Source organism: Haliotis asinina, chromosome 14, assembly GCF_037392515.1.
Source record: "Haliotis asinina isolate JCU_RB_2024 chromosome 14, JCU_Hal_asi_v2, whole genome shotgun sequence".
NCBI classification, from domain to species: domain Eukaryota; kingdom Metazoa; phylum Mollusca; class Gastropoda; order Lepetellida; family Haliotidae; genus Haliotis; species Haliotis asinina.
Genome location: NC_090293.1, coordinates 29336924 through 29481102, shown reverse-complemented (window position 1 = coordinate 29481102; position 144179 = coordinate 29336924). Strand labels below are relative to the sequence as shown.

Sequence of the window (144179 nt, the reverse complement as noted above, 5' to 3'; positions counted from 1 at the left end):
TCGGCAGAGTAACGCACTTGGTTGAAATTATCACATATAAAGTCTAGGAATGCAAAGTTTTGATTTTCAACTTGTTCAAGTATATCGTCTTCGACAAAATCTGCATCTGTACCTGTCCGTGCGTTAAAATCTCCACCGCATAAGATCAAAACATCTTCGGGGATGTCACTAAGTATTTGCAGTAGACTATCTTGGAAAATACTAATACCATTTTTACATGATAACACAGGTCTGTTGTACCAGGTAGATGATTCTGGGTGTACATAGACACAGGCATATAGAATATTCTCATCCAGACCAAACATCTTTTTGTCAAACATAATAAATATGGAATTTTCAGTGATTTTCGACCACAGTAAAAACTTCTCAAACTCTTTTTTTATCAAGACAAATATTCCACCAGATAATCTACCGCATTTAGCAATTCGTTCAGCATGTTTGCTTATCGAAACGTAGTTTGAAAATACATCTTGTATATACAGATCATCTACCCAAGTCTCAGTTAAACCTATTACATCAAAACTCTGTAAGTAATTTATAAAGTCGGATTCAGAAAGTTTATGGAAAATTCCTGAAATGTTCCAAAATATAAAATGGATGTCTTTATCTGACACATTTGTGTTTTTTTTTTCGCTATCTTTATTGTGATCATTGTAGTGTTCTAAAGGATTTTTGCGAGTGTTCCCAGCCTGGCCTAACCCCTATCTATTTTGTGTTCTGTTAGGACGGCGTGATGCAGTCCTATTCTTGTCTGTTTGACGTTGCTGACGTGGTTTGGCTTGTAGATTATCGCTGGTAGTTTGAGGGGGTGTGTCGCTCTCGTTTACCCTGAGTATTGGGGCATCACTTTGTGCTGTCTGTCTCGGCTCCTCAACAAGTTTGTTGCCTTTGTAATAAAATCTCCTATCTGGATATAAACTTCTTTTTCTAGCAAGCTCTTGTCTTTGTGCAACCGTGAGATCATTGGCGATGCCAATACCCTTTTCCTTCAGAACATCCCTCATTTTAACACTATGCCATTTATCCTCCCAGTGTAGCATTTTCACAACAACAGGTCGATTTGAATCTGATTTCTTAGCATTTATTCTGTGGGCCCTCTCTATGTCTCTTGGTCTTAGTGGTGGTAGTTCCTTCACTTCCCTTGCAGTATTAAGCACTTCCAGAACCTTAGCCTTGCTTTCAGTGTATGTCTCTTTACCTGAAGATTCTGGAATACCATACAATACCATGTTATTTCTCCTACTTCGCTGCTCCTGATCCTCTATCCTCGTCTCTAACTCACACAGATAGTCATCTGCGTCTTCCATTCTCTCAATCAGCGAATCTATGTCTAGTCTGAGTACATTCTGTTCTTCTTTAGTGTTGTCAATTTCTGTCTTAAGTTTACTGATATCAGACTGGAGGGATTTTATGTCCACTTTAACTGAGTTGATTTCACCACAAACCTTGTCTTCTGAATCCTGGATCCGATTAAAAATATTGTTTTGCATTTCCTCTAATTCTTTACTCAGAGGCCCTGGATTCAGTTCTACATCACCAGCCAGATGTATCGTTGATGGGAGAGATGAAGCACACTGTATGAACGGTCGCAAAGTAAACAATGTGTTAGGGCTAGTGACGTCACAACTGTCACACAGGTGTAAACATTGATCGGTCGACAGCATGGATGTGAAGAAAGGCAACATGTCAAACTGTTCCCCATATTTGGTCAGAGAGAAGGAGAGAATAAGATGCACTGATATCAGTAGAGCACATATGGTGAGTCGATAGGGCATGTCTGAGCTGTCTGTGAATGGCGTGTACCTGCTGTTTACATGGTCAACCTGCCGTGTACCCCTCGGGTGTTTAAAGCGTCCGATCCTCGCTCTATAGAGCGAAATATCAATCATCATGAATGAGAATCTGTGCTACAACCTTTACTGGGTATCTGTGGCAGTTTATATGTATGCTGGATGCGGGAATGTTATATTACCAGACTTTCTTTTCTTCTCAGCAGATTTCATCGACTTCACTCAGGGGCGCATAACTCTCAGATCAAACTTATCATGCTGGTTTAACTGAAATGGCACAGGTTGATGACCTACCTCACTTCGGGCTTTCCGTCATAGCTGATAAACCCTTAGCTGATAAAACCGTTGAAATCAGCTCTACACAGTTTGATTTATCTGTCTCACATTTTGTCACACTCCCTGAATCGCATTATAGTTAGTTCTGTCTTGTGCGGTGGGGTAACCTTGTGATTAAAGCGTTCCATTCCCCCACATGCATGCACCCCTGCTAACACCACCCCGCCCCACCCCTACCTCTAGATCCGCCTATGCATATGAGTACAATGTATGAAGCACATTTCTGGTGTTCCACGCCGTGATATTGCTGAATATTGCTAAACGCGGCGTACAAATTCACTCATTCATAGCTTTCGGCCATGAGAGCCGCGTCAGCCGTAATATAGCTGAGTGCGGCATTATTAAAAACAACCAATCAAATATGGTGTATTACATAAAGTCATCAAAGTACAGCTATGCCTCGACTGTAGGTTAACTATCTGCAAATGTCAGCAAACACAAATCGAGATAATGACGATCATTAGATTACTTGCAGAGGCCATACTGGTACAAACGTCCGCGCGGCCTAGTACAATTTTAACCCAGTAATCCTAATCAGGTACAAGAATATAGAAGTACATGGATATCGCCGTAGTACTGGTGTGGAACAAAAGGGGTTCTGTCGCTTGATGTAAACTAGGGGCCTAAAGAAACGCAACCAAAAAAAAAAAAAAAAACGACCGTAAATTGTTAACATGATTGTCTGTTTGAAAATAACTTAATATACTAATATACATATCTCGAACACAGAATGCCTATTCCTAATGAACATTTGCACTTGCATCTTGTATTTTGTGAAAAAACAAACCCCGAATTTACACGAATAAAGCGGAAACGGTGCACCGTATGAAATTAGGGTTAATAGCTAACCAGGTTTATTCTTTTACATCATTTTAATCGATTGACAACCAGGAACATGCATGGGAGCCCCGGAGTTGTTACAGATGGAACAGACACAAGAGCATTTGGCTAGGACCATGGGATAGGCGTACAAAATCTATCATCAATCGTAGAAGTCCTGGTTGAAATCATATTTCCCTTCTTAGAAGGTTGACCATATGATTACATCAATGTCATGTATTTAACTGACTATTGTACTTACCAATGTCACAGGGGTTAGATGCCCTAATACAATTAACGGGAGCAAAAGTGGGTTTGCTGAAAATCTAGCGTTGATAACGTCAAATGCAACTGGCATTCGTGAACATCTCGTATTATTCCGGAACAAGCCGAGTAACGAGGCTACGGAAAGGGGCGAGGGGTGACGAATGAAACAATTGGATGTGAAGTCATGGAAGTGATGGAAACACTGGAGCTGGTATATGCGTAGATGACTTGAATCGTTAATTGCAAATTAGGATACAGGTTTGTTTGAATATACAGATGAGGAGACCACTAGATTAAATAAGGGAATGAGAGCAAAGGATTTCAGGAGGTCCTGGTGACAACATGTTTCCTCGAGCAACATGAAGTAAGAAACGGATTGGGGATTCGAGTCCCGACTCTAAAGTTTTTATTCACGTTGTCGTTCACTAGTACGGATGTTTTGGAAAACAAGGACCGTTTTTTATTAGGAGGTTTAGTTTTCTAATCATGAACATATTGTATTACACAATATTAACAGTGTCTTACTGTTGATATACCCCGTAACATATAGCAGGCGACCATCGGCATCGGGTGGTCAGATTCGCTAACTTGGTTGACTCATCTCATCGGTTCCCAATTGCGCAGATCAATGCTCATGCTGTTGATCACTGGATTGCCTGGTCCAGGTTCGATTATTTACAGACCGTCGCAAAATAGCTGAAATATTGCCGAGTGCGGAGTAAAACTAAACTCACTCACTCACTCATTGATGGTAGACTAGCTTCTAGTCTCTGAAATGAAAATATTTTGCAGAAAAAATGGTTCCTAAATTGTAATCATAAACCGTACAAAAAGGAGCCCAGAGACTTTCCTCATTTTCATATTGACATCTGTGGAAGTCTAGAACTTGCATGGGCCTTCCTGGACATATTTGTTTTGGGGTCTGCATTGTGAGGTTGTTCCCGGTAATTGGACAGCAACAACGATCAACAGAAGCATGCAAATGCACGTGGACTCATGAACTGTGATCATATTTCGAATGTAGTCAGTCTTGTCTTTGTCTTCGTCTAGTAAACGTCTTGTGCTGTGTACTGTGTTGAGTGTTATGTGGGCCTGAAGACCTTACAATGGTGGCAGCCGTGGCAGGCATCGCGAAGATTTCCAAGGAATTCCAACGACCTCACAGTATGACAGACTACATTGTTGGTTGTAGTAATGCTAACATTTGGGGTTTAACACGAGCTGACCATACATAAATGTATTACCACTATGAAACATGATTTCCTCTTGGCCATAGGGATGCCAATCACCAGATTGTAACGCTTGATTATATACAAACCGCCGTCGTGTAGCTGCAATATTGCTGTGTAAGACAAAACAACAATATATGAAAACAACTCAAAGAAACCAGGGCCGTTGTTTAAAGACCACATCATGCTACTTTTATGTGAGTCAGTGAGTTTAGCTTTACCCCGCATTCAGATATGGTGGCGATCGGTATACAATCGCGCCTGGACCAAACAATCCAGTGATCAACAGTATGAGCATCAGTCTACGAAATTTGGAAACGATGTGTCAACCAAGTCATCTAGCCTGTGCACCGTTAGTCACCTCCTACAAGCATGGGCAAATGCAGATCAATCCTTACCTGGATCTTCACGGATTTCACCGATTGATACTGTGTTTGACAACACAATGATCTACACACAGGAGTGAATGTTATAGTTAAGTAAATGTCCCTATTTCGTGACGTAGATAAGATTACCACAAACTAGATCAGATCATTGTCGTGTTTGGTGTAGCCAGATTTTCCAGAAACTCTTGCAACAATGAAACTTTCTGCAGCAATATTTCTGCTTGAAGTGGTATCCGTGCATTGTTCAGCTTCTCCAAATATCGTGTTTATACTGACAGATGATCAAGACACAGAGATCGGTGGCATGGTAGGTAGCTGTATGGCACTGGCTTGTCCTGTAGACTCTGAAATTGATATGACTAGGCACATTCCTACCAATATGGCGAATGACAGCCTTAATATTTCGGTCTATGCCGAAACCCACGTCGTTAAGTTCAAATTTTGCCATTACGATAAAAAGGATATGCAGAAAATTCCAAGACCAGAGAAACGTTACCTTGTTAAAACATGTACAAAAGAAAGAGAACACTTAGTGTTCTGGGTTTTGTTTGGGTATTTTTGTGGAGTTCTTGTTGTTGTTGTTATTGTTTTGTTTTTTAAATTATCCCTAAGCACCACGTGATTTCTGTTGTACGTCAGATTATATGCAAAACGAACAAAATTTAAAGGGATTCAATAGTAATTCTCAATTTTGTCCTAATGTTAGTCTGTCTCACAGTCCCCAAGCCACATTATTTTGCCTAATGCCAAGCCTTTCTGCAGTGCTAAAGCCTTAAATTAAACCGAGATTCCTCTGAATCTCTGGTCTCGCTGGGGCTCCTTTTGAATTTAAATGGGTTTGCTTGTTACTATCAAAATCATACATATATTCAGAGACTAAGCCTTAGTCTGTCCTAATGTCTGTAGTTCTAAAATTCATCAGCGCCACAAGATCAAAGATAAACCTGTATGGGGTATTTCTCATGATCACTAGATTGTCTGGTCCACACCATACAAGATAAAGCTCGTCGTCCCAATACAATAATTATGTTACAATGCACACAAATCCGTAGTTATAAGTGACACCACAGTTTGTCAAGGATGTGATCGTAATCTTATTGCTGTTATTGAATGACATATTACTTTGGTACCTTTCAGACACCTCTCGAGAAGACGAAACAACTCATCGGTGAAAATGGCATGACGTTCCTGAATATGGTAAGTGGTGAAGGGTTCGTTTACAAGATTCCATGGTCACACGCGTGCACGTGTAGCATTTCATTTACTGATGAAAACAAAGGACTTCATTGAACTGAAAAACAGTCCCAGTGATGAAAACGAGTCTTGAATCCGAAGGAAATCTAGACTTGCTTCATTAAGGGCGTTTGCATTTCACTGACGGCTGGACAGAAGGTAAAACAAAGCAAAACAAAACAAAACAGAAAAACCCAATGTGGTCCTTGGCTCTGAGACTGTACATCGCTGTATGCTTTGTTTACAAAAAATGGGAGATGTTGCGGATTTAAAGGGCGCTTCTAGTGGTATCTGATTTTACATTTTTTATCACAATTGCGAACGTTTTGAAATTTCGGTTTCAGAGTTGGCATTAGCTAATTTTATGCGGCGAACACCGACCTCTCACAATGTAAACGACTTTGAAATTGCCACGACATGTCAGCTCAGACATTTAAATTCACACCTTGTACTTGACCGCAGGGATATTACCTGTGACTAACGGTAAATCTAAAGTGACCTTATTCTAAGCATAATAAGGATTCTATGATAATGCCTCATTCACCATGGCAATATCTTTGTGTTGCCCCTTTTTTTGTGACCTATACCATTAGTTATACATGCATCCTGTTACACTGTTCGATAGTAAATAAGCCATTAGGAATCAAAGAGAATATCTAATCATGACATTCGGGCAAGAAAATGTCCATTGTGAGCGACCCATGAAGATCGTGGTTTCAAAAAGACATGGCTGTCGTTAGAGACGACTGACAGGATCGGGTGGTCAGGCTCGCTGACTTGGTTCCCACGTCATCCAGTGATCAACATCATGAGCATCGATCGGCGCAACTGGGAACCTAACCACCCGATCCCGTTGGTCGCCTCTAACGACCAGCATGGGTTACTGAAGATCAATTCTAACTCGGACACACTTACGTTTAACACACGTCGTTACAACCTGAATTTGGCTGGTGCAACTGGGTCCTAGTCACAGGTTGCACCTGGTCCGAGTAGAATAGCATCTCTTGAATTGAGCCCTGCACATTCTCTTGAAAATGTTAAGAGCATGCAATCGTTATCTAGTTTGTGGATTACAATATGTGACCTGTACTTTGAAAAAAATGTGCAAAAATAGAAAAAAATAAAAGAAACAAATTCTAATCCGGACCTTCATATAGCTTGAATACTGGAGAGTGTTCACTAGTAAAGGCTACAATCTTGATTGCAGTTTGTCACAACACCTATTTGCTGTCCAAGCCGTTCCAGTATTTTCACGGGGAAGTATCAGCATAATCACGGGACGTTGAACAACACGGTTGTGGGCGGCTGCAGCAGCACTACCTGGCAGCATGCAGAGGAACCTCAGGCGTTTCCGGTTCATCTCCAGGCACACGGATACGAGACATTCTTTGCTGGGAAATATCTCAATCAGGTTACTTTTATACATACTATCATTTCCAGTTAAAGTCTTAACGATGATAGAACTAACTATCTGTCCTTATATATCCATCCTTAGACACTATCAGGGTGTCAAAAGTTGGTCACTGTGAGTGAGTGAGTGAGTGAGTGAGTGAGTGAGTGAGTGACTGTGTTTTTACGCGCTCCAGTACCACAGCAACTAAAATACCGGCAATATCCTTTTCCTTTTACGGTTACGGAAAGTTTTTTTCATGTTCAAAAAGACTTATCTATGAAATACAGCAAGGGACATTTTGGCCAAATCTCGCGATCTCGTATTCTCGCACTTTTGGCTTTTTAGGCCTGTTTCCAAAGGTCGAGATCGCGAGAATGCCAGATTGCGAGAATGTCCCTTACAGTATTACATACTTATCCCACTTTTAACACGATTTCTATTTCTTCACGACTGCTTCGTGTGGGAGAAAATTCCATCGATACGTTGATGCGTAACCTTGTAAACCTTACATTTTCTTTTTCACGATTAAACATTTTAAAATAAATTGTGTTCTCAACCAAACATGTTATAATGCTGCTTTTGACGTAAATACTGGTTTAGTTCTGTACTGTCGTACTTCTGTGTTTGTCTCCTACAGTATGGTACGGATCCCGTGGGCGGTGTTGCGCACGTTCCACCAGGGTGGAATTCCTGGATCGGGCTGGTAAGTGATTGCAGTGTAACCGCTTCTTGTGAATAGAAGTATATCTTAAAGTGAGAGAGTGGGGTCTAACGCCTCTTTCAACAATGTTATGGTTTCATCATAGTCAGTGTGGAAGGAAAGCTTTAGCGAAACTACGAGCACAGGTCTGGTGCTGAAACCTCGGAGCGGGATTCGAACCCGTGATCGCACCACAGACTTTTTGACTACCCTAGACCTGATTACACAAGACTTCACAGAAACTTGCTGCGCGATAATTGCTTTCCAATTTCCCTCAAACAAAACGTAATGACCAGCCATCACAGGACGTGATTAACACATACACAAAAGGCCAAAAGAAACGTTACCTTCCTTATTTAATGACGGGGATACCTGTCTTCAACTATCCTTGTGATGAGTGGACGTCCACTTCTTGGCCTGTCTTCGGTGATCCAAGTTTCTCTGTAGAACTGAATAAGTGATACGGTGGCATTTAGTAGGCTGGCAACAACATTGTACGTCATGATCATAAAGGCAGGAGGGTGACGTTTCTTTTGTCGTTCAGTATATGTACCCAAAAAACGGAATGTTGTCAGTTATTGCTGTTGCTTAAAACAGAGAATAACATTTCTTTCTTCATACAATATACTTAGATAAGTTAGTGAATAGTAAATAGCCAAATAAATGTACTCATATTTCCAGTAATCATATCTGTGATACGGATGGCAATGTCGTCTAAAGCGGAGTTGCCTCCCTTAATGAGAATCCCGAGTTTCATTAATACATTATCTGATTCCACTACCACTTTGTTAAGTACTGGCCTAAACAAACTTTCTTTTCATTGGTACGGTGATCATGTATCCTTCATAAACGCGTGTTACCGGTTTCGGTATGTTGCCTTTGTCAGGACTTAAAACATTATTCGTATTTGTATGGACACGGCTGGTATACTTTCTTGTGAACAGCTTGTGCGTTCGCTTTGCAAGGAAACCAGTTTATTTTCCTCGGTTAACCACTCAGAGCATTCGTGACCCACTGGTGTTATTCCGGGAAAAGCCGAATAACGATGGAGGTTACGGAAAGGGGCAAGTGGTGACGAATGCACTCACAGGTGAACATGACGAGCACGCGGGCTGAAACAACCCAACCTTTGGCTAATCTTTCTGTGTTTGTTTGTAGGTGGGCAACTCCGTGTACTTCAACTACACCCTGTCTGTCAATGGAACTGCTGAAACTCATGGTCATGACTACACAAGTGATTACTTAACAGACGTTATTGTAAGTATACGCAGTCTAACGACCACTACTGAGCCTATTTTTACTTAGTCTGGCAACGTTTGTGAATATAGTGCCCAAATTACTGTTTTCTAGTAGTTTCTTGAACATTTCATTTCAAACACAGATTAATACGCTCATAATTTCATTCAAAAATGATTATTAACGACATACAATTATACCGGGCTTACAGATGTGTAAAGCCATCTAATGTCCCCGTAATGCTGGAATATTGCTGAAAATGACGTAAAATCATACTCACTCACTTATACTGGCATATGTTTCATTTATAGCACAAACGCGCCAAGGAGTTTCTGAGCAACAAGACAAAAGAAAGTTCTCCGTTCTTCATGATGTTGTCCACCCCTGCCTGTCACGCTCCTTGGGAGCCGGCTCCACAGTATGCGAACAACTTCCAAGACGTACAGGCTCCACGTTTTGGCTCCTTCAATACTTACGGAAAGGTAACATGCCTGATAAATCGCGAGGGAGAGGGAGGTCTGTACTTCAATAACCGGCAATGTCCTGACATAAGCGGTTAAACAATGCTGCTTCCTGTACCCTGTCTGACGCTCGGCATTATGGGAATAAAACCAGACCGGTCGATTCGGAGCCAGTGCTGATTGATGGGATACCCATGTTTAACTGCGGCATGATGTCTTAAGGCACAGTCGATGAACTCGTGAAGATCCAGGTTAGAACTGATCTTCACGGTTGTAAGAGGTGAATAACGGGATCCTGTGCTCAGGCTCGCTGACTTGGTTGACACATGTCATCGCATCCCAACCGCGTTGATCGATGCTCCTGCTGTTGATCACTGGATTGTCTGGTCCAGACTTGATTACTTACAGACCGCCGCCAAATGGCTGGAATGTTGCTGAGTTCGGCGTAAAGCTAAACTGACTCACTAACTAAATCGTCATTAGTCCGGATGTGTAAAGCAACGAAAATTACGTGGATATAATAATGAAAAATGTCTTAACTCGACCTTAACCTCATTTCACATCACATCACCTTAATTCAGATATCCCCGAGCACCCACGTCAGTCAGTAAAATATGGATGTAGTGCTTACCAATATACTCACGTCCACCTTCTCTGGTCACTCGCATTGTAGGTATGCCCTTGCTTAAGATACAGGGGCCCCGTTTCACAAAGCTATAGTAGAACTGCCTTATACCATACACTGTGACATAAACTTACGACACTCGTAGCACGACGATAGTTTTCTGAAACGACACGCTAGTAAACGTTGTGGCTACAAAAACGTTGTTGCTACACTATTTTCTATTCTTTTTTTCAACTTTTATTCCATTCCGTCATTATGTCTGACCTGTATAGTTTGTAAATTGGAAGAGGCATATTGCGGTTACTGTTCTTACTAAAATTAGATTTAGTTACATAACGTCATGAAAGGCGACTGTGCTTGTCGTAAGAGGCGACTAACGGGATCGGGTGCTCAGGCTCGCTGACTTGATTAACATTGATTAACACATGTTATCAATTCCCAGTTGCGGAGATCGATGCTCATGATCACTGGATTGTCTGATCCAGACTCGATTATTTACAGACCGCCGCCACATAGCTGGAATATTGCGGCGTAAAACTGAACTCACTCACTCACATAAGTCATGCTCAGCTTCATGGTCGTCGGTGTTGCATGACACCTGACAGCGTATAATATTGATCAAGGGTTGCCTGGTGTATATCCGATAATTGCCAAATATCATACATGCATCTGAATGTTGCTGAGTGCCGCAGTACACAACAAATAGATGTGTCGTATACCCCACATAACATTCCGTACAGGAATACTTCTACTTCATATTTACTCTTTATGTTAAGGGGAAGCACTGGCTTATTCAACAAACTATAACACCTATGGAAAATGACACCGTTGTCTTTGTTGATGACGTATACAGAAACAGGTAAGTTGATTTCGTCGTTGTACACACCTGTGTATTAGGATAGGTGCTCGGTACGCTTTGTCAGAATTGTCCGAATTGTCGGTGCTCATATTATCAATCACTGGTTTGACTGTCGATTTCAGGGTGTTTCGGAACAAAATGCATCTCAATATGTTTTAGCGTTATTGTTTCACTGCTTATTCACTGTGGAAATTCGGATGATGCCATGGCGACAAGGACATTGTTCATGTATCATCCACTGAGAATGGTACGCACGCATACGCACGTACACACGTCGGTAAATGCAGGCAATGAATTTAAATGCCGTTTTACACCACAACCTAGACTAACTAAGAATCAATTATATACGATTGTATATCTCTTTATGGATATATGTGCATTTCAAGATGGCGGACGCTGCTCTCGGTTGATGACATGGTGGAGGATCTAGTCAACACTCTGGAAGCTAATGGACTCCTCAGTAACACCTTCATCTTCTTCTCCTCCGACAACGGCTACCATGCAGGTACTGTTATTGCTGAAGGTTTGGTTCTTAGGGATGTAACTTAGACGTTTCCATGGAAGGTATTTTAGGCCGATAAGTCGTTCATAATATTCGAACAGACACGACAACACTTTGTACATACGTTTGAATTTTGTCCCATTTCACAACATACCTACTATTGTTAGGTGTTTTATTACAAGTGAGTCACCATGCAAGTAACTAGAGGTTCCAAAATAGCAATTCGGGTACATCTGGATTAACTATTTTATCCACATATTGTGTGTTACTTGTCATGTATTACACGTACATTGATAAACGAACTCGTCTAGTTCAGGTGTATGGTTTGGGTAGCCTTTTTAATTACCTTTAATCTTGTATTTTTTCATTGTTTTTGCAAAACGTAGTGGATCTTCAGATCTCAACTGCGTACACGGATGCTCATGATGGCGATCACTGGATTATCAGGCGGCACTCATACATGCTAATACGGGTCATTTAACATGCCGGTGCTCAACTTATCCTTGTTTGCCAGTACATACTTAGGGGACCCGTTAATAATCACACACACACACACACACACACACACACACACACACACACACACACACACACACACACACACACACACACACACACACACACACACACACACACACACACACACACACACACACACACACACACACACACACACACACACACACACACACACACACACACACACACACACACACACACACACACACACACACACACACACACACACACACACACACACACACACACACACACACACACACACACACACACACACACACACACACACACACACACACACACACACACACACACACACACACACACACACACACCGGTTAAACCCCTTTACACTCTACCTGACAAGAACATGTACTGCCCACACAGGTCAGTTCTCCATGCCGACTGGTAAACGTCTCCTGTACGAGTTCGATGTCCGAGTCCCTTTACTGGTTCGAGGCCCCGGAATTCCTGCGGGGTCAGAGAGCATGGTGAGAAAGAGTCCATTTGCTGCATGTTTTTGCCAGCCCGAAAAATGTACCAGACTCAAGCAATTTTATGATAAAAATATGAAAATGCGGTTGAGCACCGTTGTGTCGAACTCTGATAACTCGATATCTAATTTGTCTCAATATAATGTCTCAGTCCCGATAAAATCCTTTATAATTTATTGTTATTCAAGCTCTATATTCGACATGGATGTCTCGAAATTTCGGATATCTCGATGTAATATTATGATCCCAACATGCAAAATTACTGTTTTAACTCGATATTTGCAAGGAAACTCGATATTCACATACCTTTCATGGGTAAGTATCCCTCTGAACATCATCGATAACTCCAGGGTATACATTCCGATGAATCCCCACTATACCCTGGAAGGATCTAAGGCTCAGACCGATGAATTTATTATCTCCTGTGGCTCGCTTATTATCCAATCAGGTGTCTTCACTGGGAAGTTGAGCGTACCAATCACAAGTCATTTTCGCTTTTTAAATTATCTAACAAATTAAACTTGGTAACACAATCCATAAGAGGTTCCCTGAAAGAGGTACAAGGAGCTATTGCATATATTTTTTAAAGTTCCGTACCTGTCCCTTTGTCTTGATGATTTCCCCAAACTCTGAGTTGCACTGCGAACAAACCTTCGCAGGTGCGACCGCTATCTTTGTTGACACTGGCAAGTTTGGTTGTAACAGTGACTTAGCTGATTGGTTACTGTGAGATTGCGGAGCCAGCAAAGAAAACTGAAAATAGTATCGGACCGACACACAGATGCATCCAGGGTAGAATGGAGATTTATCGGAACGTATACCATGGAGATATCGAGGATGTTTGAACTGAGGCTGTTTCCAAACGTTTGTGAAATACCGTCATTATTTAAGCATTCTGAGTTTTCACGGAGGCCTTAAGAATTCATCCAGGATAACTCTGTGTAAATACATTGAATAATGTCATTAAATTGTAATGTATATTTGAGGTATAAGAATTGCTTAATTTAACCAAACGATACTTTCGCAATCTAAATATCAGAGCCTTTAAAATAGCAGTCTGTGTAGGAGAACGTCCTCAACATAGACTTTGCTCCGACATTTGTGGAGTTGGTGGGAGGTCATGTCCCTGACAGCATGGATGGCATGTCGTTGATGCCGCTGTTGCGCAACACCAGAGACGTCTCGGTGCCGTTCAGGACGGAGTTCCTCACTGAGTACCATGGGGAGTTCAACGTCGGCGTCGACACCTGCTCCCAGTGGGACAACCAAGGAATGGCGGTATGGACATATGTGATGCCAATTTACAGCGGTGACCCATTAGGAACAAACACTATAAAATTTACAAAAGTTTAAAGTTTAATGAAAAGCTACTAGTTAAAGATAAACACATTTTACGAAACATTTTTCAGTGGATAGACGCCAATGAGCTTAAGTGAGAAAACTACAGTTCACATCATTGGTTGGTCAGACAAGTTGGGATTGGTCTTTCTCTTGAGAACGGGATAAGGGCTCGGTGGCCCACAGAAATGTATTGGATCAGTTTCAGTGTTTATAGGGGTGGTGGGGTAGCCTAGTGGTTAGAGCGTTTCCTAGTCCCCGAAGACCCTGGTTGCGAAACCCATTTCTGACTCACTGACTCACTCTCACTCACTCACTCACTCACTCACTCACTCACTCCAGCGATCATATAGGTGTTCATTTTGTTCTCGAATCAAGGAAATGCGATTACACTGAATTGGAAGGCAAATTGGTACATTAATCAAGCAAAAGGTACGGTCACTAACGTGCTGTTAATATTATTATTGTTGTTCAGTACTGTCACACGTGGACCCATTGTGTATGTGAAGACTCCTGGAATAACACCTTCACCTGCATCAGACGGCATGACGGACAACAGAACATGAAATTCTGCCAGTTCACCGATAGTGAGGTAAACCAAGACAACGGTACGGCTGTACAAAGCGAACTTAGATCGTAACTCTCACACCTTAAGGGTGGTGGGGTAACCTAGTGGTTAAAACGTTCGGTCGTCACGCCATAGACCCGAGTTCGATACCCCACATGGGTACAATGTGTGACGCCCATTTCCGGTGTCCCCCGCCGTGATATTGCTAGAATATTGCTAAAAATCGGTGTAAAACCATACTCCCTCACTCACTCATACTTACCTTGACATAGACTTACGACTGTTAAGGTCGTTTTGTGTAATGGCGCCAGGGTCGGTTGTGATTACATTGTAAAACAAACCATTAGTTGCTGAAATTTAAACAAACGGTCACTATTTCTGCCCTGGTGCCATCTGTAACCTTGTGTTTCAGAATTTTGAGGAGATGTATGATCTGAGTCGCGACCACTATGAGCTAATGAACATCGCTAAGTCTCACCCAGAAGAGAGAAACCAGCTCCTTGACGCCATGTCTCGTCTCTTGACTTGCTATGGTCCCTCGTGCCGTTCTCCGCAAGTAAATCTCAATTAACCTGCACGGGGTCTGTCGTGGTGTATCCATATGTTGAACATGCTATGAATTAATAAAGAACGAACAAATTCATGGTATGTCTTCTTTATAATATGCAAAAAACGCAGGTGAGTAAGGTGGAAACAGAGGCCACCTACAAGTCATGATACCACTTATGAGCTCATACGTTATGAAGTTATGGCATAAGAGAGAGACAACGTCAAAGTGGCGGTGTATCTAGTCTGCAGCGTTCGATATTAAGGACAGACAGTAGGGGACGACTGCATAGATCGGTTGGTCAGACTCAACGACTTGTTGAAAGCGTGCCATCGTGCCAAGACTTGCTTGTTTGATGTTTTCGTCACAATCAGCAATGGTCCACCTATATGGGAGAGGTCCATAGCAATCGAGGCTGGACCAGACAATCCGGTGATCAACAGCATTTTCGACACAACTGGGAACCGATGAGGTGTCGATCCGGTCAGGGAGTGCAAACACCCGATTCCTTTCGTCGCCGTTTACGGAATGCGTGGGTTGCTGAGGACCAATTCTAACCTGGTTCATCACGGGTGTGCTCAAATAAGTTGTAAAACAACAGACTAGGAGTCGTATAAAGGTCCTAAGACCCTAAGAAAAGGGTGGTTTGTGACACCTCAATTCGCAGTGGGTCCCTGACCGCCCTCTGACTGTTGGTTGGAATTCCAGATTCGTCCAGATACCTACTAGTTTTTCAGCATTGTACAGTACGTCTGTCAGGTAATGAGTGTCTAACCCATCCCAGACTTTCATCCAACAAACTAAAATGCAGTTCTAAGCAACCATAAAATCAAGACCAGTATTTGTGTAGCGACAAACATAACCATGACGAATCCTGCAACCAAACTCGCTATTCTGGGTATCCTGCACCACCAAGGCCCGCAACTCCGTGCGACAACTCTTTTATTGAATTAATAAGTGAGTTCAGTCTCAAGTCTCTTTTAGCAATATTCCATCAATGTCATAGAGATGGACATCATAAATGCGATTCACACATTGTACCCATGCAGGTAATCGAATCCTGGTCTAGGCTACCCGCCCGCCCGAACTGTTATAAAGGGGAGAAAAGGACAAGGACCGGTCCACTTGGAATCCGTAATATGTTATTTCTGGCTGTGTTACACTGGACATGGTATTTCAATGGACTAGCCCTACAACCCAGACATTAGTCAGCATTAGTAGACCCACAAAATACGTTGAACCACACTTTTACTTTTTGGTGAGTGAGATGAGATTTACGTCACTAACACCATGACTGGGATACAGGAGTGAGTGAGTGAGTGAGTCATGAGTTTAGTTTTACGCCACTCTCAGCAATATTCCAGCTATATGGCGGCGGTCTGTAAACATCGATCTGCGCAATTGGGAACCGATGACAGGTGTCAACAAATTCAGCGAGCCTGACCACCCGATCCCGTTAGTCGCCTCTTACGACAAGCACAGTCGGCTTTTATGGCAAGCATGGGCTGCTGAAGGCCTATTCTATCCCGGGGCTTTCACGGATCGGGGATACAATAGAATACAATACAATATCGAACCGTGTCTTAGGAGGGACGAGCGGACGCTTTAACAACTACGCGTCCTCACCGCCGTTAAAACGTTTGTAATGGCATGGACAGTTGGGTTGATTGTGCGTGGAAATGGACTTCACAACACTTCAAATCGAATGCAGCAAAACACCAGCTCAAACTGAACGAACACAGGTAATACCAGTGGGTCCAAAGAATGTGTTTATTTTGGCAGCAATAATAGATATTTTAGGGCATTTCACCAATAACCTACTTTTAGAACAGTTCTCTTTTATTGACATGGACAAAATAGGTCGCATACCGAAATATCATGCCGTCAGCACGTGCCTTGACTGAACCATTATCAATAACATGACGCGGTGTCAAGGGAACCTTTCAGTAGCACAATTTCTACATGTCTGTACTAAATACCGGTCTCGAGTCTTGGACTGATTTGGCACTGCGACCGACATTTGAGTCAGCGAGAGAGTTTAGTTTTACGCCACTTTTAGCAATAGTCCAGCAAAGTTACACCAGGGGACACCAGAAATGGGCTCATATAGTGTACCATGTGGAGAATTCGAATCGAACCTGGGTCTTCGGCGTGACGTGCGAACGCTTTAACCAAAAGGCTGCCGCCTTTTACATTTTAGTAAGACTTCCATCATGTTTTGCAGTTGTCAGGAAGATGACATATCCAAATTTGACGCATCTTACAAAAGTCATGTGCGATGTAGTTCCCTATTTTGACTTGTGCAGTGTGTTCCTTTGTGTAAGCGATTGTGTATGACTGGGTGAGTGAATTTAGTTTTACGCCGCACTCAGCAATATTCCAGATATATGGTAGCGATCAGTAAATAGTCGAGTCTTGACCAGACAATTCAGTGATCAATAGCACGAGCATCGATTTTCGCAATTGGGAACCGATGACGTATCCACCAACTCAACGAGTCTGACCACCCGTTCCCGTTGGTCTCTTATGACAAACATGGGTTACTGAAGGCCAATATTCTAACCCGGGCCTTCACGGGTAGATTGTGTATGGCGGCTACCACCTTCGGGGCAGCATATGCTGATCTAGCTGGTACTATCCCAACTGAGACTAACGACTAAGCATTTAAGAAATATTTTCAATAACATAACATTTACACAACTTTGAATAACACAGTCCCTATTTCCGTTAGATTTATATTTACATTTCGACATAGGCTACACACACATCCTCATTAATGTGTGTCAGTATACCGGTGAAGATCCCGATCTGAACTGATCTTCAGCAACACGTGGTTACGTAAGAGGCGCCTAACGGGGTCGAGTGATCAGGCCCGCACACCTTGTTGATACATATCAGTAGGAGAAAAGTAATCCGTTTAGCACAGACAATAGCATTCCTAAGAGAACAAAAGCATTCCAGACGAATACAATAGCATTCCAGACGCATACAATAGACATTCCACAGGATTACTCCTTAAAATCCTTAAACTATTCAGGATTGATCCTCCCACAATGCATTCCAGAGCTCAATAACATTCCTGAGCACGCCTCCCTATGAGCACAAAGCATTCCAGAGCACAATAACATTCCTGAGCACAAGACGTCACGGGTGAACAAACATTCCAGAGGAATGAGTCAAAGCATTCAATAGAATACAAAAACATTCCAGAAGACACGAATAAGCATTCTAGTGACGTGTTTCTTAAAGCTTCTGAAAGCATTTAATCTATTGATGTCACGGTGAACAAACATGAATAAAATATTCCACTGATGTAGAGGGTCAACCAACCAAACTGCATGCGCACTACTCTACATCCAATCAGCGCCTACACGCACCTTTAGTATAAGACATTTCAAATCAGTTTCATCGTCATTATCAAGCGAACAAGTTTCAGAAAAACACCTCCGCTCGCAATCCATATGGCACAGAAGATGTTTCACCTTCAACATGTGGACTTTTCAACAGAGCAGTTGCTCTCGAGTATGTTTCAAGAAATGAAGGATATTCTTAACACTCAGCTCCATTTGCACGAAACGATGATGCGAACAAGTGAGTTGTATAAAACCACATACACAGAGATGTTCCAGAGAATGAAGACTCTAGAACAGAAATTCCCCTCGCTATCGCCAGCTCTCATGAGCTTGATGCTGGATTATTCAAAAATTGCTGCCACCTCTGAGGATAGAAATTCAAGTAACAGAAAACGTCAATCACCCAACAAACGTCTTGCTAAGGCTAAGAAGCCAAGGAAAGTGAAGGAACAGAAAAGAGGTCAGAAGCAGAAATCCACTCCTATGCAACCAAAGTAAGCGAATAGTTTATCACTGTGAATATCATTTGGAATAGCTTTTCATTTATGTATATACGTGTTACTGTGTTTGCAGTTCTACATTCTCCAATCTTATTTGTCATGTTCAGGAACAGGGGAGAAGATCATGAAGCAGTGTCAACTCCATCCCTCACGAATCAGTCCATAACACCTACCACAGAACCTACCACAGAACCTACTATAGATGACTGGTGGTTGGATTACACTCAACTCATGGAGGACATAGAACGAAAAGAGAAACAAACCACAGACATAACAGCTGTTGATTCATCCAGTGGAATCACGGACGATCTCTATCAGGAAGACAAACTTACTCCTCTTCAGAAACGTTGCAGTGTATGCCGTTACAACAATAGGTTGCGTTACATGAGCTGTAATAGTGGACAAATTCAGTGTCATGTGTGTTGTATGGATCTCATGAACTGTATGTGCTACTACGATGAAGAGGGAATGATGGAAGACATGGTATCACAGGACTTTGAAGGTCATATTCTATCAGTGTAAAATACAGTAGTGCTTTCATCATGACAGTTATCATTATGTATCGTAACAAACTTTAGTGAATGTTCAAATAAAATGAATAAACCAATGCTGTTTCATGTTATATATTTCTTAGCCAGCCACAGTTTCCACAGTGCAACATGAGTTCGCAGAAGAAGAACAGCATGTTAAAGCAAGAAAAAGCCATAGAAAAGTATTATTTCAATGCTGAAAATCCTGGAGCCTATTTTGGTCCATCAAAACTACGTGATGAATTGAAGAAAAACAGAAAACAACAACATATCAGGTTGAGGAATGTGAAACGATTTGTGAAGAATCAAGACGCCTATAGTTTACATAGACCAGTCAAGCATAGATTTAAAAGGTTAAAAGTAAGGGTGAATTATATGAATGAAATGTTTGATGTGGATCTGGCCGACCTCTCTCGTTATAGCAAAGAGAATGATGGTGTCAGATATTTGCTGGTGGCTATTGATATCTTGAGCAGATATACTTTTGTGCTACCTTTAGAAAACAAGAAACCTGAATCAGTGTTGAAAGCCTTCAAAGAAATACTGAAAACTAGACAACCAAAGAAGGTTCGCACAGATGCTGGATCAGAATTTCGAGCAGGCTTTGAGTCATATTTGAAAAAGAAAAACATCACTCACACCATTACATCAAAAGTAATTATGTAGAACGTTTCAACAGAACACTAAAATCATTGATTACACGCTACATCACTCACAACAATACCAAACATTACATCAATGTTTTACCTAAACTTGTGCACAACTACAATCATACGTTGCATTCCTCTCTACCTAATTTATCACCTGCACAAGTGAATAAGGACAATGAATTGAAAGTTTGGCAACATGTGTATGTCAAACCTTTGTTGAAACACCTCAAAAGCCTGCACCCTAGGAAGAAGTTCAAATATAAAGTAGGAGATCTTGTTCGCATTCCATATCTGAAGAGACCTTTCAACAAAGAACTTGACTTGAAGTGGACACAAGAACTGTTCAAAATAGCTCATCGTTTTAAAAGACAGGAAATTCCACTGTACAAAGTCAAAGATTTTCATGATGAAATGATCCAAGGTACTTTTTATACCAGTGAATTGCAGAAGGTCAGTAAAGCAGAAGATATTGAGTGGCAGGTGGAAAAGATCTTAAAGGAGAAACGTATGAATGGAAAGACTTATGCTTTGGTTCGATGGTTAGGATGGCCCAGTTCCTTTGATTCTTATGTGGAGGAAAGTCAATTGAAAAATCTGTAATGGAGACCTATGTGTTTCTGAAGTCTTCAGACTCGAGGAAAGATTACTTCAAAGGCAACACCCCGTATCATTTTCGTGTGAAACTGAATCAAAGGTTGGTGTTTGATGGCTTCTGGGTAGTCAGCTTGACAGAATTAAACTTTGGAAAGGTGGATCTCACTCATATGAATGATCCTTACATAGATGTGTTGTGTAACCTATGCGACAGTTCATTGGTAGGACAGACTCAATTACCATTGTTGAGACGCACAGACCTGAGGGAGGGACCTAACTTTACATTTGCTAATGAATACAATATCCATGTGATGGTGAAAGAATCTCCTGACATAGAAATTAGTATAAAAGCAAGCGATGGAACTTCACTGTCATTCTTGAAAGAGGAGACTCACCTAACACTTCACTTCAGACGTTACCCTTTTGTTGCCTAAGATGGAGACGTTACCTTTGTATGTACCCGATTACAACAAATGGCAGATTTTTTTCAAAAAACACATGGCAGGTAGTTCTCAACTGGTGAATGGAAAACCACAACCTAAGCTCATTTCATCTGATCAACCTGAGGAAGCATCAAAAGAAGTTAAAGTCAAACTGCAGGTCACTTCCGAACCTCAAAGTGTGGTGGAAAGAGCAGATGCTAAAGAGAAGAGACAGAAATCATTAAAAAGAGCTGCAGGGGAACGCGTGGTCACAACCAAGAGGATACGTCTAACGAGCAACACCCCCTCCAAGACAGCTCGTGTGTTCAAGAGCACACCAGTGAACGAAAACGATATCTTTGGTTAACACCATGTCGCTGCTCACCAGTAAACACTTCGATGAGATAATTCCAGAATCCCTGAATTTGTTCTCACTGCCACCATTTCAGACATGTGTTCAACAACATTACTATGAAAATGTACGTCCAGTGAGTCAAATCAACGACGAAGCGCCTTTGGAATTCAGTATTTCTAACACAGGTAGTGACTACCTTGATTTGAAGAGGACAAGATTGCACGTGAAACTCAAGGTCACTCACAATGATGGGAGCATATTGCTTTCCAAGGAACACGTGGCTCCAGTCAACTTGTTTCTTCAGTCGCTTTTTAGTCAGGTTTCAGTTTATTTGAATGACACACTGGTCTCTTCCACAAACAATCATTATGCTTACAAGAGCATGATGAAAGCCTTACTGAATTTTGGAGCCGATGCAAAGACTACTCAGTTAACCTCTCAGTTGTTTTATAAAGATGTAGGACAATCGAACAGTGATATAGAATCAACGGATACAGAAACAGGAAGCAACACGGGCTTGATGGCACGGGGAGCGTTCATTAAATTGAGTCAAGAGATGACCATGTCTGGAAACTTATTTGAAGATGTGTTTGAGATGAATAGATACATGATTAATGGTGTACCTATGACTTTGAAATTGTACAGATCCTCTCCCACCTTCTGTCTCATGAGTGGTGTGGCCAACAAAAAATTCACTATAACACTTCTGGATGCTTATCTCAAAATCTGCAGACTGAATGTCAACCCAGCCCTGATTATAGCTCACAATACCTTGTTTGAGAACAACTCTAATGCCCTCTATCCATTCGTCAAGTCTGAGGTGAAGGTCACTAGCATTCCCGTCTCTCAGTTAACACATACCATTGACAATGTCTCCAATCCCATTGCTAATCGATATATCGTAGCATTTGTTGATAGCAGCAGTTTTAATGGGAAATATGATGGGAATCCTTTCAACTTTCAATCGGGCATGATTAAAACGATCAACCTGTATGTGAATGGAGTCAGTGTCCCAGGGAGAGCTACAAGTGCAGACGATGCAGACACCTATCTCAACCTGTTTGATAGCCAGAAACTTTGGTGTCAAAACCAGGGCAATGGTATTTCAAGACAGGACTTTTTGCTTGGCAGTGTTCTTTTTGTTTACCAATTGGATGAAGTAGATGTCGATTATCTCAATCTTGTGAAATCGGGAAATGTGAGACTTGAAATTGAATTCAAATCTGCTTTGACTAAGACATTGAGTTGTGTTATCATGAGTGAAAGAAATTCCATCATAGAAATTGATAAAGCGCGAAATGTGTACATCAAGTAAAACATGAAAGCTTCGGAATTGAAGTGCTCCATACAGTGCGATCCTGTCTTACAGTGTCACGTCCTGGGAGTGTATGCTAAAGACACTGCCTGTACTGACATCTTCCATGATAAGAAGAGGAGTTGGACTAATTGTAAATACAGACTGTAGTCAAAAGAAAGGTCGTCACTGGGTTGCTATGTATTTCAAAGGAAATAGAGCAGAATTGTTTGACAGCCTATCAGAACCCATTGATGCTGTATTTGATAGGTACCTAAAGTCCTATGTTAGATCTTACTTGCACAACAGTGAACAGATACAATCTGTAGATACCAATGTGTGTGGGTTCTATTGTTTGTATTATCTGTTATGTACATTGAAAGCTCACTGGAGTTTTCAGCGTATTGTTCATCAGTTTGATGTAAGGAACTTCCTATGGAATGATACTTTTGTATCACAGTATATATGCAACTATTTCAAATACTGTACTCCTTCCTGTTTTAATTGACAATGATGTACAATGTTTTTTTCCATGTAGAATAAAAAAATAAATAAATAAATAATTAGATTTAGTTCAAATGATGTTTTGTTATGTATAAATACCCTCTGTGTTGGTGAGTAAGTTCAGTTTCATACTGAACAGCAGACCAAGATACATCATGGATGAAAGTGCTTGTCTGTTGCCTTTTAAAACGCCTACAACCATATCCGTAATAGGTGGATCGTCAAGTGGTAAAACCTTTTGGGTTTCACATCTGTTAAGACATGCCAATGTCATGTTTGATCCTGCACCCAAATTGATTATTTACTGCTATGCTGTGTGGCAGGATGTCTATAGTGAACTCAAGAGAATCATTCCCAATATTCGTTTTCAAGATGTCCTTCCCACAGAACAGGAGTTAAATTCATATTCTTTAGAATCGGATAAACATTGTCTCCTGGTAGTAGATGACTTCATGCAACAAGTGTGTAAAAGTCAGCTGTTTTTACACCTATATACCACATTATCCCACCATCTGGGAATTTCTGTTATCAACATTCTACAATCAGCGTATCCAAAGGGGGAATGTAACAGAACTATGTCACTGAACACACATTATTTTGTGTTATTGTCTAACCCTCGTTCGGCACATGAGTATAAAATTTTAGCATCACAAATATTTCCAGGACAGGCTAAATATTTCACCGAATCTTTTCAAGATGCTGTAAGTAGAAAGAAATATGGTTATCTGGTCATGGATACCTCGCCCTATGCAGATGAACAGTATGGTCGTTTGCGTACAGGTATATTCTCTGATGAGGTGTGTACAGTGTATCTGCCACAGATATAGAGTGACATAACTAAGGTAATATACAGCCACGTCTCATCCTTTTCACTTTCATACCGAACAGAGCCATGGATGTGTGCGGACCGTTTGATAACCTAGTGGCAGACTGTATTGAAATACCATGCAATAATATTAGGTTTGGACAAAAGTTTAGTGACAGACTGAAGTCTTTCAACAGTTGGCCAGTACAAATGAAGCAGCCACCAAAAGTCATGGCAGAAGCAGGATTTATCTATACGGGACAATCTGACAAGGTCTACTGTTTCCAATGCGCACTGAGAGTGCATTCGTGGATAGCCGAAGATGATCCATTAGCAGAACATTTTAGACTGTCTCCACATTGTGCTTATATCCACATGGTGTCTGAACCCAAAACCAACAAGGAAGGTTAGAACACATACAACTTTGAATTAATTTATATAGTCAATATAACAGTCAGTTCACTTCACTTCACTCATTCTACAGTCAGCTCTCTTTGAACGTGGAACAGCTACCCTACAACATCAACATGAGCGGTCTGCTGCAAAAGCATTGGGCTTTTCTTCTGATGTTAGAACAAGCTAATTCTGCACAGAGAAAAGCTATGTTGACGCATGCTTCATCTGAACAGTTTAAGTCAGTGATTACACTGGTGTATAATATCCTTGTTGGAAAGATACCACTCACACCAGGTGACAAAAACCGTCTGTCACGTCATAAGTCTGTCATTCGAATCTTAGGCAGTAAGAGTGTCAGCAGACACAGGAAACGTGAGCTCATCGCTGCCTACCATTCAATTGTACCTATTTGCATAAGGAACTACCAAGCCTACTTGTCCTCAGTTCAAAATGAGCAAGCCCATGATTCTTCTGACGAGAGAGAATTATCAGAGATTGATGTCCAAACAAGAAGAAAAAGAAAAGACAGCTCAACAGACAGCTCATCAGACAGCTCTTCAGACATCTCAGTCACAGAAAGTGAATGAGATAGTTGATGATGATGATGATTCACAAGGGATAGCTAACTCGGAACAACCGGCTGATAATCCTGTATGCAACAAGAAGACAGAACTCCTGTTTCAAGTTCCCGACCAGTTAATCAAGGACATTTCTTCTACCAAAACCATTGGGAAATTGATGTCAATGTGGCTGTTTGTGAAAAACAACATTAAAAAAGGACAATTGTGTGTAGATGAACATTTACAACTTGTGGGAAACAATAATAATGTGCTGCAAAACTCAAACATTGTCAACTTGATTCGTTTTTTTATCCTGTCACCGCGAAGTAGGCGTTCACCAGTGGGTTATAAACAGTTTCTTAAACTATTAAAGCGTTTACATTTGCCCAAACATTTCAGGAAATGTATTGGAAGAAAAAAGAAAGACAAAACCAAGATACATAGAAATGTTTTATTTGTGAAACGTAAAGCTGCCAAAGGTGTTCCAGGGTTGGCAACATTAGAATCGTTTTATTGAAACCTCAAACTCTATGTACTCTATGTATAGTTTGTGACAATAAACAATGTGAGCACAATAGTGTTTATGTTTGTTCTCCTTTTAGTCTTGAAGCAGTCACACATTGTGTTCACTTTGTAGTCTTGAAGCAGTCACACATAGTGTTCACTTTGTAGTCTTGAAGCAGTCACACATAGTGTTCACTTTGTAGTCTTGAAGTAACCACTCATAGTGTTCATGTTTTGCTCTTGCAGCAAAACATAGGATACATTCAGCTCGTCGAAACATAGGATACATTCACCCAGTCGCTGTCTTGTCAAGTGTAAGTTTGACTTCTGTTAGTCATTATGATGAGTCATTATGATGAATCTTCCCACAAGTGCAAGCATGGGCTGTCTTCAGTTTTGCCTTCCTGACCACACATTTGCCAGTATGCGTCAGGAACCTATGATACGTATATTTTAATTTGGTACCACAGTATACGCAGGTAAAGAGACCCGATCGGTCTTCACCATTTGCGTCCACAGGTAGAAAGCCATCGCAGCTTGTACACATGTAGGCTGGTTTGCTCATCCTGTAAAAATAAATAGAAAATAAATAAAATCAAACACGTCTAGTATTAAAACAAACATAATGACATGACTATACATTTTAAATTTCAATGCGATTCTAAATTTTAATAAAAAATTTTTTTTTCATAATAATCATATAGCTTACCTGTTAGGACTTGTAAAAATCCATATTTCGTGCAGATGCAGTGAGTGAGTAACTATACAGTTGATGAATAACCATAAGGTACACTATGAATCCCATCCTCTAGCACATAACGCTTGTTGTCTATAGAGGTCAAAGCCACTTTGTTTTGTTTCTGTGTGTACAAGACGTTATTGAAAGAGCGAATGAGATGAAAAGAACATGACACAGCTGTTTTGTCAAAAAGACACTCCCTAAACATCTTATGTCTGAGAAATTTCTTGATGACTGTTTTTTTAATACCTTTGGCTGTCTTTTTCTCAATAAGATCCTTATCCGTTTTCATCAAGAAGGAATACATTTTACTTTTTAGTCCACAGAATTCAAGTATGATGTTTCCACCTGCTTCATCCTTCATCTTGCCTGTCACCTTCCTGTTTTGATCGGAATAGAGCCCCTTTGGGTCATTGGGAGCATAATTGGAAGTGTCAAATAAATGGAGATTCTGTTTCATAAACACATAGGGGTCCTGGAGGGGTTTATGTGGAGGGGCATGGACTTGCATAAAGAGACTGTCAGTGTCTGTCATGAGCAAATCTAAATGTTCATGTCCATATTCCTTTTGCATCACATTGTAGTAAAAGTCATAAATTTCATATTTAGCCAAATCCAAAATGCTAAAACCGACAGCAATGGGTTGATCTAAATGCACACTTAAATTTTCCAATTCAACCGCAACCACGTCCTTTGAATAAATTTTAACCTGTTTGAAATTGGTTTTTGAGGCCAGTTTTTGAAGTTTGGGTCTGTGTGTCACCAAGTGTACTCTTATGTGTTTGCGTTTATTCATACAGAAACGACCAAACACACAGTTGTTCATCAATTTGTAACGGTCTTTGTCACAATCATCCTTTGCATTTTTGCGATTTTTCAAGTTGAGTTCCACATAGGATTTTAACCACGGACCCTGGCTAAACTTTAGCACTCTGTGTATGCGATTCAACACTAAACCATGTTTCAAATACAACTGCAAGGTTTTAAAATGAACCACATAATGCGTACGATCTTTCAAGGTACAAAAAAGTTTTCTACCGGATGATTTCTTTGGAAGTTTATCTATGGGTCGATTGTTAAAATGAGCGAGAAGCTCTTTGTGAGTAGGGGATAACTCCTCAAATGGGATATCATCATGCGTTGGAGCCATAGGGAAAGCTGCATGAACGTGGTGCAAATGACTGGGATATAACAAATCGACTTCCAGAATGTACCCATACTCTCCCCCTACCTCGATGCTTGTCCAGTCTATGGTGGTGAACTCTGCAGGTTCAATGAAGTGATAATTTCCTATAGGAAGCGGTTGTAACATGACAGTAGCATACAGCGAGTTCACATCAAAGTAGAGTAGAGTGGACGTGTCTTTCTCTGGAGCATAGTCACTCATATGTTCATTGTTGCTTTCTGCATATTTTTTACCAATGACAGACACACCACCACGAATAGAATGTTCAATAAAATTGTAAGTGTCTACATCTGTGAATAGGTCCAATTTAGCCCCTGTGATTTTCATAGCAGCATCCAAACAGAAACCAGGCATGGAATAGTAGTGACAAATGTCAAGTCCATAGTCAGCTAAACAACCAGTTCTAAAGGTTTCAATAACATCAGTTAACAGCAACACATCTACTGTCACATACAATCTCATGAAGTCGCTCATGGATTGGCATTGAAATGTTTGCCATAACTGATGGGCAAATGCATAGTCATCCTCACTTACACCCTGCTCAGTCAAGGAACTGTAGAATGCTTCCTTTGAAGGCAAACATGTCTCGCTTAGCGTTTCCCAGGAATCCATATGTTCATAGGGAAATGGTAGTTTTCGTGTTAACAAATCTACATGCTGAGGAAATTGCTCTTTCAAATACACAAAAGAATCCGCACCTTTTTTCAACAGATTTTGTGTCAGTGCATCCAAAGAACTTTGTAAAAATTTGTAGGAATCCAAAAACACTAATCTATGGTCTACTGTGAAGGACAGAAATTGCTCAGTGGTATGAGGTATCACTGTGATCTCACGATCGTCAAACTGTTGTGCTACTTCTAACAAAAGATGAGCATCATAATGTTCTAGATTGTGAAACATCACAACTACCTTCTTGCTGAACTGAAAATTTAGGTTACATTTGTTATGCAAGACTTGACGGAACTTCCCCGACAAGTGGTCATGATCCAATACACTGTCTGTTCCTAAGGGCTTTCCACACAACCCACAATGTTCTGTATTAGCTATGACAATTTTATCTTGGTTAGTGAGTTGCATGGGTTTGACAGAATCAAACAGGCACATGATGGCATCATATTCTTCCAAAATGCTGTTGATGAAATGTTCTGCTGCGTTTTCACCTATATAGGTTTGAATGGGTTTGGAATACTGTTCATCGGTACACACCACCTTGTAGGCATAGCCGCATGGGACATGGCGGTTTAAACGTGAAGAATCACCATCTTCAGTCACTAACAAGCTTTCAAAATCGGCTACAATCAAAAACTTGGCTCTTTCAGTTTTGCTTTGTGATCTTAAACCGAATTCATACACTGCTTCCTCTGGTTTAGGTAAAATGACTCTTTGTGCTTTCTTAAAACAATAGTCTTTGTGAGCTTCCAACCTTTCCCGAGATGAGTAAGACCACAAACATTTTCTACAAACAAAACACATGTTTGTGTTACCTTTTCTGTTTCTAACTAATCTGTTCAAGTTGTTAATGAGACAATAATGTGTGTTGGGTATCTTGTCTACATCCATGGCTTCCTCGTGATCTTCTAACCCCAAGACTCCCTCAAAATCATCTGGTTGACTTTCTTGTGACAATAACAATAAATCTACGCACCTATGTTCCTCCACGTTCGACTCATTACTGATGTACATAGGGTACAAGGTACCATCTTCAAAACCGTACACATTGATGCTCAACTGGTTAAGCCGTTCAAAACGAGGAATGTGTTTCAATGTCATAGGAAAAGAAAACCCTTCTAAATTGAGCCTATTCAAATAGGGGAGGTAATGTGTTTCTCTTTCCTTGTTTGATGTGGCTGGGTACAATTTGGCAAGAATGGAGAGAGCAAAACATAAATCATTGTCTTTGTTTTGAATATTTAAAATACAGTGCGCATGTTTAGCCAGAGCTGGAGGAAGTGGAATGTAAGTACCACCGTTCAATGGAGCGAACTTCACCACAGTCAGTTTCAAAAGGACAATGTCAGAAACATTTAATCCTGAATGAACCCCTTCATAATCGTCTAGTGTTTGCAACATTTTGTTCATGGAGGCCAAATATTGTTCAATCAAATCACTCCCTTCCATGGCTATCTGCATGCTGCTTCTAAAGTAGGCTTCGTGATAATTTGAATGAGCATCTTCGCTTGGTTTCTCCATTTTAATGTGTAAACATAAAGACCATTTAATTGCCTTTTTCTCACCTATTTCTGATTCAAGGGTTGAAATGACATTACTCTGTTCTCGGACTAGAAATTCTAATGCGTCAGTAGACGTTTGTCCTTCAAAATCATACTCCCTCACATCACCATGTAAAGCCTGACTAGAACATGCCTTTGAATGATCTTTGGGTTGACTAGGATGGCGAGGCGAAGCGGGAGGAGCAGTGGAAACAGGAGGTGAATCAGGGGGTGCTACAGACACTGTTGCTGGCTTAGACTTTGTCTTAGTCCTGCCTTTACCATGCCCTATCATATCATGATTTGTTTTATATTTGTGCAGTCTGAATGCTTTTGAGGTAGGAAAGGATTGGTGACAGGTTCGGCAAGTGAGACCAGGAGCTCTACTTGATGCACAGTGATGGTTTAGATAATCAGATTCATTTTGAAAATGTTGAATGCAATGCAGACATTGACGACGATAGGTTACTTTTTGTCGACAGGATTTAGCATGCTGATTCAAATTATCTTTTCGGTTGAAAGTCTTCTGACAAAATTGACAAGAATATAAAGTGTCTACTCTACCACAATGTCTTTGGTGACGTAGTAAATTATGTTTAAGACCAAAGGTTTGCTGACAACGATCACAAACAAACACCGGGCAGGTGCTGAAATTACTCATGGCTAACTAGTGTTAGGCTAACAACAATGTGTAGAACCATTGGCTATTCATCAATTTCTAAGTTACACCCCTTGACGATCTGTAGAGAGAGGAAAAAAATAATAAAAAGTCTCATAGCTCACTCTCAGCATAACGCTCATTTATATTGGCCACAATGTTTCTCTTACTCTACTTATAAACGATCAAGGTAATACAGGAAGTTATAGAAACATTTGCAAATAATGTATAATATCGCATGCAACACGAGCTTATACTTAAAAAAGAACAGACAAAACTATTCAATTAAGTCAGTAAAAATGCTTACCGTTCTGTTGTATGCAAGAACGGATGAAGAATCCTCGGTGTGACAAGGCTAGGCTTTTCACGAATGTGTATGCTTGCCTGATGTCGTGTGAGTGAATGATAGGACAGTCAGATCTTTTTATAGATGAAATATTTTTGCAATATCATGCTCCTTTCACTAAGCACTAGCGGTGTCTGTAAGAGATAAAGAGTTCTATGAAAGTGCCAGGACATTGCAATATCAAATCGTGAGAAATTTCTCTTTGGCAGGTTTCATTTGTCTACATTTTACATTAGATTATAAAAGATGGAGAGAGTCGGCACATTCTTTTGACTTGGGCTGGGTCGCAACGTGATACAGCACTGAATCGGAAAGAAATGATCAATCGGACAGATTACTATGTAGCATGAATAGGTACCAGGATGTCTTTTGGCACATGGGTGTTTCAGGAAGGTGGTGGTGAACACGTAGCGATCGGCTCTGTTCATAATTTTTTTTTTACTAATATAACCGGTTATCTCCACAGACGTGGTAAATAACTTAACAGTGAAACTAATTTATGTTTGACATAAAATAATGGTAGTATGAACCAAAAAAAAATGATAAAAGTTGTTTCGTCAATTCCTGATTTGATCTAAAGTAGTTATGAAAATGGAATGGTATGTTCATAAAGAGAAATTTGATGGTTAGGAATAACCAATAAATAATCAAAGCCAAATGTTGCAGGTGAAATCAATAGAACAGGCATGACACTTATAGTCAGAGACCATATAATAAATTTATTAAATGGTCTCTGTTATAATGCATGGGTATTTTTCGTCTTACATACTAAACCTATTGCAAAATCCTGTCCGTGACATTTTGAACAGTACATTTTATTGAAGTTTGTAGTAGAAGTCGTGATATTTGTTGTATAACGCTTATGCGTGTCCGACATTATGGCAAAAACGTGTGATACATTAGTTTATCGGTTAGTATAAAATGCGCAGGGTAGAGGTCGGTTTGTGATAACGGTTACTGCATAAAGCCTGTTGTTTCGGCGAAAGGCTGAAGCAAACGATAAAACCGACCATGCGTGAGATGTCTTATGGTTTTTCACCAGTTGAACCCTGAGTGTGATTCCGCTGAAACGATTTGTAAAACTACTCCACTCACTTCAATCGTGCTCCGAGGGCATCACAGTATTTGAACAATTTGTTTGTATAACTGCTACATGACGCCAAGAAGAAATCTCACTATGTATGTAGCTAATGACTGATATGAAAACTATTTGCGACTTAACGTGTTGAAATGTGTGGGATTTGATATCTTAATGACACTTTCTCATGAAAAACGGACTTTTGGTGATTTATAGCGGAAAAACACCTGTTGATTTATTCCAATGGAAATATTGTACCAATCTAAAACTGTAATGTGAATGTGAAACCTGTCCTGAAAAGTGATGTGAAAATTGTGTTTAAAGACCGAATGTTCAGTGAAACTGGAATGTTCAGTGAAACTGGAAAGACTAACACTGGAATTAGTTTTATATAAAAAAGAAAGCATCACTGATATGAAAACGGCAGAGTGTGTATGCAAACCCGTTTTTGTTCGAATTTTAGGTAAGTTTTATTCATTTATTTGTTTTGCTTTGAGTAATATGTCTTACATGCGAGGACAAAATGTACCATCACACTTAAAGGTGTTGAACTTTGCTATGATGCGATGTTATTTATGCATTACAATTCCATTTCATAGACCATGAACTGGAAATATTCGCTCGAACGCAACTGCTAATGCATTATGAGGCCAAACCGAACGCCTGACTTCTCCTGTTTCTGCGTTTTGGCGTTCAATTTCGAGAGCGTACGGGAACATTGATTCTCTGCGTATATGCTTCAGCGAGCATGACAAGTTTTTCAAAGCAACGTCTCGTTCATTCATTCATTTATTTGAAAACACATTCCAAACGCCATGAATGAGCACGTTTCATAGAGTTAACCCTTTATCTCCTATCATAGATCTGAATAGTGACAGAAGATTACAAACTTATACAAAAGGATTCCTTTATAAGCTAACAAACTTGTTGGCATGTTTTTTGTCACTAGTGAGAGCTGTGAAACACACGTGTATATAGAACGCTTACGATACTAACCGGATCGAGCTATTCAAGGGTTAATGTATAACTTGTTTGTTCACCATATATCGTTTTCAACGGTTTCAATTGATTCGGGATGCATCTGTGAAATGCTATCATTAAATAGTTTACATACTTTCCGTTAAAGAGCGCTTTGTGGAATGCTGAGGTTAAATAGTTTGCCTAGTTTTAAGGGCGTGAATTGAATTCTCTCGTACAACGAAAAAGGATAACTATAATTTTGATGTTCCACAAGTTTTGAAAAAATAAATCCAAAGGTATCAATCAAATTCTCGAACGAAATAGAACTAAAAGATATACTATGGTTTGCTTTAACTATAGCGAAATCGTATCCCGAAACAGAAGGTGAAATACTTAGATAAGCCATACCGTTTGATTAGTATAAGTTTATACCATCTTATATATATCGCACAGTCGCAGCTTTGAAAACGAGAATCGTGACATAGATTTCAACAAAAACTACAAGTCATGATGGGTGTATTCTTAAAGACAAAAAAGAAATTGTCCACGTTTCAAGAAGTTAGGTACATTCACATAAGCGATATCAAATCTTGCTGACGTTGGCATGACAAATATCAAAACCTTGGTCATGGACGGCTACCACACTTTGTTAACCTAGCTCACGTTCTTTTTGGCAAAGAAGTCCTCCCCTCCGCCCATAAACTCAACCCTCAAATTAACCACAAGGTAGATTGAAATATTTTCAATAGAACACTGTTTTGGTAAATACTGAGTCAAAGACGATGTGAGTGTGTGATGAATATTCTGCACGTTTGGACAGTTTACTGCTGGTATGATGGAAGATTTTTTTTAACGTTCTAGGATTAAGGAAAGTAAACCAAACATTTACCAAAAAACAGACTCCTACTTTGTTGGATCGTCAAATAGAAATACTAGAAAATCAACCAATAATTAAGGCTTACTGCGAAAAGTTCAAGAGAGAACAGAAACTGAAAAGACTGAAAGAGATAAGACAGAGAGTGAAAGCAATTACGAAAGAACAGAAGACATTGGAAGAGAAAACAATTAAGCAAAGGAGAAAGAAAGAGAAGATAGTGAAGAGGAAGAGAGGAGAGGACAATCTGGAAATATTTAAGGACACAACTAGGAAGAGACCGTGTTTAAATATCAAGTGTATGGTGGAACTACAGGTGTTAACGCTACCATTTTTGAAAAAAAAAATGAACATGACCTGTCTAAAGACGATAACGGAGTGCATCTGCAAACCCTGTTATGTTAAACTTTAGGTAAGTTTCATTCATTTATTGTGTTCCATTGAGTAACAAGTGTTACATGAGTGAACAAAATGTGTCATCACACTTAAATGTGTTGTACTTTACTATGATGCGATGTTATTGATGCATTACAATTCCATTTCATAGACCATGAACCGTAAAACATTCACTCGAACGCAACTGCCAAGGCGTTATGAGGTCAAACCGAACGCGTTACTTCGCCTGTTTCTGCGTTTTGGCGATCAATTTCGAGAGCGTACGGGAACATTGATTCTCTGTGTATATGTCTCAGCGAGCATTTCAAGTTTTTCAAAGCAACGTCTGGTTTATTCATTCATTATTTGATACATTCCGAACTCTATGAATGTTCACGTTTCATAAAGTTAACCTTTACCTTCTATCATAGATCTGAAAAAAAAAAAAATAAAAAATAAAAAATAAAATAAAAAACAAAAAATCAAAAAAAACTAAAAAAAACAAAAAAACAAAAAAACAACAAAACAAAACAAAACAAAGCAAAACAAAAAACAAAAAAAAACCCCTAAAAACAAACACTCTATATAAGCTAACGAGCTGCTCAAAGGTTAATGTATAACTTGGTTGTTCACCGCATATCGTTTGAACGGTTTCAGTTGACTCAGGATGTATCTGTCTAATGCCATCGTTAAATAGTTTGCATACTTTGCGTTAAAGAGCACTTTGTGAAATGCCAAGGTTAAATAGTTTGCCTAGTTTTAAGAGTGTTAAGAGTCGTTCTTGTGGAATGCTATTGTATTTAGGATACATATGTGGAATGATATCGTTAAATAGTTTAAATAGTTTGATTCATCCCTCTGGAATGCTTGTGCTCATAGGGAGGTGTGTTCAGGAATGTCTATTGTTGTGCTCTGGAATGCTTTGTTCTCGAAGGGAGGAGTAATCCTGAATAGTTTAAGGATTTTAAGGAGTAATCCTGTGGAATGTCTATTGTATTCGTCTGGAATGCTATTGTATTCGTCTGGAATGCTTTTGTTCTCTTAGGAATGCTATTGTCTGTGCTAAACGGATTACTTTTCTCCTACTCATATCGTCACATCCTAATTACATAGATCGATGTTCATGATGTTGATCACTAAAATGACTGGTCCATACTCAGTTATTTACCGGCCATAAAGCTTGAATATTGATAAGTACGGAGTTAAACAACTAACAAACAATAAAAAAACAAGTACCTCGGTAACATGACCTATTTATTGCTGTCTGCATAAGCTACTGAGTAAAGGTGTCAGCGTTTTTTCAAGAGTTTGGACATATTTTTTTCAAGTGATCTAAATCGTGATACTTCAAACGTAAAGTACATTCGTACTGAATCACACGAGCATATATGAAGAAGATAAAATATTTCGAGAATCATTATTATTTGATAACAAAACGTCCTTCATCGTACCTCGTCTTGTCAAGGGCGAGAAGTGGGTCAAGCTAAACCAGTCAATGTAGCTTATCAGACTGAAAAGTGAACACACTGGAAAATCTCACGAGTGGCTTCCCAGTTGTAGGTGAAACAACGAGCCATGATGGGCGTTAAGTTCTTGAGTGGCTTACTGGCCACCTTGTACATGTTAAACAGCGTTACAGGAAATCCTCCGAATATTGTCTTCATACTGACAGATGATCAGGACTCGGAGATCGGTGGAATGGTAGGTTTGCGTTTGGTGTTTATCCGTACTGTTCACTACAAAGGGCTGGATTTTGTCACATCCTCTGAAGACAGTTCTGTCATTAGACTTGCAGTGCAGCGAAGTCATAGCCTTGTGATGTCATCAACTTCATGACGTCGTAGCATTGTCAGACATTGTACAAAATCTCACACAAACGACATATGGAACAGAGGTTTGGGTGATATATTTAATACCTTTCATTCCATCCATGAGTCCTATAGTGAGCGAGGGAGTACAGTTTTACAACGTATATAGCAGTATTCCCGCACAGCCAAGTTGCCTTGACTCAGGTTGAGGCACAGGTACGAACAGGTTCACGTGGTCCTATTGCTAGTCACTAGTAAGTCTTAAATAGCTCGTATGGTCAGACTTGTTACTTGCTATTCATTCAAACCGGAGTGCAAGGACATCGTCCACGGTGTAAACCACTGATGAGTCCGCTCCACACGGTGCTGAACAGAATTGACTCACTCACTAATGTCTTCGTTACAAACACCTGATGTGGGTGGATTAGTGTTAAGGTGTATTGAATGGAAATACTATTCGGTATAAATTTTTTGCCGTGTTAATAATTAATAGCCGTGCAGAATACCCTAACCTTAACATTGGCTTTCTATGACTGATAATTTATGAGCGTCGCCTGAGACAGTTATGTTTTGGTCTTCTCTCGATATGGTATTAGGTCACAATGATGACCTCCACCCGAAAATAGCTGGGATATGTCCCAGATGTGTAAAAGTATGGTAACTCACTTGTTTCAGACGCCCATGGTGAAAACGAAAAAGCTCATTGGAAATGAAGGAATGACATTCGAAAACATGGTAAGTAATTGGAAACTGTCGCAGCGTGAATGTTAAATGTAGAATATGTTACTGAACTAAAGGCGCAGTGTGCTGTTTCAATCATAAGAATCCCAGGGCCCGTTTCACAAGGCGATCGTTGCAAGTCGACACTAAAGTATGGGAGTTACGATCACTTTATCGCTACGATCGCTCACTGGAACCAGGGCCCAGTTCTTCAAAAGGAAAACAAGGGCAAACTGACAGAAAACCGTTTGGGGAACGCATCTTTATGTTTCTCTTAAACTCCGGTCCATACCATCGAAAAGGGAAGAATTATTTTAGCCTGCCTCTAACAAGGCCCCGCTCCTGAAAACGATCGTATCGTTACGACTTTGAGGAAGCTGACCCAGGCTGGTAGGCAATGTCAGGAAAGCCTCATATGGTTTGCGGTCTTATCGAACATGTACGGATGGCATATCTCGGGAACCACAGTCCGTTTCGGCGAATTGACATATCCAAATTCGTATAGCCTATTAACTGTTTTATGTCCATGAGAGTTTGGCGAATTGACAGATCCAAATTCGTATGGCGTATTAACTGTTTTATGTCCATGAGAGTTTCAACAGGCGCAGTGTGTTAAAGAAGCAGGAATCTTAGGTAATCAGCACAAGCTGGATTTAGATATAGGTCTTCTACAATAGGTAGCATATCTAGGTAGCATGTCTATATGTTTTCTTGAACATATAAATGTGAAGTGTACATGATCTTGAATAATCCCTGTTGCCTAGAACTTCTAGAGGCGTGACACTGGAACAAAAGCTGAGTGTAAATACAACCCTACTTTTTATAACTTTCTCTGCTTATGATACAGTCAACGAATATTGCATCAAATGGAAATTCAATTTAATGTTACCATTTCAAAAAACAATGGTTATAATATTTGGTACTGGATAGTACGTTACTTACACAGCCTGCAGTCAAGTACAGTCCGAGTTTGGGTAGCTGTGACCTTGATCGCAGCTCGAAATTGTTTTACATTTCGACTACACTGTTATGGTGAAATGAAATGGATTGAGGGAACTCTGGTAAAATGTCCAAGCTTAACAGGCTATGAAACCCCACCCTTCAGGACAGTCTTGCTTAGAACGTCAAAATATCTCAGGGTTAATTGGGGCCTTCACGAGTCATATCCCTGTGTCCGTATGCTTGTTTTTATGATGCAACACACTGCGAAACATAAATTACCATGAATACTTCATGTACATAAGTTATACTGACTCAGAGCGAACCTGTCCTTGACCTACCCTCTTCAATCCGACGACCAGGCAAAGTAACAACAATTACCTTCTTTAAATGTCTTTTTAGTATGATACAACAGTTGGATCAAACGGCCGACTCTCTCAAGCTCCCATTTTCAGTCTGTCTGTCCACAAGGCCACAGAGAGGGTGATATAAACAAACAGACATAGGAGGATCTTGTACAGTACATCTGATTTATCCTGGATCACCTCAAATTTCAGATAGTCTTATTTCTATTTCTGTCAGTTTGTAGCAACACCGGTGTGCTGTCCGAGCAGATCAAGTATTTTCACAGGGAAGTATTTGCATAATCACCTGGCAATAAACAACAGTGTGGCGGGTAACTGCAGCAGCCCCGACTTCCAGAGAACGCAAGAAATAAACGCGTTCCCCGTCTTCATGAAGCAGCAAGGCTACTCCACTTTCTTCGCAGGAAAGTACCTCAATCTGGTAAGGACGTATCCAGTGTGGGGACAGTTCGAACCGTTTGTGTGATTTTATTTTGCAAAAGTTCAAAAGATTTTGCAACTTCGTTGAAGAATTGTTTCATCAACGTTTCCAAGGGGTCAAATATGTTTAACTGAATATGTTTTTTGAAGACAGATGGTCTTCAGTCAGTTGTGCGCGTCCTCATGAAAATCCGGGGTACGTAGAGTTGAATTTCGGCTATCAAAGCTTGACGTAAGAGGCGCTGTCCTGCTTGACACATGATACGACATTCCATTAACCATCAACGCTTAAGGTGTCAGTCACTCTGATTGTCTGATCCAGTCTCGATTATTTACCTTCATATATTTGTTATGCTGCTTAGTTGCGTAACACGTACACAATAATCCAAAGCTCCAACTAATAATGAAGAGTTGCGTCCCTTATTCTCGGAATCGTTTATTTTCTGATTACTATTACAGACAGCAGAATGTGTTGTTAACTGGGTTGTGTGGGATGGATACTTCTCCAGTGAAATTATAAATGGTATCTCATACTAATTTGGCAACAACCCGGAGACCTGAATGCGGTAAAGGACAGGAATACACATTAGCATGGGAGTTTACACCTTGTCTGGATTATCTGGCATGTTTTAAGAGCAGCCAGCTCAGTTGTGTGGTACGAGGGCTGGTCTAAAAGTTCTAAGTCTACATAATTTCTAGTCTGGTGACACCAACTAATCTTAGGAGTGTTGTTGGACAGTGTTCATCAGCATTTCCAGTTATTTTACTCAAATAGACCAACCAGTTCGAAAGCAACAGGTCCTTGCATACTGGGGTATACCTACGAGTACAACGTGAGAGATGTTGAGGGCTGGAGCTGATTTTACATGACAATGCTTGGTAACACACCTGTCGATTGGCAAAGTCTGCAGTACATCAATGTGGTTTCGAAGAACTCCTGCTCCTCCATTTCACCTGACCTGGTCCCAAGCGACATTCACCTACTTCCAAAATTGAAGGAACATCTCCATGGAAAACGCCATACCGGTAATGATGAGCTCAAATGTACTGTACACGTATGTATAACCCAGTATGCTTCCAGGTCACCAATCTAGAAGGTATGTAGCCTTAAAAGTGTTTGATTCACCCCTCATATGGAGGAAGACAAATACGTGTGAACTGACTAAATATAGTGAGGGCAGCAATGTAGCCGGTGTTGATGATAACAGGACGTTGACGTTGCAGTATGGTGAGGATACTACTGGTGGAGTGCAGCACGTACCCCCTGGATGGGACTCGTGGGTCGGCCTGGTGAGTATCTCGGTTTATGTACTGGTGTATACACACATATTGCACATTGAGGTGCGTTGTTCTTGCCACCAAACCCGGAAGTTTCCCAATGCCATCCAATACTGATTGGGAGGCACCAAACTTAAGCCACCAAATGCAAGAGTGAAGTGAGTTTTATGACCACGTTTAGCCACATTCCAGCAATATCACGGCGGGGAACACATTGTACCCATATGGGGAATCGAACCCGGGCCTTCCTCGTGGCGAGCGAACGCTTTAACCACTAGACTACCCCCACCATCCTGAAAGACACCAAGAACAATAATAAAAAAAATATGTGGACAACTTAATATTTGAGAGTATATCTCGTAGGCGAGGTCAGCATAACTGCCACATATGTCCTGAATGTTGTTGATCATTTATTTTGCCAATAGAAACAGGTAACTCAATGATATCAATAATTTAATCTGTTTTGTCAAACACGATAAGGTCAGTTTGGTCTGTTTTGATAGCTTTGATGCAGCATACGGGACTATTCCATAGAATTTTAAATTTTCACTTATCATAACTTACTTTCCATATTCTGGGTCGTGAAAACAACGAACTGAATCTTCAGTCTTGATTACATTTCTCTGTCTCTCTTTCTCTCTCTCTCCCTCTCTCTCTCGCTTGCTCGCTCTCTCTCTTTATTTATAAAGACATACTGGTAAACACATATAAGATGATCCACGACATGACAAATGACCCCAATTTGCATACTTGGGAACACCCCACAGAACGATCCACTTGAAACAAGAGGGAGACAGGTTGTCTGATAAATATCGAGAAGTTCATTTTCCCCGTGCGTTTCACGCATGAATTGTTACAGCACGCTCGATTTGGGAACAGGTACAATCCCAACGAATTGAATCAACACAATATACTGAACAAATATGTTTAGGACCACCGATCCATTTCACGAAGCAAATGACATTTTCCTGGGTTTTTTTAACAAAATTGTTGAATATCTAAAATGCTTGTCAATGCCCCAATCATCTATTTGTCTTCGTCTTAACTAAAGGTTAGCGTGGAATATCAGTATCTTATGCCTGAAATTGCAGTCTTATCATTCGAAGGAATATGCGGTGTTGATTTCATGTCACGGTTAGCATGTATTGCACGTGCATAATCGTCATGCTACCTGTAACAGCCAACTGTACTCGCCAATTCGTTGTACCGCCTCTCTTGTCACAAATGCGTTTAGTGCGAAGGATCATCTAATATCTGTCTAGTAGTATATACTTGTTATTATTATTCTTTCAGGTTGGCAACTCAGTCTATTACAACTACAATCTGTCAATCAATGGAACTAGAGAGACTCACGGGTGGAATTACACCGAGGACTATCTAACGGATGTGATCGTAACTATCGTTAACTACTGCAGTTGTATAGTTTCCGAAGTAATTTCCGAAATGATAACACGACACGGACCTTAGCATGTTGTGTTATCATTTCGGAAAGTACTAGTTTTATATGTACTACTGTACACTCGGTATTATCTAATCACACACACACACATACACACACACACACACAGAGAGAGAGAGAGAGAGACACACACACACACATATACTGGACAAAATAAGTTAGGGATATTGGTATTTTTTATATTAGTATATTTTAACCGGGTCGCAGATCGTGGGTCTTTTGTAATTCAGAGTTCTCTTTACTGAAATAATCTCTGTGTGACGTTACTGTTCTTAGTTTCCATGTTTCCGTTCGTTTCCGTAACCTCCAAGAAGACAAAATGCACTATTCTGCTTGTCCCGGAATAAGATGAATTTTAAGTTTCATCACTTTTTTGTCGTTGACGCCCGCGGGACGATGTTTTTCAAACTGATCGAGACTGACATCATCGAGCGTTGGCAATATATTCTTATTAACATGTGTATAAAGAGATGCAGATCTTGAGGAAGCTAGGAGATTTGGATATTTTCTTTTTTCTTCCCCCAATAAGCATAGACGCGGTATGGAGTTTCTGAGCTACCAGAGCGCCGACACCCCCTTCTTCATGATGTTATCCACCCCAGCGTGTCACGAGCCATGGACATCGGCGCCTCAGTACGAGGATCATTTCTCGGACGTTGTTGCACAGAGAACGGGGTCCTATAACGTCCACGGCAAGGTCAGGTTCCATGTTGTTTGTCATGCAGTCCTTGGACCACGTCTTTTCAGTTTCTATCAGACAAAAGCCCTGCATGGACCAAGTCTAGGTTTAACCTTGCCTAAAGGATTCGGGAGATAATAGGTGCAAGATGACCACCCGTAATACTCCCACGAATATGACAATCCGTAATAATCCCACCCATTTGACAATACGCAATGCTCCCACCAAGATCACAATCCGTAATAATCCCACCATGATTACAATCCATTATAATCCCACCAAGGTCACAATCCGTAATAACCTCACCATGATGACAATCCATTATAATCCCACCAAGATGACAATCTGTAATAATCCCACCATGATGACAATCCATTATTATCCCACCAAGATCACAATCCGTATTCCTTCAGCCAAGATGACAATCCGTAATACTCCACCAACATGACAATCCGTAATGCTCCTACCGAGATGACAATCCGTAATAATCCACCAAGATGACAATCCGTAATGCTCCTACCAATATGACAATCAGTAATACTCCACCAAGATGACAAACCGTAACGCTCCTACCAATATGACAATCAGTAATACTCCACCAAGATGACAATCCGTAATACTCCTACCGAGATGACAATCCGTAATGCTCCTACCGAGATGACAATCCGTAATGCTCCTACCGAGAAGACAATCCGTAATGCTCCTACCGAGATGACAATCCGTAATACTCCTACCAATATGACAATCCGTAACACTCTTACCAAGATGACAATCCGTAATGCTCCTACCAATATGACAATCCGTAATGTTCCTACCGAGATGACAATCCGTAATACTCCTACCAATATGACAATCCGTAATGCTCCTACCGAGATGACAATCCGTAATACTCCTACCAATATGACAATCCGTAACACTCTTACCAAGATGACAATCCGTAATGCTCCTACCAATATGACAATCAGTAATACTCCACCAAGATGACAAACCGTAACGCTCCTACCAATATGACAATCAGTAATACTCCACCAAGATGACAATCCGTAATACTCCTACCGAGATGACAATCCGTAATGCTCCTACCGAGATGACAATCCGTAATGCTCCTACCGAGAAGACAATCCGTAATGCTCCTACCGAGATGACAATCCGTAATACTCCTACCAATATGACAATCCGTAACACTCTTACCAAGATGACAATCCGTAATGCTCCTACCAATATGACAATCCGTAATGCTCCTACCGAGATGACAATCCGTAATACTCCTACCAATATGACAATCCGTAATGCTCCTACCGAGATGACAATCCGTAATACTCCTACCAATATGACAATCCGTAACACTCTTACCAAGATGACAATCCGTAATGCTCCTACCAATATGACAATCCGTAATACTCCACCAAGATGACAATCCGTAATGCTCCTACCGAGATGACCAGTCGTAACACTCTTACCAAGATGGCAATCCGTAATGCTCCTACCAATATGACAATCCGTAATACTCCACCAAGATGACAATCCGTAATGCTCCTACCGAGATGACAATTCGTAATGCTCCTACCGAGATGACAATCCGTAATGCTCCTACCAAGATGACAATCCGTAACACTCTTACCAAGATGACAGTCCGTAATGCAGTTTAGCTGCTATTAAAAGCGGCTTTAAAACAAACTCGCTCAGTCATGCTACCCAAGTAATTCAATCACATGTGTATGATTCTTCGTGGAACCAACAGCAGAAACGGGCGTTTCCACATACGTAAAACGTCTACTTCGTACATCTATAAAAAAAATCTCAAAAATTACGCTCCATCACTGGATAAGATATGATATTTTTATATGGATACACCTGCATACATCTGTACATAAACTACAGATGACAATACACCCATTGTCAGTGACAGTAATGTATTTTGACGCAATGGGTTTTTTTTTATTTCAGGACAAGCACTGGATTATTGATCAAGCTATAACACCCATCCCGAACGATACTGCCACGTATATTGATGGCATATATAGAAACAGGTACGTTGGACAACAGCAACACCTGTGGACATATTGTTTATTCAAAGTGATGCTCATTCAGCAGAAAATGGGTACCCGATGGGATAAGTCTACTAGTCACCATCTAACGCGTCATAGACAGCTTGGATTATCCGGGGTAATAATAACAGAGCTTTGACAAGATATGCATTCTGGAATGGCGCTATAAACGTGGTTATTGTCATTACTACTACTAATGTTGTGCTAATTCCATCAATTGGTGTGTTCGCACTAACATACAGTCTATGAAATATTTTATAGCGCAATGCAATTTCCTTTCCGTTTAATCATTCCTTCCGGAGACTGATTACAGAAACGGTGATGGCTCGACATGATTTTATGATTTTGGTTTCATAATACAGATTAGTTCAACAGCCATTGTGCAGGATTACTTGGTAAATCGATTAATTGTGAAATAACATTTCCTGGCGAAACTCCATTCTGTCTGTATCGAGGCGGTGGGGTAGCCTAGTGATTGTAGCGTTCGTCACGCCGAAGACCTGGGTTCGATTCCCCATATACGTACAATGTGAAGCCCATTTCTGGTGTTCCCCGTTGTGATATTGGCGTAAAACCATACTCACTCTCTCTGCCTCAGTGTCACTATGGACATAGTATGGTTTTAGCCGGTCATGACGAACGTTTAGAAAAGAAAATATTGTTTGACAAGTCAACTGTTTAATTCGAGAATTCCTGAAGATTATTCATGTGATTAAAGATGGCGTACCCTAATGTCCGTTGAAGACATGGTGGAAGACGTTGTCAACACGTTGTTGAAGAAGTTTGGCCTTGACAACACGTACATCTTTTACTCCTCAGATAACGGATATCACGTGGGCAAGTACTTAGGAAATGGTCTGTTGTGTCATGCCTCAGTCAACAAAATAACAGCTTCAGACAGAAATATCGGATTAAACCCTTTAAACCAGTGATTGATATTATGAATGACGTTCCTCGATGCAGGTTTCGATGACACGTAGTCAATGAGTCTGAGTACCAAATCCATAGTCACCTCCAGTAAACGTATTCTACAGGGTTCATATTCTAATCTGGAGTACCCACTGAGTGATGATTGGTAGAGATTTAATACGCAACGCCACACGAGGCAATATCGCCCGGAACAACGTATATCGGACTGTTTTAGTAACATTTCAGAGGCTGGCTCAGAGCCCGATGGTACTCCTTCAGCAAAGAGTTCAAACTCCAGTGTTTGCAGGTGCTATGTTCGTGGTATATCACGGGCTACTACGGCGTGTAACTATATTAACATGTCTCATTATATTCAGAACAGGCCTGTGTACAGGTGTTCCAGTCTGTGACAAAAATTCACAAAATGGCGTTCAGTTAAGGGTCTGAGTTACACACACGTTTGGAGACTGCTTTTCAATTCTGCTAAACTGTATGATCTACCTCGACACTCAAACAGAACGGAAAAAGCACCACCAACGTCAGAAACACTGTATTTGGCAGTAGTGAACTACACAACTATCTAGTCAGTATCTAAACGTACTGTTCCCACCCTTGCATCATTCAGATACCCATTATTTCTGTGCTTAATGCTGAGTTTGACACTTGTACACTGTTGTTTACAGGTCAATTTTCACTGCCGATGGACAAGCGAAACCTTTATGAGTTTGATGTTCGAGTACCACTGCTAGTTCGGGGTCCCGGAATACGCCCCCGTTCTGTGAACAAGGTCAGCGCCAAAAGGGGAGGTTGGGAGAAATGAGGCTTAACGTTATTGATCCTTGGCTTCTCAGGATCACAGATATGTTAGAAAGTGTCACAGTAACATCAGTCCGTGAAGATCCGGGTCAGTACTGCTCTTCAGCAACCTCTGCGTGTCATAACAGGCGACCGTCGGGATCGGGTTGTCGGTCTCTCTGACTTGGTGGACACGTGTTTTCGTATCTCAATTGCGCAGATCGATGTTCATGCTGTTGGTCACTGGGTCGGCTGGTCCAGACTTAGTTATGTACAGTCCGCCGCAGTAAACTGAAATATTGCTGAGCGGCGTCAAACAACAAACAAACATAATCATTAATTAATCGTCTTTCTTCCACCCAATATGTAATAACTGACAGACTGTTCACAGCAGCACTAAAATGGAACTTGAACTCGTCACGTCAAATCATTATACGAACATACATGCTAACCAGGGTCCTGTTTCACAGACCAATCTTAGCACTACGACTCTTGTGTAGTATGACCAGAAACTATTGAGAATTGTAGGAATGTGTTTAACTGGATTTCTAGTATAAACGGCTTTGACCAGCTATGAAGTGCTTGGTTTTATTCAAGAGAGACAACTCCGTTAATCCTTTATAATTAATTTGTGAAGAGTTATACCCCTTTATTTATGGCATTGGGCAATAGAGGTGCACAGGTAGGCCCAGAAAATTTACTGTCGGTGACAGGAGGTGGCTTTTTTTATTCTTGTTCTAAAAACAAACGAAGGAGTTTAGAAAACCTGAGGCTGGATATGACTGATAGAGAAACTGTGGCTGTCTGCAAGGAGATAATTAAAACTGAGCTGCATGCATTGGGTTGGCAGAAAAGTTGAGGAATTACATCACCGATCATGAATGCTGAAAAATAAGAGCGAAGATTGACCTGGTGCTACTGCATAAAAATTTTAACTGAGACAATGGGATTTTCTCAGATGAAAGTTCTGTGTGGCTGTTTCCTAATACACTGATATTCTGGACCAAACAAGCTGAAAAACAGGGACCAAAGGACGAAATTTAACGAGGTGGGGTGGCATATCTGAGAGGCAACGCCACTCTGTGTATTTGAGGGGAAATGAACAGTGAGCGGTACACGGATATTCTCAAGGGACATGTACTTCCATCTGATCACGTGTTCTGTGGAAATGAGTGGATTTTCCACCAACACAACGACAAAAAACGTCGTTCAAAACATTCACAGGTCCGATTTCGGAGCCCAGATATGTCATTATTGGATCGGCCAAGCCATAGCCCTGACCTAAATCCAGTAGAAATGTTTGGGGACGTCTTAAGGAAAGTGTCAATAATAAATTCTGACAAATATTGCTGAAATGAAAGAAGAGGTGGTCCGGTATTGGAGTTATGTTCTGCTAATATTCACATTTAATACGTGAGTAATTTATGGGAGAAAAAAATACAACCTTTAAATTCTCAATAATTTCAATAAATCTAATTCTCAATAAGTCCACACCACAGCATATATAGGGGTTACGATAGTCACAGCTCTACTACAGCTTTGTGAAACGGATTCCTGTTCGTGAGATTATCAAAGGCTTAATATAGTGTCTTTTTTATGTTGAATTAGTGAATTCATAATACTTTTGGCTTTAGCTACACAAGTGATATCCTCCTCTTTCCAGGAAAATGTACTGAACATCGACTTTGCTGCGACTTTCTTGGACCTAGCCGGAGCGACCATCCCCGACTACATGGACGGCAGGTCCATAGTGCCACTGCTTCACGACAACGCCACGTTGCCGTTCAGGCAGCATTTTCTCACAGAGTACCACGGGGAATCGGCTCGTATAAACCCGGGATGTGACCAATTAGACAATCAAAGAATGGCTGTACGTTATCTACCTTGTAGCTCTTCTAGGATGGGATTGTACCTGTGCTAGCCGTAAAAGGCCTCCAGATGGATAGGTGTCGTCTTTGTCGTTTTGTGCTTTAGCTCATGTTAAGCAATGGGGCCCGTAAGTAGGTCATGGTACTTCGCGAGTACCTGAGAAACCTCCAGTGACAATCGACGTTTCATACCCTTTCGAATGGTCTAATGGATGTCAGTTCGATTGTAAGGAACTGCTTATCCTTACAGGAATAACAAATTTCTGTGACAGCTAAACATGTTTGTACACTTGGTCCGGTCTGGTAAAGTCATATTTGACGGTCGCGCAATTTATAACTAGACCTTGTTCTTAAATATACCTGTGTCACCGGAAATCTGGTACCGGAAGCAAGCTGGGCAACGTCTCGCCCATCGCAAGTTGCCGCACGCAAACAGGCCATCTATTCCAGCTAAATGGATGTTAGAAAAAGTATCAATGCATCAAACTCTTGTTGTTTAAACGATTATTCAGATCCTTCCAGTAATAAACTTGTTTTAGTCACTTACGCCAAGCGTGTCGAACAAGGGACTCGGCCTTTTAGAGAGCGTAATCCTATGACAAAGTGCCATGATGATGAGGGACTGTATGTTGTTTACACGTCACACATCAAAGCTATATGACTGGAATTCTCAACCAGTCTAGAGTAAGAGATCGTTGCTGAGCAGATAGGTCTTCAGGTGGACTTTAAATAGTGGAAGAGCGTCAGAGTTCTTTAAAGAGTCAGAGAGCTGGTTCCATTTAACAGCTGCTGTTACACTGAAAACAAATGAGGATAACAAAATGTGATCTTGTCCCTGGGGATACAGATGTTCATCACATCAACCACTGGCCCGCCTGGATTAGTCAGTTATACGAGGGTCATTTACCCCTATGGTCTTGAACATAGTTGTGTTTTCCCACTGGTCGACGTTATATGCCAGGAATGTAATTATATGTGGCTGTAAAACTACATTCGGCATGCATCGGGATTTTTTTTCTCACTTTTATCAACTTGTGATGACTGAAGTATTTGATATCAAAAGACCCTCGGGTGAGATTCTATTTATGAAAAAATAACACTTAATTAGGCATTGGACTTGCAGTGCAGTGATATCATGGTATTGTGACGTCATCAGGGTTTTAACGTCATAACGTTGAGAGTCATGTATTTGATGACTTTAGGGGCATTGTGCAAAATCTACTGTCAAAACGATATCGTTTGATCCCACATGAGCGGTATCTCCAGTGGACCACAGTTTTGGATGTTACATATATGTCCTTAAAGCTACGTTGATTTAATACTATTTCTTGTACTTTAAAAATAAACTATTTATGATGTTTTAGTGGTGCCACACCTACGCCCATTGTCAGTGCGAGGATGCTTGGAACAACACCTATACCTGCATCAGATACAGCGACGGACAACAGCATTACAAATACTGTGAGATCGACGACAACGTCGTGAGTAGTGAACATCTGCTATCATCTAGATATCTAGATATATTTAAGAAATACAGTTCGTTCTACCGCCATGTATAGTGCAATAAAGCACACTTTCGCCCTGAACTATTATAGTTAAAGCACGAGGACGCTTGCGTCCGAGTGCTTTAATACGCAATACGTCAATACGCAGTGAATAGTCTTGCAGTTTCCGGGAATCTAATACCATTTGATCATGTTTTTCAACCAATCAGATTACAGAACACAGTAACTTTTGGTTTACAATGTACTTTCAAGTCGGGGGTCATCTCAAAATTTTCATATTTAAAAAAAAGATCTTCAATCCTCGCAATGACACGAACGCCTGTGGTCTGGAGGGGCGGAGTGGTAGCCCAGAGGTTAAAGGGATATATTATTCGTCACATGGGAACAGTGTGTGAATCGCATTTCTGGTGTCCCCCGCCGTGATACTGCTGGACTATTTCTAATAACAAAATCCCAATTCACCCATCACTCAGTACTGGTGAAACAGTTGAAGAAACCAATAAGAATATATGACTTTTGTATGTTTTGGACACAAACTATCCCGAGAAACAAGCTCTAGGAAAATTATTTGTATACCTTGTCATGCACGCATTCTGACTGGTTTGTCGTTTCTCGTACATACCATCGATCGTGGAACGAGTCGTTAACGATTTGATTGCGGAAAGGGGTAAGTGGCGAAGAATTTTATACACCTAAAAAGGTTATAAGCATCATGTAAACGCCATATAAAAATCCACTCGGAGGTAAAAAATCACGATCAGTCACGAGACCAGGCGTTCACACATAAGTGAGCGAATCCTGCCTCCCATATGTAGTGGATGTCCAAATCATCTGTTACTGCTTGACAAGTACTAGATGAGCCACAACCTGACAAATGACCCCGATTTGTATATATGGGAACGCCCTCCAGAACATTCCATTTGAAACAAGAGGAAAACAGGCTGTCGTCTTAATATTGAAAAGTTCAATTTACTCGTGCGAATCGTATTTTTATTGTTATATCATACTACAGGACACGTGTTAAACAGAAGCGACCTTGAGCTCACGCCACGTTCAGAGCGTATTGCACGTGCTTAATCCCCGATCTACATCATGTAGCTGTAGCAGTCAAGTTTATTCGTCTACGTACCCTGCCCCGTCTACTTGGCACAAACACGTTTACTGCGCAGGCTTATCTAATACGTGTCAAGCAGTAGTCGCCTTACTTTCCGGGTTCGAATACCAGATTCTCAGAGATTAAGATCTCTGCATTATCCACATTTGACCCATAAATAATGTTCAACTAGCTCACTCATTATTTCAGAACTTTGTTGAGATGTACGATCTCCAGAGTGACCCATACGAGTTTATGAACATTGCCAAAACTGCCGACCCTGACCTTGTCAACCAGCTGAAGACAAATCTAGCCCAACTCTCGAAATGTGTCGGGGCATCGTGTCATGGGAATACAAAGCTGTATGAACCTAATTTACTTTCTTAATTTTTAAGTTGAATTAAAAGAGTCATTATATAATGCGTTTTGCAGTGTTATTATTTCTTAACATCACTACATATACCTTGCATCAGGCTAGGAATTGATAAGATGATCAAACGTGCTCTAAAAAACTTATTTTTCTTCGATTGCTCTTTGTTTAAATGTCTGGCGCCGCTCTCGGGGATATACTGTATTTTGTAGTCGATGATGGACGAACCGTTGATTTACTCAACCATTTTATCCTGCCTTGACATCGGGCTATTTCTATAAGCAGTATAAAATTTTACTCCAAGAGTTCATGTGCCACTTCGCTCGTGCGCCAGTGAAACGGACATTTTTGCAAAACGAAGCCAAGTTCTCTGTTTTACTCGAAGAGGGCCCTGAATAGGCGGACGCAAAATACCTGAGAATTCGCATGTTTCGTGGCGATAGCGAAGTCAGCCGTGGCACCCTAGAACTTCAACATGTATCTGTAGCACATCCTGGTAGCACATTAATACCTGCATCATGTATCGAGGGAAATCCAGCATGCAACTATACATCAGTTTGTTACAGAGTGCGTTTGAGAAAATTGTCTCTTGGATGTGCTATGTCGAAGATGAACCATTCTCACACAAAGTAAACACATATATGTGCAGGGTACTCTAATGCACTTTCTTCCAGTGCAGTATCACTCTTATGTTAGATGAACTGTTCTGTATTAGTATAGAAGGTGGTGAGAATGTTAATGGGCAATCTGAAAGCTGCCTGAACAACTCGTCTCTCAGTCTGATATACAAACCCTGAAGCAAATATAGCCAAGATGGTCCACGCAAGTCTAGAAAATGTGGCAAGTGTAGATATGAAGAACGTCTCTGGGGTCCCTTTCTTTAAATTTAACTTTTTTACTACGCTTTTTTTCTGTAAAATATGTTCATTGCAGAGACTACTCATCTGTCTGCAACAGTGCATTTCATCATACAATTGAAAACAAAGGTCACATTAGTATAAAATGTGAAGGTTGCGCACATACAGGTAGGTAGGTGCGTGCATGTGTGTGTGTGTGCGTGCTTGCGCGCGCACATTGTGGAAGCGGTGTCCACACGAAATGTGGAGTTGACCCAAAAGCACCTCATTTGCTCGATGGACAGTGAAAGAAGAACACGTAGAGTAAACGTAAGATTTCCGTCACATTTTCATTATTAATTTCATTATCAAACTTTGCCATTTGGCAGCGGAGTCTAGAAATCTACTGATCTTTCTGTAACAGCTCGACACCCTCTACATTTATAGCTGCAATAGGGAAGCCTAATGTGACACCTGTGTAGCATCTGTCACTATTTAGCACAATTCACCTATGTTTGCTTCAACTATATTCTTGTCACCTTTAATTCCTCGTTTCTTATTATTTGCCTTATAGTAATTGACGCAAGTGTTTGGCTGGTTTGACAGGAATGTGAAGCGTGTTTTACTTGTTTACTTGTTTATTGTGTCATAATTTATCATGATCTTTTAAATCAGTTTCACAAATTATATATCAATGATATAGGTTGTATTTTCAACCGGTTTTACTGTTTAAATACAGACCAAATACAAGTTCAATGTATTAAAAACTGAGATAGCACAAAGATTCTGCACAACTTAATTGATTGGAGTAACGCAATTTTCATTTATAAAATGTTTGATACTTTTCATTAAACCCAGATATCCTCCAGAGCTCACCCAACTAATGAAAGAAAAGCACTTTATTTTTTTCAAATTAATGTAACGCATTTAATGCATTTTTGGTACGCTGTAGGTACGCTTAACACAATGTCAGCTACTGTTCCGTGTTTTGTTCGAGGAGGGCCCTCGCGGGCGCGTCTGTTCTATTAATAGATTTTTACAAGCGCTGCGCGGGATGAGTTATTAGAGTTTGTTCTCGAGAATAATCAGGTAGTTATTCCTGCATCTTGGTTGCTGAACACTACGTCTACAGAAGCAGGTATGTACATGAATTCATTTTCCCACTTGTACACACTTGATCAGACGGGCATCTTTCTCATTCTCTGTTAAATGGAACCTGGTTGTGCAAACTATAGATAATGACATGTGTTGGTATTCAAAAAGCACTGTATCAGACTATAATGACATGTGTTGGTATTCAAAATGCACTGTATCAGACTCATATTGTTTGCAGTATGATGCTTGTGCTGAGACATTTGTCAGAGACATCAAACCACCCAATGTTCAGCATCATGCAGAACCATACAAGGTGAAGGTCGGAAGCGATGTTGTTTTGAACATTTATGATCGCTTTGAAGGTTTAGCATAATTTTACATGTATTTGGGTGGTGAGAGGAGAGCGGGGTTCGATTACGTCAAGTTTAGCACTTTCATCCTCGAACAAATGAAACAGTATTCAGTCATTTAGATGTAATTAACTTTACGTGAAAAGATACGAAGCTAAACAACGGTATGCACAGGCATTTGGTTCCATATGTTGAGCTGCATTTGACAATCAGTGGAAAAATATATAACTAGCTATGCCCTATCCATTGTTTTGCTCACACGCCTTCAGTAAATGTTCTCAGTGTCTGAACCATTTTATAATTTCATTGTAATAACTGAAAACAGGCTATGGAAAGGTCAGTATAGGTGCAGCCTGGTGTATCGATTGTATCGCAGATACAAATGGAATGAAAATTGTTTGGTCCAGACTCGATAACTACCAGACCGCTGCCACATAGCTGGAATATTGCTGAGTGTGGCATAAGACTAACCTCACTCACTCACTCACTCACTCTTATCTTAGCGCAACATTAATTAATCTTGGATGTTATGAAAATAACTTCAGTGACAGGTTCCCGTATCAGGCTGCATGGGGGGCATGGGTTGATGTACCCTCGATGTTTGTTTATGTTCCCTGAGCCCAAATTCCCCTTCTTAATATTCACCTGGATTACATTTGAACGTTTTGTCAAAAATTATCTATTGGAATGCGAGGCAAAAACTTCGTAACCATCGCTAGATTTTGCAGACAGACAGATATAGCGTTATCTCCCTTCTATCGATATGCATTCGCAAAACATCAGTAATTTCAATGTATCATGCAGGCTTCATGTCCCTCAGGATAAAGAAGTACTACCAATTAAGGACCGAATGAGTTGCCATTGGCAGCGGGGTACATTGAAACTAATAGAAGAGCGCTCAGTCAATCTGAAAACGACATTTATGTGTGAGGTACGATAGATATTGTTCAGTGACACTGACTCATGTCAAAGTGCAACATCAATCAATCCTGGATATTAGGGAAATCCTTCAGTTTTGTGGAACGGGTCCCTTACCAAGCTGCATATTGTAGAGTGTCACAGTAGAACCGAGACTAGATTTGCACAAGTCTCTAAGTTGAAATGATTTTAATGATGATTTCTAAAAAATAGATAACAAACTATTGTTATCTATAACTTGCCTCCTCGGAGGATAGAATTACTGTACACCCATGGACTCAGCATTCATTGGAGCCAGGCTGAACTGAGACGGTTGGAGTGCTTTGCATTTTGATGAATGTCGTGAGGGACCGTTAATATCACAATGAGTTGCGTTTCACACCACAAATCTGACTATTATTACCTTTCAAAAGTACCGTGTAACAAATCACGGATTCATCATTTAAATCATTATTGTCGTTTCAGAAAATGTTTTGGAAGAGACGAGACGAGGATGATGTGGATCGCCTCAACCGGATCTGGACTATGCTTATCTTAGTGGTGGTGGGGATAGCCGCCATAGTGTACATCTCCGTCTTCCCTGATTCCGCTATTACCTGTCTACCAATAGGAGACGGGACACAACTTGATACTTTACCGTATGCTCTGAAATACTGCCTCGACGAAGGATCGTTCTCGGAATACCGTTACAGTGAACTCATATTCTCCTACCACACTTTTGTACCACTGTTTATGTTCTATCAGGCCTTTGCCTTCACTGCTCCTCATCTTCTAGCACAGTTCTTGAAGAGACTCCTCGGTTCAGACTCTGAGTTCCTTTTCCTGTATGCAGAGACCAACAAACCTGACAGCAGATCGGATGCAACCTTTATGTCCCGAGTGGCATCTCCACCATCCCCAAGTATCTTAAACACTGTAATCTTCTTGTTAAAGAAAGCTCTGTACCTCCTCAACTCATTCATCCAGCTTGTTATCATCGGATTGTTGTTTTCGCCAGATAAACCATTTGAGGCAATCAGGGACCAATACTCTAAAGGCACATCGGAGACTCCGTTTCCACGATATGGAAGGTGTCGGTTTGACATCAGAGACAAGAGTACTCAAGTGTATCAATGTGCCTTTCACATTAATGCAGTGTATCTCAAAATCTACATGTTCCTGTTCTACTGGCTTCTGATCCTGGCAGTGGCGAACCTGGTGAGTCTTATCGCGTGGATTCTCTTACTCCATGTTCCACGCTTGACATCAGGGAGGATCAAGCTGTACACCCTCACATCCTCTGATAGTGATTCGTACTCACCGGAGAAGCAAAACGCATTTGTGAAGGAGTATCTCGGGATGGACTACCTGCTGAACCTTCTCCTGGCACAGTCCACAGATAGAGAACCTGTGGCTGCAGATCTCACCATGAAATTGTGGCAGTCCTACAAGCACACTCCCGCGCCGGAACTGGAGACGAGTCAGATGTAGACAGGCTTACAAGGAAATCCCAAACGTCAGGCTAAAGAATACCCTTTTGAACTACGTTCAGAAATGGATCCAGTTTAGCGTAAAGTTCAAGACAGCCCCTAAAACTCGTATGGATGGACCACTGAAAATCAGTGATGACAGCAAGAGCAGAAATTTTATTCTATTGATGGAGTACTAACCTTGTCGACTGGCTCACTAAAAATCATAGACTAAGTAAAAAACTCGGATATTATGTGGCCGCTTCACTCACTCGTGTCATTTATCAAACGTTCAAACTTCACTGGACAGTTGAGAAAACTGCTTGCTGACCTTTGACCAGACTTCCTTGGAACCGAAAGGGAGCTGTATGTCCCGGGACGATTAAAGGACCTACCACACTAGATGTTCAAGATGAGTGGGGTGGTGCTTAAGAAGCTCATAAACCTATGTGGCTTTTATTAAGTCTTCGAACTGTTTTTCTGAGCTTGGTTCGCGTTAGGGAGTGTCTTTTTTGTAACTTATTTTGTTGGTGTGTGTGCGTGCGTGTGCGCGTGTGCGCGTGTGTATGGATTGAGTGGGGGTGGGTAGTAAGTGGTTAGCTAAATTGGACTGTTTTTGTTTGTCTTTTCGTTACATGTTTTAGCTGGTGTTCATGGTTTTTCACCCTCTCCATTGCCTGCTCATACTGACAACGACAACAAACCCAAGAATGTAGCATTGCGCATGAAGCAGCCTAGATGTGTACCCATTCTCACACCGGATTACTGATGATTAATGATAAAACAGATAAACCTAAAACGGTCTAGTTGAAATCAGATCGAGACACTCATTAAGATAATCTTGACCTTCGAAAAAGGGTGCACCTTTTTACTTCTAGTTGCTAAGTATTTACGAACTCCAAATGCATTTTAAGTCCCTAAAGAATTTCCTGTCACCACTATAGACGTCTAAATAACTATATGTTAAGACGTGAAAAACTACCCACCAAACACTACAGTATTACAGGCATAGCCCGCCGTTTGATTATCCACGATCTATAGTTCAGATGTACGGTATTCCAATTGTCTGTCGGTGACTTTAAGTACAAATATACGGCATTCCATAACCTACAATACAAATCAATTTTTCTTCAGCTTATCTAGTCTACATACTGACAAGTCAAATACCAACACTACATATTTTGATGTGTTGAGTCCTCTTCAGTGAGTGACACGTACAGGGATGTCACACTTGGAATGTGTCTTTTATTAATAGACATAGGTTAAACGTCCACATATGTAAGCAACTCAATAGATATGACAAACAGCCTGGAATAATTGAAACCTTTGTGCGTTTTATTACTTTAACAGCATAAATTATATGAAAACATTAAGTGCATTCCTCCCCAGTGTATTGAAATTAGGGAGTAAATCCACCATAGTATAATAATAAGGTCTACACCTTATGTTTAGCACGTATGCATGGTTTATATTCGTATTTTGTTTGTATTATGGGTCAGTAGCCTACATTATTGAATAAGATGTCTGTCTGGTGTGGCTGAATATTTAATGTATATGTTCCAATACATAGACCTGACTGAAACTGTACACGTCTGATATCTTTTAAATAGACGTGTATATGACCTGTTGTTTTGATTGTAAGATCCTTTATATACGCTTTGCTGAGACTGCTGTACATTTATGATTGACAAAAGACATGGTTGATGCTGTTCTTATTTATGACTCTGTAAACAAGCTTCTCTAAAAACTGTTCTGTTAGTTTTCTTTTGTCGAATTAGGCATGGCTGGAACTGTCCTCTGTGTGTTTATTGTCTAAAACGCAAATGCCCTTAACACGTGCTCAGCGCATGCCGTTATTACGATTATTGGCATTAGCCTGTTTTGCGAAAGATTTTCCCATCATTTAACTGAGAAGGAAAACAATGTGCTGGTCCAAAATTAAACGTTATCCATCCACTTGCTGACCTCTCAAGGAATATGTTATACAATATTCCATGTGCATTTAATTGTTGTTTTATACGTGCATGCTTTTATATGTCTGCAAGTTTTATACTGTAAATAAAAATCTCATATAGTCTGTCTGTGTCTGCGTGTTTATTCAAGTGTTTGTGTGTGTGTGTATGTATGTATGTATGTATGTGTGTATGTATGTGTGTGTGCGCGCGCGTGCGTGTGTATGTACACGTTCTGAAGTGTGTCTTTGTGCGTCTCTGTGTCTGTGTCTTCTCTTTCAGTGTAACATTACTACGATAAAATAGCAAGAAATTAAACTTATGAGCTGATTCCTTTGTCCAATATCGATAATAATGTCGCTGACTGAGATAGTTAAAACCAAGCATGTATGTTCCGCCATATAGATCCCAGCAGAGACGATCGAGTTTGCAAACTGGTGGCGTGACCATGATTATACAATCCAACTGATGGGTCAACCCCGGACGACACGGGTCAAACATACTTCTCGTCAGTCGTGTATCCTACGAGTTTCGTACCTTACCATCTGTTCGCTCACCGTGTAACAGATGTACGCATCTCCCAAGTACATAATTCTTAATGAAGCGACAATAAAATATTAATTTCCAGTTTTATTTTGGATAAATAGACGGGTTCACTTCATCATACCTGGGTATTATCTAGTCCGTCGATAATTTGCCAATCAGAATGATGGTTTGAAAGAACGAATGCACTAATTAATAAAATAGTTCTCTTTCGTCCAGAATATATTTCCGGTCACTGCTGTCCAGAAACAAATTACTATTGTGGGTGTATGTTTTTACATCACACGTATCTCGGTGTGTGAGCATAGTTTTAAACCGCTTTATCAATAATCCAGTAATACAAGGGCTATGGCCTCAGAAATGAATCGAACCCGTGTCGACGTGACGAGGGAACGCTTTAACAACTATAGGACCCGTGAAGTTCACGGGATAGAAAAGGCCTTCAGTGACCCATGCTTGCCATAAAATGCGACTATTCATGTTGTAAGAGGCGACTAACGGGATCGGGTGGTCAGGCTTGCTGAGTAGGTTGACACATGTCATCGGTTCCCTATTGCACAGATCGATGCTCATGTTGTTGATCACTGGATTGTCTGGTCCAGACTCGATTATTTACAGGCCGCCGCCATATAGCTGGAATATTGCTGAGTGCGGCGTAAAACTCCACTCACTCACTAACACCTAGGATACCCTCGCGTCTCTCACTTCAATTCCTCCTCAGAAGATTAGGTAATTTTTATTGAACCCAGCAAAATGACTGGGGTTTTTTTTGGATAAAGAGTAGATTATTTGATCGTTGAGTGGTATATTCATGTCGAATGTTTGCATGTTTTCAGTAATCAATACTCGAATATATCTCAGCGACTCAATACACAACACTGCATTGATCGCATTCCTAAGATGGCCATGCGCAGCTATTGGTTGAAAGCATGTTATCTATTCTGATTGACTTATCTGACAGTGTACACGGAGACCGAGAATACGACTCCTTCAGTTGAATCTTCAAAACGTGTTGTCATATCTATACACACATACGTATGTGAGTATTATATGTCTTGCGTTTTTGTTCATTTACTTTGTGCATTCACACAGATGATGTCTTAGTGGTGCATGTTTCCTTGTATTTGAGAGCATTTTCCTTATGTAAACTCGTAGAATTTACAAATATATGTATGTTTCACATTCCCGAAAGTGTAGGTGGAGTGTTTTAAAGTGCAAACACTCTTTCAGTGTATGTGCATGGAGACTAATTACAACACACGAATTCTGTACAGTAGCTCTGTTGTGGAATTTTCCTGTGAAACCGTACAGTAACTATTCATCCTGTCCAAGGGGCGGAGACACCAACAGCCAATTTAAAATTAGTGGATGTTTCACGCGACCTCAAGTAATTATTGTCTCCAATGCCGAACTGCAGATCTCTGGGCCTAGATTTTCGAAGCTCTCCTAGCGCTAAGATCGTCGTAAGTTAATGTAATTGTATGGCACTTACGACGATCTTAGCGCTAAGAGAACTACGGAAATCTAGGCCCTGTATCATAAGAAACAGATCCATATTAGCTCTGTGCAGTATTGAATATGTCGTCAACTCCTCAGCAACAAAGAACACTCACGTATGGCCGTTGTCAGAAATGCCACGTATAACACGTTAGTGTTTTTGAACAAAGGTTGATTAATTCAGTGAGTGGTTATTATTTTACAGCGGACACCGAAAAAAAAACAGATTCACACATTACATTCTTAATCAAGAAAAACATGCAATTTTGTCGAAATTTGTGAACATGTTTTTATAACCAGTTGTTATCCTGACCTTTTGATAAGATTAATTAACAAAAGATCTTTTGATAATTATTATGCCACAGTTATGTACAAGTGCGATTATACAAACATGTATATGTTTACTTTATTCCCGTACTTCGATCATAACAAAAGCATTAATACATTGCAAATAATTGGTATTAAGTGTTGTCTATATAGGAATATTACGTTTGCTCTTATTAGGTTACTAACTGAACTATTTTTTTCAGAAGTATATTACTATTGCTTGAACCTACAGTGGCAAGAAGTCGATGAGTTTTTTCAACGTTAGTTCCACATGTTGTGGTGCCGATTTGATATAAATTCAATGAAATTGTCAGTACTGTTGAAAACAAGCAAACTGTGCAAGCGGATGTCAACCGGTGATTCGGGAGTAAAATATGAAGATCTTACATTAATTTTCAAATGAAACGAGGCCTACAGTTAGCTTTGGAAAGAATTGACTCTGTTCACGTCACAGTTTAGTAAGAGCCTCCATAATCATGCATGGTATCGTTGTTTGAATGCGCAGCCACCAAACATGACCATACAGGAGACTGTAGCTCAGTCTTTTGTTGACAGAGAGTTGTATCAAAGTCGACGGCTATAAATATATCGAATACTGCTGATAAAAATGTCAGTGATGTTAAGGACAATATTGATGGATGCACCAATTCTTTTTTCATGCAGTGAAGCTTGAATCGTTGGTTGTTTTGGCTGCACCTGGGTAATTTGCGTATTCATGTCGCAACAGCTGACCCAAATAAGATTTTCAAGGCTAGTCGTTGGGAAAGTCGTTACTGCTCAGATGGTGCTTTGGTTTTCTAAAGGATAAAAGAAATCAACAATATTAACGTTATGATATCCATCGAGCAAACACGTCCATTGCGTCCGCGTATGAACACTCCGTCATGGCTATATATGGTAAATTCACACATCAACAACAGCGGCCTCGTGGCCTAACGGATAAGGCGTCTGACTTCGGATCAGAAGATTGCGAGTTCGAATCTCGTCGGGGTCGATACTTTTGGGTTTTTTTCCCCATCATTTTTTACTTACTTTTTCAAACCCTGCTAATACCTGTAGGCATGTTTTATGATTATTATTAACTTTACATATTAAGTTTTTAAAATGCTCAATTTAACTGTCATAACTATTCAAAATGCATTTTATATTATGTTCTGTGTCAGCTTGTAATTTCATATGCCAGGTAATCAAAATTAGCAAACTATTTTGATGGTATTTTATAAACATGAACAAACAAACTTGAATAAAAAGGTTCAGATATATACGTGTAAGGTACACTACCACAGACTATGTAAGTAAGCTACGCTGGCAGCAAATCTACGGTTCCTTCACTCACAGTATAAATTCTGTGCTTAGCAAAATATTTCACAAAATCTTTTCTCCTGAGGTTCTGATTTACGCCCAGCGAAGGAAGATGACCGTACGTTGCCCTGTCCCAACTTGTCCCTGGTTCTCTCTCCGCGCAGGATCAATCACCAGTGAAACTGTGTAATTCAGACAGACAAAAAGAAGTCCAAGTGCAGGTGGCAGTTTCAGACCCTGAACCTGAAGAGAAAATGAAAACAGACGTGATTCATTTCTTTCTTTAGCCTTACAGTACGACGAGATAGAACAGAAAATATTTCTGTTCAGGTTTTGAGATAGACCAGCAAACTCAATGGCACAAAGGGTGAAGGTGATCCTTCGGATAACATTTTGTGACTGAAGCGACGTAAAATCATTGTGAAACTCATTCTCATTTGGTCCAGACCGCAAACATTTCCAACTTTATACGTTATATTCAAATTTCAGCATTAAAAGAAATATTTCTTAGAGCAATTGCCAACACGCCGAGTTCCATATCATGAAATTAATAACCGTAAATCTCTCTATTTCTAAATCTAAATGATCTTGGTTAGATGTAGACAATTATTCTTGTTTACATTAATCTCCGTTTTTGTCATATGCATGTATCAACCGTTAATGAGTTTACGTAGTAAACGAGGTTGCTTACAGCTAGTAATGTGGGTAATTCTAGGTAATTCAGCATTTTCTCAAATGCAAAAAAATATTCAGATAATACCATATCAATGTACACTTATCTCACTTGAATACAAATTTCACGAATCTCACTAATTGAACATTTCGTTTCAACAAACTATGGCTCATCTGGGCTGAGTGTTGACAAAACGCTAACCCAAGTCAGTCAAATCTTACTATGTGGCTATGTGAGAGACCAGTTTTCACCGAATTTGGTTTAGTGAGAGGACACAACAACTTGCTACCTTTCGGATATCGCGGGAAATCGGATAATCGGGGTGCGGACGAACGCGACCTGACTATATCCTGTTTATGTTTTATTACCATACATAAGTGGAAAATGTGAAAGGAATGCTTAAAAATTACATAGAGTTATGTGTATAAACATTATGTGAGTATATCATTGCGGGTCATGAAGATGTTCCACACTGAAGATCCCAAACTCGGGATAATTTCCTAATTTTTACGGTACTCTCCTAACACACATTTCAACATAATACGATATGTTAAAGACATACCATATGTCACACTTAACATTCTCTTTCACGATGAAAGTTGAACAAACATAGATATGTTTCCCAAGAGTTAACACTACTGAGAGTGAGTGAGTGAGTGAGTTTGGTCTTAAGCCGCTTTTAGCAATTTTCCAGCAATATCACGGAAAGGGACACCAGAAAGGGTTTCACACATTGTACCCACATGGGGAATTATTTAAGATGTCCAAACTTATGTTCCCTACATGGGCAAGTGTCGAGGGTAGAGCCCATCCCTCTGCCTCAAACAATAACAACGTACGTTAGCTGTGTGGAACAAACAAATAAAATCATCAGTGACGTAAAACCAATCCCTACGTTGACGTAAAACCAATCCCTACGTGTTCGAGTATACCCTTAATCATAGTATAGTATCCATGTGGCTAGTGCTTGCTCAAGGTGCTGGTATTTCTTTCCCTCGATCATTGGATGTGAATCTAAACGTCACACCGTATTATCATATAATATCATATACATGTAATATACACAAAACGCTTCGGCCCAGACAGTGATATACTGTTACATATTTCATATAAATACACACATGTATACGAGTAAACAACTCCATAAACGGGTACTAAACATCTCCAACAAAGCACAAGCACGACAGTATTTCCCAACAAAACATAAAACAGACGTAAACACTGTGGCCACCTCTAGGTGGTAAGCCTTGTCAGAAACAATCACGTTTCTGCCCCAGGCCAGCCAGATTTCCGCCAGAGCGCTCCGAGACAATTGAATGAATGCACGACCCCGTTGAACGCCAGTACACGCAGTCCTGTGTTCCGTGATTGTTGTCGCATGTTAGCTGTATATAGAAACACTACCGAGCATTCAGCGTGTACAAACACAACATGTTGGAAGCATACTGCATTTTGTCCTCGCGAAAAGACTGACCCGTGAAACTCCGACTGGTGCCTATAAAACTCTTCTGGTGAGTGATGTAGACATTTGGATGTCGTTGTAGTGATCAGAGGTTAAAATATTTACAGTATAAACTAAACCGAACGAGGAATCCCCAGTGATTTAACATTAACTCATGGCGGACAGGTATCCGGATCTTCAAGCTTTTAGTTGGTTATTCTAGATATTCCTCAAACATTTTAATGGAATATGGAAAACGCGGGTTTCCTGTTTTCTCCACCAACACCGACTTAGTCGCCGAAAACTTTTGATAAAACCGAAGAATTTCATTATATTTGAAGAGGAGCCACGGTGAGACGGGAGATTCCAAATTTGAAAATGTGAAAAATCCGGATTACCTGTATTAAGGTTTTACAGTATTACAGAATGCGCTAGCGCGAAGGGACACTTATAAAGTTCAGGAACCGACCTTAAGAGGTTGGTGAATGCCGGAACAAAGTTGTATGAAATCAAATATCTACTTCCACGATGTTGGTACCCTTTAGTATGAACACGTGGTGGTTGTTATGGTGTAGTTGAAAAGGTGAAATGTCGACATCTGTTCAGTTTAACAGTGTATATTCACACTGTAAAGAACTGGCATGAGCTGATCATATGCCCCTTATTAGCTTTGTTGCGTGAGATCACGTGCTTTGTTCATACTTCTTCTTCCTCTATGCCTCTATGCACTGTTAACTCCAGATCGCTGTGCTGTTTATCCCCACAGCACTTTACGTTACCAGATCGTGTAAACTGTTCAATGTTGCTTACTCGTATATACTAAGTAACAAATGTTGTCTTTCATTGTACCCAACACCCGTTCCTCATCCTATGTGCATCTTTCAAATCGTACCCAACACCCGTTTTCATTTAGTGTACACCTGTCAACTCGTTAAAAACACTCGTTCCCTATCGAAGGACATTGAATCAATTATCTGCTCTTCAAAGCCAACCACCTGCGACTCTGACCCAATACCAACGAAACTTCTGTTTCAGTATCTTGACTTGCTTCTGCCAAGCATTACCAAAATTGTCAGCTTAAGTTTGGTGAGCAGTGTATTTCCTAACAGGTTTTAACACGCTGTAGTAAAATCTTTGCTGAAAAAAACCCAGATCTTGACCCTCAGAATCTTTCAAGACCATCCCCTCAAACATTTTCTGTTGGATGAATTCCAGTCGGCAATACTATAGTACAAAGACTGCACTACTGCAAGTGACGAATGAGCTCCGTTGTGCTGTCGATGATGGTAGGATTGCTGCTCTAGTGTTGTTGGACCTGTCTGCGGCCTTCGACACATCTGACCACCATAGACTTCTGTCTAGGCTCAAACAGCAGTACGGACGGCCATGCCCTTCAATGGGTATCACCTGATCTGTCTAACCGACAGCAATCTGTTGTTATTGGTAGCGAGAGATCTAAAGACGCTGCAATCATACGTGGTGTGTCACAGAGGTCGACCAGTCCTTGGTCCGGTCCTGTTTGTATTGTATACTGGATATGTCGGTATGATTACTAAAAACCACACAGTTTCTCACCATACCTATGCTGATGACACTCAGCTCCTGAAAGCCTTCAATCTGTCAGATCTCCCCATCTCTTCACTGCATAGCTACATGTACACAGGACATCAAGTGCTGGATGACTACAAATATGCTTAAACTCAATGACACTAAAACAGAAGCAGTTCTCGTTGGTACAAAGTAACAACTCAACAAAGTCAAAACCGATTTCCTTAAGGTTGCAGATCAAGTTCTCTGATGTTGTTAAGGATTTGGGTGTCCACATTGACTCTTCAGTGACTCTTGATTCTCATGTTAAACATTTGAGCAGGATCTGCTACTTTCACCTGAACAGTCGGCAATACCTAACAACTGCTGCAGCTGAAGCCCTGTTTCGAGCTCTTGTTACATCAAGGCTTGATTACTGCAAAAGCATCCTTTCAGGCGTCAGTTCTGCCCCCCCCCCCCCCCCCCCTGGAGAAACTTCCAGTTAAGGCCAGAATTGACTTTAAGATCCTCTGTTTGACATACAAGTGCCTCCATGGATTGGCTCCCTCCTACCTGTCTGAACTCCTACATCCGTATGTCCCCGCACGCAACTTGCGCTCAAACACTCAAGATCTACTGGTCATCCCATCCTACAAACTGAAATCCTTTGGCTACCGGTCATTCTCGTACTCTGAACCTGTGCTTTGGAACTCTCTCCCTTGTGCCATTAAAAGCTCGAACACAACTGACATTTCTAAGTCCAGACTTAAAACTCACTTTATCACAGCATACTACTAATTATTCAGCTGTAAATACTCCATTGTAAATATTCTGTAGCGCTATGAGCAAGCCTTAGGGTGTGGAACAGGCGCATTATATTTATGTTTTACAGATTAGGATAGAATGCAGCAGAGAGGGCTCGGGTGATCCTGGCACTGTCAGACTGGTAAAGCTCATCATCAGCTCAGGGCCCTCGCCCTCTCTACACGCAGCCCAGACAGCGAATGGGACATCTCCCAGGAAACACTGCCTAGTCGAACCCAGCAAGAACTTTCTGGAGATTATGAAGGCTCCCCAACATTGCAACCTTCTGCATTACCCATATTGTCAGAAGGGCTGTGCTCCCGGTGGAGAACCCGGGCAATCTCCTGATCTGCGCCAAGAGATCAGGAGGTAGCAAACCAAGGGCACCGAGAACAATGGGGAGCCTGACGACAGTGTACTTGGGATGCAGGCGAGACATTTCAAAGGCGAGGTCCGCATATTTATCATGCTTTTCCTGAATCTTGCCAATCACATTGCTGTCAGAAGGGACAGAAAATTAATTCAATGATATAAATAATATAAATAATTTCATTGGTTTTATCAACAAGAACAAGAACAGGTTTGTTGGCAGGAATTCGTCTCAGGCTGTATATTGGCCTATTCCAGAGAAGTTTGAAAGCATCATTTTCCAGGACACCCTGGACATGTTCAGGGTCGTACCATGGATGGACCTCGGGGTCAAAGCCACAGGCATGGCGGACACGATAGTAAAAGCAGCGAAACATGCCATCATGTCTTTTTATATACGCTGTTTGTGCCAAGGAAGGGCATCCACTGACAAGGTGTTGGACAGCCTCTGTGAATTCATTGCAAAGATGATATTTCATGTTAACATTTTGTTTAAGAATCACATTTTGACAATTGCGAGTGGGAAGTGACTGTTCCTGAGCAGCAAAAAGAGGAAGCCCTCAGTTTCACAATTCAGTTTCACAACAGTCGACTTCATCCAGGCGAAGGAGTCACTTGGATTGCTGTTCTGTCCCACACACTGCATGTACACCCGATGCAATGGCTTCTCAGACAGCTTCTCCACAAAGGACCGACTCTGGTCAGACTTGGTAAAGGACTTCACCTGGTTTACTCCCAGCAGTACATCGCCATCAACAAAATTAAGCTCAAATTTCAAATTGTGTCCAACAACCTTGGCACGCTTAAAATAGCTGTGGAATTCCTTACTTTCATCGTGAGTCTTCACATGCATCACCCGAGGATCATCCGATAAATAAATATGTGCAAAAGTGCACAATAAAATTCTATCATGAAGACCCTCCACATTAATCAAACCCCGACCTCCAGAATTGATTGGTATAAACGATTAAGAGAGGAACGAAGGTGGTGTGCTCTGTTATCAGACATGACCCTTCTGGTCAGGCGGTCAAGACTCTGGATGTCTTGTTTTGTCCAATCAACTCCTCCAAAGGAATAGGAGAGGACTGGCACAGCACAAGTATTGGTGGCTTTGACCTTGTTTCGAGCATTTAGCTCTGAGCACCAGATTTTCTTCAAACGAGAAGCTTATCTTGAATCTGGGCATTCTGGAACTTGTCTCGAACGTGCATTCCAAGATAGGTGTATGCCTGATCTTCCACAAGATGTTCAATAACTCCTCCACCTTGTAACTTGACCGATCCATCATTGGTTACCTTGCCACGTTTCAGGTGAAGAGTGCATGTATTACATTTGTCGAGTCCAAATGCCATGCCAATATCACTAGAAAAGGACTTGACAAGGAGAACTTGTTTCAAATTGGTCTCTCCTTTGGTAACCCTCCTCCCTATTGAGCAGGAAACCCAAAGGATTTAGAGACAAACAAAAAAGCAAAGGACTAAGGGAGTCCCCCTGGAAAATTCCCTTTCTGATTGGCATAGGTTCCGAAGTCTGCACCTGCCCTTGCAAGTACATCCCAGCAACTCATTAAAGACTTGAGTAAATCAAGTAGTCGCCCAGGGAGGTCAGTACACTGAAGAGACTTCAGAATCCATTCGTGAGGGACAGAGTCGTATGCTTTTTTGTAGTCTATCCAGCACATGGAGAGGTTGCGGTGATACGTTTTAGCCTCTTCCAAAATCATTTTCTGTACAAGAAGTTGATCCTTGCACCCCCAACATCCCTTACTCGCCCCCTTCTGCTCTCTGTAAATTATTTCATTAGACGAGCAATAAGATGACACGAGTTTCGTCAAACACCCTGTGAATAATTTATATTGAGTATTCAAACACGTGATAGGGCAGAGGTTTTGGGGATCAGTCAAGTCTCCTTTTTGGGGGAGAAGTATTGTGCGACCTTTGCAAAACCATGGAGGAACATCACCTGTGTCCACAAGAGAATTGAAACAGTGAAGGAGTGCTGCTTGGACACAAGGAAACAGTTTCCAATACCGGTTTCGAATGCCTTCAGGCCCTAGAGCTGTATTAGATTTGGACTTCTTTATAACAGACTTCAGGCAATCTGGTGAGATGTAACAGACAAACGACCAGGTTAATTTCTCATGCATTGCATGGTCATAATCACTGACCCATGGTGCCTCCAGGTTACAGTCGCCGGGTATAGACCACAACTGTTTCCAGAACCTTTCATTGGCAGCCATGGGAGGCCGTTTATCATGCTCATCAACACCACTGGTCTTGAGTTGCCTGTAGAATTGCTTTTCATTATTTCTAAATAGTTTATTTTGTTTGATAAATTTGTTTCTTTTTTCCCATTTTTTCTCTCTTTCTGTCCACATTTTTATTTTTGCCTTAAGGGAATCGACAATTTTGAGAAGGACCTTTTCTGTTGTTGTCTTGTACTATAATTTTAATTTTCTCCAAATTGCCTTTTGTCGTTTAGACATGGGATTCCCTGATGATCTTAATTTCAGGCACAACTCTATCCAGGAAATATATTTTCTATTTTCTGTTAATTTTACTTGAAACCCGGTTTTCCTTGGTTTATTGTTCTTAGTATTAGAAGACTTTTCTTAGGAAACCGTGTGAACTTCCTCCAAGGTTCGAGCGGCGGCATAAACTCAACAATTTACTTCATGTAATGAACATGAAAGTTTCATAGAAATAATGTCATTTAATAAATCAATTTCAGTTTTGGGAAAGGATTGACTGGTTTGTTTGATGGGCCTCCGTTTTTCCAAAGGTACAACAGATATTTCATCATAAATAGAGTGAAACAAAATATACACAGGGTTTTCTGAAAGGTCAGCAATTGAGGAAGAGGAAGAGTGAGGGTCCAAAATTTCGGGGCCAATTGGCTCTACGCATTGAGTGTACCCCTCTCACAATATACGATCCCCATCTTATGTACTTCGTCTTACCTCGTACCAAACATGTTGCTCATCCCATCTATGTATACCCCCTCTCATCCGAGACTCGTTCTCCAACCCATGCACCCCTCTCACCTCGTACCAAACACCCGTTTCCAATCCTATGTACTTCTCTCACCCCACACCCGTTTTCCATCCCATGTACCCCTCTCATGACGTAACAAACACCCACTCCCCATTCCTCAGAACGTTCAGATCCCATGCAGTCCTCTCCCCTCGTTCCATACATACATCCGTCCCCAACCCCGTCTACTACTCTCTCATCCCACATCCGTTCTCCATCCCCTGTACCCCTCTCACCTCGTTCCAAACACGTGTTCCAAATCCCAGAACACCCGTTCCTCATTAAGGTAAGTCACAATATGACCAACACCCATTTACCATCCCTCTCACGCAGGTGTCTTGGGGTCAGTATGGAGGATGAGGAGGTTAGCCTGCTGACCCCCGCGGAGGTGGAGACACAGAGACGCTGGGATGAGGAGTACAAGAGACGTCAGGAAGAGTTTCAGAGACGTGCACAGACTGCCTTAGACAGGAGGTACACATCCCAGTGTCAAGAGTGATTGTTTTTTTAAGCCGATGTGCCGAGAAACCAGTCAGATGTTGAACCACCATGTAGTGAGTGAGTGAGTGAGTTTAGTTTTACGCCGCACTCAGCAATATTCCAGCTATATGGCGGCGGTCTGTAAATAATCGAGTCTGGACCAGACAATCCAGTGATCAACAGCATGAACATCGATCTGCGCAATTGGGAACCAATGACATGTGTCAACCAAGTCAGCAAGCCTGACCACCCGATCCCGTTAGTCGCCTTTTATGGCAAGCATGGGTTGCTGAAGGCCTATTCTACCCCGGGACCTTCACGGGTCGAACCACCATGTAGTTGCAAAGGTATATGCATGATTCCAGTTCGTATTTTAATCAGCTAAATGTGTAATGCCTCTGAATGGACCTTTTCAGCGAGTCTAGTATTATACCGCGTTTAGCAATATTCCAGCAATATCAACGCGGGGGCACTAGAAAATGGATTTCATATATTGCATCCATGTGGGGCTACCCCACCGCAGGCACCTGATTTTAATTAATGTGTGGTGTTTAAACCAATTCACATTGCACATTATTTGCAGACGTTATTTGAGGCAAAAGGTTACCGAACTCAGCGAACGCTGGAGGGGTTTGGAAGACCGCAGACAGGCGCGTGACCGGGACTACTTTCGCCGATGCGCAACGACGTACGTTGTAGAAACATGACCGTCGACTCATAACTGTACCAATGATGGAAAAAAAACATTCTTTGAACAAAGTGGCTGTAATGCTCCGAAGGGAGATGTAATAAACGTAAATGTTTTAGTACGTGTTTGTTCGTATTAAAGGTCAGCACAGCAGGATATTTGTATGTCGTAAATGTTTAACACACCTTTCCCTTTAACACTGGGTGACTGTTGGCACTGCTAATGTACACATCGGCCTACTTGCACAAAACTATTCTTTCCAAGACAAGTAGCACCGCGATTTCTTTGAGCTAGCGGGCCCAGTTCTTTACGTTTGTCGACAATATCCCGAACTGGGACTAAGCGATACTTAATGATAATATGACGCGTTCTGTTTTCAACCCTGCAGCAATAGATGATGTTATGAGATTTGTTTTGAAGCAACAATGACCGCACACCAACATTGTGTCGTATCTTTCCAATGAAGTAACTCACACGAACACATTATACGTTACGTGCGTGCCAACTTACACGGACACCTCGTGTCCGACATAAACATATTTTCCACAATAACAGTTTGTAAATGTATTTTAAATACTTTTCTTTAAAAAATAACGATCTGACACTTTCTTTATTTTCAGAAACGTAAACTTCGGAAATCTAGAATTGCATAGGCGGTATTGGGCATATTTACTTCAGGCTCTGTTGTCTGGACTGGTTTAAGTGCTGAGATACCATGGCTATATCTTGGGGGTGAAATATGTCAGTATTATTGTTTGATTAGAAAATGAGATAGGATTGTTTTAAAATGAGTGAGTTGAGTTTTACACCGAACTCGGCATTATTCCAGCTATATGGCGGCGGTCGGTAAATAATCAAGTCTGGACCAGACAGTCCAGTGGTCAACAGCATGAACATCAATCTGGGCAATTGGGAACCGATGACATGTGTCAACCAAGTCAGCAAGCCTGACCACCCGATCCCGTTATTCCTCTCTTACAACAAGCATAGAGGCCTTTTATTGCAAGCATGGGTTGCTGAAGGCCTATTCTACCCCGTGTAGACCTTCACGGGTTGACTGGTTTAAAGAAAACAGAGGGAGTTGTGTTATCGATAATAATAACATCAAGTTGGGTGGTTGGTTTGTTCTTTATCGCTACACTCAATATTCCAGCTGTATGGCGGCGGTCTGTAAATAACCAAGTCTGGACCAGACAATTTTGTAATCAAGAGCCTGGGTATCAGTCATGGGATACGATGGCATGTGACAACACTTACTCATGTTCAGGTGAACAGACTAAGCATCCCTCGCCACTGACAGACATATCTCATTTCCAATCAAAATTCTTTGATTAAACACAGTATGAAACTCTCAAAACTTTCAGCCAGACCACAGGGCTGGTTAGATGTAAAACTTGCCAGCTCTGATCAAAACTTACCAACCGGCAAATAATTTTGATTTAAGTGAGAGGTAGTGTAAACATCCAATTGGAATTCATTTATGTTTTACAAGCCCATTAATGATGATTTAATATCCTGAAATATGAATATCTTCATATACATGGTACATGTCTGAATTTTAACCTGACCGTCGGGCAGGTGAATTTAAGAATCTGGCAGTCGGAGTTGAAAATATCCATCCAAGGCAGTTGGGCAGACAGGTATTTCCAACGATGGTCTAAAACAAACACAATTGCAAGGTGAGTATATCCCACAGTAAATTTCAAACATTTAGCCTGTTTCTAAAAAGATTTTTTAAAATTACCTTTATGTTAATGATGGCTTCTTGTGAGACATACTGAAATTCCATTTTTAGTCAATATAAAATAAATACCTGATGTTTAAAAACGGTCACTATTTCAGATGAATCCATCAAGCTATATCACAGAATATAAACGAATGAAATTATTTCCGATAATATATATCTCCAATCGCCTTTCAGGAAAGGACAGAAAAACCCATCAAGTCCATGTAAGCTTTATTGCTGAACATTAACAAACTAAAGTTAACATAATCATATGCACTAGCATACATATTTGTAACATACAGCAATAGCCAGGTTTATACTTTATACTTGACAGACAAGTAACTTCAAGTAGAAACTTCTATCCAATTGTTCTACAAGTACAAAGTTCATAACCTCCAAATCTTTTCTTTGCAATAGGAAGTACCTTTTCATACATTTTCATGGAGTGAGTGAGTGAGTAAGCGAGTTCAGTTTTACTCTGCATTTAGTGGTATTCCTGCCATATCAATGCAGGGCGACACCAGAAATTTGCTGATGTCACCCTGCAGAAATTTGCTTCACACATTGTACCCACGTGGGGAATCAACCCAGGTCTTTAGTGTGACATGCAAACGCTTTTACCACTAAGCTACCCAACCACCCCTTTGTATGGAAGGATAGCACAAATTAATGCTGGGTTCGGTCTTAACAGCTTTGAGTAGTCATAATGGGAAGATACTTTCTCATGTCGATATGTAGAAGATAGTGGCAAATTGCCAGTTGCATTGGCCTCAATCAGCTTTCTGCAAAAACATAAATAAACACTTTCACTGATAAGTGACCTCATCATACAAGTCATAGGACATCTATTGGTATTATTAAAATTGACAAATGTTTCTACCTCTCTTTATTCTTATTTCGGTAGTAAGATAGCGTAGGATGTTCAAATCCATGTAAGGTCTACAATAAAATAAACAAGAGACCACAGACACTGGAAATTACCTCCAAAATATACACTCATATCTAACCAATAATGAAACATCAGTATCCATGGCAACCATCAAAACACAATCTTTCACACACTGAAAACAATGTGTTACTTCAGAAAAATGCTAAACAATCAGATTCTTCCAAAATAATGACATTTCAAAGGTCCAAGGATACATGACTCCTAATTAATTCTTGTAACAAGACACATCAGTCTATTGAGTAAATATTTCACATACAGAATTGAGGCAGCGTTGCCGTGTTGCATAACTTGATTTATTGTTCCCTCTGTAGTTTATTTTTTAAGAAAAGAACATTACTGTTAGGTTTGAAAAGTAAAGAAAAACCTTGTAGTTTAAGGTTCACAAGTTTGTTACTTACCATCACACATGAGTCTGATCAGTGCAGAAAAATTAATGGTCCCTTTGAGTTTGCTACAAGCACTGTGTATACTTAAGTAATATGAAGTGGAGGATGCTATTAATGGAGATGATTATACAAGCAACTGTGACACAAATGAGCCTAAAAATTTAATACTGCACTGCCCAAGCAAGAGCACTCGCACTTGTTTCGTACAAGGCAAATGTAATAATTTCTATATTATCCATTTTATTCATGTACATTTATGCAGTAAAACACAGTAAGCAAACATAATGCCCTCCTCATTGATGTCTCTTTAATTTGTTTATGATGTCAAACATTAAATAAATAATGGTTGCTAGGCAAAAGTGATAGGTGCACATATATGACACTGGTTATTTTTCACCATATATTATGTCTGTCTGAAAGAGGTCATATCTGCTTCACAGTGGCCACAGGCTGTATACACTACACTATAGATCTTCAATAAAAAACTTCAGTTACTTCTTTAATTATCATAGAGATGCTTAACAAATACATATACACAAAACCCCATTATTTTGAGGAGTTAACATTATCAGTTTTTCTTTTTGTTTCAAAACTTGTAAAAGTTCTTGTTTTTTTATTTGGGATATACTTTCCATATTCATGTTCAAAGAAGAATTCGGAGCTAAGTGATTCCAGGAAAGATCAGTTATGAAATTTTAAAATTATGTTATCCCTTTAGATATGTAGAAGAGCACTGTAAGACCTTTAGAACGGAATAATGAATGAGCAGATGTTAACCTACTTGCACCAATGTACCCAAGGTAAAAACCAAGTTGCACCAGACAGATTACAGGTGCACTCCTTTTATTGCAATGGATTCAAACCTGAGTCTTTGGCGTGATGAGCAAATGCTTTAACCACACAGCACCCTACCATCCAACAATGTGTAATGAAAGAAATATGCTTTTGAATTGTTCATATGTTTTATTCAGAAGATTACCCACTCAAACAATAACTTAATAGGTAGATTAATAACTAGCTTGTATTTTGTAATACTGGGTTGCACCAGTGCAAGTAACAAAGCACTTAATTGTGCCCAGATGTGTAAACACCAATGCCACAGCATACATGTACAGAATCAAAGCGACAAATGTTTTCAAACAAACTGAGAATAAAAATTGAGTATTCAAATTATTTTTTCTGCAAAATATACATTTTAGTGCATGAAATTAGAATGCTAAAATCAATAAGAGATCCCCTTTTAACATACTTAAAGGCATGTATCAGTGCATTTGGCTGTGTAATATACATGGAAACAAGCACAACCCATGTGACCAGGAAAGACAGAGATGTCAAATGGACTGAAAGACAATGTCCAGCAGATGCTTGGTACAAAGGCAAGATATTACAGACACAGCATTTAATGATTTAGCTGAATGGACAGGTTTCAAATCAACATACAAAGGTGACATCAGCAAGACAGAAGCTATAGGTATGGTGACTGTATCTAAGTGTTTTGTCAAGATGTTAACTTGTCGATCAAACTCTAAGAAGTGGATGATAATTGTTGTGAAATGTCACACACTGATAGAATTTTAAGAACAAAGTATTAATAAAGAAAAATTCCATACAAAACTATTGCTTAGGCCTAATGATAAGCAAATAGCCTTTTATGTGACCTAACCAGATGTTGCTGAATCTCTTTTGAATCAAATATTCAACTCCAAAATAATGCCTCTTGATCATGAGCAATAACAGTCAAGAGTGGGCATAACACTAACTCCTCCATCTTTCAAATATGTGACTATTAGCAAATATTATTCACTTACAGCAGAGCTACAGTTGCCTTTGTTATATAAAAGTAACTCCATGAAAGTATTTGCCAGGGGCACGACAGTTATCACAATATTGTGCATAGTTACTGAAATATCACTGTCTCATTCTCCCCACTCTTGTCTCTCTTAACATACAAAACACACTAAAGCCTGAACATAAGACGCCTGTTGACTTTTCTTGGTTATCTTAGCATGCTACTTAGCAAAGAAAAGGACCTTGGAAAACAAAACCTTAACAATTAAATACAAATCAGTAATGTAAACATTTTACACAGTACTGTAAACGTCGCAAAACCGATGTTTATTTTCTAATGACCTCACTTCTATTCAAGTCTACAAACCCATTCAAAGGTAATAATATCCAAGTAATATGTAAAGAAATACTATAAAAGCAATCATCAGACCAGGATAAACTCCCTAAAATTGATAGGATAAAGTTAGAACTTTAGCACAGATCTTTACAAGCGACAGGGAATATCAAATTCTGTATTATAATACGAAACACAAAGCAGCATCTTCTAAGAGATACAAATTGATCAATTTTCTCACAACAGACCAGAATTTAAATCCCTATATACACTACTCATACATAAAGGGCACCTGATTCTTTTAAGTGAAGATGGTTATTTTCTTTGGTCAGGTCAGGTCGTCTATAATTAATATCGGACATTTGGGTGTTCTGTAACTTTACACACATAGTACCTCTTGAGGTGCAAACACCTACCGAACAAAAAACCCATCAACAACACATGGTCATAACATCTCTAACATAACTTGGATGAGACATGTTAAGCCAATTAAAACCTATTGTAACTTTGTTGAAGATCAAAGCCCAAAGTTAAACAATTTTTATTCAACAGCATAGAATGACCCTTAATGCACATATATTGGAAAATCCAAGGAAAATATTATATTCAAAAGAAATTAAAATTGTGGAAAGTGTCAGTATTGCTATTCAAACTCGACTAAGTGTGTTCTTAAACCATGCATAAATACATGTACAGTGGAAGCTGTCAAAACTGGCATCTGTCCAATCCGGCAAATTGTCAACACTGGCGTAAAATCTAAGTCCCATCCATGGCGTGTATATTTATCTTCAGCTCTACAATCCGGCATTTTGTCTAAAGTGGATTATTTCTTCAGTCCTGATGAGAGCCGGTTTAGACAGCTTCCACTGTATAAATCATGAGAGTATTATCATAGTATTGAAGCGTATCAAAATTTTCACTTGATGATACTGTACAGAATATAACTTCGCATGCACATAAATAAATGTTCCTACCTTTTTATCAGTTACCAGGGTTAATGCATCAATTTTGCAACAATCTGGATACAATAATCATATCATAACATACCTAACTACATTTCAAGAGTATATGGGTGTATATCTAAGTGCATATACTGAACAGCAAAACAATGCAACTCTGGTTTTGATTAATAGAAGACACTTACTGTTAAGAGATTTTTTTTTTTTTTTTTTTGAAGTTGCGTTTCTTTTGCTGTTCAGTATACTACTACAGGTCTGGATTGGCAATTCATGCAAATATAACACAAAACGTCTGAGAGCACAGCCTGGTTTCATTCTAACCACATGGCATAATGGGAACTGCTGGAACACAAGAGTCAGGGCCCAGATTTTCGAAGCTCTCTTAGCGCTAAGATAGTCATAAGTTAATGTTAATGAATGGCACTTAAGACAATATTAGTGCTAAGAGAGCTTCGAAAATCTAGGCCCTGGACTTGTACTGATACATGACAGACATCTTTGGACACTGCATGACACAACATCGTCATCAGGCAATCTATGATGATTCAGCTGAATGCCCACAATACATTAACAGATTGTGAAAGTACTGGGCTGAATATGTAAGTCAAGAGGGAGCACTGAACAATTTAAATCCCATCACACATCTCTTACAGTCATACAATCGCTATGTGAACGCCAAGAAAACACTAGATCTGTTTGATTGGTACTTTAGAAGTTGGTGAGTAATAAGAAAGTTAGATTCTTTATGGATCACTCTTGCATGACAATGGTATAAGCATCCATACCGAAAATGTCGCCTCATATACAATAACGACATCATCCATATAGAATCCTACTTCCTTAAGAAAACAACCACAGGAGATCGCATCAGGTGATCACTTCAATGATCAAGTGCTGAGGCTTCTAAAATGTAAGTGATGCCTGAATCCCAAAATAGCACTTATTCAATTGTTTGGGGTCATTTATACAGATTCTTGAAAATACTTGAAAATTAAACAAGTGTGTAGGTCCTGACAACTTTGAGGATATGTTCTATCATCAAGTGTTTCAAAGACTATAACTATAGTTTCAAAATCATTTGTGTTCGACTATGAGAAGGATCAGTTGTTTGCTCATTTGGTCACTGCGACCAATCTGCGACTACTTCAGTTAATCAGAACACCACTACTATTGACAGTATATTTGTGTTGTGTGGCATGTTTGGTTTGGCATGTAAAGAGAAAAAAATTGAAAAATCGAAAGAAAAGAAATATAAGCTCAACAAATCTTCAACAAGTTTTCAAAAGCTGACACTAGGCTGGCTGTAGAACACCTGTATTCATTTTGATTGGGTGGTCAAAGTTCAAACAGAATTCACCTTATACGTTCTCCAGTGTAGGTGCACCAAGACATTTACATAGAGAAAGATTTATCAGTAAAAGATTTGACAATGGGATTTATCAAGCACTGGGAACAGAAAACATATTTGTACAAAGGTTTCACAAAGAGAAGCTTATTCACAAGAAGCGACTAGAATAAAACTAGGATACATTCATTCAAAAAGAATTGAAGCACCATCAATGACTCAAGATACAAGTGGACGAAATTAGTTTGAAGTATTTCACAAATATATAACACATTATCAGATTTCAAATAAGATTGAATATTATGGTAGGGTATGCTCTTGGAATAACTAGCTGGATTAATATAAAATATATACACACACATATATACCCACTCAACAAATAATGAATACATGTATATAACAAAAGAAATGGAATATTATGTCATCAGGTTAACGTCAAGGACATGACTTTGACACTTAATTCCAAATTTTGACATCTTAAGAGGATAATTAAAATTAATTGACTTTTACTGTTAAAGTGTTATCATATCATGTATGTATGTCCATGTATTTCATTGCCTTTAAAACTTGAATGCTGGCAGGCAATGCCTGAATAGCCAAATTTTCTGAAAGAAAAATAGAATTTTGTTATTGCCTATCTGCTCTAATTTATAAAAAAATACTTTGCACAAGATTTTGAATCCAACATTTGTTTAGAAAACATAACAATTAACAAATCATGTAAGCATTTTCTACCTAGTTGAATTCTCAGTTTTATGATCTGACAATGTTCATTACATTTTACTTACGAACTCTTCATAAAGAACCTGAACCAAGAAACATTTGAATGTGAATTAAAAATGTCAATGCCCACAATACAAATTTCATCTTATGAATTAAAAGACCACAGTATCTTCACTGGGGTTTGCAAATACATAAAGAAAACCCTTGGAATGACAGTACACAACATACAAGTAAATATGTTTACACCACTGCAGTTACTGTGCAGATAAAGTGTCAAAAACCATCAAATAACATGAGTATTTGTGCTAATTATAGTTGCCCTACGATATTGAGACTTGAATTGAGATAACTGAGATAATTGAGATATACATGTCATGGTCAATCATCAGTTACAAATAGATAAATGTTACCAGCGATTACCATACTTGCAATGATGTTAAAATTCTTTGAGTGATAGCACTAGAGCTAGGCAATTCATAAGAGTACACAGTGGAAGCTGTCAAAACCGGCATCTGTCCAATCCAGAAAGTTATCAACACCGGCATATAATCTCAGTCCTATCTGTGGCTTGTATATTTATCATCATCTCTACAATCTGGCACATTGTCTATACCAGATCATTTCTTCAGTCCAAATGAGTGCTGGTTTAGACAGCTTCCACTGTATGTGATATGTGAACAAAAAGGTAAACATGGACAGAAAAATCAATGTCACTGATATTCAGGACCTAGCTAGGTTTATTTGAGAAAGACAGCGCTTTCTATACAGGGATTTTTGGGGGGGTGAATAAATGGTAAACATATTTTGAACCAATTCAATCAGAGAGTCAACATCAGTAAAATTCTCTACAACTGCCAAGTTTGTTTGATGAAAATTAAGATCAATAACCTCATCAATAACTGATAACGATTAATAAGTTCTCACAAGGAAGTAGAACACCTGGCTCATTGCACCTTCTTCATTTGTTATCATAAAGTTATGACTGTTTTGCAATACGTATTGGGATTCTGAGATAGAATTGGTCCCTATCATGGAATGAATACTGGACTTTATGGTCCTGACTCAATCACGTGCAAGCCATGTCATATTGTTGGAATATTGCCAAATGCATCATTAAACAACAAATCAATAATTCATGAACAAGGACCAAATTTCAAGGAATTTACAAGTTTTGTTATCATTTTACACATTTCAGTCCAAGTGTTTGACAGTGCTTACAAAGAAGTCTAAAAATGATCAGTTTCCATCACCCATGCACTGCTTCAAATTTGAGCGAATGTGTTGGGTGGAAAAAGTAGATCAGTTACAATTCAGAGCAAGACTGTCACAGACATTAAATATTTCTGTGAAACATCAGCATGGCCATTGAGCACAGAATCCAAAATCATACGTATGGCATATTCAAACCCACAATCTTAAGATTCTGTTATGCCTAAGCGATATAACTTCGAGAGTTGGGTTGCCTTAAGACATTAGTTTGAAAAGTTGTATAAAGTGATCATTGGCCATTCAAAACAATTTTGCTACCATGACTTAATATAAACCACATAACGAACTAGTCTACAAATCTGAATGTAGCTGTTGTTTGGTGAAGTGTGTTAAACTTAACAAAACAAAAAATCCATTTAGTTGGTGACAGCAGTGAAGAGTAAAAATTCTCAACAGTGAAAGCACTTATTTCCAGCTATCACAACATGTCTGCATAAAGCAGTTATCAGACACTGGTGCTCATCATTGCAGTAATCAGACATTGGTGTTCTTTGGGAGTAATACACATTGTTCGGAGGCTCTAGACAGGGCAGCTTAAGCAGTGGTGTTGAGAGCTCCAAATCCAAATCCTTTCGGGCCATAGGTCTTTCCGTAGCAGGCTGTGGAGAGAAACACTTTGTCATAGATCACTACAGCCGTGCGATGGTGCATGTTTTCTGCTGTCAAATTGTTATGGTTTGTGTATGACTGAGGTGATGAAACCAGTGGGTAGACACCTCAGTCCCCACCCTATTGTGTTAATTACCTTGTTATCTTGTTGTCTTTGTTAGCCTCACTATATATACTTTGCCACCACTGTACGCTACATTTGGCTTGACAACGGTGCAAGAATCTGTACTGAAACGTCACACTATCGTAATAAAGAAGTTGTTATCCATAAAGTTTGTCAATCTTGTACTCCCCAACTTCTAAAATGCCATTAATAGAAGTTATGATATGGGTAGGTAAACAAAAATTATGATGAGGTGACATGGACAAACAATACTGGATGAAAAAGGTTGAAAAACAATATGGGGTTATATAGACAGATAGATAGTTGGGGTGAAAACATAGAGCCAGGTACAACACGAGACGTATTACACTAAATTGGTCATGATGTCATACACATTGTGATATGCATATTTACATCAAATGGTCAACAGTACACGGGAGTCATGTCCTGAGGGTGGGAAATGAGATGTTATAAACATCTTTCTCTGGGTAGAGAACAAGTTTGATTTGGTATTTGAACTCACATTTACACACAATCTTGTCTCCAGCCTCACAAAGGGTGGTGGACTCCAAGGCTTTGTTACAATCTTCACACCGGAAACATATCTTATGCCACGACTGAAACAGTGAGATAGTTGGAATTAGGGTTGGGACAGGTACTTGGGTATTTGAATCCAGGTCAGGTACAGCTGGAATCGACTACATGTACCTGTTCATGTACCTAGAAAAGGAGGGAATTCTGTGATGAGAAGGGCAGATAATACTTTGTATTTTTCATTATGAACGTAACACACATCTACATCACTGGTACTGTCTGACTGATGGAGCTTATTTCTAACGACTGTAATGTATCTGTGCATGAGCAGTGAGTAGTCAAGTTACAGTAACAGCAGGAATGAAACGTTCTTTGTTTTAAGAGGAATATAAGTAATGGCACTGCTCTATATTGGTTAAACAGACATAAATTAAATATGTTAATATCTGGTTTCAAATTGTGATTGAATATTCAGAAAACTGACAGGAGCGCTATGTTCCTTGCATTTCAGGATACTCGATTCTGATTAGGGTAAGTACATGCATGTACTCGATTTCATATCAGTCCCAGGCCTTCATATCAAACTGTTCAATTCTTGAGTGAGTGAGTTTAGTTTTACACCACACTCAGCAAGGTTCCAGTTATATGGCAGTGGTCTGTAAGTAATCGAGTCTGGAGCAGACAATCCAGTGAATAACAGTATGAGTATCAGTCTGTGCAATTGGGAACAAGTGACATTTGTTAACCAAGCCAGTGAGCCACACCATCCAATCCCATTAGTCGCTTCTACAGACAAACATGGGTTGCTGAAGGGCCGCAATCTACTCCACACCTTCAATTTGTTCAGTTCTTGAATATTCCAGTTAAATGGGTGGTCTGCCAATAGTAAAGGATCAGACAATCCATGATTAATGCACAGATCGATACAGTTTTGAAATCCCAGCAACCAAGTCTGCTACCTGACCACCCAATCTATTCAGGCGCCTCGTATGACAAGCTTGGTGTGCTGAAGATTAATTCTAACTCGTATCTTGACAGAAGTATATTTTGTCATTCATACCCAAATGATAAATCATATGTATAACTGACAGGTCAACATTATAAATCACATTTAGCAATTGTAATGTATTACGTCAACAGTGAACACATGTATGTTAGGCAAAGTGGTAGGCTGATAGTTAACACAACAAGCACCTTGGCAGATATGTAAGAAAGTTAAAAAAGCATCCTACCCGGCCTCCTCCAACTATTTTCTCAGCAAAGTAAACAGCTTTCCCGCATCGGGGACAGGAATCAGCTCCACCAAACCTCCTGCCAACACCGTTATCTCCCTTGTTGTCCATCATCACCTGTGCCTTGCCGAAGGATGACACATTGCTGGTGGAAGAAAAGTAATGGCTCAGTACAGGACTATTTCCAGAGCAAACACAAGTGTTTGCCACTAATACAGACTAAGGCTTAGTCTCTGAATATATATAATTTAGATAGAAACAAACAAACCCATTTTAATTGAAAAGGAGACCAGGGGAGATCAGAGAAATGTAGACTTGCTTTATTTAGAGCCATAGCACAGTAGGGAGGGCTTAGCACTTTAGGGAAAATAATGTGGTTCAGAGACAGGCTACCACTTATGTGACAATGACAGATAATGTATAAGCAAAGGACACTTTCTAAATGCCTATTTTGAAATTAATCTTAGCTTCATTATTTTATAAAAAATAACTTTAATACTGAAACTTTTAAGAATGTAGCTACACTATCACTGCAAAAAGGAAACAAGGGTCATCTCAAAAGCAAAACCAGGACAGGGGTCACAAGCAGTGGTTGTGGTCAGGCTGGGCGATAGAAATATCAGTTTAGATAAGATAATCCTTCAGGCAAATAAAAAATGTGGAAGCAAATGGCTTGGCATAACAATTTACAAATAATATCCAGGCCTGTCAATCTTCGGGTGGTCATGCCACCCATATATTTTGAGACATTTGGTTACAGGGTATCATACTCTTGTACATATCTCACCATAAATTTTAGGATAAAAAGACTCGTTAGACGTTAATCAGTAAATGAAACACATTGAACACACATAAAAAAGCATAAAATTTCTTTGAGATGACCCCTTGTTCCAGTAGACAGCACATGTGAGTCAACGATCTGTCATCATACCTGACTGAGCGACCTAATTGCAATCTATAGTCTGACCTATTGCTATTCATAAGTTTTGCCTGATTTTAAGAATAAACATGCTTTTCTGCATATCCTTTTACAAATCCCTCTGATCGCCCAGTTAGGCTGATGGGGGTTATTTCAACATATGCTATTTGCAACTGTGTAACTTTTGGGTATAAACTTGGGGTTTTTAGTTACCGACAGCATTTTACTTACTCTCTGGTGACTTCACCAGGCTTTCCAGTGTCCATGGACAACCCTGCCCCACCCTGGGCGAACCCGTATCCACGGGGACCAAACAGCCGGCCATAGCAGGACTTGCAGTAGATGTGGTCATCGTGGTTGGTGAGGGTGGTGCTGTCCAGCTGCTTCTTACACTCCGCTGAAATGGAAAACAGTGATCAGGGATGGTGTTAAGACATTAAGGATGTTGTCACCTGTTTACCCATCCTCAACATCACCGGTTACATGTTACGATAAATCCCCACTATACCCTGGATGCATCTATGACTCAGGCCAATAATTTTATTTCCTCAGTTGACTATCTTTATCCGATCAGGTCTCTAGGCTGGAAAGTTGAGTGTACCAATCACAACTCACTTTCAATTCCTAAAGCATTTAACTGATATAATTTCGTAACACAAATGATGTAGAGGTACTCTGAAAGCGGTAGTAGTTTTAGCATATACTTTTTTCAAACCTGTCAATTTGTCTGTATGATTTCCCCCCAAAACTGAGTCACCCAAAACAAACCTTTGCAGCTGTAACTGCTTTATTTGTTGACACTGGCAAGATCGGTTGTAAAGGTGGCTTATCTGATTGCCTACTGAGAGAATGTGGAACCAGCAGACTGAGGTAATAAAATAGCTATAGATGCACCCAGGGTATAGTGGTGCGTATACTCTGGAGATTAGCAAGGATGCTGTTTACCTGGTGCTTGATAGTGTGAGCAAACTGACCTCAATGTTGTCTTCAGTGACTGATGGAGTGAAAGTGATGTAATCCTGAAGTTCAGGTGAAATGAGATTTAACATCATCCTTAAGAATATTTCACTCATATGATGACCTGCATGTGTGTGCATGTGTGGCTGCTTGTACTAGCCCAGATTTAAGCGGTTTTATAGTACTAGCTCACTGACAAACCATGCCACAGTTAAGCATGACACATTATACTGACTCTGAGCCCCCCAGTCCTTCTTGTACCAATTAATGCCAAGCACCAGCAGGACAAACAAATACCATACTTTAACATCTATTGGGATGATGAGGCCGGGAATCGGACCCGCGACCTTAAGTTCTCCAAACAGATACTCTAATCACGACACCACAGAGGCAGTGTGTAATCCTGAAGACAGGATGAGGTGTGAGAGTGACTGACAGTACTAGTGATATAAGTGACAGTGTGTAAATAACCGGATCAGTCAGGACGGGATGGAGCACATGAGTGAAGGAAGGAAGCCCAGATGAGATGGAGTGAGAGTTTGAGAGTGACTGATGGTGTGAGTGATAGTGATGATATATGAGTTCAAGTGATGGTATGTGAGTGAAATAAAGAGTAAGTTTAGTTTCATGCCATACTCCGCAATATTTTAGCTACATGGCGGCGGTCTGTAAATAATCGAGTCTGGACCAGACAATCCACTGATCAACAGCATAAGCATCAATCTGCACGACTGACCTATAAGATAAAATATAAACATACTACAGGAAAATCAAGTCCTGTTGAAATGCCATGACCCACAAAAAGCATAAAGATGGAGTATCGCTGAGCATGGTATTTAAAACATATACAAAGAACTTTCCAGTCACCATGTCTAAGCTCCTGTCAACTTACTACAGCACAAGCAGAGTTTGTGATATTTCTTCCCCAGTGCACGCTTCTCCTCCGCAAAATACACTGGTTTGTGACAGCGGGGACAGGCATCAGCGCCACCAATCTTTGGACCATGACCATTTGTTGCCATGGATACAGCTTGGGCTTTTGCTAAGGAGGAAACATTACTGAAATAACAAAAAGTCATAGGCTAGCAACATTGTCTACAATCTCAAAGTAATACACACATAAACAGGGTTTCAAAAGTATTTTGAAAAGCCACTTGCCACAGGGCTTGTAACTTGACTAATTTCCCACTTGCCCGGATTTTATGACACAATGCTTGATGTTAACGTTTAGTGGACTACTTATCGAATAGTGATAAATTCACTCTCTACTGGCCCTACTTTATTTTTATTGAGAACTTAAATGGCTTCATTATGAGCAGATATGAAATGAAATCCAAGACTATTTGCATTTTGAAATCATAAATGGGAATCATCTAGTAGTCCACAGACAAGTAAGATACCATTAATTGATTGCCCAAAATGAAAACTGACTTGTCCCGGGGCATCGGGTGATGGGATTTTTTAAACCCTGACAAACAGTACATGTAAATGAGATGACCATCTTAGTTTTCTGATTCCAGCATACATGTTGTAGACAAAGGACAGTGGAGGATTTCTTAAAGTTTACAATTAAAGATAGACACAAATTATTAGAGCTAAGTAAATCATTTCCCAGCAGCCATGTCCTGAAACTGGGGTATCAAAATTGGCCTGCAAGACAATGAACATAGTGGGAGAAAATCTCCACATATCATTTGATTGCTTGTTCTACCAACTGGTACTAATTAACTATAACTTACTCCGTGGTTACCTCCCCCTTTCTGCCAGTATCCATACTGAGGCCAGAACTTCCTCCAGCAAACCCGTATCCTCGAGGACCAAATTTTTTCCCATAACATGACTTGCAGTATATGTCATCTTCATGGTTGGTCAGTGTGGTACTGTCCAAGGATTTATTGCAGCTGTCTGTAACAAACATATTGGTGCAGATACTAAGGAATAGCTTCTCAACATCCACTGTGTTCAGCCAGGAAAATCAGCAAGCGTGGATCGGGTCAGCTTAAGATATATAGTTGGGGTCATTTTAATGACTTTTTTGTTCACACTTAGAGAACATACACAATTTATCAATGAAGAAAATAAATTTGCTCAAACACAAAATGTTTTGCACAAGTTTTTTTCCCAGATGTAACCTATTGGAACAGATTAGTATTTGCTGTTGTCTCTGATTTCATACAATTCATAATTCATACAAAGGCTCACGCGTAGAGGTGCCTATTTCTGAGTAGTCATGACAATGCCACAACCACATAGTCACAAAGACTGGTTTCTTGAAAATATTCTCCTTTTCCAAAATAGCCCCCTCCACTGCCAGCTCTGTCACAAGTTGTTTTGTAAGTTGTGATAAAGAATCATAGAAATTGGTGCACATGATTTCTTTTTTTTTTCGTGTAAGCTTCATTTCAAAAGGACAGTGATTTTCAATGACTGACAGGTGCTGGTAAGATTTGTAAAACAACATGCCTATATTCCTTAACAGAAACTGTCTAAGAGATGTGAAAGTTTCAGACAGTGACTTCCAAAATTGTATAAAACAACCAATCAACAGAAAAGCATCCAAGTGAGTGAGTGAGTTTAGTTTTATGCCACACTCAGCAATATTCCAGCTATATGGCGGCGGTCTGTAAATAATCGAATCTAGACCAGACAATCCATTGACCAACAACATGAGCATCAATCTGCGCAATTGGGAACCGATGACATGTGTCAACCAAGTCAGCGAAGCTGATCACCCAATCCCGTTAGTCACCTCTTACGATAAGCATTAAGTCGCCTTTTATGGCAAGCATGGGTTGCTGAAGGCCTATTCTACCCCGAGACCTTTATGGGTTGAAAAGCATCTGATGTCATACTGAGCATAAACACACTGTTTTAACTTCATCAGAAAACAGGACAACATGACACAGGATAAGTTATATGACTTAATGGGGCTCCTATTCATTTCCTTATATGAAGGAAATGTTTCCTTACTTTTATTCACTGACACTGATATATCTGAAATTCACCAAGACTTGTATCGTTCAAGCGCTACTTACTGCAGACAAGACATTTCTTGTGGAACTTCTTCCCCAATGCTCTTGCCTCTTCAGCGAAGTAAACTGCTTGCTTACATCGGGGACATAGGTCAGTTGCACCAAACCTGGGACGCCCCTCATTAGTTGATGCAGCAGACCCACCAAAGCTACAAGCAAAGCAACTCATTCAGACTTATAAACAGCTGGATTACATCCATTATGCCTTATTTAGCATAAGACACAAAGGTTCATCTGTTCATTCACATTATGACTACCTGTCCAAAACACAACCTGTTCCAGTCAAGTGGTTTTTAATTACTAGCTCTCTCCCCTCCATCAGGTAGACTGTTCCACTAACACTTATCATTGCTTATAAACAATTCAAGCTGTGCCATTTTTAGAACAAACAGCATGTACTATTGGTTTACAAAGCTTTAATCTGAGTTGAGGAGTTACCTCAAAAATATCAAAATAAACAAGGAATGATCACAAGACCCCCAATTAACATGGCTTCTAATCATTATATGTAGGCCCTGGGAGTCTCCTTTATAGGCTTTTTTCAAAGAGTAGTCAAACTGTGAGAAATCAGCTGTATAGGTACAGTACATTATGTGTAGGGGCACCCCATTACATGTTTGTGTTCATGAGTAGTCAAATTGGGAGTAGTCATAATGGGAAGATACCACTTCATTGACTGATTGTTGTTTAATGCCCCACTCGGCTATATGGCAGCGATAGATCAAATCCTGACTTGACAACCATGTGACAAACAAGTACATCAATCTAGGCAATTGGGATACGATGACATGCATCAACCAAGTCAGCAAGTCTGAGCACCCGATCATAGTAAATAGGAATAATAAGAGGGAAATAATTGAAATTAAAGAAGCCTAATGATGATGCACAAAAGATCTCAACTACCCACACCAGCATCAATAATACCCAAGAATAAATATTTATCTTAAAGACTTTATCAACATTCCTAAATTATCATCACCTAAAATAAAGCATGTTTGATAAAGAACTTCAACAAAGCTCAGTTAATGATAGTCCTGATGGTAATGCAAAAGTCTACTACTACTACTACTATTATGTGATGAGCCAAAGTAGTTAAGCTCTTTATGCAGCCTGTAAATCTTAGGTAAAGAGCCAAGCCTACACATTACAATCAATATTAGTTATGCCTACCAAGCACAGGATAGCTGTGGACAGTTATACTACTAACCATCCCTGATCATGACTGCAGTTTTAATGACATTGAATGAGGGATTTTAGTTTTATCCTGCACTCAGCAATAACATTAGAGCAATATGGCAGACGCCTGTAAATAATCAATTCTGGAACAGACAATCCATTGATCAACATCATGAGAATCGATGCAATTGGGATACGACTGGTGTGAACCAAATCAGCAAGCAAGACCACCACCGGATCCTGATAGTCGACTCTTACAAGCATAGGCAAGTGAAGACCAGTTCTAACCTGGATCTTCACAGGTGTTGGTAACACTGAGATGTCAAGAAATGTATTCATAGTGATTAAATGTGCTTGTAGAAGCTGAAAATATGTGGACAACCAAGGAGTGAAAATCAGGAATTGACTTGGCTGTATCCAGGATGCACCAAAGCAAGTACAATATTTCCAGAGCAGGCAACCAAGTGCTAGCAACAAATTCCTCACACTACATCAGTTCAGCTGGTATAAATTGTCTGTATTAAATATACCTTCTATTGTGTGCATCAATTGATGTCTAAACTAACAAAAATTGTTCTACAAAATGCACTAATTTCACGAATTTGGTCACGGGGAGTCCTTGGATGGAGACCATGTTTGATTCGTGCAAGCCTCTAGGAATTGTCTTGCCACAGATCAGAGCACCTTTGTGGGCACACCTATGCACACATACTCCACTTATCTGGAGTAATAATGTCCGCTATGTTGTATGTGCCTAGAGCATGTCCCTGCATCTTGGGAGTTGAGTGCTATACAAGTGGCCAATTATTAACATTATTTTCAAAGCCAAGTTTACCTCGGAGATTGACTGCTCTTTCCATAATCTGTTGAGAGTCCTGCACCCCCAGCAGCAAACCCATAACCCTTTGGACCAAAGTTCTTGCCATAGCAGGATCGACAGAACAAACTGCCGTCATGGTCATTCACTGATGTACTATCCAGCAGTTTCTTGCACTGGCCTGAAACAGTTGAGGAAGTTTCTCACAAAACTGATTCTATGTTTCTCTGTCAAGGTGAACATGGTGAAAAGGTTTATTTTACCTATTCACAGCAAAAATCATTTAACATCATGGTAGCACTACCCAAAGTGAATATAATAAATACACAATGCAGCATCCATTCAGTCTCCTTATGAGTGAGTGAGTGAGTGAGTGAGTGAGTGAGTGAGTGAGTGAGTGAGTGAGTGAGTGAGTGAGTGAGTGAGTGAGTGAGTGAGTGGGTTTTATGCTGTTTTTGGCAATATGCCCGCAATATCACAGCAGGGGACACAAGAAATGGGCTACACACATTGTGCCAATGTGGGAAATCAAACCCATACCTTTGGCATGGCAAGCGAATGCCTTAACCAATAGGTTATGTCCCACTGTGGTGGGGTAGCCTTGAGGTTAAAGTTTTCACTCACCATAGTGAAGATCCAGATTCAGTTTGAGCCTATCAGATGCCTGCTCACAAATATGATTTGGCTTTTTTTCTCATAAGAACCTTCAATTTGATCTTTCGGTTTGTACAAATGAACTGCCAATCAGAATTCAAACAACAAATGAACAGCCAATCAGAATTCAAACATACCCCTGATAGCGACCCCTTTTAGTTGCTTTTGCCATGGCATTCAGAAATATCCAGAAGACCATAACAGCATGTTTTGTAATAAAAGAATATTAATCACAGCAAAAGAATTTTAAACTTGTATCAAAATGATCGTTGGAATCATCTCTGCACAGCCAGCACTTAAAATTTAACACTATGTTCATGTGTACGACTGACTACAAATGACTTAACATCTCTCTAAATTACTTACTGCATTTCAAACACAGTTTATGGAATGTCTTCCCAATTGCTTTCAGTTCCTCTGCGAAGTACACAGGCTTGGTGCACACTGGACACTTCTGGGTCATCTTGAATCTGCAAACAAGCCATCGATGTTATTATCGTAAGATCCTGATACAAACTTATTCAGGAAAGTCCATGCAAATCTAGAATATGTGGCAAGTCTTGATTTCCACAGTTTCAGGGTCTGGAGACACTGCTCTCTAAACTGTCCACACCTCTAATGGAAGGACAGGTGTTGGGTGCAATGTATGTAAGGCAGTAATGGCTAACAAGACTATTAACATGTGTTGTGAAATTCCAAGAACTTTTTGCTTGGCAGATTTGTCTAGTTTCCCTAAATATCCAATTTATTATACTTTATGATCATAATTTAGGATATTAGCGTGGTGGTGATCATAGCAAGAACGTGATCTGATACTTTAACACAGACCATGTAGACTTATGACAATCATAGCGCTACAATCACTTTGTGAAATCGGACTCTGCTCTGGAAAGCACAACCACCAAATTTAGTCAACGTGAAACTTGTTGCCATAGAAACAAAGATTATTTGCGTCAGAATTCCAAAACTATCGAAAAAGAACAAGGTCACCACTAGACATATCTATGTGCCAAGTTTGGTGAAGAAAAAGAGAACAGTTTTGAGTCCTGCTCAAGAAAACACAAATGTGCACAGACGGACTGATTTTTTTAAGGGGATAATTAAACAGAAAGAGGTTGTAATGTTACAGTAGAGCAGCCTCTAAATTCATAAAAACATGAAATTGAAAACAACTATTTTTTTCCAATTTGTCTGCAAGGAAACGAAATTTAAAATCCTGTTTAAATTCAACAAATATCTCAGGGCAATCTGAGAACATTCTGTAATATCACACCCATGTAACTAATGTCTCCCTGTATGGACATAGTCTGCCTCACAGTCTCTGAACCACAATATTTTCCCCACTGCCAAGCAATAAACTTGATATGATAACATTATCAGGAGATTATGACATTTCATGAAGGGATGTTTTAAACATGTCAGCTGTGGACCACTCCTGCAGAGCACTGTTCCCCTACAGACTCATTACAGCTCTGATGAAGGAATCTGACGCAAAATGCTTTGAATTCCATAAGTGATGCTTAAATCTACAAACCCTTGGCCTCCTAGCAGCCTAAGAATGATTAAAATACCTTCTCTTCTGTGTTGTCATGGTTACATAAAAGTGGTGAAATTTGGCACACGCTATGAAAAATTATACTTTGTAGTCATGTCCTGTATACAAGGTACCCATTGATGTATTAGGACTTTGAGTATACAAGGAGAAACTCTTTGGATGTCAACAACTTCCTAATTCGGATGATGCAATTTATTTTTCAGATTCTTCTAACGTTGTCAAACAAGTATGAATTACAGTGGCATGTGGTCCTGTGCACAGAGCTCAGGTCAGAATGCAGTTAAGCAATATCAAGCACATACTGTCCTTGGTTGGGTGACCGTGCTTGGCAGCTTGACTGGCAGTTTCTTGGACTTCATTCCAGTGTCAACGACAAAGAACATGAAATGTGTGTGGTCTCACCTTAGGAAAGTCAGTTTGTTGAAAACTGACTCTGTCGACCGAGCAGAAATTGGGTACCCAGTTGGATAAAGTCATGTGACTATAACCTTCTTGTGCTTAACAGGCAGCTTGGTTTATTCGGGGTAATAAAAATCAGATTCTGATTACGTGCTGTAAGCAATCACTTGGTGTTTGACAACAGCACTATAGAAGATGACTTATTATATCATACTTACAGTACAGACAAAAATAAAATATGAGGAGCAAAATATGAACTGAGCCAATCAATCATCAGCTTCGAAAGTATTTTCTGACTTTTTAGTGCCTATACGAACTGAGCAGCTGAGGATTCACTAATGACTTCCTTTCACATCTGTCAACATTACATACAAAATGTGTTCAAGCAGTGACCAAAGAGCCAAAACATTTCTTAAGTTGTTTCGCCACAAGCTGTTTCAGCAGTTGCAAATTTGCAGATGATCTGTAGGTTAGTCAGGTTCAGAATTTTCAGTGACTGTCTCAATGTTAAACTAAACACAACAGGCAGTTTGACATCACATTGGAGGTTATTGCTCTTAAACACTGACCTGGAGACAAGCGTTTTTTCTGCAGGAGCTTCGACTTGTAAATAGAATGTTTCAAAGCAGAAACATGTAGAATGTATGCCATACATTTGCCTGAATTGTTTCAAGATACTCTACTCCATGAATCCATTTTGAGTGTTCTGTAATACCAACACAGCTTGATAGTGACCTGATCTATGGTGCACTCACCAAAGGGTGTTAATTTACTTGCTAAAGGAAAGATTTGTTTGTTATTTAAGGCATCACTAGGCAATATTCCAGTTACTATATAATGGCAGTCTGTAAATCATCAAGTCCAGACCAAACAATCCAGTGACATCATGTTAAGCATCGATCCACACAACTGTGATAAAAATGGTCTTGGGAATTGGCTTCTCGAAGGATTTCTGGTGAACAATTACTGATTATAATCAAAATGTATATATTTTTAGTGTAATCACCAATTTTAAGGTTTTTCCACAGTTTTTTCAATTTTTTATAAGGAATACTGTCATGCAATGAAATGCATGCATGCAAGAGAAATATTGTAATTGTAATTAAACAATAAAAATTGGTTCAAATTTCACAATGTGCTTAACCTTACACTGTTGAGAACATGTTTGTAAGTTTTGGTCCAATTCAATGATTATGTTACTTCATTCAATGTGTTATACTAAAACAACAAAATTCTGATTAATTGGAAAATACCTTTTTTTACAATCGATAATTATTTCTAATCCTTCTTTTGACCAATTTTATATTATTTTCAATCACTGGAACACAACTAGACACAAGTTCTACAACATTCATCAAAAATATCACAGCCTGTGTATATATCTATCTATCTCTGTGTCCATATAAGGCACAATACATGTTGATAGCTGATGTTCACTGTTATAAAAAAGAGAAGTAAACTTCTAAAAGTTTTAATGAATCATTGATCATGTGGCCTGAAGGGTGAAATGATGCACGTAACTGAAAAACGTAACTAAACATTTAATGAAGACAGATGTTATGTGGGTACAATGAATAACATGTGTCCCTCTAGACGCCGTGAATGTATTTTAGGCGGCCATTCTCTACGTTCGTAGGTACTGGATATACATTTGCGAGTCGCATAAAACCATGACATGAATAGAATCTCTGACAAAGTGCTGTTGACAGGTCTGGACAGATCAAACAAAGGTTTGCCTGTGGTCAACAAGGACCATCCAGCTTAACCTAAGCAGATAAACATGTGAGGGTCAGAGGGCAAGACATATTCCTCAGTCCACACCAAACTCACAGCTAAAGGCTATCCCAGTGAGTCAGTAGACATTCCAGTGTTCTGTATGTGCTAAATGGAATGGGAACACTTTGATAAGGAAATGTCCTGGTGCTGGAGAAACAGCAGTAACATGTGTTGCAGATATGGTTGTTAGTTGGTCTCAGTCCCTGAATTATTTCCCCTACTGCTTTGCCCTTCCTGCAAAGCTAAAGACCTGAATGAAGAAAGTCTATATTTCCTGAATCAAACAGTTAACTGGGGCCCCTTTGTACTTTAAATGGGTTTATTTGTTTTTATCAAACTTACACATATTCAATACTTCAGGGACTACAGGATAGTCTACCCCTCCCCTTTGCTTTTAAGCAATAGAATCTCTTTCAGGGACAGTATACCATTGATTACTCTTTCCCTGCCATGATCTGAATATCACCCACCTTATCACTACCTCTGCTTAGTTCGGAGCAACATTTGAATAGAATGTGAAAGTATGTCTCACTGTCCTCATTATTTCATCTATTGCCTTACCCTCCCCACAATGGTAAAGCCCTAAATGAAGCAAGTCTCACTGGGGCTACTATTTATTTTAAATGGGTATATTTGTTACTATCAAAATTATATATATTCAGAGACTCAGGTTAGTCTGGGGAAACAGCATTAAAATGGGTTACGGAGATGGCACATCTTCAGATTTAAAGGGGGTCAGGTGGTTTGGGCCAGCATGTTCGGTTTAGAGGTTTACCACAAATATGCAGCATTAAACAATAATGTTATGACCATTATGAAAAGGATGACAATAACACTATCAGACAACCATTCAGGGATTTTCCTTCAGCCCTGTACTGGAGGATCCCTCGGACTCGTACTCTGAATTTTCAGAGGTCCTGGACTACAAAACACTGGGTCCCAGACACTTATTATAAATACTACAGGGCTCCAGATAAGGGCCATATTGGTGTATGTACAGATACAAAATATGCACAATGCGGTAGGGAAAAAATCAGAAAACATAGCAGATACGCACCACAGCAGTGGTGTACAGTCTCAGAATCATTTACAGACATATCTATCGGAAAAAGTATTGCTTTCTCATTTATTGACCTGCTCACCAGTAGCAATGATGTGGTGCATTTATGAAACGAAACACAAGATTACTTACATGCCAGTAAATTCCATTCAATAATCTAACTTTTCCCAGGATTCTTATATTGAAAAAATAAGACGTAGGTACTCCTCGAGTTGAAAAATTATCTGGAGCCCTGATACTATATTGTAATAGTATTGTAATTCAGTTACTGTTATTGTATTGTGTATCTTGAGCATCACATTGTTAAGTAACAACAATGCAAATGATACCATAGCCCAGCTAGAAGTAAACTCGACGAAAACTTATTGTAACTTGATTGAATTTTTTTCAAAACATACTTTGACTTTTCTGCATCTGTGTGAACAAAATGTTTGTTGTGTCCATTGTCAGTTTTTATGCGTACAGGAAGCAAATTGTGGGTGAGAAAGATTATCCTTAACAAGTTCTGAAAATGTGATGGAGCACTTGTTGGTGATGTTAGTTCATAAGCATCATAAACCTTAAACAGGTCGTTAAGGACATACAATAGAAACCTTTCATTATCATTTAAGAATGTTTGACAATAATGTAACTCCTAGAAGACCTGCTTCATTCAACAAGTTGAATATTTAATAGCTTGCACCCATTGCTTTCATTTTGTAAATAGCAATTTCAAAAGTTATTTTCACATGGGAGCAACTGAAATAACAAACAACTCTGCAATAAACAAATTAAATGTTGTTCCTATCTGTTCTTCTGCTTTCAATGATGAGTAGGACACCATGACAATGATCATAAGTTGTGAGTTAATGTGAATGTATGGCACTTAAGACTATGTGAACGCAAAGCCAAAGGAGCTTCGAAAATCTGGGCCCTGTAGCATAACCTGTATACAACTCTGTGACAGTGTCACTGTGTGGTACCCTACAACATGATTGATATAGCCCTGTATTACCTGATCAGGGTCCACTTGCACAAAGTGATCTTAGCGCTACAATGATTGTAAATCCCATTCTCCAACGTTGGCTTAAGGTAGTCGTAGCGCTTAGATCCCTTTGTGCAAGTGTTTTAAGGGCATCAGGCTGATGATTTTGCTGCAATGATCTTCCACACAAGTTTGACAATGGTATAAAGGAACTGCTTGGCCAATGGTCTTCTATTGCCAACAAACAAATACAATTCTTTGGAGGGGGGCAAATAGGCTGAGTACATTTTGAATGTTCTTACTGAACATGCCTTGAACATCTGTTCAACATTATTGTGAGATTTATTAAAATATACACTAGAGACCATAAAAAAATCGGATTTTGTTAAACTTAGACATGTTAACAGGTTACAGGTTTCTAAGGACTAATAATTTTATAAGGTGACAAGTCTTAGCATTGAGAGAGCAAGATAAAAATATATTCTATTTTCTAACCCTGTTGTAAGAATATTGGTACCAGACAACCTATTGTGATTCACAGCAAGGATAGGGGTTTGGGGGTGGGTTTTTGTTTGCCAAAGTAAATTCTTCACTGTGATGTTTCGCACTTTGGTGACATAGGGTAATGCTCATAACATCAATCACTTTTTTCTCTGATCCAGACTTTACTATTAATGAGAGTTCTAAGTTTGAAGTTTTTAACTTTTGAAGTAATCAAAATTAAACCAGCACTGACAATACACTTAAAAAGCCTTGGTGAGTCCACCAACGACAATTAATAAAAGGGAATCTTTTCAATATATAACACGAGATAACAATGGCAATTGTTATTTCCAAGTATTTACGGTTCATATTATAGACTGTCATTAAAAATCATGTGAGACAAAACAAATTTCTGCTTAGTCGCAAGAGTGCTCATCTCATGTCAATGTACAAGCTTCTTATCTATGTACACACTGACAATTGTATGTAATATTCTTTCAGCAAGGTATATTAATATTACACAAATAGTTTTTATTATGATTTTACCTCATACGTAATGATTACGATAGATTTGCTCCAATCACACGCTGATGAAATGCATTAACACGTAATTCCAGATTAATACTAAAAAGGTCAATGTAATTCCAGTCACAATTTTTTTAACCATTTTGGGCCTTATATCAAAATTATGTTTTCAGTTAACACCACATTCCTAATAAATAACCATGGCATGTACCATTTAAATATTGCATGTCACCCACTGTCATGACAAGTCAAGCATGACATCGCCGGTTACTGTGTTACGAGCATGTGGAGTGCAACTATTTATACGTCATCATGCTCATGGTGTCTAAATTTCAAATATATGACACGGAAGTGGTGAACGGATATCATGTCAACAACACTTACCTGTATTAATATTGATATCGACAATCGTACTTCCCGCGTAATCTGTGGAATTGAGCAGGTTGTAGTGAATTACCCGTGTTCAGCTTACGTTAAGGATTTTCCTGGCAAACCTTCCAAGTCAACAATTACAGGTACATCTTCGGAACAGCACTGCGCGCGCTCGCACCTCTCGAGAAGATTCAGTTCTTTGCACACGGCACTACGATTGCGATTGACTGGGAAAAGCTTCATTCTTTGTGTGTTAGATAAAACAATTTTCAGTATTAACATGTTTTCCGTTGTTGCAACGGTTATAGCTAGATCATTGTATGATTTCTTTTATTAAGAATAATGGATTTACGTATGTACTGGTACACAATCCCAACAGGTGCACTGCATTTTGAAGGACTGGTTCTTGAAGTACATCACGCTTACGCATTACAAAGCAATAGATGAATATTGCTACTTATTACTCGCCCGTTGATGATACTGCGGTGTAATATTTTACGTCAATATTACACCAGTGCAATGCCGCTTGAAGTATGACGTCAGTATGGTGCAAAGTTGTGACGTCACAATGCTAATGTCGCTTTCGCTTTACCAGACCCTGCTTGAGAGTCCTCACATTGTAAGCAATTTTGCCGCAGTGTCTGTCAATTTACGTTGGAGAGTAATAAACAGGATATTAAACTCGCTTCCGTGAAATACCATTTTCATTTAACCCGTTAAAGACTTAGTATCGAACTCGCTTTCGCTCATTTGATACCAAATCATAAACTCGTTTAGTAAAAATGGTATTACTGGGAATTAAAGTTGTTTAGTATCCTCTATTTAGCCAACAAACTAACGCTTTGATCGAAATACTGTTATTTTGCGTTCGGGTATGCGGTCTTAAACGTCAAAATCATCCGTTTACAATCAGCTTAAATACAGGATGACACCCGTAATGATAACAACGCACTGGCATATGTTATGTGACACAACACATAATTGAACATATCCAGAAATATGTCGACGGCAATAAACTTTCAGAAAAATCAGTAACAGGTGTAAACCTGTTTTCCGTGGGATACAAATATTGTTTAAAACACAATACGCATTTGATCTGTTGTAAGTGTAAACCAAATACCTGTATATTACCTGAAATGATTGTTGAATACAACTGATAACATGAACATGTGTCTTTTATACAAAGAGTTGCATGGTGGTACAGTAGTGTAATGTATACATTTGCCTAACTGCAAGGGGCCTTGGGTGTGACTTGCATAGTCATTATGAATATTACACAGTATGCATCAAACACTAACACGAGTAAGGACTAGCATCATTCACTGCAGGTTTGGCTGGGTTTTTTTTTTCATGTCAGTCAGCAACGTTTCTGCTGAAGATCACGCTATAAATGCTGCAACCCGGACAAGACGAAGCGGCGGGTGGCTGTTACAAGAATCAGCTTTGTGAATCAAGGAAATATATTTAAAAATATCCATATTATTTGGTAAGGTTGCTGTTTAACGCCATTCTCAGCAATATTCCAGCTATATGAGGGCGGTATGTAAAGTATCGATTGTGAACCAAGCAACACAGTGATCAACATCATAAGCAACTGGGTTATTGATGACATGTCAACCAAAACATTAGCATTAATTGACCTGCGCAGCTGGGATACGATGACGTGTCAACTAAGTCAGCAAGCCTGCCCACCAAAACCCAAACTGTCTCACTTGACCTTTCAGGAAAAAATCAGAACCCGGCCACTGTATAGTCTGTTGCCGATGAAATTCATTTAAAACAAAAACGTACATCGAATGAAGTGAAATTTGTACTGCAAACCGATTTGAATCTGTGATCGTTTGTTGCACAGCTTTTATCCTAAGTGGAGACTTCTGAGACTTAAATTTTCCACTGACAATGTAAACTTATGAGGATTCGCAATCTTAATTTCAAAAATAAAAATTGTTTCAAGTGAAATTCAGCGGTATGTTTTCACTGCAAACAGAAGACAATGGATGTGCCTGTGGGGGTTTGGTTGGTTTAGTTGGTTTTACAGTTTTATGAATAGAAGAGTTGTCTCCCTTATACCTTCTCATTCCCCTTCATATTATATTATGCTCAAGTTTTTATGCGGCGAACTGAATTAATGCGCCAAGACGAATTTTTACAACTCTCTATAAACCCAAATATGCACCAACACTGGCACTACAAGTCAGAAATATTGCACCCGCGCATTTCCAAACAAGTCAACAAGGAAATGTATACTTTATTGTCGTGAGTGCATTTGCTTTGAGCTAAATCAGTTCTCGGTGGATCAGGATACTCTGATAAGATCTTCCGCCGGCTACGGGAAGTTATTGGAGCTAAGTATCTAGCCCACTTCATCAGAAATGTACTTTTCTTCGAACGACTATAATTTAAAGTTTCTTTACTTTGAAATAAGTGATCTCAAAAATAACTTTAGCACTGGATATCTGTTACCATTGATTATTTTCAAGTTTAGCTGTAAGGAAACTCACAAACGTGTAACAAGGTTACAGTAATCAATGTTTATAAATTTTGGAAATATTTAAAGGAACGTCATATATTGTAATACAGGACTGATCAGACGCTATATTATTCTTATTATTATAAGGATAATCCTAATACACGAACAGTGTATCATGCGGATATACACACACGCACATGTACAAACACATATTGAATTACATAATGTCAACTACAAAATTTGCTAATACATTGTGTGTGTGAGAGAGAGACAGAGAGAAAGAGAGAGAGAGAGAGAGAGTGTGTGTGTGTGTGTGTGTGTGTGTGTGTGTGTGTGTGTGTGTGTGTGTGTGTGTGTGTGCATGTGTTTGCGCGCGCGTTAAATAAATATCTTCCAATATATTCTAATGTTAAATTTGAACCATTTTGATGAAAGTAAAGCACAAAATGTAAATCCAAGTACTCAAACTGATGATCGTTTCGTGAAAGTTGGACCGATTTCCTGGCGTTAGACTCAACCGTAATAACCAACATCACATTACCATAAAGTACGGAAGTACACAAAGGTTTAAAGCATTGAGAAACAAGTCGGTTTCACGTCCACATACCTTGTGGACACAAGCCTACTACTTAGACACACGAAGGGAAATGTAATTGAAATTATATTTGTTCTAAAGCTTGAATATATATAGCTGCTAATTCAACAATACTATTACTATTGAAGTGTAATTTACATAACTCGAGTGAGTGCCTTGGTCTTGTGGATTATTTCAGTTTTATCACCGGGTATCGGTGTATGAGAGGGGAGCACGAAGTGGTGCTATTCTCTATTACTTAGACTGTGTAAAACGGGATATACGACACACCTCAATATGGGTTATCATAAAGCAGTCACTCAAACCTATTCTATTTTTGTCTTATAAAACACATAGTGGCTGCTGGTATTTTTTTTACCGTACTCGTGGGATATCCGCGTTAAAACAGGTCCCATGTGGACCAGATGGTCAGGATCGGATACTTGACTGATAAACTCCCCCTTCGCTTATCACTTTTATAACATGCATAGCTGTAAAATAGTAACATACTTGTAGTTTGTCCGCATTCTTGTTGGTAAAATATGTGACAAGACCCATGTTTAAAGTTAATATATGTCTCCATAGATTCACATCGCGGGTTAAATTCACTCTCAATTTTGAGTAACCATTCTATGTACAGAGGTAAAATATATACTTACTTGTAGTTTTTCCTCATTTTAGATGGTGATATTCCTGTTATAATGTATATATCTAAACTTTATATTTGCGTAATCAGTTCTAAGAATTGTAGATGTGAAATAGGAACTAAATCATGTAGCTTTGTTTCATAAACTGTCACGCCGCGGGTCCGGGTTGGAGGAAGCCGGGCGAACAACACCAGACCAGATTTCCTAAATAGAAAGAGGAAGTACATGTCATTGTTCGTTCACAGCAAATGACAAATAAATAACATTTAGAATCGTGTCTGGTGCTTTTTTACATATCGCATACGACTTAAAGAAGTTCTGGATTTGTAATGGTCACTTACTACCATGCACGTACTATAAACCAGTATGAAGCCTGGTTATGGTTTTACGTCGCTTTTAGCAATATATCAGCAATATCAGGGCAAGGGGACACCAGAAATGGACTTGACACACGGTGACGAGCTAACGCTTTAACCACTGGGCTACTCCACCGCCCCCAAGGTTTGATGAAAATGAACACAAAGACGTTCAATACTTGCTGTATAGTCCGTATTAGCATGGTTACTCATTAAATTTGTGAACTGTATATTTTCAACATTAATAGATCGAGTTACGTGGCATATAGTATTAATCATTTAACTGTATTTTTATGCAGTTTCTATGATTTCAATATTCCGCATAGCTGCTTGTATGCACATTCGCTTCTTAATGTGTACATTTCTATGCTTTTCCTCGCAATTCGGTTTTGTAGGCCTATTCAAGCTGGAACTATTATCGACTGGGAAATTGTAATTTGGTTCTGACCAAATCACGGTCAGCAATCCCGATGAAATGCTACTGAATTTAGGTATAAATATACCTTAAAACTGAGGGTAGAAGTTCTGTCTGTTGCGTGGACTGATTTTTTTAGTTTAAGTAAGACTGACAGTCAGCTGGCGAGCGTGAGGTAAATGTACTTGGACGAAGAATAATCCGAACTTTCCAATTCTACATACTCCCAAAGTCTTCAAATGACTGTCCTACCTCGACTCCACCCTTACACTGACGCCTATAGGTTTAACTGTGAATAGCTTCAGATATTAAACCTGAATATGTCTGCCAATGTCTAATATTATCAAATGACAATCACTTCATTCCAACTTGATAGTTTAGTCCAAATCGTTTCCATAGAAAGCAGGTTGAAACGCCCAAATTCTGCAAATGACAAAAGGCACCACTTTAAGATCTGCCTAACATATCTGTCAAGTTTTATTGAAAGATAATGAAACGTTTACGAGTTGTGGTCCCAAAAAGAAGTCCATCCCTCTCTTTTGAGAGAAAGTCCGAATCGTTTCCTAGGTAACGAGGAAAAAATATAAATGCTAAAATTCTGCAAATAGCAAATGACAAAACTTTGGGATCGCCTCACATGTGTCCCAAGTCTTAATGACAGAAATAGGGCGATATTTTATTCCGGAAAGGACGCCAAACCCCTCCGTTTCGGGTGTAAGTCCGAATCGTTTCCATTGAAATCGGGAGAAAGAAAAATCTGTAAAAAGCAAAGGCACCATTTTGGGATCTGCCTTACATATCTGGCAAGTATTGTTGATAGGTTCATTTTCATATAAACGTAAATTATGGTTGAAAAATATTGAACTGTTTCTAGTGGTGCTTCTGAAATGATTACCAACGGACAGACTTCGCCTTGATTATAACACTCCACAACTATAACACTCCACATTACATGCCAGGGGATAAATGATAATTTTGCAACAATGATATGAATGTACTTGGATGTATTGGGTTCAAACTAGTAACATATGCAGTGATGATTGAATACTGAAGCAAGTATATGAATATAATGGTTATAAATGCTGGAGGCAACAGCAGCATTGATATTTTTTCCCCGGTTTTATGGACCCTTTATGCATATTCTTAAATCCATTTCTTTTGTGTATTTCAAACAATATACATACTTCATAAAATCAGTTATTACTCGCCCGTTGAAGATACTGCTTTGTAATATTTATTACGTTAATATTACACTAGTATGATTAGGAGATAAACATACTGTGTTGGGAAATCAGCGGTATATAACGAAATTATAATAGCTCTAAATTTGATTTAAAATCGAACGCGTAGCGTACCATAACCGTGTTATTCAGATTTTAAACAAGTACATGACGTGTTTGAAAATCAGAGGTATATAACGTGATTCTATACCTCTGGATGACTTTGATTAGCCAATCACAATCCTGTATTTACTGAATTCATGGTAGAATACCGCTTGACGTATGACGTCTAAGTTGTGACGTTACAATGCTGATGTCGCTCTCGCAATTTTACTAAACCTTGCTTGATTCGCGGAAAGCTGAGAGTCCTCACATTGTAGGAAATTTCGCCACAGTTTCTGTCACTTTATGTTGGAAAGTTATAAACAGAAGACTAAACTCGCTTATGTGAAATACCATTTTTATTAAACCCGTCAAAGATTTAGTATCAAACTCGCTTTCGCTAGTTTGATACCAAATCATTAACTTGTTTAATAAAAATGGTATTACAGGGAAGGTCATTTAGTTTCCTCTATATATAAAATGCCTCTAGGAGTGGGTTATTTGCAGCCATGAGTGAGTGATTACGTTGGGTTTACACGGCTGTTAGCAATATTCCAGCAATATCATGGTATACCAGAAATGCGCTCAACACATTCTGTCCATTGAAAACCTCTAACCACAATTCTATCTCAATGCCCTGTTTACATGTTTGAGTGGCATCTTACAAGTTGAGGTGTACAAATAGGACAAATTGTTATGGATAACAACTTCTTTATTGCGAGATTGCGACGTTTCGGTACAGATTCTAGTACCCTTGTCAACGCCTGTTACTGTTGGGTTACTTAAATCCAGTCTCCACATAATAAAACAAACTTACTCAAATGCAATAAGTTTATTTCTTAGAAAATCACATGAAAATGTTGACACTACTATTTCTGGAAGATTCAGACTTAAGACGCCAACCAAGACCACGGTTTGTAGAGCATTGCACTCAAAACAAAGTAAAACACTCCACATGTACATTAGTTCAGAATTGGAGATCATCTTGAGAGTCTTGATGTTAGTAATCACAAACAATAGTTGTATAGCCATTCCAAACAGAAACAACAAATTTTACAATCATTGTGAAAGACAGAGCGTACTACAGACAGATTTTGTTTTGTTGTTTAAACAAGGTGGTCAACATTAGTCAGCATATCAAACACCAGAGGCTGAGAGGTGGTCATTCTTCCAGGCTGTTTTTAAGTCGTCATCTACATATTTGTAGACGACAATCATAGCATTTCATGAGCATAATCCAATCTTTAATATGTGGCAAACAATCAGTCTGGAACAACTGAAGAGAAAGCAGTCATGCAAAACACACATTCATGAATACATTGGACAATAACATTAAACCGACATAAAGAAATAAAGGTATCTTATTTAAAAATATAAAAATATATATACATGTATTTAGCAACAAGACAAATTCAAATAGAGTCCAGGGGCCCGTTTCACAAAGCTATCATAAGCCTAATATCTCGTATGCTTTCTCGTAACCATTGTACCTCCTATATTATAACACAGGAGCTATGGATGCTACGAGAAAAGTTATGAGATCTTAGGTTTACGAGAGCTTTGTGAAACAGGCCCCAGATTAATCCATAATTCCTACAGCCGTGGCAATCCACACTTGCCAAATCTTTCTGTTTAATGTATTCTCTCTTATCAAAGAGATGGTCTACAAATGAATATAAAAGATGACATGTAATGAATGACGATGTGTATAGATAAATACGTCAACAGTCGATGACACAACAAGGCTGGCTCATCTCATTCAAATGGTAGTGCACATACAACCGGAGTCAATATATATGTACATTTCTACATGTACTACATTTCACCCCTGAACAAATCACATTTACCACTGTGGAGAAACCAATGAGCATAATTATGGGCTGACAAATCTAGAAACATCACTCTGCCAGCCAAATCCACGGGTGTGTGAATGGTGGCACTTCAGACAACATGGCCACCTGTACCAGCATCAGTCCCACAAAAATGTGTCCTTATACCCTTAAGTATTTATTTCAAAATGTGCCTCCTGTAAACCAAGTTGAAGTTACAGTATTTAAAGACATTATATTACAATACAAAATTCAAATCCATTTTGTTTGCAAATAGTAGACACTAGGGAAGGGCTGGGTAGAAATCATGGATCTGGTTACCTGATACACTGTGAAACACTGTGTCCCTTAAGTTGACATCCATAAATACTCTCTTGCTTATGTTTTCCAGAAGAAGCATTTCCAAATCCAGGTACCAGTTACAGCACTCCCTTACTTGTGTGAACTTAATTTCTTACAGATCATATATTTGCTTCCTCATAAATTTGAAATTCCAAAGATTTGTATGCTACACTGTACTTTACAAAAGATATAAGACACCTTATTGCAGACTGGAATTTACTTACCCTGAGTCCTGTATTTGAAGGTCCCTGAAACTCATACCCTTAATTTTCAGGGGTCCTGGACTGAAGCCTAATATAGAATACACAGTTTGGTCGAGCTCATTTTTAATGATTAAAGAAACAAAATAAACTGTAGGCTTGGTTCATTATTTCACTTTTATGAATTTACAAAATGTATCAGATGATCAGTTACACAAGACAAATCACATAACAAACACGTCTGTTTAGTTTATTCAGGATCTGGGTAGTGAAAATTCATCAACTGACCCAAGGATTCTGTTGACTGATCACAGCTCAAGTAGATATCTGTGTAGAAATGCATATATTCATGACTCAAGCCTCACAATAACATATCAACATTCATTTGTATGTGGGTAAGTAGACATAGCAAACATACAAATTGATTATTAAAAAAGAAACAAAAGAAAAGAGGCGGGTCATTATGGGCATAGTACAATTAAAATCAATGAATTAATGCAAAATGCACAAAGTTATCACATGATAAGACTAAAGTATAATCTAAGGTAATAGTATTTGACAGTTCTTACATAATCAGGTAAGTCTTCTCAACCAATCATCATTTAAAAAAGTTCAACTTGGAGTCAAACAAGTATTTGGACTTTAAGTAGAAAAAAAAATCTCTTTCAGCCATGAATACTTAAGAATCAGAATCAGAATTAGAATCAGAATGTCAGTCACCATGTTGCTGCTGCACAAAACAATCTTTACACTAAGACTGTAGTAAGTCTATGTCAAGACATGGGAGTTACCATCACCTAAGCGCTAAGGTTGTTTTATACAACGGCACTGATATAAGTAACAACCACACAACTAACTGAAATATATCATACAGAAAGTAACCAGAGTTAAGACAAGTCGTGCCTCAGAAATCATGATATGGTAGTGTTCAATATTGATAAAATAAACATTAAATAAAAAGAATATCACACTAAGAAACTGTTAAAAACGATGGGTCATGCACAAAAACTGGGAAAAAATCCCCAAACACAGAAATTTATATATGAGTGAATAAAAAAATGTCCATGGACTTTGGAGTATGTAATAGTTTGCTGAGCTAGAAAAGGTTTATGCGCTACAGCATTCTTAAAAGCAGACAAGTGACATGTGACACATGGCTTTCTTCTGTTCCACTCACATGGATATCTTTAATTTTTAGTCCATTTGGCTCAAAAGTGCACCGATGAATTGCAGTCTAACTCGGAAGCTAATAAGCACACTTCATTATTTGTCACAAGGGGGAAGTGCAAAGAAAGGAACAGCCAGGTGTGCAAGAAAGGATAGTCATGGCATAACATGGGTCAATGAATAAATAACTTTGTCGGTTTTTGTGCACATGCTCTTGAACACCTGGCTGTCCTTTCCTCTGCACTCCTCCTTCATAACAAATAGTAAACAGTGTCAATATGTTAATGACAGTTTGTTAAACAACTTTTTTTATTTTTACGACAAAAATTCTGCAAAAGCCTCACAGAGTTTGTAGGATGTTTTGATGATGATCAGTGTTTCATTGAGTATTTTTATGTTTATTAGTTTTCGAGTTAGATTGCAATTCAATACGCTTTTGCGACAAATGGGCTCTAGTAGTTGGTGTGATGAACAACGGGGAGAGTTCTATAGATATACAACCTCTTTATTATAAAGTGAGAAATGTTTAGGTGTTCCTAATACCCCAATTATCAAGTACCTTCCACAAAACTGCTTGAGAACTGATTTATTGCTGTACCAAACGTCGCTCATATTAAGAAAGAAGTTGCATATCCATTGAACTTTGCCTGCTGTTCACTTACATGGATGTCTGTTGATCGGTATCTTGATTACTGAACTCGTTATAATCTTGCGAGCATAATCTGTCCAAATAGTATCAAAGGCTGAGATCTAAACAAATAATGTCATGTTTGATTAGTAGGCAAACTCAGCCAAAAAAAAAAAAAAAATTTACAAATCTAGTAAAAATATAGATATTTTTTCTATATTTTCACACTTATCCTGCATTATTCCTTTATGAATTTACTGCTTTCCTTTGACAAGATGAAGCTATGGGAGGGAAACAGTGGAGAGAAGTTATTTTGACTAAACAAGCTGCCATGTTGCCATTGCAGTGTGCCCATGTGACCAAGAAAGTGCTGACGTCACTTATCTTTAGATTACTGCTGGATTGTAACATCCAAAGAAACATTGTGGGGAGGTAGCGCCACGATAGACAGGCAACTAAGACTGAGAAATGCAGGATAAATATACAGGTAAAGGTAAAAAATACACATTCTCATTTCTCCTTTGTCATACATACTTCTTGAGTAATCAATAATGTTTATACATTCGAGCAAAAAATACAGGGATTTATCTAAGATTCCACACAAAGTATGAATGGCAGGCAGGTTGGATAAAATATTTATTTTGTTTAAAATAGTGATATTATTCTTGGTCTTCATTGGTCCTGTTGACACATTAGCTATAGCCATATCAATACATGTAATCACACTTGCTATTTCTACTGACACTAGTGACAGTCTCTTCAGACTTGGGGCTAAACATTGCCCTATGGGCAGGTCTAGATGAATCCACAAAATGTGTTTGATATCACATCAAATCTTTGTCATTTTATCATCTATCATCTGCACCTACTGATTAATATTTTAAGTTAGCAAGGGATCTTCTCGTTAAGGGTACTGACTAGTACAGTATCATTTCACCTCCCTACATAATGGATGCATTTGCCTGTGCACATAAATAGTTAGACCATCTTAAGGTGGGAAAAATTGCCAGTGAGTGAGTGAGTTTAGTTTCAGGTTGCTTTTAGCAATACTCCTGAAATATCAGGTGGGGGACACCAGAAATTGGCTCCACACATTGTACCCATGTGGGGAATCAAACCCAGGTCTTTGGCGTGACAAGCAAACACTTTAACCACTAGGCTACCCCTGTGATGTGAAACTACCAACACAATGATGCATCATGATACATCAGTCACAGATGACTTTGATATAACAGGTGAACAAACCAATTATGAACCATGATTTAGTGCATAATTAGTATGTTATTAGTATTGTGGCTGTGTACAGTAAACTGCAGTATGTTTCAGCACTGTCATGTTATTAAGCTTGTTTGTAGCAATGTGGTTAGGCCCACATAGATGATACACTTGGGATCTGCCAGTCCACATAGACGATACACTTGGGATCAGCCAATCAAACAGACAAATATTGTGTACACCTGAAACTGTATAGATCTGTGAGTTCATTGAAATGAACCTCGCACAGATTCAGACATTAATCAGGGTATCTAAGAACACATTTATAATATTTTAATAGTTCATTACAAGTTGTAGATGTAACATTATCTAGATTTTCAGTAACAGGTTCATGAACAATGGTAAAGTTACCATTAATAAATTGTCACTAAAACATGCCCTAATGCCATAAGCATTACTGTTTTGACGATGCAAACCTAAGATGCTCGCCCTAATCTTGGGATTTTCTGATAGAGCCAGATGACCCAGCTGAGGACAAGGTTCCACAGTGACCGTGCCACGCCCACTCGCCTGACAAGGACCCGCCAGATGACCACAACCAAAACAGCGTTGATAACAAACTGTATCTGCTTCATTCTGAAACAATCACAGGTCAGTTGATAATTACTGGACGTCAATGGACAAATACTGAGTGAGTGAGTGAGTGAGTGAGTGAGTGAGTGAGTGAGTGAGTGAGTGAGTGAGTGAGTGAGTGAGTGAGTGAGTGAGTGAGTTTAGTTTTATGCTGCACACAGCAATATTCAAGCTATACGGTGGTGGTCTGAAAAGTATCGAGTCTGGACCAGACAATCCAGTTATCAACAGCATGAGCATCGATCTGGGCAACTGGGAACCAAAGAAATTTGTTAATCAAGTCAGCGAACCTGACAACCCGATCCCATTAGTCACCTCTTACAATAAGCATAGTCACCTTTTGTGGTAAGCATGGGTTGCTGAAGGCCTGTTCTACCCCAGACCTTCACGGGTGGACAAACGCTAGACAGGTACATAAATATATTTACCACAGAAAGGTTTGACTGTGTTCAGGGCCCCATTTCACAAAACTCTCGTAAGCCTAAGATCTCGTAACTTTTCTTGCAGCATCCATAGCTCCTGTGTTACAGTATAGGCGGTACAATGGCTACAAGAAAACTTACGAGATCTTTCGCTATGAGAGTTTTGTGAAACGGGGCCCTGGTCTTTAAGTATGAGACTTTTTTTCTCGAAGGAGAAATGTAAAGCATCACAGAGCTCCAGATACTCAATAAAAATCACATTTACTCAATTACAAATCTGAGAGTACGGAAATTGCACAAGAATCACTTAAATCCCAATCGGTCCATAACACCAGCATGCTTTACTCAATTAACTAACTTGGCTTGCATATGAATTATGATTCATCGTAGCGCCCAAACTCTTCAAAAGTATTAGCAAATGATAGGCAATGACTATATAAATTATAAACATACTGTTATAGTCACAGCCACTGTCTGGAGTTTATTGTAATGGTCATATGACTTCCACAATGACTGAAAACTATTTTGCAATATAACAATTGATAACGACTTTTAGTTAATTGAGAAGCATTTATATTTATATTTATATATGTGGGAGAGTTATTTACCCAATAAGGATAAGAAACTCTGTGTAAAAGTACTCTATTCTTTAAATTAGTGGGAGTCTACAAAATGCTAGTTACTCCTCACAAAAAAATTACTCATACATAAACAGACATGGGAGTAAATAGCCAATTACTTAAAATTATCTGGAGCTCTGGCATCATTTTACAAAACACCTAAGGTTATAATGACCTGTATTATACAATGACAGTAATATGGAAAAACTGAAAACTACTAACATCACTCCAATGAATTTGACTTTATGCACAACTCACATATATATATTATGGATAGTGAGGAAAGAATCTGAAAAGTTTGATTAGCCTAATTTCTAAGTATGTCAGGCACTAATCCTAATTTGTAGATATTAAACAAGTGAGTGAGTGGCTTTGGTTTTACACATTATATGAGCTATATTGTGGCTGTCTGTCTGTAAATAACCAAATCTGGACCAAACACATCTATGCACTTGGGACATTCTGACATGTGTCAACCGAGACAGCAATCCTGACTATCTGATGCTGTTAGTCACCTCTTACGACAATGATGCGTTACTGATAGTGGTGTTCCAATTAAATGAAATGATTGAAGATTGGTCTTAGTGACCAAACAACCAAGCAACTGATAATATTTTCTCATGACTGAACACAAACCATTTTTGAACTATTGTTTTAGTCTTTGAGACACTTGGCCATGGAACATATCCTCAAAGTTGTCAGGGTCTGAAAACTTGTTTAATTCTTAGAAAACTCCCTTCACTAACCAATATAGGATATTTATATAGCGCACATATCCATGCACTAGTGTATGCTCAAGGCACTGGTATTGTTTCCCTCGATCACTGGATGTCAATGTCAGCAGCACATCATATTTCAATCTCAACTCCCTGGGGAGTATACAACTCTTGCTGCCACTAGGCGCACCGAGTTTATTGTGTTTCTCTCATCCTAACAAGGTACCCAATTGACAGCTGGGTGGATTGAGACACATAGTCACAGCACTTTGTCCAAGTTTACTGCACGTTGCTGTACCCACAACTAGGTGTATGCACGTGTTCATGTGGCCACCATCGGGTCATATACCAATGGATTCATGGGTTCTTTTAAGTGCACAGGGTTGTGTACTGTACACTAGGTGTTGTGACAACACTGAAAGAGTCTGCACACAAAGTTGACTCCAAGGGTTTTACACCCGGTCACAGGTGGGCTCGATCCCGAAACCTCAACCTCACTGGATCACTAGCCTGGCGCTTTAGCCAGCTCGTCCACCATGTCCCCAACTGAAAAGTCACGACTAAATATTTCTTGAAGATGCCAGGAAGTTTATGTTCATGATATATTGGTCATCACTTTGAAGTAGTAACCTGCATCATGTTATACAACGACAACTGAAAATACTGACCATGTGTATACAAAAAATGCCCAAGCGTCAAATCCTTTTTTGAGAGTTTTAACAACTATGCTGATTAAATATTTGGAAAACACATTGAAATTACAAACAATGACATTCTATTTTCTTCATATGCTGACAGTTTATTAACTCATATGATCATTCTAGCCAAATGACACATATATGTTATGAATATCAAAAGACATAAACCATGTATTAATTCATTTCAAGCTATCCTTAAAGAGGTCTTCAAAGTAGAAAGATACATTGCTATTAAAAATTATAGAATCAGTCTTTTCAACAGAAAATGGAATGTAATACAAAACATGCTCTAAATATTTAGCTCAAGTGTTATATGTTATATGTTTATTAACATTTGTATAGGTTTAGCTCAGCTTAGCTTATAAACTGTTACTACCATTGTCAATGTTTATCTTAGTACAGGTGCCGATTCATAAGTTAGAGCTGCTGCGCCCAGATTAATACTGTACCCTACTTTCAATTTACTTTTTTCTTTGTAACCCACTGAGTGTAACATAGACATGGAAAAAAAATCTGCAGTGACAACCTGTATATGAAAATATGAAAAATGATGCTAACCAATCTACGTTTATGATTGTTTGTTAGTAATGAAGCAATCATCAATTGCAAGATTTCAACTAATTCCCAACACTTGTTACTGAAGATCAATTCTAACCCCGATCTTCCAACCACTTTGATCAGGGTAACATGATACAAGTGAGTGTCTGACCTGTGGAGCGCTCTCCTTGCCTTTGGGAGCTGATCCAGCTCTTCCTTCAGGACAAACTGTTTGGTGCCAAGGCAGTAGTTCTCCATGTATGATGACCAGACTATGTGGCGCGCATCAAAGTCAAATGTCTGCAACAGCCATGAATTCTGATTTCTACTTGCTAAAGAATCTCAGATAGCTGGGGTTATGAGAAATGAGACAAAATTACAAACTGTCAGTTCCAAGGGTATCAGATCAATTATACACAAGGAAAGAAATAAGGGAACACATGGCAGCGTTCATTCTTTTCCAGATTTCTTCACACACAGTGTGATACAATGCTTTTGAAGACACCTGGAAAAGATTAAAGAAACACTTGTACTTTCATATTTTCCCTCATTTGTTTCCCTAAGTATATGTTTACATTATTATTTCCCTTGAACAGTCACCTTAAACAAATTTGACAATTTTAACATAAACTGTATATTTATATACTTGTGCTATCTCACGGTATGCATGGTATCCTATCTTGATTTGACACTAAGTGAAACAATGTACAACTTTTCTCTCTCTAGGCCTCTCTTGTCCACCTGCCCAGCACTCTGTACTATCCTCATTATAAGACAGCTTCCAAACTCTCATGCAAGACATGCAACATGCTTCCCCAACTAATCACAAGACCATCTTCAAATCATCATTCTATTTCTGTTTTGTTCTGTTTTTGTTGTTTTCCAGTTTAACGCACTATTCCAGCCATATGAAGTTATGAACCATACTATGTTGGGACATGTTGACAAAAAGCCTTGTCACGAAGATTTAATTGAATGAAATAATTCCTACCTCTCGATCAGACTCTGACATCTTATCCAACAGCATAAATATATTGTTGTTTTCAAATTTCCACTCCCGTGAGGTGAAGAACTCAAGCGTTGTCACTGCTTTCCAGAGTCTATCCTGAATCTTGACAAATCTGAAATGTCAGACACCATATCTAACGAAACGTCTTGACATTGACCGAGTCTTCTGAAAGCCACATTATGACATATGAAGCAGGGTTTCATGGGATACACAATTTGCTTCAGCTTTGAGAATAACATGCCTAAAAGACACACTGCAAGTCAGGCTGGATCATAATGAAAGGTGAACTGTTGTTCTATTGACTGAAATTACAAATGCTTGGATCACATCATCAATATTTCTCTAGCAACATCAGCCATTGCCTTGCCTTGTCACCACCTACTCTACTTGGCTCTTCAACACATAGTAGGAGTAGGGTTTGTCTGACCACTGTCAGATTTTTTTCTTGAGTTGCTGTCCCATCAGGTTCACAAAATATGTCAGAAATAATGACACTTACAACAAAGCACTAGATTTAGTGTTGATCACGAAGCCCTACATCAAGTGATGTCTGCTTATCAAGCCATTTTGACAGACACCAATTATAGACAAAGGAATCATTGTTCTTAGAAACTTTGCTAAATATGTAATTTTCTGATAAGAATTGATATTTTATACTTATCCTGACTCATGCTTATTATGCTTGTCTAGTTCTTCGATCCAAACATATTGGAACACTTGAATCCCTTGATGTTCCATTCATTGAAGAGGACATAAAATCATTACTCACCCACGAGTAGCCTCCCTTGAGCCCATGCACTTTGATAAGCATAATTCAGGGTAAGGAAAAATAATCTTATTAGAAAATGCTCATATATCTAAAAGAAAAGTCTTTTATCTACTGACACATCTGTGAATACTTACATGCATTTCTTCCCAATGAGGTACATGTAGAAGTCCATCAGGTAAGCGGGTAAAATGTGGTCGAACAACACGTTCACATTCTTCCAGTATCTGACAACAGAACAAACACATGGGATACTGTAACATCATCATTGTTAAGTGACAGCATGTTTTACACCTACCTGACAAGTATTTCCATAACAACACAGTCAGGAGTAAGTGAGATGGTCATACACAGCTCATAACACTACTACATCAACATTACAGAAGGAAACAGTAAAACATGCCTTCACACACTGAACCCTAGTGGGGAATCATATCCTGGGCAAAGATTTTTTAAGCTCTCTTAGTGCTAAGATTGTCATACGACTGTCTTAACGCTAAGAGAGTTTTGAAACTCTAGTCCCAGGCGTTTAATGTAACAACTGAACTCATGAGGAGGAACATATCCACTGTTCAAAAAGGTATTATCAGACTTACGTGGACTTTGTAAACCTGGGGTTGGGCAACCTGGCAACCACATCCACTGGGTTCTTCATGAAGTACTCATAGGCCATCCTCTCTGAAAACAGTAACCAACACCAGTGTAATATCAAGACAGAAAAATAACAACAAAATATCTCTTGTCATACAGGACAATCGTTTTCATGCTGTGAATTAGAAATAACCTAAAGACACATAATGCTAATGCATTCTACAGGCTTCTAGTTTTATCTTTAAAGGTGGTTATTTTCAAAAATATCATAAATAAAACCATTGGCTAATCTTTAAAGAACGTGACAAATCTTTCTTCTTGGGCTTTCCCAGTCCACTGGTGCATTCATTGAGCTGAACCTTTTATGAATTCAGTTTGCAATCCCAGAATCCAATGAATGTTTTAAATTCTATTTTACCTGAATTGTGGAATCTTTTATCAAAGTGAGTTATTCAAATTGTAATGCAAATGATGAGTGAGTGAGTGTGAGTGCGTGAGTGAGTGTGTGAGTGAGTGCGTGAGTGCGTGAGTGAGTGAGTGAGTGAGTGAGTGAGTGAGTGAGTGAGTGAGTGAGTGAGTGAGTGAGTGAGTGAGTGTGTGAGTGCGTTTAGTTTTGTGCTGCACTCAGCAATATTCAAGCTCAATGGCGGTGGTCTGTAAATAATCGAGTCTGGACCAGACAATCCAGTGATCAACAGCATCTGCATCAATCTGCACACTGGGGAACCGATGACATGTGTCAACCAAGTCAGCGAGCCTGACCACCTGATCCTGTTAGTCGCCCCTTACAATAAGCATAGTAGCCTTTTATCGCAAGCGGGGGCTGCTGAAGGCCTATTCTACCCGGGACCTTCACAGGTCCCAAATGATAACACTTTCATACATTTAACAGTAACATGAACACTGATCGTTGTGATGATAAACACTGTCAATATGAAAACATCCATCTTGTTAGTGTTTCACTGAATGAAACAAATAATTCATCAGTTGCTGATCTGCTATTGTAGCTGTTAACAATTTTTCAATTTCTTAACCATTATTTGTGTATCATATTGTCAAGACAGCCATATTCCATTTACTGGCTAATTTTGAGTGAGTGAAAGAGTTTAGTTTTAAGCTGGACTCAGCTATATTCTAAGGTCTGTAAATAATCACATATGGACCAACTAATCCAGTGATCAACAACATGAGCATAGATCCGTCATAGATGACATGTGTCAGCCAAATGTGACCATCCAATCCGATTGGTTGCCTTTTATGACAAGCACTGGTTACTGAAGATCAATTATGATAATTAGGCAAACCTGTGCTTGACAACAAGAGCGAGTGAGTGAGTTTAGTTTTATGCTGCACTCAGCAATATTAAAGCTATATGGAAGTGGTCTGTAAATAATCAAGTCTGGACCAGACAATCCAGTGATCAACAGCACGTGCATCGATCTGTGCCATGGAGAAACGATGACATGTGTCAACCAAGTCAGTGAGCCTGACCACCCGATCCCGTTAGTCGCCTCTTACGACAAGCATAGTCGCCTTTTATGGAAAGCATGGGTCGTCGAAGGCCTATTCTGCCCCAGGACTTTCATGGGTCTAAGACATACTGGTAAACATATCTGGATGATGGTAGTCATGATACCTACCCATCTGACCCCAGGTGAACTTGTTGATCTGACCGGTGGTGTTGTTAAATACATTTACTTTGGTGGGTCTAGGAAGAAGAAAACATTTGTTGAGATAAGGCATAAAAGACAAAGACACGGGAATTTGGTTAGACATTGGCTTGATATATTTGTGGTGCACATCAGCTAGTGCATAAACTCAGGTCACTGATGACCATGTTAAATGAAACTTGTGTGAACCAAATTTACCACAAATCAGGAGCCACGGAGTGAGAGAGTAAGAGAATTTGGTTTAATGCCAGTTTGAATGCTTCAATGACAAGGGCCATTCTTGGAGACGTTTACCACTTAGCAAATCCAAAAGTATGCATACTGTAAGGAGCGAGTGAGTGGGTTCAGTTTTACTCCACACTCAGCAATATTCCAGCTATATGGTGGCAGTCTGTATATAATCGAGTATACAATCCAGTGATCAACAGCATGAGCATTGATCGATTGGGAATTGATGACGTGTCAACCAAGTCACCAATCATGACCACCTGATCCCATTAGTCGCCTCTTACGACAAGCATAGTCGGCTTGGCGAGCATGGGTTTGTTGAAGGCCTATTCTACCCTGGACTTTTACGGGTCATATACAGTAAGGAACAGTCCAGAAACATGATCATGGCTAATGTGAAGTTCAAACCTCTAAGCACAGCATTCTGATACACACAAGGAACATACCTCTGCACAGGTTAAACCTGGCACTTTGCTGCCAAGATTCATGCACAATATGAACAGTCTTGACAGTATAAAGCAGTTGACACACAACATATTGATAACCATATCAACATGGGTGTCCCAGTGCAAATCTGAATTTCACAAATCTCCAAGGATACTAGTCTGTTACTTAGAATGACAATATGTTTATGTTATTCACATTTTTTTAAAATCATAATTTGAACTTTTACCTTAGAGACTTGTGCAAGTCTGCTATATAAACTGCTTTGGCTGTAGAATAAGGTATGATCCCTGCTACATTTCTGTAGAAAGGGAAGTAACTCACTTTGATGTGCCCGTATACCAGGCAGCAGTTATCATGAGGTTGGTCGCTATATCACAGGGTATCACATCAGCTGTGCCATGAAAGTTACCATGCATGATTCGCAGGACACCTTTCCCAATCTGAAGAGAATAAAGCAGAGCAAATGAATGGAATGTCTGCAAGATTATATTATGTCAATTCTAGGCTGTTTCCTAATGTGTCTTGGTATAGGTTATAGCTCACTAGAGAAGCTGTGTCACTACAACATACTTGGGCAAACATGACAGATCATACACCTGCCCCATAGCTAATATTAAAGATAAAAACACACGTTCATTAAGGCTCTGACTATATGAAGCTGGTGTGAAAATAATCATGTGTTGACCACAGAATCCACTGATTGATAATGAATACAATAATGGGGGAGGAGTTACAGAGACATGTTGACTCTTAATATCAAAATACATTGATTGAGACCTACTCTAACCCAGATTCCTCACAGAAATAGTATGCTTGGATCAAAGCAATATTAATATACCAGCAAAAAACTGGGGAACATCATCCTCAATAACCTCCAAGGTATATGTTCCGATAAATCTCTGCTAGTACCTTGGATACATACATGGCATCCCATTCCCTTTGCTGCCTTTGCAGGCTTTTCATCCAATCAGGTCTATCCAATTCATACCAAGCACAACGCTCCTCTCATAATCCACTTTCCCTTTTTTTTAACCAAATCAAATTAATCTTGGTAACACAGCTGTTGCAGAGGTACTGAAAAGAGGTTGAAGGAATTATTGCATATATTTATAACGGTTTCAGCCCTGTCGGTTGGTTCATATGATTTCCCAGTAAACCTTCGCGATTACGGCAGCAGCTATCTTTGTTGAAACTGGCAAGCTTGGTGTTAATAGCTTATCCAATTGGCTACTGTGAGAAGGTGGACCACGCAAATGGAGGAAATAGAGGAGATTTATCGGAACCTGTACCCTGGAGATATCCAGGACTGGTTTACACCAGAAAAAGGTTTGACACATTGTACCCATGTGTGAAACCACAATGTTATCCCCCAACCTACAGCTAACAGATGGTTGATAGACTATGTGGACAATCATGAAAAGCAGGGGAAAGAAGTGAATACTTACTGCTGCAAGCAAACCAGTGGGTCCATTGAAGTTGTCCACCCAGCCCTGCAAAAGATATGTGAACAACTACAGCTGATGTTGAATTTGCAAGGTTGTAGCTTATGTCATCTTGGTAATGCCTTAAAAGATGATAATTTGACAGATGGTTACAGAATCAATTTTGAAGATTAGTCTTTAGTCAAAGTCAAAGTTTCTCTACTGGTTAATAATGGTCAGTACATGCACACAAATTGCCAGGTGGTCTCCTACTAATAGCTAATTTGCAGACTTGCTTAAAATAGAATTGTTTTGCAATACAATCTAGGTTAATACATCTATTACAATCAACAACTTAGAATTATTCCCCACAATATCCACTGTATGCCTTCATCAAACATGCAATGAATAATGCAAAATAGTGCACTTCAAGCTTTTTTTGAATCAGCTTGCATCACTGTTGTAAGCCTATAATACATATCAGTATATGTTATAAACTTGGAGTATAACATTAACAATGAGAAGTCTTAATGGGAGACGTGTTTAACCCTTAACTTGTATGCTTCTGAATATTACTTACTATTCCTACAAATGTGGGCCCAACAAGCCCGGGCACATTGCTGTTTGGTTTACTTGTTTCTAAAAATAATCTGATGTCTTCCCTTGCCAACAGTCAAGGTATAGAAGATTTATGAGTCATGTTTTCATATTAATAAGTTAAAATTTCATGGAATTTTTTTTCTTCTTACAAGTGGAAACCAACTTGAAGGCCACATGTATAGGACGTAATCCAGAGAGTATAAGTCATAATTTCAACAGTTTAATGGAGGTTTTCTCTGATTTTCTTGCCTGGAAGCCAGTGGCCCAAAAGACCTTGTGTCTGGCCATATCTGGCTATCCCTCATTCTGAGGTACATGGGTACAGAAGTATCAAGACAGAGTTTATTCCAAAGCCCAATACTGAGGAAATCGACCCTCGGGTCCTCCAAGGTGGTGAGGGTAATGAGGACATCCTCAAACCCTGAGTAGAGGGAATGGAAGGGTATATGTCAAATCAAATGTATGGGTCTTCCAGCACTCCTATCTAAGTCCGCCTTGGGGAATGATACACATAAAACCCAATCCACCCGAAGGAAAGCTATATCCAGGTCCCTTTGTCCTCAGCCTGAATGAGATAACAGCCTGAAGGATATACAACTGAAATGCAGGAAAATCTCAGATAGGGAGTCGGAAGAGGGGCTGAATGGCAGTGACACCATTGGGTTTCTGACTCCAAGCACACCTGTTGGATGTAGAGATGAGGTGTATCCAGAAGATGTGACAAAACATGGTTTGTCAAATATACAAGGGGGTATCTTGGGATTAATCAATACCCTGTATATGGATATACCTATGATCATATTTATGGCAGCCATCAATGGTCCCAGTCTCACAGATGTATGGATACTACGAGGGTTGGCTGAAGATTTCTCAGCCTGAGTGTTTTTTTCCCCACCAGGTAGAGACAGGTGTTTGCCACCAATGAGGACAATCATTTAGTGAATCACAGACACAAGAACTACAAACGTACTAATAGTTTTATCTCAACTACAGTTCTTTTGGTAAACCTACCCTCTGAAATCATCAGAAATGGACAAAACTGAACACAGGGCAGTCATCAAGTACTTGCAAAAGAAAGGATGTCCCCAACACAGATACATGCTGACATGGTCTCCACTCTAGGAAATGATGCTCCTTCATTTTCCACAGTAAAGAAGTGGGCTGCAGAATTTAAGCGTGGCAGACAAAGCCTTGATGATGACCTACGCTCAGGAAGGCCTTCAACAGCAACCACTCCAGAAAACATCACACGAGTGCTCGATATGTTGATGGATGATCGACGATTGACTACTCGACATATTGCTAGTGTAGTGGGCATCTCTCACCAACGAATTAGGAATGACTAAAGTTTCTGCAAGATGGGTGCCAAAGCTCTTGACAGCAGAACAGAAACGTGTCAGGTTCCAGACGTCCCTTGACAATTTGTGTCGTTTTGAAGCAGAACCCGATGATTTTGTGGCACGATTTGTAACCATGGATGAGACCTAAATACATCACTTTCAACCAGAAACAAAACTACAGTCAAAACAGTGGAAGCATCCTGATTCACCAGCTCCGAAGAAAGCCAAGTCTGTTCCTTCAGCTGGAAAGGTGATGGCATCAGTCTTTTGGGATTCCAGGGGTATTCTGCTCATTGATTATCTTGAAAAAGGTCAAACTATCAATGGCAGATACTATGCTGATCTACTGAACCAGTTGCGAGAAGCAATCAAAGCCAAACGACTGATGATCGCTAAAGGTGTCCTCTTCCACCAAGACAATGCGCCTGTTCACAAATCGGTGGTGGCCATGTCAACAATCCGCGATTGTGGCTTTAAACTCATTGACCATCCTCCTTATTCACCTGATTTTGCTCCTTCTGACTTCCACCTGTTCCCCAAAATGAAAAAGGAACTCACCGGTCGCCATTTTGCAAGTAATGATGACGTCATTTCCGCTGTGACTGATTTTTTTAGGGTAGCTGAAGAAGATTTCTTTCTGACCGGGATTCGGGCCTTGCAGCATCGCTGGCAAAAGTGTGTGAACTTGGAAGGGGACTATGTAGAAAAATAAATTACAGACGTGGACTTTGTAACTTTTTTTCACAGTGAGGCTTAGAACTTTTCAGCCAACCCTCGTATATTGAACAAGATCCAAGGGAGCATAGAAGGTGCCAGCTGATACCAAGTGGATATCCTGTGGCCTGCATACAAGCAAGTTGCTGGGAACTCCAGCTATTCCAATATCATACAAGATATAAAGATGTTCCTGTACATGCCCCAAGGTATAGGCAAAGCATCTGTAAACCACCATGTAATGAGCAGAAAGATTCAGATAAGTCCTCAGTAAAACTATAATAAATACATTTAACAACTATCAATAAATACATTTAACAACTATCAGTACCCAAAGTTAAAATATGAATGAGTTTGGTTTTATGCTGCTTTTAGCAATATTCCAGCAACATCAGCAGGGGACATCAGAAATGGCTTCACACATTGTACTTACGTTAATCGAAAGTCTGGCATTATAAGCAATACCTTTGACCACCCACCACCCTTTTAATTATGGCATGTGAGTAATGTGGCTTACAGTCTTGATACAGCCCCGTCAGCTACCATAAACCCTATAACTGAACATTTCTCACTGGCAGTGGCTCCTTGTAGGTGGCACCCACTATAGACGGGCGGACAATGGCCACAGGGAGCTGACCACATCCCTCCACCAGGAGGAACTCGGCCATGGCCTTGGTGTAGGTGTAGGTGTTAGGGCGGGGTCCCACAAGCTTCTTGGTGAGCACATTCAGAGCAGCATTGTCCATCCATCTGTACAACAGTCAGTGCATGAAAGGTGAAGGCTTTTGGTTTACAGATTTGTTTAAAATCTGGTCACAGATGTGTTTGGCAAGCTATGACATCGACAATAATAACAATAATGATAATAATAATGAAGTTCATTTAGGACTATATTGATGTCCTTTGTCATTCAGAGATACAGACATACAGCAGGTTGACATGACAAGAAACATGTAACAGCAAGAGGTAGTGTAATGATCTATATCTCAGACAGCGATATTCGGAATGAGTGATGTGTGAGTAAGTGAGTGAGTTAAGTTTAACACTGCTTTTAGCAATATTCCTGCAATATAGCGGCAGGGACACCAGAAATGGGATTCCCACATTGTACTAATGTGGGCAATCGAACCCAAGCCTTTGATGTGATGAGCGAATGCTTTAACCATTTGGCTACAACATCATGAGTGATGAGTGATAGCATGAGCAACCACTGATATGCTTCAAACCAGTGAGACTAGAACAGTACTAAGAGTACTAAGTACTCTACAAAGTCACAAACAGAAACTATTAACAGGGGGTACTTAAACATAAATAGTTTTAGAATCTGAAGAGAAACCCTTTAATAGTAGAAAAACTCAAATCTTAAACGTACAAGTTCTACCATTAACCCAAATATATAGCAATGTTTCACCCAAACATGTATTATATACATTTAATTGAAATTTTTTTTCATATGATGCGCTAGGGTAAAATATCACTTTGCCAAGGTCAAGTGATGTCATGAACAATGCTATGACATCACATTTCTTCTAAGGCACTGCGTTCAACCTGCTGTGACGGTCCATTATATGAGCAACTGAGTGCAGCACGGGGATAAAATCTAGCCAGAAATCCTCGTTTGAGACTTACTCAACAGCTTCCACCAGTTTTTCTGGGTGGAGAGGTGGTTCATACACCTGTTCAGCAACAACCTCCTTATCACAGTTAGCATAGGCAGTTGACACATGGATCACAGCCTGCAACAACAACACAAGATATGCTATGGATTTCAGTGACTGCAAGCAGACATTGTTCATTATCTGATCAACATGTGTACACAACCTGTTCATGGTGACATTTTATCCCTGCTAGTGAACATGCTAAACACTGAATTGTACATTGCATCAGTTATGCCAGAGTGACAATGAGTGTCAGCTTCATGCGAGACAAAAGTAATAAACATGAAACACATTTACAATACCAGAAGATCAGCACAATCAAAAGACACATTTAATACATACATGATATAACAATGTGAAAGCATGTCTGTATGTGATTTATTGCATTTGTCTGGAGGGGTGTCCATCAACAACTTATTAAATTGTTATTTATGTGTTCAACTGTTTTAAAATACATGTATCCTATTCAAAGATATCAGCAACAACTAAAAATGTCTTCAAATTCTGATATACAAAGAATTATTTCAAATGCAGTGTTATCACCCTTTGGTAAAAAAATCTTCAGTTCCATTCCAGCTATCTCTAGTTTAATGCAAGAGTTTCTTCAAAACCAATTGAAGATATCAGAAAATTTTAAAAAATGTGAAAATGGTTGGCCATATATACTACTCTAAGGTACCCAGCACATATACCTTACAAAACATGTCTGCCCACTGTGAATAAAAAGTGCATTGGATGTAACAGTATTTATTGATTAATTTAATCTATTTTCGACACAACTTACATCTAGCTTGTCAATCTTGTGACAGAGTTCTAATAATCTCTTCACTCCTATAACATTCATCTGCACTGATAATCTGAAACAATAGACAGGTATATCATCCATCTACACTGAAAATCTGAAACAACTGACAGGTATATCATTCATCTGCACTGATAATCTGAAACAAGATGGGTATATCATTCATCTGCACTGATACTCTGAAACAGTAGAAGGGTATAACATTCATCTGCACTGATAATCTGAAACCATACACCATTCATCTGTACAGTCTGAAAAATTACATGGGCTTAACATTCACCTCTACTGAAAATCTGAAACCAGAAGGGTATATCATTTATCTAATTTGATAATCTGAAACACTGGACAAAATTAACATTAATCTGTATTGACAATATGAAACAATGCACAGGCAAAACATTAATCTGCAGTGAATAACATGTTGAGCTGCTGAGTAGTGCTAAGTGTATCCTTGAATATTTTGAAATATTATGCAAACTTTTGACCAAGAGGACCCATGAAGATAGGATAGAATAGGTCTTCAGCGACCCATGCTTGCCATAAAAGGTGACTAGTCTTGTTGTAAGAGGTGACTAACAGGATCTGGTGGTCAGGCTCGCTTACTTAGTTGACACATGATCAGTTTCCAATTGCTCTGATCGGTGATCATGCTATTGATCATTTGATAGTCTGTTCCAGACACGATTATTTACAGCTCACCACCATAAAGCTGGAATATTGCTGAGTGCGGTGTAAAACTAAACTCACTTGACCTATAGAGACAATGACAATTCTGGTACATCTCACTATCACTCACTGTCAAGAGTAAATAATCGAGTCTGGACCAGACAATCCAGTGATTAACAATATGACAATCCATCTTCGCAACCGGGATACGATGACATGTGTCAGCGAGCCTGACCACCCAATTCCAGAAGTCACCTCTAACGAAAAGCATGGGTTACTGAAGATCAGCTCTAACTAGGATCTTCACAGGACCACTGTCAGTAAGTCTCATAAAAAAACCCAATGCATTTGTTGGGTCTTTAATAACAGATTCAATTCATACTTATTTGAAAAACGTTGTGCATTATATACACCTTACCCATGAGCAAGGTTTGCTTGCATGTGTATAATTATATGAACACTAAACAACCCAACAGAAAAAACAAAATTACCCAAATTTCCTATCTAGGCTGGAGCTATGTCTAACCCTGATCTTTACACGTTCTGGGCTTTCAAGACTAAACAATATTTCACTAGACAGGTGCCAGACAAGTGACTTAAATCATAAACTGCTAAGGGGATAAAGATATATATGGAATACATAAAAAAAACAATACAAATACGCAATGTGAATGAAGATCAAGTGCGTAATGACTCAAAATATATACTCTTACTTACTTCATTTCTTCATCAAACTTGACTGTGGCAGCAGAGTGAAAGACAACTGATACATCACGACACACTTTTTGTTCATCTTCTTCAGAGATTCCAAAATTGGGTTCCATTATGTCGCCTTCCACAGCGATGACCTTTGATGCATAGTCTGGGTTGACAATCTTTACCTTGTCAAATAACTGTAAGAGGAACACTGACATTACACTAATGTTTAGCCTCTGAAAAGATATGACCTATTATAAATTGAAAAGGAGCCACAGTGAGAACCTGAACCTGAAGAAATCTAGACTTGCTTCATTTGAGGCTTTAGCACTGCAGAGAGGGCTGGGCCATCGGGAAAATATTGTGGTTCAGAGACAGTAAGGCAGACTACACTGACACCAGCTTCAACTTTTATACAAAAAGTGGGGTGGTCAGACAGTCCAGTAGTTAAAGAATTTGTTTGCCATCATGGAGAACATAGTTTGTTTCCCCTTTCATGAAGAAATGTTTGAAACCATGTTCCCACCATGGTCCAGCCAAAAGTCATGAAAAACTATAGCTCACATAATTCTACAGTAAAACACTGTTTAAAACTAAAGACTGGTTTTAATCCTCTTGGAAGCAAATGCTCTTTTGTCCATAAAGAAAAATTGTGAAAAAAATCTACTAAGGAGTCATTCATGATTTATGGTTAAGGGTTGGTGGTGATGATATTTATTGGAGAGCTTACTGGAGAGGCATGGTGTCACTGTGATGATAAAAGATTTTTATCAAAAACATAAAAAATCTGAGATGACCCCTAATTTGAAACGCTTCACAGTATAATATATCTAGAGAAGGCCGGACACTTCGGTGTCCTAGCTATTGTCCGCCATTTGTGTCAAGATTGTTTAGTTGATGGTCAAAATCAGCTCTCAATCGACTTGTAGAGGTAACAATAAAGAACTAATAGGAGTCATGAGTGGTGATCAATAGGTCAATCACGAAGGATTATGTTTAGATGAAGTTTTAATCAACTGCATGCAATGGTAGCATAGCGCAAAGAAGGCGGGTGGGGTGCATTGAAGTGTCTGGCCTTGTCTAGATATATTGTACTGTGAAGCATTTCAAGTCTTTGGTCATCTCAAAATTTTTATTTTTTAAAAAAATCTTTACTCCTTCCAATGACACCAGGGCCTGTGCTATTCCCTGGATGCATCTATGGCTCGGATGATTTTATTACCTCCCTTTGTTGGCTCCACATCTAATCTAACAGCAGTTAATAAGATAAGGTGCCGTTACAACCAAGCTTGCCAGTGTCAACAAAGATAGAAGTCATAGCGAAGGCTTTTTTGCAGTGTGACTCAGATTCTGGGGACATCATACAGAAACATTGACAAGTTTGAAACTTTTAAAATATATGCAAGAAACTCTTCTGACTCTTTCAGTGCACCTCTGAATCACTTGTCATGCTAAGATTAATTGGTTACATAATTTAAGAATCAACTTTCCAGCGTAAACACCTGATTGGATAAAAAGCCAGCAAATGTAGGTAATATAATTATTGGAGCTATAGATGCATCCATGGTACAGTGGAGATTTATTGGAACATATACCTTGCAGATATTGAGGATGGTATTCCCAGCCACAAGCATAGGTTTTAGGTACACACTGGTGAAAAACATGGCCACAAGGACATTGAACCAAAAGTGTTAACAATCTAGACTTTCTAGTTGTTGATCCAAATTCGGTATATTTCATACAGCCACATGCATGAAATAAGCTGCAGACTAGTTGGAGTGAGTGTGTGACTAACTTTAGTTTTATGCCAGGTTTAGTAATATTCAAGCAATATCACGACACGGGGTTACCAAATATGGGCATGACATATTCTAGTAATTTCTACCAATGAGAGGAACTGAACTTAGGTCTTCGGCTTGACAAGCAAACACTTCAACCATTTGGGCTACACTACCCTCCCCTGGAGTAGTTAGATATGACCAAAGATGTGCCACCTTATAGAGTGATAATTTTCCTGATATGGACCTTTTTGTTGCCACAGGGATATGTGCAAGATTGGCATGGTCATATCTGGAAGATTCAGAGGAGAGGGAGGAGACAGGAAACATGAAAATGAAACAAAGCAGTATTTTGAGTGGGTGAGTGAGTTTAGTTTTACGCCGCTTTTTAGCAATATTCCAGCAATATCATGGCAGGGACACCAGAAAATGGGCTTGACACATTGTACCCATGTGGGGAATCGAACCCGGGTCTTTGGTGTGAACGCTCTTACCACTAGGCTACCCCAGCAGTATATTGAAAGTATGAAGAATGTTAACACAAAAAGCAAAACTGAATATGATGTAAAAATTCTTCACTCCTGCCTACAGTCAGAAAGCGAAGATAGGGAGATTATTGAATTGTACACCAAAAGTCACCAGGTTCTCTAATCCGATTGGCTGAAAGCAGTGATGTCAGTCACATAATACTGTGACGTAAAGTTGAATGATGGCACATATGAGCAGCTCAGGATGCTACCATGGGAACTAGTTGAAACAGCCAGTTGATGACACTTCACTGTTGCTTCAGTACTCATGATGTCAGTGATTGCAGACAGTAAAACCCAAATGGGCCTCTTGGTTTACTTTTGAATTTACAATTTCTGAGTGTTATTGAGCATTTGAAGCACAGGAATATTTTATTTGAAAACTTCGGCTCATATACTCAATAATACCTACCTGGAAATTGGCCAACATATGATGTTTATCTCCTATATGCACCCGAAAGTTTTGGAATTTTATGACTCACCTATGGAAGCTTCTGCAGTGTAATATTTTTACAGCAATATTACAGTTGTGTAATATCGCTTGACGTATGACGTCAAAAATGGTTCAAAGTTGTGACGTCACAATGCTAATGTCACTGTCGCTGTTGCAATTTTAACAGACCCTGCTGGACTCTCTCAGAGTCCTCACACTGTAGGCAATTTCGCTGCAGTCTCTGTCACTTATGTTGGCAAGTAATAAACAGAATACTAAACTTGCTTCCGTGAAATACCATTTTCATTAAACTCGTTAGAGATTTGGGATCAAACCCACCTTTGCTCGTTTGGTAATAAATTATTAACTTGTTTCATAAAAATGGTATTACACAGATGGTCATTTAGTATTCTCTATATATCTGGCATGTTTTATGAAAAAACGTGCCACATATAGAGCATACTAAACATGACAGTGAGAAAGAGCCAAAATCACCCATAATCAAAACATATTCATGACAGTTCTGTGTTACAACTGAAAGAAAATAGATTTCTTCCCCATCATATACACTATCCATTTCAAAGCAGCGTGCATATCAACCTTTGAGTTCAGTAGGCCCTCCAGACGTTCAGCCACAGTCTGCCCTCTCTTGGGTCGGATGAGAACATAGCAGGACTGTATCCCAGGACATGCACGGAGCAGCTTCTCCAGGAGAACTTTCCCCATGAATCCAGTTACTCCCGTAATGAAGAGACTCCGTCCATCGTAGAATTCAGTAATGGAGGGCGTACCAGTCATGGTTATGCGTTGAAGGCTGAATTGCAGTCAAATGTCTTCACGCAGGAATCAGGCTCTGAAAAGAGAAAAACAAAATCAGCTGTGTTCAATAATATGGAGGGTTCTGGCCTTAGAATTTATTTTTTTTCAACAATAGTCCATAACTAGTGGAAATGCAATTTTATTTATCTTCAGGATTTTCATATGTTCTTACAGATATAATTCAGTTCCAGTTTGAAACAAAATTGAAGCATTGAAAAGATTTCCGAATTACAGCTTTGAATGCCTTGAACAAGTGATGGCTAGTTTGATTTAACAAATTTGTGATTTATGAACAAAGGTAGACAAAACACATTCTTGTCCTCCAATAACTTTAAGTACAACTGGCCGATCAGCATCAACAAATGTTCAAATTGATGTTGTTTTTGTTTGTTGATGAAAATGTCACTTTACAAACCATAACAACATTTTGACATAAAACTGAAAGAAATGGTGTGTACACCAAATAATACAGAGACTGAAGTGAGTACCAGTTCCCAGCATTACTTGACATGCCTTCAAACAAGCAGTCAAACCTGATGTGTTGTTGTTCCTCCTGACCTCTTTCAACCCACTGTCTCCTGGGGCATACTAAATGAGGGCAAGAATCAGTAATTACAACAACTGGAAATTATATATATTCTGTGAAACCAAGAGGTAATATTAATAAACACAACCCAAATACCACTGATTTCCTTCTCTAGGTTTGGCAACACAACTGAACAAGCTCTACTTTGCTAACTCTATGTGATACTATCACAACTTATTACCACTAGAACAGGGACGGATATGGCTTTTAGAGAAAAAGGGGAGTACAGTTCATTTTCACTCCTTTTCACAAGAATTTCGATGATCATTTCAGGACTGATGGAAAAGTGTGCAGCCCCCAATCATCTGGATCAGCCTTTTTATTATGATCATAAAAAGAAAGCATACAATTTCTAAAGCAACCCTGACAGCATAAGAGGAAAGCCATGAAAGTGAGGTATTCAGTGTGGCATTATATTGTGCAAGATACGCAGTGACCATTATGACTCAAGATATACACACAGGATATAATTATCCCACTTGAACGTCTGTGATGATTTGACCTCCTTTCCTCAGTTTCTACTATATAATACATACTCTAGATATCAAGCATTTAAACAGCAAACTCCAAGGATCTCCAACATCTTACATATAGTGAATAAGTGGGTGAGTGAGGCTTTACAATTACACCTTTTAAAACAATTTTTCATCAATATAGCATAGGAAAACAGAAAACACACACCCATGTACCCATGTGGAGAATCGCTACAGTCTTTTCACTTATTTCATCAAAACAGCTTTTACAGGAACCTATGACTGACAGGTAAGCATATACATGCAACATACACACACAAGGGTGGAATCAATTTCTGAATGTATGCACAGAATAATGATGCCAAGTTGCAATCAATTTTCACAAATGTTCCTCCTGTATTATTATGGTGACCTGCCGACTCGCCCAACTGCTTTGATTAAAACAAAATAAAACTGTTCACTAAATTTACCAGGATATTGATTATACATGTTCAGTTCATGTTGATATCATGGTCAATAAACTAACAATAGTGAAAATTACAACTAACTAGATGAAAGACTTTCCTGAAAGCAAGTAGTCAGGTGTGAGCAACATGTGGCTGTCAACATTTAAGTGGAGTTCTGTTACACATTAAAATCAATACTTTCAAGGTGAACATTTCATGGTCAAGTTTTGATTGAGAATAAGTAGGCCCTTGAGCTACAATTTAACAAGTATTCAGTTTATCCTTTCAACTTCTTCGACTCAATTTGGTCTTCATATATATATCAAGGTACGTTTTAATGTTCCCTGCTGCCAATGTCAACTTATTCAGTACTCTGAGGTACTACTTATGTATCTTGAATTACACTGACTTATGTATGATGTACAGAAATTACTGATGTTTTGGGAATTCAAATCGAAGCAAGGGAGAACTGTAAATCTGGTTGTCTTGTAAGCAAAATCTAGCGAAGGCTACAAAAAGATTTGTACCCATGCTTCAAACAATTCAAAATTAACATTAATCAAATGTGTATGCATGTATATTTCATAAAATGTATAAATTTTTTTCATTAATATTACCAGTTTTACTTAAAAGGTTGAATTAAAATGCTGTTTATTAACCTGTTCATATGAAAGTGTGACAGTTGTCCCAGCGCACTGAATTTTGTACATTACAGGAACTAAAGCACATGTTGCAGTAATAGCTATGTGTGATTTTCTATGTGTGTAAAGGCCAAATGTAGATAGTGAAATTAGTTTCATGAAAAATATCTGAACAATACGAAGAAAACACTTCCCAGTGCGTAACATATGAGAAGAATTAAAGATAATCTTGTGAACCATGTCACATGATCTATATACAATAGCAGGTTCAGGTTCACAAAAGTCATTTATTGTTCCATTCACAGTCCATCTAGAGTAAGACACTCAGCCATGCATTAGTCAATTATTCGAAGTTAGTTTATGATATAAATCTACTACATTATTTCACGAATGACATACCTATTTTTAAATGACGATAGCTGTTACAGTTATATTTTATTAGTTGTGAGGAAACATCCATTTGTACTACCATGATTCCCTTCTTCTGCTTTACATGTAAGCACTAATGACGGAAGTGAAAGGCTGGAAATATTGGTTAAAAGGTAATCAATTATCAGAATTAATTCTGTTTCATTAAGTTAACAAACAATTTTGTAAATACTTTTAAAATATGGTAATAACTGTTCGGTAGCCAGTACAGATTCTGCCTTCACCTAAATCCCAACTGCAATACGTACCAGCATGAGTACCTTCAGCACAGCACCGTTTGTGTTGACAGTGGCTATAAACTGTAGTTTGTTTATGATGTAATGAAATATGTATGTTGCATGTATTAGGTTACAAGTAATTTGTTCATGCATTCACATGGGAAAGAAAAACACTTGCCATCTAATTAGATGAGAACTGTTATTGTCTCGTCACATGCAATGTCCAGGATGGTACATGGTCTCTGGTTTCATCCTGATGAAACTGGGATCTTTTATTTAAAAAATGAATGTACTTCGCTTACCAACTCCCATTTTTAATCTAAGTCTAGACACTGACACTCTTTTTTATCATAAAACAACTTCATGCTATAAATTTCATAGCAAACAATAACTTAGTATTTCAGGGACTTTGTACAAACTCAGATTTAAATGTTTTCACGAGCATGATCATTATCCAACTTTTCTTACGTAAATCATCTAAAGTTAACATCAACACATTATTTTTTTAAAAAAATACTGAAATTCTTACTTAATGTGTAAGAGTTCCACCATCATAAAACCAAACTTACAAACTGACATGTAGATATACATTCAAAACTAGAACAGTTATAAATGAACTTATTTCACTATTTTCAGTGTTGGAATATTACATCGGGGAAGGATTCCGGTGGTTATGGGCGGAGCGTAACTCTGTCCCTAAAGTAAGGCCATCAACTAAAACTAAAATGTCCAATCACTGACCTCAGTGTCGAAGTACAGCGACCTCCTATCTTCCGCATGTTTGTACACCGTGCAACATCATGGTTACCTGGGCAGGAGCATTTTTCGCCGAAAATAAACCTACCATATTTCGACAACATTTCTGACTGACTTTAGGAAAAAACACTTGTAGTTATCCCGGCATTCATTACTGAATGATTATATCGTCCAACTGAAAATTCACGTGTTTGACAGGTGGACCGAATGTCAACTAGATCTATACTACTGAACTTCAAGCATCGTGCATAAACCGACGCGACGAACCTGTCGTCTAGCCGGTAAGGGAAGCATGAAGAGAGTGAAACGAAAGCTACGTTTGAGAAATTATTGCTACTTTCACTCACCTTGGGAATATTTAAAATGTCACTAATCAGTATGTCATGTTCTCGCGCAGTCGTGTGATGTCGAAAATTATCACGCCTTGCTTTGGAGATCAACAGATACGGCCGGTGAACGCCCTCTGGTGCAAGAAGGGAGGTTACTCGATCGTTACCTCGACACCATTGCTGAACTGTTACACAAACTTGGTAAGTTTCGATTTCAGATCGAATGAGAAGAAGTGAATGTCAGCAACCTTGTAGGATTTGTACTTTTATTAAAGTGCCTATGTAAACGTAACATGTAGATAGTTACTTATCGTTTTCTGCTAACTTTATTATACTATTAATATATCCAATTCAAAAGTACTATAATCTTTATCGATTCTTAATGTGACACTCTGGAATCTTACAGCTGTATAGCAGATGTCTGGAAATAATTACATCTAAAAAACATCCGGTGACAGACACAGAGAGCATCGATTAGCGTTCAAGCATATTCTTTAGCGTCTGTGTATGTTCATGATTCCTGTGCACTTGAATTGTAGGTTTAAGGGCACATCAGGCGTCATCTATTCTCCCTAATGGCATGCATCAACCAAACATGTGAATCTAGTCACGAAAGTCGAGTTGCATTAGCATAATGTACACATAGAACAAACTTTTACAACACCTTATATTTTCGTAGTATCAATATGTTACCTTGAAAAAATCCAAAGAAAAGTATCAAAACCTCAATTCAACTTACTATTTTGATAAACCGACCCTATAGGAATATTTAATTAAAAAGTCACAAATCTACAAATCGACTATCTCTCTACCCCTCTCCTCATTATCTGTATCAGATGTTGAATTTGACATTGAGGTACTATATGTTCCGTTCTTGTTGGAGACCTTGTTGCTAAACATAAAAAAATGTCCCGGGGGATCTCTTTGACTCTAGTAGCCCAAATAAGGCCATGGAATTATTGAGATTTGGACTCCTAGCGGACCAAAATAAAGTTCTCAGGCCTATTGACATAGCAAATCACTGAAGGCATTCAAAGGGTGGTCATCGTTATGTTGGAACTTCTTGGATGACATACTTTTGTGCTTATATTTTGAGCAGAGCAGGAAGCAAATTTCAGTCTTTATCTGAATAATGTATGTGGAACTATGCAATGGTTTGTGGCTGCAGACATCGATGTGCCATATGTGCTGCAAGAATTAACAGACGTGAACAACTTGACACACAAGGACCTGCCAGTACAGCCACTTGAATGGAGGTGGCTTTGTCATACACAGATCTTCAAGCCACAGCTTCACTAGTGAGGCAACAGACCAAAGTCTGGTACAGACCAAAAGGGATGGCAAACGCAAAGGAGGAGTTATTGGTGTGACACTGCACAAGGGTGCTCTTTCCAGATGGTTCAGGGCAGGTCATTTTACAGATTTGTTAATTGTCGCTGATTTTTTAAAGTCTCTGTGTAGTGATCGGAGCAGGACTGATAAGCCACACGAGGAACTTGGAAATGCAAGACTTGTCAGGGATGAACAGGATGTCACCATGTTATAGTATCCAGTAGATGGATGCTCATACCGTAGATCACTAGATTGTCTGATCCAGACTCGATTATTCACAGACCACAGCCATATAGCTGGAATAATGCCAAATGCGGCATAAAACTAAATTCACTCACTCATACACGACATAACACGTCTAACGCAGTTTCTGTTCGTTGTTTGTAACGTTTGCCTTTGAGAATTTATCAACTGCATCGCGCATATCACGAAAGAGAATTTTCTGCTGAATCCAAATATTTGAAGCAATTTTTGCGCTTGGTGTATTCAGAGTTTTCTTCAATTTTCAAATGAAAGTCAGAAATCAAGGACACACATGTCCTTCGGTCGACAAACACATGCATGTCAGCTGTTTTACCCGCATGAAATAAAACCGTTTTACATGCATGCTGGGCAGTAGAGATTATTTCCCCCTTATTTGATTCAAAGATCATTTAACATTGTCAGATTTTGACATGAACTAAACCTTTACATGACACAAAGATGTGACCTAAACCTTCACATGAGATAAAAAAGTGACCAATTAAGAGTTTGATTGCAACATTTGCATAATTAATAACATTACTCCCCATTATGAACTTGTACTGTAATCATATCCTTGAAAACTTACCATGACGGAGAGTAGTAATGAGTTGTCACAATGGAACCTTGTTATAACAAGGAAAAGTGCAGATATGTAATTTTCAAAGTTTCCTAACCCAAACAGCTGTTACGATGTGTTGGTTTGTTGTCTACACCGAACTCTACAGTATTCTAGATGTTACACTGTGTGTAAATAATCGAATCTGGACCAGACAATCCAGATATCGACATCGTGTGGATCGATCTACGCAGTTGGGTCACGATGACAAGACTCATTCTAACCCGGATCTTCATGAAATGAGCAAAAATAAAGGAAGCAGCTAAAAGGGTTGAAAGATAACTATTAGTCTAGCAACAAGTTATTGCAGTCACCTGTGTACCCGACCCCTCAAGATGAAGATGACACGACCGGATGAAATATGGGTAAAATTAAACTCTCACACTCACACAACGTTAAAAATAGTGGTTTCACATTTATCACAAAATCAGTATGAAAATGCATGTTAACAACAACGGTCTACATTAGAAGAAAGGGTAAAACATAGTTCAGAATTTTTGAACAGGAAGTGATAATCTAAATATTTTCCAAGACGATGAAAACATATAAAAGGCACGGAAAACAAACACCAGGGGAAAACGTGTCACGTGACGTGAAGCCCAGTGACGTCATAGAAGAGGTCATGAGATGCCTGCATTACGTTTCTAAGGCCGCAGTGTCAACACATCATGGAACCGGCTCAGGAACCTGAGGAGGTTCCGCCCACTGAGGAATCGCCGGCGCCCACAAAGCTAAGCCGCAAGGAACGGGTATGTAAGCTTTAGTTACTAAAGTATGTTTGGATTCATTTCAATACGCAAGATCTAACTGAAAAGTGAAAAGAATCACATCTACGGTAAAAGTACACGAACCCCATCGTTGCAAAATGGTCTTAAGTTTTGTTTTAAGATATATTTTTCTGAAAAAAAATAGTATTTTAAAGTTTTGCCACATGTCTAATCCTGCAATACGTCCTGTGTTGAAAGTTTTGTCTTTTCAGCAGAGAAATATAAAGAGTATCACTGTTCAATGCAGCATTTAAAGAGGGGCCTGGCCCAGTTTTCTAGCCATTGTCAGTCCCAGTCTAGGTTCTTGTTTCTGTGTTAATCGTTAACTGTCACAGTGTCAGATCGAAGAGAAAATATGACGTTTGAAAGGCTTACGTGGACTGCCAATCTGGCCGTGCCTGGCCCCCCTTTAAAGAATCTGGGTTTGCGATAAATTGTCGACTGTTTTGTTTTAAGAAATGCAAATAGCTTATTGTTGTTGTGTTATTTATTGGTATTTAAACTGTTTGCATTTATGCGAAACTAACGTATGCTTGTTGTGCAGAAATGTGTTTCGTTTAAAATTCTGATATCAACTAATCCTATGTTTTGTGCATGCTTACTGTGTTGATGACAATACCTTGTTATATCAATTTGTTCCAATTTGTGGACCGCTTGATAATTTGTAAAGAAAAGAGTCAGAATAGCTGTGAAATACCCGGAATATTGCCGACTGCAATTCAGCATCAAACAAACTTTGTAAAAGCGACATGACCCACAATGGAATTGTGTCGCTACATTGAATGATGAATCTTCTAAACTTAGGGATCGGTCGTCTATTTGTTTGGGAGCATGTGGTTCAGAAGGAATCACACAAACATGAAAGTTACAAGAAGTTGATAAAAGATAAGACATACACTGGGGACTGAAATGTCTTCAAAATTCCCTGTTCTAAATGACCGTTCCTCAACTCGCACATGATATTAACTTCACTTCCTTCTTGGTATATATATCTATTATTGACCTATTGGTGATTTCCATGTAATGATTGTTCAATACTACTAGTTTCAGCCCGGACATGTATGTATACTTACAGCTTTGTACAAAACAGATGAAACATACCATGTTAGGTCAACAAAGCAGAAAGTCTTGGATTTGAATCTTACTTGGATTTGATCAAACTATTCGAAGGTTAATCAAACTTTGAGGCTGGAATCAAATGCGTCTCAATCGAATAATTTCTTTTTTAGCAACCCCAACGTATGAATGTATAGTTCCCTATCTCTGCATGTTAGGTAATGATGTTTAACAGACTGGAGTCTCCATCCTCTTTTTAGAAAACTCAAGTGAGACGGGTTTTTTTTGTGTAGTAAGCACTAACGCAATGTTTGTTGTGTGTATATGTGTTTGTATTTGTATAACCCATCATTATCGACACTGTTTGCTGTTTAATTTCACTGACTTGGTAAATGTATTTCTCATTGACCTATTGGCGATTTCCATGTGATGAGTTTTAATACTTTTAGTTTCAGCCCGGACATGTATGTATACTCACAGCTTTGTACAAAACAGATTGAAAATAATGCCATGTTATGACAGCAAAACAGAAAGTGTACACTTCAGAACTAAACACATTACAAACTTCACCGATATGTCATGAGACTGCAGACAAATTCATCTCAGTCGAATATTTTCATTTGTAACTACCCTCAGCTATTTGTGCATATTTCCGTATTCCAAAATGTTAGGTTTAGCTATTCAAGAGACGAATTCCCCAACCTCTTTGTAGAAAACTCAAATGAGACATTTTGCTTCTGCACATGTATATGTAGAAAGCACTAACGCAATATTTGTTGTGTGTATATGTGTATGTAAGTGTATAACCCAGCATTATCGATGCTATTGCTGTTTCCTCAACTGGTAGATCGTGCGATGCTTCAAGAACCTGGCCAACTGTCTGTTCCCATGGAGACTGAGGAGAGTGGTCCCCGAAAAGCCAGCATCTGAGTCTGACTACGAAAATGAGGAGGAGAAGGAGAGTAAGTCGGATACCTCACCCATCCTCCAGTAATCCACCTACCCAACAAATCCCCACCCTACATACATCTTCTCTAACCTTAACCATATACTTGCCTACACATCCCTCCTACACCTACACACCCCTGACGATATGGGTTAGAATTGGTCTTTAGTAAACAATGGCTCGATGACTTGCTTGACACGTCTTCGTATCCCAGTTGAGTAGATTGATGCCAATGCTGTTGATCACTGGATTGTCTGGTCCAGACTCAATTATTTACATACCACCATGTATCTGGACTACTGCTGAGTGCAACCATAGCTAGTCGGCAGCGTTAAGCAACAAACAAATCAAACAAAGAATCCAGGTTTCGTCTGATATTGGTCCTTGTGTATCTGCATTTCAGTCGTCGAGTCTGCTGTCGCCCTCGCTATCAAGGCATCCCTCACCTCGGAGCTGGATGACTTATTGTAAACAGTCAGGTAGTGCCAGTACACATATAAAATGTCCCGTAGTGAGATAATATGTTGACGTTGCTATTTCCAATATTAATGTTAACTTTTCTGCGTTTTTCTGCAGGGTAGGAAAGTTGTCTTTGGTAGGCCTGTAGTCGAAATGTCCAGATAATGAGAGTACACAGTTTGTCCTGTATTAGAGTATCCAGTGAAGTAGAACATGTAGAGAGAGGAAAAATAGCATTTAATTCCAAACCCTGGTAAAAGATTGTCTGTGATATTCTTTCCATTTCAGCTGTTAACCTAATGAAGAGAGTTTCTACCTATGGTTGTGACCGGAGTATCACTAACTGTATCATTTGGATGTATCTTGATCTGAGCAGCCTAATTTGAGATGGACAGAAGCATCTGTATCCAGGACTGCATCTTGTGTGCTGGATATGGGAATATTTTTATTCTACATTGCAACGTGGCAACCTTTCAAGGAATGTTCTGTCTTGAAGGAACATCATTTAGTCCTGAAATATGGAAATGTTAGCATTTGTAAATGCTTGTCTTCATACTGATTGTTTTTCATATTTTCATACCCAGAGTATGTCTCAACTGAATCATGTGTTTAGATATAATCTTTGAATCTCGTGTCTATGAGCTTTTTACAAACATGTTTCTAAGTAAGCAATGAAAAATGAAAATATCTATATGCCAAAAACAATGTTACATGTTGTTGAAAACCAAGGAAAAATGTATTACCTGTTTTCAGTTTCGATGTATTTGTTTGCGTACACAAAAAAAACCCCAACTTGTTGTTAATATTATCCCCAAAATATTTATGCTCTGTTTGTTTACAAAATGTTATTTATAATCATTCAAAAATGTAGAAAATGGTGTTTAAAATCACTCAAAAATAAACATTCATATGATTATTGTGTTCATATGCTGATTACAATTGTCTTTGTGCTTTTTGGTCAATGGTATTAGAGTTGCTGGGTGTTTTAGCCCAGCCATTATATGAACAGTGTCGTGAGAGTTGTCGTGTGAATATTGCTTGTGTGAAAATATGTTGGGAGATATTTGGCATGTGTTTATTGCAGGAGTGAAAGTGTAAGACATTTGAGGTCTTGGGGGAGATGTTTCACATGTGTTTATTATTGGTGTGCAATGTGTGACAGTCAATATGCTGGGAGATGTGTCGTATGTATTTAGTATGGCTGTGCAAATGTGTGACAGTTAATATATTGGGAGATAGTTTGCAAGTATTTATTGTTGGTGTGCAAATGTGTGGCAGTTATAAAATAGGTGATATTTTGCAAATGTTTATTGTTGGTGTGCAAATGTGTGGATGTTAATTTGTTGGGAGATGTTTCGCATGTATTTATTTTTGGTGTGCAAATGTGTGACAGTTAATATATTGGGAGATAGTTTGCAAGGATTTATTGTTGGTGTGCAGATGTGTGGCAGTTATAAAATGGGTGATATTTTGCAAATGTTTATTGTTGGTGTGCAAATGTGTGATAGGCAGTCTTGAGAAAGTTGTGGTCAATGTTTTGAATATTATTGTCAGAGGTTTCCTAAACAAACTGTTGTATATAATCAAGTAAACATGCATATCTAAAAATGCAAAAGAACTGTAAAATTTGTTTAAAATCAAGGAAATATTTCTAATATTTTAATCTTTTAAGCAGAAATAAGAAACCTTAGAAATATTTTTTGTTTTTTCATTATGTTTACATGCATGTACATGCAGAATATCTATGTAGTTTGGCATAAGATACTTCCTCATTTAATTGCATTTGAAGTCCTGCTTGATGTTATGAATTAGCTGCATCCCTGCAGTGGGGCAAAGTCATTGTGACATGAAGTACCATTTTCTGAATATGATTATATACTCATAGATAGATTGCATGTGCTTATTGTTATCATGCACATGTTTCAGAGGCAATCTTGTGAAAGCTCTCGTGTGTACATATCACCAATATGTCAATGGGTGTTGGTCAATGTTTTGAATATTACTGTGGGTGCACAAGAACTATATAATTTGCTATAACCAAGAAAATATTTCTAACTTTTATAACGTTTTATTATATTATTATTTTATATTTCTTCATTATATTTGCATGTATATGTGTGCTTAACATCCATGTAGTTTGGTATGACATATTTCCTCTTTTACTTGCATTTGAAGCCATGCTTGGTGTTTACATTGAATGGTGCAAAATCAGTGTGATATGCAGTAAGGAGTTCTGAATTTGATTATGTGTATACCCAGGGGGATGAAAAAACACCTAAAGACCAAAAATAACAGTATAATTTGTTTAAAATCAAGGAAACATTCCACATGTTTTTATCTTCTATTATAGTTAATATTGTATTTTGTGTTTCATTGTTGTAACTTCCCTGAGAGGCATTTAGAAGTTTAGGGGGAGTAAGGAAGGATAGGAATATACGAATGAACAATGTCATCACTTGCTTGAGAACACTGCAAGAACCTAGACCTAAAAGTTGCCCTCATAATCAGGGATTGGGAACTTTAACAATGGGCCACTATTAGGATTATTATTTTCTGAATTTAGAATGGGCCACTGCCCTATTGTCAATAGTAAACTTCAAAATTTTAATGGGCCATTTCTCATTCCAATGTGCTAAATGGCCCTGGTCCCTGTCTTTCGTAATCCCTGACTCATAACAATAAAGAAGTTATTCATCCATATATTGGTATCCTTCCTTTCATTGTTTTAGATTGGTGTAGATATTCTTTGAATATAATCTTTACTTAGTATCACATATATTTGTGCTTTCTGATATTAGTGTACAATTTGAATATGTGAAATATGAATGCCTGCATATTCACCGTATGCATAGTGTCAAATTGTGCTAAATCCTTGGAATGAGAACGATTGCTATTGAGTATCTTCATGATTTCAAAATACATTTTAAAGGGTACATCTTGCATCTGTCATCAGTACTAAGATACATGTAGCAATGCTGCATGCAGACCCTGATATACACATGAATCCAGGATAGCCCATGCACAGTTCTGAAAATGAAGAAAGTGACCGGGCTCCGTTTCTGTGTTTTTTATGATGATAATGTAGGAACCTATTTTTTCTGTAAAATATATTCATGTAAGGGCTAATTGTTGCCTGTCTTCCGTGGCAAGATGGGCATTAACTGAATGGTGCAACTAAGTCTGCTCCAGACAATCCAGTGATCAACATCACTGATCAGTTCACATCGGACCTATTCAGCAGGAAACCAACTCCAGCCATTCTTTGGCCTTTATTAGTATGGTCACTCGGTTTCAAGAGAGCTTTCTTCGAACTGCATCTATACTTCATTCTTCTTTTGAAAGAGTTAATTCTTTAGTCTGATAATTTGCAATCTGTGACGCACGACATGTGTCTACAGTACAACTTTAGCTATAGCCAGTTTATCTTCTCGGAGTAGCCTCTGACTGCAGACTTCATGATTCCACATACAATTCTGTCCATCTTCTTTAGTTGCTACACTGTTCCCTTCTGACACCATGTAAGAAAGTTACAAGACCGAGCTTCGTGTCAGAAAGCTATATCAGTAACAAATGCTAACTGTGGCCAGTGCTAGGGGCACGTGGCCTTGAACATGACATCCAATGAGAGTGATCCCCCCTTAGTAGATACATGTACTACAAACATACAACTAGTAATATTAATGTTATGTTTGATGAGCCTCTGCTGGCCAGACATACATATGATACAATATTTACGATGACGTAAGGTTATTTTAAGCACCTTCACTTTGTCTCAGATCAGAGACCACATAATACATTGTCTGTTTGTGAACCAAACTATTCCAATACAAAACTTCCCACTGTAACCTTATATCGAATTGAAAAACAGACATCACAACACATTATTGTAATGAAATACCTTGCAAATTTACCAAGCTCCCTAAATCTTGGCGTGAGTGAGTGAGTGGAGCGGAGTGGAGAGGAGCGGAGTTGCAGTGGATTAGAGGGAGGGAGAGTTGGTTTCTGGCGCTCCAAGGGTACGCAACTCTGCCAGACGATTTCATCGTTTCTGATATCGTAATGATAACAGTCCATTTGTATGGCGTTTTCCCAAGACGAATATCACGTTTAAGGCCGACCTAAACTGTCTTTGATTTGCTGGATGGTTAAGTGAAATTCTCATTCTCCGTGGTGCCCATACTCTGCTGGGTGAACAGAGACAGATCTCGGACAAATTCATCAGCGTCGGACAGGACTGTACCATGGAGCTGTCAGGGGTAACACCGTCAAGCATAGTGACCTATTCGAGGACATCACCTGATGTGTCTGCCGATGTGGCCTGAATTTTAACAATATTTAGTTGTTTTTTTCACAACCTGTCAGCTCGATATCGGTGAAAGTGGTGAATGTGTATGGTGGTGGGATTCGAACCTATGATCATAGATATCTGATGTGACTAAGAGACACAAATCAGCACAGCAAACTGTCCACCTGTGCTTTGATTGCAACGAATAATAGCGTTAATAATTTGTCTTGCTGTTAAAACACACCTGATACGTTTACAAACAATAAAATAATAAAGCAACGAAGAAAAGTTTGCATCAAGTTCAAGAAGAGCAGCCCCATTGCCATTACGAGCACTACTTCATTTTAAAAACAAATGGGCGAAATATCGCTCTGTAGCAATGTCGCCCTTTAGTTAATTTTTATGTCATTTTGCTTGTTTTTGAGAGGGCGACAATGCGACAACGCGACAATGTCCCTTCTCCGATTCCATATACAGGTGATACAGATGCATGTACTTTGTGCCTATTATGTTAATTTTGGGGTCGAATGACACAGTTGAGGTATGAACTCAATCAGTTATAGTGTCATTACTGACCCTCACATGGGTAAATTGTACTCTGAACAACCTTCCCTTTTATCCCAGTTGGCAGGACTGTTCATGTGACCTTCTCGGACGTATATTCCTTTCAATGAGATGGTCAGCCACCGGTCAACCTGTGGTACACTGCCTATTGTGTTACAACTGCCAATGTCAGTTGGTGTTAAGGTAGCCTAGCGCTTAAAGCGTCCCTCCGAAGACCAAGACTCGATTCCTCGCAAGGGTGTAATGTGTGAAGCCAATTTCTTGTGTCCCTGCCGTGATACTGCTGGAATATTCCTCTCCAGCCTTCCCCTACACCGACTTCCTCCCCAACCATAACCCTACGCCAGCTTCCTCTCCAGCCTTCCCCTACACCGACTTCCTCCCCAACCATAACCCTACATCGGCTTCATCTCCAACCTGAACCCTACACCTGCTTTCTCTCCAACCATAACATTACAACTGCTGCCTCTCCAAACTTAACCCTACGCCAGCTTCCTCTCCAGCCTTCCCCTACACCGACTTCCTCCCCAACCATAACCCTACGCCAGCTTCCTCTCCAGCCTTCCCCTACACCGACTTCCTCCCCAACCATAACCCTACATCGGCTTCATCTCCAACCTGAACCCTACACCTGCTTTCTCTCCAACCATAACATTACAACTGCTGCCTCTCCAAACTTAACCCTACACAAGCTTCCTCTCCAGCCTTCCCCTACACCGACTTCCTCTCCAACCATAACCCTACACCTGCTTCATCTCCAACCATAACCCTACATCGGCTTCATCTCCAACCTGAACCCTACACCTGCTTTCTCTCCAACCATAACATTACAACTGCTGCCTCTCCAAACTTAACCCTACACAAGCTTCCTCTCCAGCCTTCCCCTACACCGGCTTCCTCTCCAACCATAACCCTACACCTGCTTCATCTCCAACCATAACCCTACATCGGCTTCATCTCCAACCTGAACCCTACACCTGCTTTCTCTCCAACCATAACCCTACAACTGCTGCCTCTCCAAACTTAACCCTACGCCAGCTTCCTCTCCAGCCTTCCCCTACACCGGCTTCCTCTCCAACCATAACCCTACACCTGCTTCATCTCCAACCATAACCCTACATCGGCTTCATCTCCAACCTGAACCCTACACCTGCTTTCTCTCCAACCATAACCCTACAACTGCTGCCTCTCCAAACTTAACCGTACGCCAGCTTCCTCTCCAGCCTTCCCCTACACCGACTTCCTCTCCAACCATAACCCTACACCTGCTTCATCTCCAACCATAACCCTACATCGGCTTCATCTCCAACCTTAACCCTACACCTGCTTTCTCTCCAACCATAACCCTACAACTGCTGCCTCTCCAAACTTAACCCTACGCCAGCTTGCTCTCCAGCCTTCCCCTACACCGGCTTCATCTCCAACCTTAACCCTACACCAGCTTCCTCTCCAGCCTTCCCCTACACCGACTTCCTCTCCAAACTTAACCCTACACCTGTTTCCTCTCCAGCCTTCCCCTACACCGACTTCCTCTCCAGCCTTCCCCTACACTTGCCTACCTTGCCTCCTACACCTGCCTATCTGTTCTCCTACACCTACACACTCGTGACGGGTGACTAACGGGATCGGGTGGTGAGGCTCGCTGACGTGGTTGACACATCCCAACTGCGTAGATTGATGCTCATGCTGTTCGTGATCATGGGATTGTCTGGTCCAGACAGTCTCGATTATTTGCAGACCGCAGTTTTATAGCTGGAATATTGCAGAGTGCGGCGCAAAACTAAACTCCATACGTTGGAGCACACACTTGACATGTGTATGTCTACCCGCAGTCACACACCAGGGAACAGTTCCACATGCAGTATTCAGATGAAGACTTAAGTTTGCTTCACGCTCTGCTCTGAGCAGGGATTCTCTTCAACGCTCCACACTCCTTTGTCCCTGCTCTACGAAAGCACAGATGTATATCTACATCCTAGAATTTCCAAAATGACGATGACCATCCTTTGAAGGCCAGTTAAAGTTAACTTTAGTAGAAGTTGCTCCTTGAAATGAGCCCCAGGATGATATATTGTGAACACACAGGTAGTGCCGATACACATTTTAAATGTCTACATACTAACCACACATATCACACGCTTTAACTATACATACTCTAAATATAGAGTCAATAACAATATATACTCTTGACATCCAGGTTATACCAATACATAACCTAAACACACATTAAATAACAACACATAGTATTTCGTTGCCGTTTGTACTGTGCCAGTAGCAAGGTAATACGTTTATGGTGCTATTTTCGCGGGCTTTTCTGCGTTTTTCTGCCCAGTCGGAAAATTTTCTTAGGTGGGCCTGTGGTCGAAATGTCAAGACAATGAGAATGTACACTGTATCCTATCCTTGAGTATATTTTTATGGAGAACATGTAGAGAGAAGGAAAGTAAGAGTGAGTGAGCGTAGTTTTACACCGCACTCAGCAATATTCCAGCTCTATGGCGGCGGTCTGTAAATAATCGAGTCTGGACCAGACAATCCAATGAGCAACAACATGAGCATCGATCTGCGCAATTGGGAACCGATGTGTCAACCAAGTCAGCAAGCCTGATCACCCGATCCCGTTAGTCGCCTCTTACGACAAGCATAGTCGCCTTTTATGACAAGCATGGGTTGCTGAAGGCCTATTCTACCCCGGGAC

The 144179-nt window shown here is 39.4% G+C and overlaps 5 protein-coding genes and 1 long non-coding RNA gene across 6 annotated transcripts; 4 read left to right on the top strand and 2 right to left on the bottom strand.

The window, feature by feature from the left end:
- The first annotated feature begins 4937 nt into the window (after positions 1–4937).
- LOC137260945 (N-acetylglucosamine-6-sulfatase-like) lies at positions 4938–15399 on the top strand. Its single transcript, XM_067798518.1, has 12 exons — positions 4938–5134; positions 5965–6024; positions 7268–7471; positions 8091–8156; positions 9312–9410; positions 9701–9871; positions 11252–11334; positions 11721–11839; positions 12743–12846; positions 13915–14127; positions 14663–14779; positions 15168–15399. Exons 1-12 carry the CDS (start codon positions 5021–5023, stop codon positions 15324–15326), a joined length of 1509 nt encoding a protein of 502 aa, XP_067654619.1. The 5' UTR covers positions 4938–5020; the 3' UTR covers positions 15327–15399.
- Positions 15400–35702: 20303 nt separating this feature from the next.
- LOC137260943 (N-acetylglucosamine-6-sulfatase-like) lies at positions 35703–50503 on the top strand. Its single transcript, XM_067798517.1, has 12 exons — positions 35703–35896; positions 36679–36738; positions 38245–38448; positions 39672–39737; positions 41019–41117; positions 41714–41881; positions 43811–43893; positions 44630–44748; positions 45504–45607; positions 47279–47485; positions 48848–48964; positions 50292–50503. Exons 1-12 carry the CDS (start codon positions 35771–35773, stop codon positions 50466–50468), a joined length of 1530 nt encoding a protein of 509 aa, XP_067654618.1. The 5' UTR covers positions 35703–35770; the 3' UTR covers positions 50469–50503.
- Positions 50504–52317: 1814 nt separating this feature from the next.
- On the top strand, positions 52318–57175 carry LOC137261346 (innexin-11-like). The gene is made up of 2 exons (XM_067799089.1): positions 52318–52425; positions 54116–57175. The coding sequence occupies exon 2, from the start codon at positions 54119–54121 to the stop codon at positions 55118–55120; it is 1002 nt and encodes a 333-aa protein (XP_067655190.1). The 5' UTR covers positions 52318–52425; positions 54116–54118; the 3' UTR covers positions 55121–57175.
- A 5554-nt stretch (positions 57176–62729) lies between these two features.
- Positions 62730–69851, top strand: LOC137261755 (uncharacterized). Its single transcript, XR_010954864.1, has 3 exons — positions 62730–62903; positions 68899–69039; positions 69629–69851. It is a non-coding gene; the product is annotated as an uncharacterized lncRNA (long non-coding RNA).
- An 8815-nt stretch (positions 69852–78666) lies between these two features.
- LOC137261158 (muscle LIM protein Mlp84B-like) lies at positions 78667–96580 on the bottom strand. The gene is made up of 10 exons (XM_067798861.1): positions 96392–96580; positions 89612–89715; positions 88610–88772; positions 86602–86747; positions 85306–85471; positions 84459–84625; positions 82841–83006; positions 81691–81835; positions 80448–80541; positions 78667–79811 (listed from the first exon to the last, which is right to left on the bottom strand). The coding sequence occupies exons 2-10, from the start codon at positions 89706–89708 to the stop codon at positions 79747–79749; spliced, it is 1209 nt and encodes a 402-aa protein (XP_067654962.1). The 5' UTR covers positions 89709–89715; positions 96392–96580; the 3' UTR covers positions 78667–79746.
- Positions 96581–106060: 9480 nt separating this feature from the next.
- On the bottom strand, positions 106061–131354 carry LOC137261751 (fatty acyl-CoA reductase 1-like). Its single transcript, XM_067799536.1, has 14 exons — positions 131232–131354; positions 127117–127369; positions 123800–123975; positions 122399–122471; positions 121586–121692; positions 120529–120706; positions 117327–117371; positions 116203–116321; positions 115177–115244; positions 113542–113623; positions 113083–113172; positions 112162–112291; positions 111343–111470; positions 106061–108180 (listed from the first exon to the last, which is right to left on the bottom strand). The coding sequence occupies exons 2-14, from the start codon at positions 127312–127314 to the stop codon at positions 108021–108023; spliced, it is 1554 nt and encodes a 517-aa protein (XP_067655637.1). The 5' UTR covers positions 127315–127369; positions 131232–131354; the 3' UTR covers positions 106061–108020.
- Positions 131355–144179: the final 12825 nt, after the last annotated feature.

What these genes read in the sequence shown, in the direction of transcription:
- LOC137260945 (XM_067798518.1), top strand. Translation starts at nt 5,021, where the DNA reads ATGAAACTTTCTGCAGCAATATTTCTGCTTGAAGTGGTATCCGTGCAT. An exon ending in GGAATTCCTGGATCGGGCTG is followed by an intron (nt 8,157 to 9,311) that starts GTAAGTGATTGC and finishes GTTTGTTTGTAG; the next exon opens with GTGGGCAACTCCGTGTACTT. An exon ending in GATGACGTATACAGAAACAG is followed by an intron (nt 11,335 to 11,720) that starts GTAAGTTGATTT and finishes GTGCATTTCAAG; the next exon opens with ATGGCGGACGCTGCTCTCGG.
- LOC137260943 (XM_067798517.1), top strand. Translation starts at nt 35,771, where the DNA reads ATGATGGGCGTTAAGTTCTTGAGTGGCTTACTGGCCACCTTGTACATG. An exon ending in GATGGCATATATAGAAACAG is followed by an intron (nt 43,894 to 44,629) that starts GTACGTTGGACA and finishes ATGTGATTAAAG; the next exon opens with ATGGCGTACCCTAATGTCCG. An exon ending in GTGAGATCGACGACAACGTC is followed by an intron (nt 48,965 to 50,291) that starts GTGAGTAGTGAA and finishes TCATTATTTCAG; the next exon opens with AACTTTGTTGAGATGTACGA.
- LOC137261346 (XM_067799089.1), top strand. Translation starts at nt 54,119, where the DNA reads ATGTTTTGGAAGAGACGAGACGAGGATGATGTGGATCGCCTCAACCGG.
- LOC137261158 (XM_067798861.1), bottom strand. Translation starts at nt 89,708, where the DNA reads ATGACCCAGAAGTGTCCAGTGTGCACCAAGCCTGTGTACTTCGCAGAG. An exon ending in AAGGGGGAGGTAACCACGGA is followed by an intron (nt 84,626 to 85,305) that starts GTAAGTTATAGT and finishes TTGTTATTTCAG; the next exon opens with TAATGTTTCCTCCTTAGCAA. An exon ending in CCTGGTGAAGTCACCAGAGA is followed by an intron (nt 81,836 to 82,840) that starts GTAAGTAAAATG and finishes TTCTTCCACCAG; the next exon opens with CAATGTGTCATCCTTCGGCA.
- LOC137261751 (XM_067799536.1), bottom strand. Translation starts at nt 127,314, where the DNA reads ATGACTGGTACGCCCTCCATTACTGAATTCTACGATGGACGGAGTCTC. An exon ending in AAGTTTGATGAAGAAATGAA is followed by an intron (nt 122,472 to 123,799) that starts GTAAGTAAGAGT and finishes CTATTGTTTCAG; the next exon opens with ATTATCAGTGCAGATGAATG. An exon ending in TGTCAGAGTCTGATCGAGAG is followed by an intron (nt 111,471 to 112,161) that starts GTAGGAATTATT and finishes TGGCTGTTGCAG; the next exon opens with ACATTTGACTTTGATGCGCG.